At 40.7% G+C, this 106,705-nt stretch overlaps 2 protein-coding genes across 3 annotated transcripts; one reads left to right on the forward strand and one right to left on the reverse strand.

Moving 5' to 3' along the window:
- Window positions 18,173-69,412, reverse strand: GLT1D1 (glycosyltransferase 1 domain containing 1). The gene is made up of 12 exons (XM_021412785.1): window positions 68,540-69,412; window positions 62,240-62,388; window positions 58,395-58,500; window positions 54,131-54,182; window positions 48,294-48,330; window positions 47,950-48,006; window positions 40,499-40,594; window positions 39,390-39,439; window positions 36,119-36,162; window positions 34,484-34,604; window positions 28,171-28,269; window positions 18,173-19,921 (listed from the first exon to the last, which is right to left on the reverse strand). Exons 1-12 carry the CDS (start codon window positions 68,605-68,607, stop codon window positions 19,775-19,777), a joined length of 1,026 nt encoding a protein of 341 aa, XP_021268460.1. The 5' UTR covers window positions 68,608-69,412; the 3' UTR covers window positions 18,173-19,774.
- SLC15A4 (solute carrier family 15 member 4) lies at window positions 72,722-94,891 on the forward strand. Of its 2 annotated transcripts, XM_021412782.1 has the most exons (8): window positions 72,722-73,423; window positions 80,034-80,329; window positions 81,178-81,346; window positions 82,369-82,446; window positions 83,089-83,257; window positions 86,510-86,665; window positions 91,040-91,198; window positions 93,489-94,891. In XM_021412782.1, the coding sequence occupies exons 1-8, from the start codon at window positions 72,737-72,739 to the stop codon at window positions 93,635-93,637; spliced, it is 1,863 nt and encodes a 620-aa protein (XP_021268457.1). In that variant the 5' UTR covers window positions 72,722-72,736; the 3' UTR covers window positions 93,638-94,891. The 2 variants fall into 2 exon arrangements, with proteins under 2 accessions (XP_021268457.1, XP_021268458.1); XM_021412783.1 differs by lacking the exons at window positions 91,040-91,198; window positions 93,489-94,891 and adding an exon at window positions 87,743-88,298.

Genomic DNA, 106,705 nt, shown 5'->3' on the forward strand with positions numbered 1-106,705 from the left:
GAGTCTGGTATACCCTTCAGCCCTAAAACCACAGCATTTATTGTGCAGTCCAAAAGCGGTTTCCAGTGACCAGTGGCGAAGTGCCAAAGCACTGACTAAATTCTGGCTTATATTTCAAGTTTTCCTTTCTTTTCCAGAGTGATGAGCCCTTGCCCCCCTTTTGTTATTAAGTCTCCTTCTGTCATTGAATCTAGGTTGCTCTGTTTAATACACACCCACCCTCCCACAAACACTTAGATTGAATCCCTCTATATTTAGAATGTACTGTAGATTGTAAGAATGTAATATATATATTTATAAATATGCCAACTGTGAATAAAATTTGCATTTTAGTGGCTTCATCTTTTTTCCTACTCTGAACGCCTCTCTCCTTTCACTGTCAGAACGTTTACCCTGAAAGAGACTGGCAGCAGCAGGGAGACTTGTCCTTTGATGAAATGGTGAATTATGGCTCTTGGCACAATCTCGTTACCAAGTTTTGCATTCTGCAGTGCTGGTAGGAAAAGGTATAACATCAACAACATGTTATACAACAAATGTATTTGCACCAGGTCACTCTTCCAAGATTTGCAACTAGATGCAAATAAATCCATATGTAGATCCCTAGCTTGAGAGTCTAATATGTGAGTTTCTGATCTGGGTGTATTTGGAAAGATCCACATTTGGCTAAATGCATTTGAAGACGGTACTAAGCGAGTAAGTAGGTGTAAATAGGGTGAATGTGATGAAAACTTTGGAGATCAATACCTGCCTATGTTTTGGATGCAGGTGTTGTGCAATTCCACACAAGATTTGAAAAAAAAAAAAAGCCTGGATTACTGAGTCCTATGCAAGCTTAATACTGGCTGCAGCAGTGAGGACAGCACGAGGCAGGGCCCAGGCAGGCTCTGGATGAATGCTCGCATGTAGGAAGCAGCTTCAGTCTCATAGAAAAGCCCTGCAGCTTCCCAGCAGGTTCTGTGCTAGCCCACTGTTTCACCTCCCATTGCTGAGCTATTTTGGGTGCTTTTTACACATCACTAATTGCGTCCACAGAAATTCACCCTCAGTAATGTGGAGGTCAGGGTAAAAGTGGCCAAATTTCAGCAAGCCAGCAGTCTGTGCAGATTAGATTCATGCATGCGTGCAAGGTTGCGTTGCAAAAGCGTCATTCTGCGGCCAGTCTTTCTCCTTCAGAAGGAGCAGGTACAAGCCATGCTGCGAGCAGGCTGTCAGACTTGCTTTACCAATGAGCTGCAATGGTAAATCCAGATTTCTGTGTTAGCCGCCTCTGGGGAGCATGGAGAACTAACAGCAAGTTCATCTGGTAGCACAAACCACTGAAATGTTCTCCTAGGACGAAACAGCCACTAGCAATGATGCTAGGGATACTGACATTCAGATTTATGCTTTTCTGCTTGCTCAGACATCCCTAATGTCTCTTAACAGCTGCAGCTTGCTATTTTCCATAGGGCAGTACTATAAATAATGCCTAGTACTAGAGTGCTCTGCCCATAGATCTCAAAGTGCTCTGAGCAAGGTGGATTCCTTATTGACATGGAGAACACCAGGATTAAGTGTTTTGCCCAGAACAACGTAGGAAATCTATGGCAAAACCAAAAGGAGACATCACTCCTACACACACTTTCCAATGTATCAGGATCCTGAGCTCTGCTCAAGGAGAAATCAAAGTGGATTGTGGCTGTCAGCCTGCAAGCAAGCAGTCTCAATTAATCTGCTAATAGATTAATAACTTCCTGTAGAGATTGTTGCACATATGTAAGTATGCATCTATCTGTCATGCTGTGTGTGTGTGTATGTATGTGTCCGCTTTTCTCACAGCACTTTCAGGTGAAAACTTCTGTGCCATGAGGCATCTCAAGGGTGAAACCTTGTGATTCAGCAAACAGACAAGAATCCTGTTCGGTGAGTGAAGGGGGCTAAGCTCTGTTCCCTGTCATAAAAGCAGTGGTGGTATGTAGGCGCTGTGTGCACATAACATTTTGCAGCTGTGGCTCCCATTGGCAACCTCTGGAGCCTGAAGAGCCCTGCTGATAGCAAGCAGTCTCCTCTGAGTGATATTAATATTTTTTTTTGCAGTTGCCTCCTTATTTTCGCATTTGAGTCTCCTTTTATGTGAGTATCTCTTTCTATGTGAGTAGCTAGACTGATAGGCTGATACAGGCATTTTAACAAAAGGAAATGTGTCTGATGCAGTTTGGCTTTTTTTTTTTTTTAGATGCTTTATACATAAATACGAGGAGTAGAATCTCAGTTGTCCTATAAATCAGGTAAGCTGGTTCTTCACTGTCTTTCTATTTTTTAAAGGCTTCCCCTTCAGCAGTCATATATACATAGTGGTTTAGACTAAGCTGCATTAGCACACCAGCAAATTCAAGGTCTGAGAAATGCAGGTAAATAGTTGTTCTGGAACAAGAGGTCTATGGAGGTAAGTGACTTGAAAAACCAGAAGAGGTATTAAATTGATGTGCAGCCTGCGCTAAGTAGGTCTAGAAACTACTTTCACACCTCGTTTCCATAATGAATGAGACGTAAATGAAATGAGCACACTAGAGACACTTTAGTTCAGTTCTGGGTATGCTCAGCTTCTCCAAGACTGCCTGCTGTGATTCCTCCGTGTCTGTGGGGACGCTTCTTGGTGGAGGAACCTTAGCAAGAAGTAAAGGATTCGTGTGCTACAACACAGGAGGGTTTCACATGTCACTTACGAGATGAACTTGGCTGGGCTCACGTGTGTATCGATCAAGCTAAGTCCAGTCAGCATCACTGAGGAATTAACTCAGGCAAGCAGCTATTGTCGCCAAATGTTATGTTTAGAAAATGCCTCAAGCGCTTTCAGAATACTCTCAGAGATTAATTTATTTAGTGCCTGGAAATCCAAGAGCTCTGTCACATATTTCTGTATGTTTATTGTTTGCACTGTATTTCCTTGCATGCACAGCTTCAGAGCACTGCAGCACCACGTTTAGGGATTCATCTCATTCCCTACAGTACGATGTCTGCCATATAAAACCAGTTATGTATTACTGCCAACCCATACTGTCAGGAGCAGAAGAGAATGTCCCTGTTTGAAGCAGGAGAGACTTTTGTCCTGAAGGCTTCACAACCAGCTGCCTCCTGGAGGTGGGCAGCAGGCCAGGAGAGCTCTAGAGCAAGCCGGGGCATGGCTGGTGAGGAGCCGAGGTGATGAGATTTGTGTTCTGCTCCCAGCACAGGGTCTGTGGTTAAGCACCTTTCTGAGCAGGTGTTAGGTCTGCACCAGCCACCCTCTTCATCCCGCACAAGTAAAGCCTCTGTCCCATGAAGTTGGTGACCATTACTGCACTGCTTGGCTTCTTGGTGAAAGCTTTCATGGGTGGAGCTCAAAAGTGGCAGCAGTAAGGGCCTAAAAAGAGCAGAGAGCCTTATACATTGTGCCCATAATCGGGAGCATCAGTCAGGTCAAAGTCTAACCTGAACCGGGATCGCTTCCTACCTCTTTGCTGATTTGATAGGGAGGCCTCTGTCAACAAATCCTTCATTATGCAGGCTTCCTGCTCAGGCTCTATGAGGAACAGCAAATTAAGCAGCCCACCTATGTAATATTAATGGCTGGAAAAGCAGCAGTGCTGCTCTGTTTTTATGTACTGCCAGTGCTCATTAAGAAATTCCAGCGTGTTTTAAAGATGACTGGTGGATTGCATACGACAAGTTCCTGCATCTATCTCCTTAAAACAGCCCCGCGAGCCGGGAGGGACACATTCAGCTCCAAACCACACTGCCTGAACCGTCCACCAGAGCCTGTTCCCTCCTGGTTTTGTAGGTGCAAATGAGGCTTCCTGTTGTATTTTCCCTTCTGCAATCACAGCCGCTTCTCTAACGCTGGCTGAGGTGGCAGAGCTGGATCTCAGCAGTCTGGTGCCTGAGCTTCTGACAGAACTCAAACCGCTGATACCAGCACCAGAAAGCTGTGCCTTTGAAGTGCAACAGGGACTTTGCTTATTCACGTTCACATCTTTGTTTCTAATAGTTAAATTTGAGCTTCCTGAAGTCAGATATTCATAACCCAAAAAACAATCCAAAGAGCTTCATTGCTCATTCTTGAGGGTGGAAGACTGCAAATATGACTGGGATTCTCATTTTCAACGTTTTACTTTGCTCGGTAACCTTAGATGAACTGAGAGAGTGGAAGAGAAATAAAAATAGTGGTGAAGGGGCTGTGCTCTCCATTAGCACTGTTCAGCTTAGCACACTCTGAGGCAGTCTCCAGCCCCCTTCAGCAGAATCCTAGGTCGAGTGATGGCTACAGCTTTCTGCTGTAGCTAATTCCCCCATCTGCTCCTGCACATTTGTGTTTCAGCCTGGTTACACAGAGACCAGCGCCTGGACCTGGTTCTGGGGGCCCCAGCTGCTGCATTGCATGGGGATGCTCAGCAGCCAAGCACAGAGCAGCTTCTGGTGTGCCACCAAGCCCAGGCATTCTGCTGAGCACATCAGCCCTCCTTGCAGCCCTGCGCTGTGCCTGCAAACCCCGCTGCAAGACTGGCAGGAATTGGCTGCTGTGGAGCTGGGGCCTGGCTAATTTCTTTCACTTCAAAAGGAAACATCCGATATTTTCTAAAGGGCAAAATGACAGTGCTTCCTGAAACCACGTAGTTAGAGGGGCCACATTCCTTGCACAGTTTTCGCTGTGTAAAGTAACAGCAGGAAAGGGAAAAGGGTTCTCCCACCTGTACTTGTCTTGTTCCCCTGTTTTTCCAGCAAAGATTTTGGCTGACAGAGGTCGCCCATTATCCGTTCTTTCCTCATCAGGCCCTGAACCCAAATCACTGTGCTCGTCTCTGCCCTCAGTGACATTTTACAGCTTTCTTTCATTAGTCACCCTTCTCAATCCTAATCAATAGCTCTGCTCTTAGCGTTTGGCATTATCTTCTCTTCTGCTAGTCTGGATGCCATGGTCAAATCATCATGGTCAAATCCGCCCCTTCAGTATTTCTCCCTTAAATAAATAATATCAAGCTGCCATGTATTAGCTCAAGATATTTTACAATATTGAAAGATCCCAATTACTGATCTAGCCCTGTACCTAGCTCTCCATAGGCTTGACTACGGCTTTAGAACAGCACTCAGTAGTGTTTCTTTTGCAAGGCCAATACAGCTGAGGAGGCGTTTTTGGCAGGCTGCAAATGAGAGCTCCAAATGATTTTTTTCATCGCCCCGCCCAGGCCTCACACAATCACGCAAACCCCTGAAGAGCAATAGGATTTTAATCATCTCTTCTAATTGTTTTGGTCTAGTACCGAGTCAGCTGCTGCTTGAATCCCAAGCTCCCAATGTGCTGCCTGAGGGGACGGCACTCGGCTATGCTTCATGCTGCTGCAGAGTACAAGTCTCCGAGGGAAATGCCCCACTCATTAGTGACAGCTGCTGTCTTGGCTTTGGGAGGAAGCACAGGGTGGGAGAGTGTCATCTCTACTGGAAGCGTTAAAATACATCTATATCTACCTGTGTGTATGTATGCTTCATGTATGCACAAGGCAGACTTATGCTGTCCCCATTTCTAGCCTTAATTCATCTTTTGCTTACTACAAGTTCCCCATCCCCCACTTTAATATTTTCACTTACAGTACTTTGAAGAGCTAGGAATAGCTTGTCAGATTGAGACAGCTCTTGAGAAGTTTAATTTTCCTAATGCTTGTTGGAAATCCCCTTTCTGAATCTGCAGGAATATTAAGGTTCTTAGCGTGAGCTGTGCAGAGAGGGAATTTGCAAGAAAAGCTGTCAGTGAAATGCAGTTGTGTTAGGAGAGGCTCGATGGGCAGCACAGAGTGGTGCAGATCCTTCTCTTGAGGAGCAAAGGGTGCTCGTGGGCTGCTTGTGTGAACAAGCAGAGGGACAGGGCTGCAGGTGAGCTGCTCCAGGTGCTCGCACGGGAGTGCAAAGGCGCAGGCGTGCAATCGGCCCGTTTCCCTCCATCTTAAGCAGAAGCAAAGTAGATAAGTGAGACCAGAAAGGATAATAATTCCTCCTCCTCCTCTTTTATCACCTGCTATTTTCTACCTGAGTATCTGGACTCAAAGAATTACTGAAATTAAATTTAGCAATTCAAGCTGCCCATTGTTCCCTGCTCTGTAATGTGCCAGAGTGGCACCTTTGTATTCATCCATCCATCCCCATCTCCTCAGATGTGCTGCTCACACAATAGTTATTGTTGTAGAAAGGAGCTGGAATGAGCTCTTGCATTATTCACTTCATTTATTTTGATACAATATTTGGAGCCACTTCATTAAATTCTCTTACAATGTCCTGTCATTTTTTTCTTTTCTCATCTCCTTGCCAATGTCTGGCTCATACAGATAATATAACAACAACAATGTGGGGCAGGGGGAGCTAAGGGAATAGACTTGTTTTCTGTGAAAGGGGATAGCTATGAACTATTTTCCTTGATGTATTGATCTCAGGATCCCCTTTCCCCCTTCCCGCCCCCTCAAAAAAGACTGCTTGTTAGAAACACCTTATTTGCAAGTAGCAGATATGGGCACTAAATACTCAGGACAATTAAGTCTTGAACAAAAGAAGAACACACATTTACAGACAAGGCGTGGATGTGCATAAGTAGACAGGGTATATAAACCCCTGCTTACTAGCGCTGAAAAACACACTGCAGCTTCTCTGCCCTTTCAGTCTTTTCACTGATGCAACGGATCAGGCTTACAAAATGACAAAGTGTACTTTTTTTTTTTTCTTTTTAATGCTCTGAGAGCTTGTGATCTGAGGCAGGGCCTCCCCATTTGCTCAGGGCCCGGGGGATCAGATCTTGTGTGGTTTTGGAGCATCTGCGCAACACTGAGAAGTCCTGCCTGCAATCCAAGGATGCTGCTCGAAACCCTGCAGTTGTGAGCAGCTTGTTGTGCTGTAAGACAGTGGCAGGTAGGAGAAGTGAGGAAATAAAACCAGAACAATTCCAGAAGTAGTAGGACAGAGCTGCCAATTAAGCCCCAGCTCTTCACTGCTAAGAAGAGTTCAGTTCATGTAAGCGGAGGGAGGTGGGCAGGAGCCTGCACGAGGCACAGCTGTGATGCAAATAAACACACCCTGCTCCTCACACTGTGCCACAGAAAGTGTTTTCTTCAGATTAGGTGCTAGCTCTGCAACCACACGTGCTTTCATTTCTAGTACATAATTAAACCTATTGGAGTAATAGTGCTAGTCCTGTGTTTACCTACTGCCTGTAAACAGATATTGTTTAGCCTTATTGTCCTTACATTTATCTTTGCCGTTCGTCATGCAAAGCAAAACACCTGAGGGGAGATCTGTACAGATCTGACCTGGAAAATAAACAGTAATATGGAGGTAGCTTCAGTTCTCAACAAATTAGAAACAGCTAGCTATAATTTTACTGCTGGTGTCTATGCTTTCTTAGAACAGTGGACTTTCTGTCCCTGAAAGGACAGAGCTGCAACTGAGAAGTCAGATTCCAGACTCCTTCAGCAATGAAGACATTAGGTCTTGAGCAGGAGCTGCAGAAGGGAGGAAACCATAAGACAGAGCAGAAGGAATTGCTTAATGCCATACATCTGTGAACAGCTGGGGGCAACAACCACAGATAGGAGACATGAGACAGAAAGAACCAGTTGTGGTGATGAGCAAGGTAAAGTCTTGATTTTTCTTTTTTATTGGTGTTTGCTAGTGGTGCTGACAAATGCTTGTCATTTCCACACGTGTTTTTGGCGTTGCAGAGCTTCTGGCCGCTGCAGCACCCAAGAGCCATGGGGCTGTGCTCTCCTCCCAGCCTCTTAATGCAGGCTTCTGCAGCAGCATAAATTTCCCTCTGTGACAGATGAGAGCCGCTGAGCCAAAGGCAGCCAAAACTCTTTTTCATCCTAATTGCTCTGCAGACCGTTCCTCCTTTGAAAAGTGCCTTTGCTGAAATATTGCAGCACCCATAAATTTTGTATGTATTGAGAAAGTAGCATGATTATTTGGCTGTTTAGACTGTATTTGTCCCTAAATGCAGAGCATGGTTGATATCTGAAAATTGTGTGTTGATTCATTGGTAGGCAAGAGGTTGGGACAACTTTTTGGGAAATGAATTCTTGGCAGCAACTTCTTTGTAAAGGTTATTGGTAATTATTTGCCTTCCCAGTGGTGCCAGACTTTGCTATCTAGCAAGAAAAGCTTGGGGCTTGTCTTCATCCTAGAGCCCTATGGAAGCTGTGCCTGGCTGGATGATGCTGGTGTTTCAGAGGTCACTGGTGGCAGCTCGGGGGGGACAGAGCTTGCAATAAAATAGTGAGTATTTTAGTAAAGGGGGTGTTCTGATTTTATGATTCTGATGTTATAAGGGTTTATTTATATATAGTACGTATAGTATTTTCCCTTTTAGAATAACCTTAGTTAGGTAGCTGGACTCAAAAGACTTTATTTGCAGCTCTTCATGTTATTTTTTCTTTTGGGTGGAAATAACAAACGTGGGTCACTAAAAATGCTATTTGTAAAGTTTATTTGTAAGTGAATTAATCACGTGCATGTTTGTTTACTTCAGTCTGAGTTACCAGAGAGGCATGTCTGGCTTCCCAAGGCAGCTCTGCTTCCACTGGCAGTTCGTTATGTGAATAGATTGCCACTCAAACACTTGGTGTGGAAGAGAGAAAAAGAACCCTGGCTGCAGCATAGGATGGTTTTTGAGTCATTCATAATCTTTATGTAGAAGTCAATTTCATGTCTTACTGGAAAGCCCAGGTTCACAGGAGGTGAGCTAGCTGTCTCCTGGGTTATTGGACATGGAAACTCTGGTGTCGGGGCTGCAGCCTCCCAGGCACACACCTTGGGCTGCTGGGCCACACCAGGTCTCTGTGCTCACCGTCATGTTCAGAGTCTTAAACGTGGACTTATTCTCCTTCTCAGTGGCTTTATTTTGGAGTGAATCAGACCACCCTGGCTGCCTTTATTTTTATACAACACTGTATTTTCTTGCTAGAGGTCTTGTCTTCCAGAATACTGCATTAACTGTTGTTTTGTTGGTGGATTCAGCCTGGTAGTAGGGAGAGCAATTCAGACTGCCATCTCCTACGCTTTATCCTACGTTTTATGCAGTGGGGACAAAATTGCTTGTTTTGAATAATGCTGTGTGTATTCTCACTAGAACACTGAGCCACAGCCTTAACCTTCCCAGTAGTTCTCAGTGGTTACAGCTGAGTTATTAGATTAAAATATTATTTTACTAGCTGCTTGAAAGTACAGCAGCAATCTGATTTATTTCCATTGTTGGTGCTTGTTTGTTTAGCCTTTCCGACGAAATGAACTTGCTGTTCATTTAGTACTAATGCCAAGAGAACTATTGTATTCAAAAATAATGGAGCATAATATGTGGTAGAACATGCAATGAAATGTGGGTATTTTGCTCACGCAGTTGCATATATACACAGTGGAAATCACTTGGCAGTTTATAGGGTGTTAATCTGCTTCTGCTGAGTGGGTGCTTGCAGCTTTTGTATCAGCACAATGTCACCCCCCCCCACCCCCCCAGAGGAACTCTGTGCCCCAAGGCCGGGGCTGGGCCCTTCCTGGGGGCTACATGTGGAGTGTTGTCACAGATGAATGAAAATGCACTTGTCCCCATAGCTCTTTTCTGCAAAATCTGAGTATTTCTCTAGATTTTCTATTGTCTGGAAAAAAAGTAGTGGGCAGCTACAGAGATGGAACATTTTAAATGCTCGGTTTTGAAGTAGCAGTGTTGAGTGCCCAGACAGTGACACAAAGGTCTGAATGCAGAGGCGCACTGAGCAGCCAATATTCTTGATAAAATCGGGTTAGTGTTTGCAGTGCCTCTGAAAATCAGACCCTGGCACCTGGGAGCAAAGGGACCTGCGAAGCTGCCTGCTCTGTGCTCTGTGTTTCCCTAATCCAAACTCACTGTCTTAGGCATTAACTTCCTTGCAAGATATGAAACGTCCTTGCAAAGCTGATCCTCTTTAATAATGTTTTTCTTCAGTTTTGTTTTTAACAAGATGTGTTATTGAAAACGTCTTCACTTGTGTACATGGAGACTCATATGGTTACACATAAAACCTAATGCAATTGAATTTTAACATTGCCATAGCAAAATTGGGCTTTTCATTTCAAGTACCTCACTTATTTCAGACTTGTAGGCAAAGAGGTTGTATCACATGAAAGGAAAACTGACGACAAACACAGGGAGAGAATCACTGGGGTACCCTCATTATTGCACTAGCATGAAGGGGCTTATCCACTTTCATTCTGTCCAACAGGTGAAGCAACAAGGTGTTATTTAAAGTAAGTTTATCTTGCTCAATCCTAGTAGCTCAAAGTGAAAGTCCAGAAGGACAATATGACTTACTTCCTTTTATTTTCTAAAGCAGGGATGCCCCACGAATCGCTCCCTCTAGTACAGCCAGATTCCACAATCCTCCACTGAAACCTGTGTGCAGCAGCTTGATTTTTGCACCTGCCCGGCACAGGAGGGTGTACCTGATTTTCCTGTTACGTGCAAACATCTGCTTCAGCTGTAAACTCTTCTGACATCTCTGACAGATATAATTATAGTGCTCTGGGGGACTTCTGGCCTTGCCAGAAATAGATGGAAACAGGGAGATGTGCATTTAACAGGCAAAACTGGGAAGGTGCTGGGGAGAATGGTGTCTGTGTTGTGTGACAGCACCATGAAGGAGCCTGCTTCATCTCCAGGCCTTCGTTCTGCTTTGCTTCCCATGATTAAATCTCTGTCTCCCCAGAAATCTTCCAATATCGAGGCATATTAGTGGATGGAAGTCCTTGCACGCACAGTTATTTGTTTGTGTGACAGCTTTGTTTGTGTAGAGGGTTAGGAATGCAGCCTGCATCGGGTGACGCAGTGTGACACCTGAGCAAGGTCCCAGCCAAAAGGTAATGCGTTGTGCACAGCAGCACTGTGCAGAGCTGAGGCTGGGCACAGGTTCTGCTGTTCACTCATTGGATGGATATCATTGCCTGCTCTTCTGTTTTGGTTTGCTGTACCCCTGGATTACACAGCTGCCAGTCAGCAGCAAGTGAAGCTTAGAGATACCCGCAGCCAGTTTTACATCGCACTTCTTCCCTTGCTCAACACTGAATCTTTGTTAAGTAATTGCAGTGTCACCTGCGGGCAGCAGTTAAATCACAGCGATCGTCTTCCAAAATCAAGTGTGACTGATATCGTGATGATGTGCGCGTGGCAATCACCCTGCACACACCGTATCTGCAGGAGTCCTCCTTATCAGAAACTGGTACCTGAATTTGGGGTGGAATTTATCTCACTCAGCTGTGGGTGTTGAAGGATCTCCCCTCCTACGGAGACAAATGCCATTCCTCAGTGACTCCTCCTCACCTGAGGTCGGGTTGATGAACTGTCCTCTTGATGAGGCCCGGACCTCTCCACTGACCATTACGGAAATCTGAACAAACAGTTTTCTGTATTTATGAGGCACTCACATGGAAGTGAGATTAATCTTGCCGACCATAAAGCAGTTTAGAGGAAATTGGTTCCTGGCTATTTGTCTCCAGGCTGAGGATTCAATTCTCTTCCATAGACCCACGATTGCCTCCGTTTGTGTCTCTACAAGCAGGACAAGCACTTGGCTCACTCTCTCTAGCTGTGCTGCTGTGTGTGCCCATCATGGCACCATTTGCAATCTAATACTGCCTGCTCTTGTTATAGTGGCTCAGGCACATCACTGCTGCCCTTCTTTGCCTGAAAAGTTCATAGACAGGAATTGGGCCTCTTCTGAGATGGGTCAGGATTGCATGAAATCTTCCTATTTTCCCTTGAGCTGCCCATTGACTCTACGGATGCCAGCAGAACCTCGGCACGTCTCTGTTACACGTCTTCTAATGTACTGGCTCAATTAACTGTCTGGGGCTGAGAGTTTGAGCAAAACACAAAAATAGGAGCTATCCACAAGAATTAATGACTGCTGCTCAAGCGCTGGAGCTGACGATCAATTTTTCCTGTTTAGAAATGGGCTTTAACTTTACAGCTGTTAGCAGCGTGAGGTAAGGGTGCAGAGAGAACACAGACCAATTCTTTTAGACTGCTCCTTCCACATAAAGCCTGGTGAAGCTGAGATCCTTTATGCTGAAGATTGTTTCAATGAGATGAAAGCGATTGGTCTCAGCAGTCTCAGCCTGGTCCTTACGAACAAGAATTTGCATTCAGCCCCAGCAATCACAGCGCTGCAGCTCCCTTAGCTGCAGACTGAGCACAGCCCAGGATCTGAGGATTTTTTCAAGTCCAGTGAATCGCTGCTGCATGATATGTTCCCTTCCACTCGATAGTTCAGCCCCCAGCCTTCTCTGTTGTCCCCTGATGTGACATTTGGAAGAACATCGCATCGCACTGGCAAAACTCAAGTGAGTGCTACAACTGCATCAGCAGTGACCCATAGAGGCATGGGCAGACATCGATCATCAGGAGATCCCAGCCTCACAGAAGAGTCTAAAAGGCACCATTCTTTTAAGGAAAAGGGAGAAGAGATAAGGGAAAGCCCTTGATTTGCAGTCTCACCTGCCAGAGAACAGAGTGACAGAAGAAGACTATAGAAGGAATGCTGTTTTCCTCATCATCAAAACAAATGCAAGGTGCTTGAAAGACGTAATTGATAAGCCCTCTTAACCTTGCTCTGCTTAGCAGAAAAAAAAGAGTTAAGGCTTTGACTGAGCTTCCCATCTCATTTATGGTTTGTTCAGTATGTCCATGGGAAATGTCAGCAGCGCCCTGGGCTCCGGTGGCAGTGCATCCTGCAGCGGAGCTGGGTGAGGTGGCTGCTCCCGCCGTGCAGCTGCCTGTCAGCAAAATCTGAGCTTGGCAAGCTCTGAAATGAAAGGGAAGAAGTCATGTCGGTGTGGAACAATGCTACCTTAACAATGATGTCTGGGAGACTTCCCCTGGTGCAAGCTTAAACACTTTCTGATGTTTTATTCAAACAAATGATGTGTAGAGACACCACATGTTTTAGGAGTGGAAGGGATAGAAAAATGATCTCATTAAGTTGCAGAAAAGTAACTAAAAAGGATGGGAGATGCGCTGTGTAACTAGATGCATAATGCCCCAGGGACAGCCAGGAGCATTTCCCAAGGCTACAACAATAAAAGGTGCAATCAGTAAGAAACAGCAGCTACAAAATCCACGATGAGCTACAGCCTTTGTGGAAGACATTAAAACTGTTCAGAATAGAATCATTGCTAAGGTCACACTAAGGTCAAAAAGAGAGTGAAATGGTATTAAAACACAATGAGTATTCAGAACATGTAATGCTAATGTTTTCCCATTTCAGAAAGTGGTTATGAAATGTCCCCTTTGCCTCTTTCTTTGCTATGGTTTCATATAGCAAAGGAGGCAACTCTTGCTTGACCCTTAGAGTAGTTTGTAAAAAGCTATGTTGTCCCTAATATTTAGCCAAAACAAACTTGTTTATAACCACATTACAAAGTGTAAGACAGCCTTTAGTGCCTTTGTTCACGTCAGATCACACCTTATCACCCCGCAGCCGCTGATGTTGTTTGAGGAGCGAGAGGTCTGAGCCACAGCAGCGTCACCCGCCCTGATGACTCCTGGAGCTGCTAAATAAGGACCAAAGTGCTAATACTGTGTTCCAACACTTGAGAGCATTACTACTTCATTAGCGCGTTCCTTTTACATCCTTACCTTCCTCTTGAAGATGTTGTTGGATGACCAGGTAGGCAAAGAGGCATTGTAGAGCCAGCAGGTAGTGCTGCTGGTACCCATCAGTTGTGCTGCAGCCCAGCACCAGCCCGCAGAGCAGAGCACGGGCTGCAGGCCCTGCCTGCATGGAGCAGCGCGGCGGTCTCATTGGCTCAGGATTGCACAGCAGTGGGTGCACGTGGCGTGAATATTTGCACAAGTTCATCCAGATTGTCGTGTTTTGGTTTTTTTTTAACGCGATTCCAGGTTTTTCCTTGAATATATTTTTAAAAGAAAAGCAATGGCTAAGTAAGAAGCTAGGAGCCTGTAATGGATGGCAAAGGCCGTGCTCCGAGTGTATAAGCTTTTGATATATTACTCAAGTTAAATTAGAGATTCCGTAACTCATTTCACTTCATTAAAGCTACTAAAATAACAGAGCAACTTTTCCACGGCAGGGATTAATTTCTGAAGCAGTTCAGGGGCATTTCATTTCAGTGCCTGATGTAACGTGATTGAATCAGACAAATGAAAGAAGAGATCTCTGTACAGCAAGGTTATAGTTATAACCGGACTTACGAGTAAGATTTGTGCTGAAGTACATAAGAATGGAAATTGCAAGGTAAGAAGCGTGCTAAAATACCACAGAAGGTGTGACAGAGCTGCTCCTGGAGCAGCAGGAAAGGGCTGAGGGGGCTGTGAGGGTGTTACAAATGCTGATTCAGGTCAGATGTTCACTACTGCGATTTCTCAGCAGCCAGATGTTCTCTGCTGTTCTTATTGAAATGTATTGCTTAATTTTAAACAAATGTTTTAAATTAGCTTAATGGCAGTGCTTTAGGGGAAATGAATTTCCAGGACTGGACAAAACAAATGCTGCCCTACATTTTTATAAAGGATGAGAGATCTCAAGTGCCCTCAATATTTAATACCTAAAATTAGATGTCATTCCTATGTCCTATGGAGTGACATCTAAATGGAATAGTTCCTTGATGAAAACAGGGTTCATTTAAAGAGACTTCAATTGCACCTAAAAATTACTCACCTTTGTAGAAATTTTCAGATTGTTCAAATACATATATATCTCGTTTTTATCTAACAGTTTTTCTTACATTGGTGAGTATAAGTTGTTGGGTTTTCCAGAGTAGAACCTTTACTCTCAAATTCTGAATTCTATTCAGTGGTTGGAGGACGGAGCCTTTCTGCTGGTGCGTGGCAGGCAGCGTTCAGTAGGGCACTGGGGAACGCTGCGTGTGTGCACGGAAAAACCACGCGCCTGCTGGCCAGGGGCTGCTGGTCTATGGGATTCCGGTTTCAAACATGAAAGCAACTGGGCTTGGACCAAGCACACAGAGGAGGGGTTGAAAGGAAAAACATTCAGGAGTGATGAAATTACTTTGGACAACTTAATGAAAAAAAAAAAAAAAAGCTCAGATCCCACTGAGCCATTAAATGATTGATTTCCACATGGAAGCACCCATCTCCTCTGACAAGCCTTTGACAAAGGCTTTAATTTCATGTGGAATGGTTTTTGACCAACAGATTAAAAAGACTGAGGGGAGAAAGGGACAGAACAGGTTATGAGCCCAATAGGCAGGAGAATATGTGTCATAAAAGAAGAACAAAGTGCTGATGTATTCATTAAACACGAAGGTAGATCTTACAGGTGTTTGGATTGCTTAATATTCAGACTATGCTGATAGTAAATTATATTTGCAGAAAGAGTACAAGCACTTTTAAATCTCCAAATATACAATTTAGCATTTTCTTTTGATGGTTGCCTTTTTAAGTCCTGATATGTCAAGTAGGTTAGCATCAAAACTGATTTCCCCGAGATCACCAAGTAATGACCTTTGGCTAATTTGGAACTCTGAGGCTCCTGTCAGGACTTCCAACAACAGTGGTCAGCATGAGATGGAAGGCGGCATCCCCAAAGGCTCTGAATTAATCCATTGACTCAGCCAGGCTACCAAACAGATCCTGGCTGAACATGAAGGGTTCCTACAAACTCTGGCATTCCTGATAACTCTTGTAACGCTGTTCATTTCTGCCACGTGTAAAAGTTGAATGTCAAACGTTAACACTCCGAATGCTGTGTTACTGTAATTATTATTGGAACCAAGCCCCATCAAACAGAGTCTTTACCAAACTATTTAAAGAACGTGCTAATAACCTAGTAGCCATATTCATACTCTGGCTCCTTGGGAGTGCTGCTTTTTGTCTCATTTGTGACTTCTAAAATGTTTCTAAGATGAGCTGTAATGAGGCTAAAGAGGAAAGCTCGATTTCTGTTATCTTTACCACCCTAGAGATCTGTATCAAAATCCTTTCCCCACTTCCCCCCAGCCACGTGGTACAGCCCACCCCCAAGGCGCTGTGCTGACCGCTAAGATAAGAGTGCAGATCAGCACGGTCTGTTTTCCAGGGGCCAGTGTGCAGAGCCAGCTGTTGACTGCAGCACTGGCAAAGGATAAGAGCTGACAAATTCTGTTTGCTCTGGGAAGAAAGTTCCCCTTGCTTCCTTCCCAGCGCCTCAGTGAGGGTCAGAGCGGGGCAGGAGGGGGCAGGCAGTGCGGGGGAACAGCAGAGCTGGGAACTGCAGAATCCTGGCTGGGTTGAGCCAACACTAACTTTCTGCTTGAGAGCAGACAAGTCAGATTGGAAGCATCACTCTTTGGGCCTATCCTGGCTGAGGCTGGAACAGGAATGCAGCGATGACGTCTAAAAACTCAAGCAGGTGTGCTGTAGGGCTAATGACAATGAAATGTTAATTGGGGAGGCTCTCATTCTGCAAAACACAGGCTCTGACTGGGCTATGCCACACAGTACCAAATTGTCTCTGCTCCTGAAGTAATCTTGCCAAGAAAGGAAATGGCACAGTAGTACCCATTGTACAGGTCCACAGCTTTCATCCCGTTCCTGTGGATTCAATGGCCGAATGAACTGCAAAATAAAACGCGTGTAATTGGATTAATTAACAGTACATTTCAAGGTCCTGAAATACAGAATCAGCCATAGGGCTAAATGCACAATACAGGTTTTTCCTGTAAACAGAACCCGTGCTATTTTTGGCGCTGTGTCTGTACCCCAGCGAGGTGTGCCTTGCTTGAAAAGCTGCTAGGATAAGAAATGGGGCTTCGAAGGGGGAAGATAAATGCTGTAATTAGAGCTGCAGGACAACAAAAGGATTATCCTAAAATGTAAAATCGTTTGAGTGAAGTCATATGAAAGATAATTATACCGAAAATTGCCTGCACAGGGTCTCATATTTTCTTTACAAGGACTTACAAGACTCACTGAATATTTATGGACCCGGAATATAAGACTGGATGAAATCTAAAACATAAATTCAACGGTAATTTATTGTGATGAAATTCCCCAGCAGTTGTTGCCCCAACCTTTTAGCCTCACTAGACAGGCTTCATGTTGCAGAACACAAGCCCCTGTGATAAATGATATCAAAGCTGAGTGCCCTTGATTGATGAGCGCTGCCTTGTTGATGGCTGTAGCACAGTCCTGAGGGCTGAGCTCACCACTGTTTTGGTTTCTTTTTTTTTTTTTTTTTTTTTAAATGCATATATTGCAGAAGGTTTGTTTGTGCTTCTGGTATGGTTATCACATGCAAATGAGCATGCTGTTTCCCAGATGCAGTTTTCATATTTATAGATTAAATACAGCCTGAAAAATCATATGTTAATTACATTCTGAGGGTATAGCAGAATTTCTCACTTGCACATGTTTTATTTTGCTGGAAATAACACAAATTCCAGTTCAATCTATTTAGTTCCTTGAAGCTTGGTGATAAACATTCTACACTTTGGAAAAAGCTTTCTAATCGTTACTGTTTCCAATCATTTATTACCATTAGCTCAATGCTTTGAAGTATAGCTAATTTCTATCACACATTATGTATTTGTTTATTTGTTAATAATCTGTACTTCTCAGAAGACAATAGATGCCACAGGAGTGGGGAAGGCCAATGGATCGATGCCAAATAAGCGACGTATCAGAGACACGTGGGCAGAGGAGATGTGAGGAGTTTTAAGAGGACCGGGACCCCCTGCAGTATGCTCAGTTAGATAAAAAATGACCATTTATAGCTATTGTCTGTCAGTGTCCCCTAGCACGTACATCATGCTGAAATCAGTGTCAGAGGGGTTCCTCCCTTAGCACAGAGCCTGCTGTGCCTAGAAGACAGGCTGTGATCCTACAAGAGGCCCTGCTCATCCTGCTAACAGAGCTGTCCAACAAAAGATGCAGCGGCAGACTCAGAAGCTGTTCAGTGGTAGATGGATTCTGCACTGAGAATTAGTGCAGACACACGCACATCCCAGTGTGTCAAAGGACACAACAAAGATTTGAGAGAAATGTGCTTAAAAGGGTGTGTAGCTATTCTCTGATTTGAGATTAGGCCAGCTTTGCCCTTGGGGATGGCGATGTGCCATGTTATCAAAGGCAGTGCTGACCACATTACAAGCACAGGGGGATATCTTTTGGAGAAATCAATGCACAACATTCAAATTCCTTTCGTGTTTACTGTTCCAATGGTTGCAAAACATCCAAAATACAGAGGAAAGCTCAAAAGGCAGACTGAACTCCATTATTACAAAGAAAAGTCAGACACAATAGCCATTCAAATCAATAGAAAACTCACAAGTCATGGGGACAGGGTCAAATCTATACAAAGCATAGAGTTTTCCAGTAAGAATTAAAAGTATGACACTCTTTCTTCTATAAATACAAATTCTTTGATGACCAAGTATGGAATCAAAGCTATGTCCATAATCGCTGCTAGTGAAGATGATTAGCATGAACTTCAAGTATAGATAAGTCTCCCTTTAAAATAGCCTGCTGCAGTATGTTAAAATATATCCTGAGAACCACAAATGAGAATGAACAGTTCCAAAATACACAGTAAATTGAAAAATACCCTTTTTTTTCCCCCCCTTCATTCCTTTTTATAGCTCTCATAAATCTTTTAGCAAATAGATAAATCACCAAGGTACCAAAGTAACTGGCAAATTAAGAGGTAGTTTATGTAACAAAGCATCTCTGCTTGCAAGGACATCTTGCTGCAGAGGGCAGTACCATGCAATTCTGGAACAAGAAGCCATGTACGGCTGTCAGGTACTGTGCCAACCTACAACATTACAATCAGGACTCAAGAGAAAGTGCAGACATGTGACTGTTCAGCCATACCAACTTAGCTGAAAGGAATTCAGGTACCTACAGGGCAGTAAAAAGCATTTCCTGTATTTTTTATTTTCCCTAAGCATCGACACTTCATTTACCAATATATATATCAATATCTATATTAATAGATCTGTCTGTCTTTTAGTCTGAAGAAAGCTTTCATCTTAATAATTTTGCAGTCTGTATATTTAACTAGTCATGGCTTTATGTACTTAAATGTGCACGTCACATGTAGCCAAACATATTCAGGTTGGTAAAACTGGAAAGAAATACTGCTACTGTGGGAATGGCTTTAAACTAAAAGATGGGAGATTTAGATGAGGTATTAGGTGGAAACTTTTTATGTGGAGATTGGTGAGGAACTGGTACAGGCTGACCAGAGAAGCTGGAGATGTCCCATCCCTGGAAGTGTCCAAGGCCAGGTTGGATGGGTTGGATGGGGCCCTGGAAGCCTCATCTGGTCAGTGGCAACCCTGCCCACAGCAGGGGGTTGGAACGGGATGGTCTTTAAGGTCTCTTGCAACCCAAGCATTCTGTGCTTCTAGGATTCTGTACTGCATTTCGTTAGGATGCAGCATGATCACAACACCTGATAAGCTCTTTGTGGTGAAGTGCTGCACTGTGTACAAGAAATCATCCTCCTTCTGAAAACTTAACACAAAAAATGTGTCTGCTCAAGGAGTATATTTCTCCTATGTGATCTTACAAAATGATACTGGTCTGTGATGAATTGGTACACTAGAGACAGTGTGCTGAATTAGATAAATTTGATAGTTAGAAGTAGCAGGCAACTCCTGTGATGTTGGTGCATTTGAATAATAATGATGCATGTCTATCTCTTCCAAAAAGGAAACCCAGAGAAACCCAAATCTAATTACATTTCCATCGTTAAAGTGCTCTACGCAGACTGCTGGGTCTGGCAGTTCACTGCAGACTTAGGACAAGATTCTGATAGGCTTTTCTTTCACACTCCCATGAATGATGTTTCTTCACATAGTCTTTGGCCCCTGTTACAATTTCTCTTTCCATAATGGGGTCATTCATCAAACTCTTGGACAGCACAACAAACTCCTAAAAAAGATAAAGAAAATATTAAATGAAAAGTTCCTTGAAGTTCTTATGATACTGAAATAACTTATGTCCATATCTTGATTACAGTAAAACTCTTCATCTGGGTGCCAATATTGGAAGCTGCTTAAAGTCACTTTTCAAGGTCAAATATCAGTTTATTTATAAACAATGATTAAACAATAATTATATCTTTAATTCATCCCACCAAGTCATTTAAAATCAAATATAAATCCCAAGAGTGTTAAGAGAAATACACATACCACAGAATTTAATGCCACAAAAAGCATTTGCCTACCCAAGTGTTACAAAGCCAGGCTGGCCATGAAATAAATAAATATTCACCTGCTCCCCTGCATGGAGCACAGCTGGCATCAGTTTATCTGATCTTGGCCCAGCTATACTTAAATCTTATTGCTATTGTAACATCATTAGTTAATTTTGTAGTGAGACTGAAAAGCTCACGACATAAAGACTGTCACAGTATAAAGATAAGAGCAGGCATGCGGTGACAAGCTCTTACAGAGTTGTTGCATATGGAGAGCTGTGGATCCAGCAGTGTGAGCTCAACATGCTCTACAAAAAAAAGCCATACACAAATTTCCTTTATTTGGCAAAATACTAGAAGTGGCAGATCACAACAGTTCCTTTTTCTGCTCGTCTGCCACTCTAATTTAGTTCTAGGGAAGATAATTTGTGAACTTCAGACGTGTGAAAGGAGATTTGATGTCTGAACTAATCTATTCTGAGCAGCTGGTCTAATATTCTACCGAGAGACAACTTCCGATACTTCAGCTTGATTGCAAATGGGCTCTGATCTTTGCAAAATATTGTCTTGGTTCAGCTCAGAAATGAAGACAGCTATTGTGCCAATGGAAAATTAAGATCCCACATTAGTACACGGTTGGTAATGCAGATCAGTGTGTAAGGACGTGGGGGACCAAAAGGGATGGCAGAAGGAGATACATTGTTCATACAAACTGTCAGCAATGAAAGGAAATACCACAAATAAGACCAGCATTTCTATCTACACTAGGTTAACTAGCAAACTGTACTTGAAAACCTAAGTGACCAATGTATGTAAACAAATACCTAGATATAAAATCTTTGGTTACCACAGAATCTATGCTGCTGTTGTAACACAAGTTATGGCTATGCATAATACATAGCTGTAGTGGGACCTGTGGGAAACACTGATATGTGAAATTACATAAAACATGTTATAATCTCTGCCCCGACTCTCACTGACAAGACAAACTATCAATATATGCAACTCTGACATGAAATTTAAACAGTCAGAGATGCACGTGTCAGTTCTGTTGGGAAGATGTGTAACTAACGGTGTAGACACTAGACTAAGATTATTTTCACAAATGTATTTTAACAATAACCTCAAATTTAACAGAAAAATCAGCACCAGGCTGTAATCTTCGCAGAGATGCTTTTCAGCTCGCATGGCTAATGGATCCAAAACCTGCTCTCCCTGCCCGGCTATCTCAGCACATTTCTCCCCAAACACACTTCACCTGTGCCCAGCACACCACATGCTCTCCCCTCTGCATTGCAGAGCTCCAGCCAAACTTCAGGCTCTATCTACTGCCTTCCCAACCATTGCCTCAGGAATAGCCCTGAGGGCCACATACTTCATCCAGCCTGCTTTCCATCCACAACTACCATGCATTCAGGTATTTTCTGATAGGTAGGTCTGGTCTAGTGAGTAACCTGAGGCCACATCTATCAGACACTGCAGATACAGCCAAGGACTCCAACCTTCGAGATTTGTTCTTTTCCTTCCTCCATATCTGCCAAGAATACAGAACAGGGAAGGTGGGAAAGTCTTACATGACTTATGCTGGTTTCATCCAATTGCCTGTATAATCATGGTAATAAATACTCTTCACACTGAACTACATTCCAACTTTAATTTTATGCTCCTGTGGAGGATTTTATTTAAAGTAATGTTTAAAAATAATTTATGTAAATTACCTAAGAACAGAAGCAGTAATGTAATATTTCTTGACAGGTAGTCCTATTAGCATTCTTTTAAAATGTGGCTATAGAGGACAAAAACTTGGAAACATGTAAATGATAGAAGAAATGAGATCCTTATTCACCGTTACAGTACTCAGTGCTGGCGATAATTTTAGGAAAAATGACAAACTGAGTCCAAAGCACGAAAGTTGAGAAGCTGCAGGAGAGAGTAACAGCAAATGGAAAAATACTGGGGGGCTGGGAACGAGGATTTCTCAGCTTTATCCCTACTTCTGCTAATCAAATGTGACCACCTACGAGGCACTGTGTCTGGAAGCCAAAGGGAAGATTTACTAAGACTTACCTGGGTTTTGCCTCATACTCTTGAAGCATCTGGCTTAGCTTGTTTTCAGTTTTGGATACTGAGCTCTGGACAGCAATAACTTTATTTTCCAAGTGTCGCCCTTAACTCCAACTGACTTGCATTTCAGGGGGAATTTTGTGGTAAGTCTGAAGCGTGTGTTCCCACTTGCAGAACACAGACTTTCAGAGCTCTTTTGGAAAACGGAAGCCTGTAATGTGCAAAATACTTAAGGCATGTTAACATGCCTTAATCAGCAGTCATGCTGATTAAGTATGCAATGGATATTCACACAAATATTTGTGCACTATTATTTTACTGTAGATGTGAATAAGTTTCATGTTTGGTGAAAGAGGAGCAAAATTCACACATTACTTTTCCATTATCAAACATGACGATATGCACTTTAAAAGCCACAATAAGAGAGGTGATATGCATGCTAACTTCATGCTTGGGGGATAACAAGGTATCTAATAAGCCTGTTGTTCACATATAGAAGGTGTATAATTACTATAGATGTTACAGAAAAACACAGTGTAAATTTGAACCTCGGTGGTTAGCGCTAAACCAGAAAAAAACAGGGGAGAAGATCATCTTCTGTGTACCCAGAAGTGATACTACATGTGCTCTGTAGTGGAAATGCTAAGTCACAGCCTGAAGCAGTGATGGAGCACCTGGTGGAAGGCAGGACCAACCCAGGGGAGCTCAGGTGTGTGCAATGCAATACAATGCACCTGAGTGACCAGAAGAGGTGGAGCCAGGATCTACCCCTTCCCTGTCCCATTTAAGGGTTGGCAGCAGAGGTGATGGGATCTCACTGGAGGTTCCTGTCTGCCTGAAGCCTTTCAAAGGTAAGCAGCTTCTTTCCTTTATTGCTGTTGCGTTTGAGCAGATCCTCACTTGCTGCAGCCTTTGTCCTTGCTGCTCTGCTGTCATTGCTGTGCTTTCTGTTGCATTACAGCCCTCTTTATGGGCAATACTTCACAGGTATTTTTCAGCAGCAACATTCATACTACATTTTTGTTCTGGTAAACTGACCAATCATTTTTTAAAGAAAATACCAGCTTGTTTATATAATAACTAAAAGAAGTTCTGTATAAGATTTTTGCAGAAACCCAGAAATACCACTCTCTGGAAAATAAAGCTAGAAAATGAACTGAGAAAAGAGGATGAATATTCCTTCAGTTACCTTGAGAATCATATTGATACCACAGTGATGAAAATAAAATGCAGTTTATCTATTATTTATAGAATGAAAGTAAGTCTGCAATTAAACCATTTCATCTCAGCTTCAGCATATAAAAGAACATGATTCTTAAACATCAGAGAATCACCCCAGGGAAGGCAAATGCCAGCTGTATGTAAACTCAGAATAGTGAGAGATCTGCCTTGTGGCAGGAGAAGCTCAGAAGTTACTTGGCACTTCTGTGTACTTCACAGGGCAACAGGTCAGTACTGTTAGGGGAGTGTCAGCAGTAATTGCTGGCACTGCACACAATCGCAGATTAAACTACTCAGTACCAAGGTTCAAGGGCCTAAAAACTTCAGCTGCGTTCTGGCTTGATGTCCTGGTAGGAATGGCTTTGACCCACGTTTGGCAGAGGAAAGCCCTGTGTGCTCAGTGTGTTACTGCCAGTAGCCAGCTGAGCTTTATTTCCCTCTCACAACTTCAAAAGTTTTCTCTGCTAACAGTAGTCTTTCCAGGTCCTGCGTGTACTCAAACTCAGTGCTTGGCTCCTCTCTTTCTGGCTTTGAAGTTTGTTTACCTACTTGTGTTTTTTTGGCTCCTTTGGTAAGCTTTCACAGATACTGGACATATAGTTTTGAACCTTAGGATGCAGAATAACTCTTTGTGTCTTCTCGTTTAACATGGTTTTGTGTTATTTATTGCCCCAAAGTAGCTGGCTATTCTCTCTTTCTTATCATTTTTTGTCTCAGATCCCATTAACTCAGTGTCAGATATTCCATAAACTTGCAAATTCAGGTAATGGCTGGATCAAGCCATGATTTAAAAGTAAGGTGTGCAGATGATGTAGTATCAAGGACAAAATGTTTCATAGCTTTCACCTTTAGTTTAACTGCTATTTCCATCTCCATATTGTCTTCAGTGATTGGCAAGACTTTATTTCCAGACATGAAGCCTCAGCATATATGAAAATAGTTAATGATGACTACAGTTCTGCCCCCAATTTCATACTTGCCTATAAGCCATGGAAGTTCACTTTCTTCAAGAATAAGTGAAGAATACCAACAGCATTCACAAGTTAAAATGATGTCCATTGTATAAGAGTCAATTAATATCCCTCTAATTTAGCTTTCAAAAGATAGGGCAGCCTACAAAGCATGCACAATGACTTTTAAACAAACCATATTGTGGAGCCCCCCCTCCCTCCCACCCAGATCAGTAACAACTTGAAAATAAGCAATGTTTTATACTCCTGACCTATGCATACATCACAACAAAAATAGAATCTGCTGAACTTCAGCAATGAAAATTTCGACTTTTTCTTAAAAATCTTTGGTGGCCCAGGTTCCTCAAGACACAGACAGCCTCTCCCAACCACCTGAACGCAGTACTGACCTCTCCCCATACCATTTAAACCATTTTCTCTGGAGTGTAAAACACTACAATTCAATCACAGTGTAAAGGACTGCCTCCATTCACCTCTCCTAACCACTCTGAGTATCCTAGATGGTTGGTTTTTCTCTGTTTCTGGATTGAGGTCTGTTTTAGCTTTGGGCTAAAACAGAAGAGTGGGTTTTGTGCACAGAGCAGAATTTTACCTCCTTCTTTTGTTTGACTTTGCTGAGTATAGACTTGGACAGTTTGCAGTGTATCCTTCTAGATCTAACTTTCATCTGGTGACTAAAGGACAAGGCTGCATGTCAAAACAGACATGGCAGTCTCTGTCTCTGTATGGCATGGAATAAAGACTTCAACTTGCAGAAAATAGGGGATAGAGACAAAAGGACAGAAGAATGAAATAGTGTAGGAATTTGAATTTTATGAAGTTGAGATTTGGCATCCTCCTGAGATGATGAAACCTCTACTTAAACTCTTTTTTTCCCCATGGAGGAATGGGGAGAGTTGAGCAGTGGAAAAGAGACAATTCTTGTGTATGTGAATGAAACTTTTTTTTTTTTTCTCCAGTGCAGTCTGAAAAGGGAAGCTGCAGGGAAAGAGCAGTTTAACAAATTGCCATAGAGATGGAGATGAGAGGACATATGCATCTCAGGACGGGGAAAAGGGAGAGAAAACTAGAGTTGTCTTCTGTGTCCCTCGTTTTTTATCTCATTGTCCCTGTCATCTTAAGAACAAATGAATGTATTGAAGAGTTTACTATGAAAGGAAATTCTTGTGGAAGAGCAAGTCTCTTTAACTGGTGTCTATGAGTATAGCTATAATTACAAGGAAGAACATGGAAAACACTTTTACTCAGAAAAACTTACAAAGGCCTCGAGTTTCCAAACAGGGTGGGTGGGTTGGTTGGTTTCTGATAGAACTAATGTGAGAACAAGCTAGCCTGATGTCACTGAGGTTACAGCAGAAAACATTTTTCCAGATACTCAAGATGTCAAAGCAATCAGAATAACAAAAAAGAGAAAACTTCTTACCAGAACATGTTTTCCCATCTCCTTTGTCACACTGAATCTTTTAAGGCAATACTCAGAGTGCTATGGACATTGTTTTTATTTCCAACAATAAAACTATGAGAAATGCCTTGAAAGTGGAAGTGTTCTAACTCAATCACATTTTTTGATATAATATAGCTCTTGAATTCTGATAGACCATACATAGTGGTTTAAAAACTGTATTTGATATGGTTTGGAGAGGTAAGGAGCAACAAAAAGAAATGGTTACTTTATCTTTAAAACAATGAGTGAAAATGATTGGCATTCTGTCCATGTCTGTGCAAGGAGAAAGCTCTTCAACGACTCTGCAGTGGGATTAGAATGTTAGCCTGCAAACAAATAGTCTTCTGACCCATCTGCAGACTTTGATATTTTCCAAATTATTTGACACCAATAAAATTATAAAAAGGCTTTTATAATATAAAACCAGTCACAGATATCACTGGAACTACTGTGATTAAAATTATGCTTTTCTCTGAAGAAATATATAGCATATTTTAATTGATCTTGAATTCCAAATAAAACTTGGAACGTAAGATGCTTTGAGATCACAGAAGAGGCTTCTTACAAGAATGTATGATGAAGCTAATTGGGTCTGGTATGAATAATGTATCTGAATTCTAAGCCAGATACAAGCAGAATGTTGAGGGAAACACCAGAATGTATCAGAATTAATATCAGTAGAGCCATCAGTATGCATGTTCAACATGATGATATATCCTTGAAGTTTTGAAGAGGCATATGGAAGGCAAAGAGCTGTTTGCAGGGAATAAGTGTATAAATAATTTTACAAGCACCTTTACATCTCAGCCTCCATTACTCTGAAAGCATCCCATTTCGAAGGGGTATTTCAAGAGAGGCTGCTTCCCCACCAAAAAACATTCCAGAAGTTAAAGAAACTTTGCTGTAGAAACCACTGGAAAAATTGAATATTCTAGAACAGAACACAACCTGTAGGAATGTTTCCATGTCTTAAAAATAACAGAACTAACAGAGGGAACTCACCTGCCTGAACCACTGCTTAATAGGATACATTAATCACACACTCCACAAAGTGGTTAATATCATACATTTTGTACTTTGAAAAATTATCAACTAGACTGTTCCAGTAAAATGTATTTAATCTTGAGTTGGATAAAACACTAAAGATTTAGCCAATAATTAGTATTTAGGACATTCTGTTTTATGGAATAATAATAATAAACAGGTTTTTTTAATACTTTCTTCCCTAACAGCCACCATGTTTGTATTATTTTATTGGTTATGGTCTCAGATTGCAAAATGAATGAATTCTTGCAAAATAGGTTCACGACTAGTTTGAAAACTAAATGTGAGATTTCATTGTATGATGGTTTGCATATGACAGGAGCAGGAAATGATTTAAGAAGGTATATTAAACTAAACTAAAAAGAAATCTTTTAACAGAATGTTAAAGTTAGTCCTTAGGAAAGGGGGGAAAAAAACTCTATGTGTAAGATTTATGAATGGAGGCTTTAAAAGCAGCTATCATAACCTGTCTTCAGTGTTTCTTATTTAGAGGAACTCAGTAAGAAAAATGAATGAACTAAATAAAGGATTCTGTGTCTGAAACTCATCTTCCACAAACCATATAAATATGTAACACCAAAGCCACAATGCAAAAAGAGGAAAAAAAAAAATACTCAAATGAAAATTTCCAGCATATAAATATGCACAGTGTTCCCTCTCTCTCCACTGGTACTTATCTTCATAGAAACTCCATTCTAAAACTTTGCTAAATTTTAGTCATTAATTACTTTCTGACTAAGCAATATCTTTGACTTAATAATGCTTTATATTAACACTTACTGCTAGACACTATAGATAATATATTATCTGAAACTTCAGGCTCATACTTCTTTCAGTCAGCTATGGGTTGTGTAATACAAGTTAATATTTCAGTTATTGCTCAAAAGGAAATATGACAGATGGATAACATTTATTCCAAGGCTCTCTTAGGGAACCTTCTAAACTGAAGTGCCATAAGTTGAGAACTGAGCCCCATTCATTTGGCAGGCTCTAAAGCAGCACAGGCTAGACAAACATTCAGCAAGGCTGACACCTAGTAAAAGTTTAGCGAATTGCAAAGTGAATGTGAGACAACAGCAGCGCTTCCAGTAAGGAGATAGAACACCCAGAGTTTTAGAGGGATCTGAGGAAAACTGCTCAGTGTAAAAGCTAAGTTCCCAGAGAGACATTAGCATGTAATGGAAAGGGAACCTAGCTTTTGGAAGGGAAAGAAAACTAGTTTAAGGCTTTGTTTTGTTACCTGGGGATCTGAAAATAGCAGTCCTGTATCTTTATGTTTTATTATTGCTGCATTTCCAGGAATGTTCCTTGCAAGCACTGGAATATTTAAGTCCATTGCCTAGAGGAATATGGAGAAAGGAAACAGCTTATTAGGATACAGGTATTTTGAGATGTTAATGATGACAATTTTAAAATGGAAAGCAGAAGCAATTAATCCAAGTTCTTTCCCATCTCTTCAAATTATAGTTGAAAAATACAGTGCCTAAGGTGAGCTCCTTTACATAACTTCTCTCAAATATTTTCTATTTTTATCAGTCTTGTAACTTGGAAAATATTATCAGGAGCGACCAATCCAGAAAGTCAATCAATAGCTGTTTCATCCTTTATTCTTTTCCTTCTCAAAATCTGCAGTTTGTTTCCCACTGGAAGTTCCTGACATATGGAAGGCTTTAAGAGGATAAAATTAATGTTCAGATCAAAGGTTGTCACTGTAACTCCTACCATTATCATGCACAGAGAGATTTAGTTTATAGCACAAAAAGCCAGCTCTCCCCAACATAGAGTACGTGGTCTCTTGTTGCATTAAAATACACTTTATCTCAGATTTTCTACAGCATATGAGGAACCGGAGAGATGTGGGCAGCATCAGTAACAGTGAGAGTGGAAATCACTTGGCTCCTTTTCTTTACTTCTGATTCCTGCTGGTCACATAAGACTCTTGAAGGAATTTTGCTTTTGCTAGCCTCTGTCACTAGAGCCAGTCTTGGCCTTTGAGCATTCAGGGAATGCAGGAAGGCATGCAGTGACATAGCTTCTGACTGAACCGGACCGCGCGGGGTAGAGAAAAGGTTATGCTTTCAGAACACATTACTTTCAAAATATATTACCTACAAAGCTATTGGTTTGCAATTCCTCAGTGACCAAGGAATACAGTGGAAGTTGTAGAATCAGATTATACCGGTTGTTTTTTGATTTCTTTATTCCTTTATGTTTTATATATACATGTGTGTTTATGTACGTATATACAGTATGAAGGAAGTGTGGGGTCTCAACGTGGCAGCACTTCAGGCTGCCTGTGGAATCAGGAGTAGAGATGCAGCACAGCATCCAGTCAAAGACAGTAAACCATTTCCAAGAGACCGAGTGCCAGGCAGCTTGAAAAAAACATGGCTTAGATTTTGAAGCACCCAGTATGCAAGGCCTGGCCACTGAGCTCTGTTACTCATGCCTGCCTTATCTGAAATTTTAATTGCTGTTGATGAATTTGGAAGTCTTGAGGTACACTGACTGTAAACGTGGAAAAACTCATATTGTACAAGTATCACAGTGTTAAATGAGAAAGAAATTCACTCTCCCAAATCTTCAATCTGTTTCATGTTCCATACTGATTCCCTGTCACTTCTGAGTGAATGCATTTTTAATTACTGTCATTACACTCCTGGATGGGGAGCAATTTGCCTTCAGTCTATGTGGCAAGAAAATACAACTCCAAGGAACAAAACAAGAGAACATGTCATTTGCTTTTTATTTTTTATAGTTCAGATAAAACTGGAGATAAAAATACCTTGATACCTTGACTGATACTGTACAGAACCAATTATGTTTCGAACAGTGAAGGAATGCTGCCACTTATCAAACGTGTTAGTAGCTTAAAGTATCCATGAGAAACTGTGCTTAAATCACCTCTACAGATGAATTTACACTGGACATAGAAATTCAACAGTCCTTGTGGCACAACCATCTGCTTTGCAGCAGTGGGGTCTAAAAATAATAATAATAACCCTTAATGATATAACCTGTTCTACACTTTGTACTAAAACTACTGAGTCAGCTGGAGGTAATTCAGACAAAGAGATTAACGAGCTGAGCACAAAGCAGAACAGACAAATGGGAAGTATAACAACTGCAAACCAGATTTCTGAATGTAACTGTCTATGGTGATACTCTTTATTAAAAATAATAATTTGGTGAGGAGAGATACAGGTTTTAGTCATCCTCAAATTATTTTGTCATTTCCTCTGACTTTACTGTTAAAGAAAACGTGTTTTCCAAAGATAGGTTTTAAAAATATGTATGATTACAGCATGTATTTATCAGTACAACAAAGTTCATAGCACACCAAAATTCACCCAGGAGATGCAAGGTGCTGGTAGTGGACAGGTTTGGAACCTGTAGGTTGAGAAAGCTGCTTCTGGCTTTAATTACTCAACTGTAGACCTTATGCGGGGTTACCACACAAACATCAGCTTCTCTCTGATTCAGCACACTTTCAGCCCTTCCTATTGACAGGCTGACATGCCCTTGTGTTCTGTGTGCTGGCTGCTGTTGATATCACTCAAAAATGTTCAATGAACAGGGAACAAAAATATTTCTCTTGGAAATCAAGAGCTTGATAGCGGTTTTGAAGCGTGTCAGCATTCTCTGTCACTTGCCTAAGGCCCTCTCCTCACCTCTTTGTATCTCTCCCTTTATAAAACAAAACCACAAGAGTATTTCAGCTCTGGCTACTTTCCAAACAAGCAATTGTTCATTCAAGAGAAAGCACCATTAAAGAAAAAGGGAATGAAGAAAACACACAAAACACAACACCCCAGGACTGGCCACTTACTTATCCCCACAGCAGTTACCTATAAAGGAGAGAAGAGGAGTTTGGATTTGAGCCTGGGGGATAGTGGAAACTGTGCCAGCACTGACTGGTCAAATACAAGTATGGTGCCCTGTGTCAGGTCTGTCCTGGACTGTGCCTCCTGGCGTGGTTATATGGGCTGGCATAGCATCACTGTGCTATAGCTCAGCTTGGGCTCCAGCATACTTTTTTTTTTTTTTCCCAAGGTCATTTACTTGTTTCTGAATGCTATATAGCTGATAGCTCACTGAAGTTGGCTGCTAAATTTATATTTATTTAATTTTCTGTAATTTCTGAACTGTAAAGGGAAAGACATTTGTTCCATCTCATACATTTGTAGGGCAGTAACCACTACAACCAGAAAACTTTAGGTCCCAAAACACATAGGTACCAATGAATTATGGCTACTAAAGACAGAACAGATGGCTAAATACATAAGATGAGGGGCTGCCTTTGTACCAGCTAGCCTTAAACAAATGGGTTGTGCTGTAAATAATTACTGCATGAAGTGGATTAGAATTTAATTTAGATACTTAGTCTATTTTTAAGCAGTAAAAATAATCATGTGCATTGTTGAAAATATGTATAATTTACTGACCCGGGTTCCACAAATAATAGCATAAAGTAATGTGTTAGTCCACTGGCCATCTGTTTTGTTACATTAACCTGAATGCAAATGTGTTTTAATGCTATTTCGAAAGGGTATGGGATGGGGATTCAAGCTTTGGAATCAAGCTACACAGTAAGCATTTCTAACCCGTAGTGTGGGGCTTAGAGAGTAAGTGTGGGTTTTATTTACCATTTTGTCTTTTGGATTGACCCTTATTTTCTTCCCCCCAATCTATGCATCTTTTTGTGGCCCCTCTTCAATGTCAGTGCTCTGCAACATCTTTTTACTTCACATATAATTTAAGAATGAATATTGCCCTATGGTAGAATAGACTAGCTATCTTCCTCTCCTATGATTTCTTTAAATTGGCTTTTATGTGTGCGTGTGTAGATCTAATATGCATAGCAATCTAGAGATTTTTAGAACAATTGTATTACAACTGAAAGCACAAAAAAAAACCATTAAATGGGGCTAGACTCAAAACCTTTTGCTTTCCAACTATATAAAAACAGACATTTTCTAGCAGTAGTGCTTGTTTCATCAGCACTTGCCTAGGAACATGCAGAACTCCTCAACTTTCTGAGTTTGAGATGTATGTTAGATGTTTGCTTTCAAGTTGTTTTCTCTTCTTCAAATGCCAGACAGAAAACTGGTCAGTTACAGCAAAATCACCAAGATATCAGTACTCAATGAGAAGGTAATTAGCTATGCTTTCTACCTCTTTCATACCTTAAGGTAGGTTTGAAATGGAGATGGTTATATATTTATCTCATTTATCTATTGTATACTTACCTCATGCTAAAAGGAAGCTAAGCATGTGCTCAGTGTTTACAAATTCATGACCTGCTTCAATTTTGAACTTTCAAGAGAATGAGAGCTGCATTTCCAAATTCAAGCAAGATGTTATATCCAGCCTAGGACCAAAGGATTTTCATGCATCGTTTTCTGCCTTATTAATTTATCAAGATCTTAGCAGATGGCTCTTCCTACTGTTGACCATCTCAGGCAGTGACTTCACTTCAATAGAATGACACTTCCTCTGAGAGGGAGAGATTTTTACAGTAGGATATTTTATAAGCAGGCCATCAAATCCCACTGTACAACCATGTAGTAAACAGATGCACAGTACCAAAATCCTTATCACTTTAGAAGCATTCAAGCAAGTCTGAGGTAGTAAGCAGGCAAGCTTCAGGTAGTGCCTTAAGAGGTAACTAAAAACCTAATTTTGCTTTTAGAGTCAATGGGAACAACTCTGAAACTGTAATATAGCCTGCACCTCCTCCCAATTTTATACTGTAATAGTTGTTGGATTTTTTTTCTGATGCAAAATAACAACAGCAGCAAAGTCAGAAGCATAGGAATGATCTACTTTTCTGTTAGCGTGGAGATTGTCAGTGAGAAAAATCAGTTATTTTAGAGGAGTTCTTTTTTCTTCTTTTGGACAGAGATTTGCATCTTGAATTGGTGATAAATTAATCAACATGATTGTGCAGTGGAAACTTTAAAAAGTAGCTTTCCACTAGAGGTGATATTTGACTATCTGATAGCCCTGAAAGGTTAATTGAATAGTTCAGCCACTCGGGGACGAGCTTAAATAAAAACTTTCCTTGTTGATTTATGAGATTCAAACTGCTAGAATTGCACTTGAGGAGACCAAAAATCAGTAAGTAATTCGTGAAGCAGGCTCAACGTTACTTCTGAAGTGATCTGGCATTATCATTTTGCTTTGACTTACCACATATTTGCTAAGATGCTGTAGGTACACTCCCTCCCCTGATAAAAGCTAAGGAAAATGCCTTTTAACGGCTCAGATCTGATAGGAAAATGTTGGGGAAGATTATTCTAATTGTCTCATCAGTCCTGAGTTTGCATAACAATTCGTCCTGGGCCAAGCACACTTGCACTTGTGTTGCAGATGCCTTCTCATTTAACAGTCTTTGTTGTGCTTTTTTTCTTTCCTCTTTAACTCACTGACATTCTCAGAAGTAAACCAGATTGATTTTTGGTCGGCTGTTCTTAAGTGCTCCTGAAAGGAACATGCTGCTGGTTGGGAGGAGGTGACAGGTACTTAACATTTACTTCTCTGAGACACGGACTGAGTGGTGGCTGTGCACTGTGTTGGTAACCCTCCATTTCATCTCAACTACTGAACATAAAAATATGTAGCAGTAGTAATCAGCCACACTGATAAATTTGGAAAATACACTATTTTAGTACTTTTTGTTCATATAGATAGCATTGTTGCTGTGAAGAAGCACATTCTTCTACCCCTGCAACTTCTTTTCTGAAAAGAAAAACAAATTTGCTATCTAACCAACACTTAAAATTCCTACAGTGCTCACTTACTTCTTACTTCTGATGAACTTTAAGATGCATGGATGAAAAGCATGCTGAAGATGCAACATGTGATTACTCATTAGAAACAGCAACAGTTAATTCATTAATACAGATTGTATAATACTTTCTGAGATCATGGTGAACCAACATTCACCAGCCACCAAAAAAAGAAACAGTAAAAAACATCATCCCAAAGAGCTTCCCTTTTAAGAACACTTTTTCTTCTCCGGAAAGTATTTGGAACTAAGCCAGGTCCTACTTTGAGAGGTATGAAATAGATCTGGTTATTAATTTTCAATATTGATGGCAAAAAAAAAAATTAACTGAGCATATAATTCGTTCATTAATAACTTCAGAATGAAATAACCAAATACAGGTCTTAGATTGCTTTTTGAAAGGATATAAAAATAAATGAAAGTCTATTCTAGCAACATTATCAGGAAGTGGATGTTGAATTAAGAATAATGGCAACCTCAGTAAATCAGAACGACTCTCATCTCAGGTCTGTATTGTTAATTTAACAAGACTGATAAAATTACATTCTATCCTTGAAGAAAAAAATAGACAAAGCATAAAAATTTGTCAGTTCAAGGCACAAAAGCCGTAACTACTAACACTTGCAAAAAGAAATAGTTTTGTTTTGTCTTCACTGGCTTTGAAACGTAGACATAAAATGCTGACATGCGTTTCCAGAGAGAAAAGGCAATGTCAGATTCAGTGTAACCTCAGTGAAAAACCTCATCGCTAAGATGCAATTACCTCCAGAATTGCAGCAGACATCCCCTCTGAAATGGAGCTGTTCACCACAGCAAAGCACCTTCTCATAGCAGCATGAAGATCATCCTGTGGCATCTCCTGCAATAAATGTACTCCAGGTGCCCTAGAAATAAGATGCACACAAATAGGATACCTCCTACAAATGTTTTCTAGGATTTCTTGCTAAAATATAGAGCAGTGATGGAAGATGGTCCGAGCAGTTCAGGCATGGTTCTGATGTTAACAATTGCTTGCCCGTGGGCAAGCCACTTTGCCGTGTTTTTGTTAGCTTTCTATCCATAAATGGAGTTAAAAACCCAGTACAGGTACACTTTGCTACCTGTCCCCTTCACTGTCCTTCTGCAGTTCTATAATCAATCACCTAACACCAAGCTCTGTTAACCTCAGTCTGACTCACAGATGAAAGAGCTGAGTTCAGTGGGTATGGATATGTTTTCCCTGAAGAATGTATATAGTAGAAGGGAGATAATGCAGTGATTTATGAAAAACACAGTTTAAATATACAGGGAAATGGGGTATGACCATCAGAATGGTCACCTGCAGGAGATGCTGAGCTTTCAGCTGCTGGCTTTTGGGGATGGATCGAGGTTCTAAAAGATCTCATCTGCTTCCACTTTTAGGATAAGCACTCTTCTCTTTTGAATGCTGACATTTCTTCTGTTGTAATCTTCCTAAGATTAAGGAAGGTCAATTGAATCAAGGGTGCAGGATGGAAAAAACAGGGTAATGAGGTGCTCAGTCCTAGATGAAACAAATGGGATCTTTAAGACTAGTCATCATTTTCAAAGAGCCAGCATCTCCTCCAGTTGATGAACCTGGTCATCCCTCTTTATCCTTGAGGTGAGAACACTAAGGCAGATGGACAAATGAGAGCATTCGACCCTAAGACTCTCCTGTTAACTTTGTTAGACATTGCTTTTCTGATTGTGCAGTAACATCCAGTTTCTGCAGAGATAAATAGCTGTATCAAGGGGAGTATTAATGTACGATTACAGGAGACGTGTTTCCCATAAATAACTTGATAAGGAACAAACAAAAAACCTGTCCTTGAAAATGCAATTGCAAAACAAATACTTTATCTAGGTTTTAAATCTGAGGCATATGGACAATATTATCAATCAGAGATAATGCTGTTGTTCTGTTCTAGCCAGAAAATACTGCATTCTGCAGTTAAAAAAAAAACAACAAAAACACCGTTCTCTAAAATGTACACCCTCTGGTCAGGAAGCTCATAAAGCAGTGACAGCAAAAACTACAGAGTGTTATCTTGTCCACCCACTCGATCACCCACAAACTGCATGCAAAATCTTGCAGAAGGCAAGATGAAAAAAAGAATGGAAAGACCCCTAAAAAGTAATAAACATAAATAATACCTAATCCTAAATCAGATAAGATTTAACTGACAATACAAATTGATCTACTGGCTGATCTAAAACGTAAAATATGTAGAATACCCATTCTGAGAACATGACATGTCAAATTATCAATACACATTTGTTAGTCATGCAGAGAGTTGTGAATGCACGGCCATTTGTAGATACGAAAAAGCATTTACGCACATGATCTAAAAAGGCAGCCAGCCAGCTGCTTTCTTTTGGAGTAACATTAATTTCTTACCTTTTGATTTTCTCCTTAACTTCACTTGTAAAAAGCGGATCGACCTAGAAAGGAATATGCACACAGGTGTATGGCACTACTGTAGCACTACATCTGAAATATCCAGAAAATAGAGATTTTATCTATTTTAATACAATATTTAAATGCATGAATGCGTTGAACTTTAAACTCACAGCACAGCTCGGTAACTTGGCGGAGTTACATTTGACCCTGCAGACGAATGCTGTGAGTCTGACACTGAGCTGCCCCGTGAGGCTGTGAGCACTGCACTGCAACAAGTGGACTGCCCAGCTCCCAGTGACCGCACAGCTTTGTGCTGCTGGCAAATGGGGAGGTTCGGCCTCTTCTCCCCTGACATCCCTCTGGCTGCAGGTTCTCATGAGAGCTAGATGTGCTTAACACAAATGACTGTTTTCAGATGACTCGGCTAAGGCTGATTGGAATGATGGATTTGACAACTTACTGTCTAAGTGAGGAGCGCTGTGCTGATGTGCCTAGAGATTGTGCCTTTATGAATGAAGTCACCAGTGTGAGCAAGGGAAGGAACTTTGCAGGCTTCAGTTAACATGGGGTGAAAGCAGCATGTAAAAGGTGACAGTCAGATAGACATTGCATGCTGGCAGAAGCATTTGTTTGAAAACTATTAAAAATACAGTATAACATTGAAGACATGCTAGGGTTATTAAATGGTTGTCCAAGACAGGCAATTAACGCCAGCAAGTTTATTCACAAAGCTTAGCTGTGACTGCTATTTTCCTTTAACATGATTAAAATAAATAAACAGAACTTAGAAATCCTTAACTAGACATGAAGAATGGAGCTAGACTGTTTTTAATAAGGCAGACTGGCTATATAGAGCAGTTTATGATCGCTTGCATAGCATGCAGCAGTTGTAAGTCCTGGAAACAATATGGCTCATTTTTTAATGCACGTTAATATTTTTTGTTTGGTTTTAACACAGTGTAAGATAAAAAGCACCAAAAAAAAAAAAAATGTTAGAAAACTCTTCTGGTAAAAAAAAAAAAAAACACAAAGCTCAGAATTGACTTTATGATTGTGTACTTTGAACACAGGAATAATTACTTCTTGAAAGCGTTGCTTTGTAAATCAAAAGATTGAAGCAAATTGCTGCTGCACTAAGGAATGAATTCCTGCTGCATCCAAGAAATAAAAGGCTTGTAGAACTGCTTACAAAAATTATTTTTGCTAACAGCTGAGGGAGAAAATCAAGTGGTCTTTCCTGAAGCGCTTCCTAATCCTGACAACAGTATGATACAGACCTGTGCACAATGCCAGCATGTCAAGTCACAGGTTCCTTTGATATCTTATATCGAACTTTGTGATTGCTATTTCTATATAAACTTCTCTTTAGCTTTCTCCCCAAAGTACTATTTTGATGCTGAGTTCCTCTCCTGAGGAACTATACTCTGTTTCCATTAAAATCAATAGAGTACTTGGAAGTGATTTAACGTGCAGTGGGATATGGTCTTTTGCTCTTCTACCTTTAGAAGCAGGAGAAAAACTACAGCCAGTGACTCATAAAATTTGTACGATACTAATTCCTATCGTATCAACTTCTGTGGAAGTCAAGAAATTGCCATCTATTTCATGAGCAGAACAATCCCTTAAGCAGTGTTCTTTCATTGGTAGGTATTTCAAGTAGTCTGGCCTCATTATAAGAATTCAGTTAAAATATTACTTTCAGGATGGGTGTAGCAATGACTTAGAGAAGTGTTCCCCCTGAGCTACATTTAGAAACTTGAGGGCGCACAGTTATCTAACCACAGGCTCAATATAACAGAAAATTGAGTACAACACAAGCTGTTGAGTAAGTTCAAAATGTATTTAAAAGATGTGAATGCTTCCAAAACCAACTGACTATGGCAGGATGCCCAGGAACTCAGCAGTCTCAGAGAAAGCTATTGAAAAGGCAAGGATAATACTTCTGCCTAATCTGCCTCCATGGTCCAGTTCTACAGGTAGATGAGTATTTGTTGTCACTTTATTTTGTTACTTATCAAAGAACCAGGCAAACATGGTCGCCTGTTATCTACCAGCTTCTGTTACAAAATCAACTTATGTATGTTACAAAGTTGTCCATGCATTGCATTTAACTACAGAAAGCTCTGTCATCGGTTTAGCACAGATCACAGGGCAGCCTGCATGATATGAAGAGCTGCTCCTTCCTTCCTTCCTCCATCCCTCCAAATCAGCCCCAGTTGCTGGGCTTTAGTACACTCAGACTGTAACCACAGTCAGATAAGCTCTGTGCTTGCTGTTTGGTATCAGACAGGAACCTATCACCATTTTGCTCCTGCTGACAACTGAATTATTTCCAAATTGAGGCTACTAGAAATGACATCAAAATCTAAGCTGAAAGAAAAAGACACCATCTTCCACACATACAAAAGAGGTAAGAACAAGGGTAATGAGCATCCAATATCACTGTCACTGTGTTATCATTTCTCATTAACAATTCTTGCTAAAAAATTCAAGATGGCAGCTTTTGCCTTTCAGAATATTTGGTAGGCCAATTTATAAATTATTCATTTTGAAATAATTTCTAATATCCTATTTGCAAGACTTTACACGTTAAGAGCTTTCTGACTGTCTAATAAATGTAGTACAATTCCACAGGTATAAATACAGAAGACAATATTAAGATCCAAATACTTTGATACTTCTGAGAACTTCTTTAGAAGTCAAATATTAGGCTAAATCTTTTGCTGTATGAGACCATGATAAATAGCATTACCAAATCATGCGCATTAGCTGGATATAAAATTATACTATTCCAACTGCAAGCGTACGTTATAAAACTAGCCCAAGCCTTCTGAACAAACAACAATTCAGTATGCACAAAAGAAATCTTCAGCTGCTGTAAGCTACTCCAACCCTATCGATAAGTCTGCATTAAGAAAAACTCAAGTGAATTCAGTCGGACTAACCCAGTGCATATCTTCTTAAAAAACCCTCCTAGCTGCTTTCCCTTTTGCAACAAAAAGAGGAGCACGTGCTAAGTGAGGAGGATGTTTAGCTGCTAGCAGAACTCTGAACTTTGGAGCACTGGAATGGCTTCCACCATTCAGACAGGCTGTGAAAAACCTTTACAATTGCTAAGTTTGCACCTTCTTATCTCCATGGAAGTTAGAAGTCCTCTGACATAGGCTCACTTTGGAAAGGATTATTGCAATATCTCACATGTGAGCAAGCAGAAGTATTTAGAAATAAACATGCAAATAAATCAGTAATAATAATAATAACAACTTACTGCAGGCCCGATGATGCCCAGATGAACATTGGGCTCCTTTCTGTGCCAATCTAAAATAGAAGAGGAACATATTTTTATTCATCAAAATTATTCATTTTTAATACTATTTTAAAGCACGGAAAATCCTCTTCTTCCTCTAAAACCAATGTAAATAGCTGCATGAGTAAAGCAGAACTAGGTAAACACTGTATTTCTACATAAAGGACTGAATACGTATCTGATTTCACGCTCTGCCCTCAGATTACTCCTCTGAATTCAAAAGATTAGCACATCTGAAAGTTAGCAGTTAGCATTTCTGCTTCATGAAATCTCTTATGATTCAAGGGTTATTTAACTAAGCTCAGATATTAATTTCGAATCTTTAGAGAACAATGCTCTACAGAATGCAGTGACCCTGGCCACTAAGACAAAATGATTCAAATTTTTCCTGTTTTATAAGGAAGCAACTGCAACCATTACAATTAATGCTGAGTTATTATGTACACAAGAGAAATCTGCCATTCTTCCATGACTAGAACAGAACTCTATCACAGAACCAGTTTCTTGGCATTAATAAACTATATTTGCTGTGAAATATAACAAGGCAGTGAAGGCCTAAAAAAAAGTAAATGGAATACCTGAGGCTACATTTTCAGCTTAGAACTTGTGAATGTTTTCAGATACAAGCTGAGAATCTGGCAAAACGTTCACCTACGTGACTACAGGAAAACTTTATAACAGTGGGTGCTAAGATTTGCTTGTAACATTAATGGTATTGCTTAGGACACAGGCACAGGACGGTAAGATAAAGAAAGTTGTTTTGAAATAGATGAACCCTTCTTTTGTCTTCCATTAATATTGTATGTACCAGCAAAACAGTCTTCCTAACAAGTAAAAGCATCAAATAATGCTTTGATTTTAATGCTTTGTTATTCCCAGCAGGCTGAAAAAGACACAGTACAGCAACAATGCGCTGAACTGATCAGTGGTTCCATGAGTGTTTTCAAAATATAATTATATTATGAAATTTTTGCAATGAATAACACAGCTAATGCCAAGCTTATAAACCTTAAAAGAAACGCATCTAAATCCAGGAACCAAACAAGGGTATCCAAATACCAGCTACCTACCTGAGAATACATCTACTAAATACAGAGGATCTTTGACTCTTCTAAGTCCACATATCAAGAGAAAGACACGTAAATCATCTGTATCTGTAGGAATACCTGTAACAAAACATTTTAAAAATCTGAATGCAGATAAAATAAAATTAAATCCAAAGTTTCAGGAATATGTGCATACAATACTAACAGCAATAACAGGGTGGGTTCTAAAGCATTCTTATCATTGTTCCATCTTGCACTAATCCATAAATCAATTCAGCTGAGAACTTAATCATGCATATTATTCTACAGTGCATATGAATTCATTTCTGGGGCAGCAGAAGTATAGGTTTTGGAGGAGGAAGAAAACTGGTGGCTGTATTCTTCAACACCAGAAATCAGCTTTGGCTATTATACAAATTATTGTGTTTCTCTATTTTTCTACCCATAAAAGGAGCAACTTTGCAACACTATAATAACACCTGTTTCAAGGATATTGTGAGGCTTGGGCAGACACACATTGCTATGAAAGATCGGGTAAAGGTCAATAGTTATCTAGCCCTAACATGCCAGCAGTGCTACAGTGTATTTAGCCAGACGTTCAATTGTCACAAAGCATTTAACACTATTGTTAAGAAATACAAATATAAAGTAAAGTTTGGAAAAAGTCTCAACCTGTTGGTTTTTAACATGAAAAAATCCCTCTTGCAAATATATCACAATAACCCACAAAAATCATTCTGCAGGTTATCTTGAAAAGGGAGAATCAGATGTATGATGTTGCAGTTGCCAGTGGTTCTGTAACAGCACAATTAAGAACACACCTCTGGAGAGGGCTACTAAGTGATAAACTTCAGTAAAATGTGTTTACCATAAAATAACTCCAATTCTGCTACATGAACATACAACAGCAACATAATTTTACAAACACTGCAGGGAAGCTGCAGTGTTCTTTGATTTACTGTACAGAACAAGTCAGTCTGCTGTCCTTCAGATCGTGTTTTTATTGAGCTCATGGCAAGGATGGATGACGCAGATTAACTAACTGCCTCAAATGGCTGCTCTTCAGCTGCAGGCTCTTTGTGGGATGTCAGTGCATCAGCCCCACACTACGTCCCATAGCTACCAGGAGGGCTCTGCTGCACGGCCTGTGGGATTTATGACCAGAGGAAGGCAGCAGGACAGCTGAGCTGCAGAGCCCACTTCTGTGCAGCCTTCTCTGAGGCCTCCTCCCTTGCACTTCCACCCAAAGTCAGCTGCAGTGACTCAGCTGCTTAGGTGGCATCACTGCATTTCTGCCCTTTGGGATTTATCATCACCTCGACTTGACACCAGTTTACAGTTCTTCCCAGTGCTGCATAACTTAAAACTGCAGGGTCTACTCCAGACCCCACAAAAAACAGCCCAGGAATACCTTTCCTCACGTCAAGGACGGGATTAATGTGAGCCTTGCATCAAACCTCTGTCTGTCGGGGGGAAAAAGTGAGAAGTATGGTGAATACTCAACTGCTATTGCTTTTAAAATTGAAATCCAGTTCAGGGATTTTTATATGCTCCCTGTCACAGGGTTCATTACTGAGTCAGTTCCATTTAACTTTAGCAGCTTGAGCTGTCAAGAGTGGCTGCAACAGACATGGTAAGTAATATTTTACTGGTTATTGGACCAAGAAATAATTTGTAATTTATAATATACACAAACATTTAGACTGAAAAAGCCATTCTGGTGCAATGGTCTGTTAATACTGTTTGTTTTTAAGACATGCAGCAGTGGCCTCAATTCATGACAAACCCACACAAAACAAACAACTAAAACGTGCCAGCAAAATTGAGACTGCATTTTAACTATGCATATGATACAAATATTCATTTTAAATTATGAACCCCCCACCCATCAATTATTCTGGAACAGAGTACAAGTCAGGACTGAAGGCTCAGCCAGACAGCAGTGAGCAATCAGGTCTCCCTGTTCTCATGTAGAGATTACGGAGTTACTGCACTCGTCATCTGACCAACATATCTTAGCCAACATTAACTATGTCTGAAATAATGGCCTCTTCTTATCTCTTAACATCTTGTTGTTTCTATCTTATACTCATCATACTATCATACTATATATATATATATACACACACACTATATATATATATATATGTATCATACTATCTTATATCTCTTATATGTTTTTGTTTTATTAGATAATATTTTAATGAAAATTGCTAGCCCCAATTACTTTGAAATTTGGATTTTTACATTCGGATCCTGTGGCATTTAAAGACACTTCTCTCAAGAATCTCATGCCTAACAGTTTAATTATTTCACTAGTGAAATTACTTTAAAAAGTAATAAATTTTACTATTAAATTTAGTAATTCAATAAAGAAAATAGCCCACTTATTTGACCTTTATTATTTTGAAAAGACATTCACAAGTCTGAACTCTCACAGATTATTCCCTTCATGCAGCTTTACCAAGTCCTCCTTCTCTATTGTGGAATGTTCTGCAATTTTTTTCCTCCAATCGCAGATATTGGACACAGCGCCCTGAGATTGGATCCTGCACGGCCTTTCTAAAAGCTGTCAAAGAAAAGCTATTTGAGCAAGGATTTGCCTCTGCTATTCAATTTAGTGAAGTGAGAGTCAGCTGTAGTTTTACTTTATTGAATGCTGTAGATCTTACTCATCACCTAATTCATTTTTACAGGCAGACTCTCACCAACTCAATCCACTTAGGAACACATAAAGACATTCCTGAGAAGACTGCATTACCAGCACATCACAGCCACTATTTAGTACTGGGACTTTACTCATTCTCTGTCTGCTTAAGATCAAGCTTAGGTAGCACCTGTGCATCTCGTTAGCTTCCTGCTCATTCACTGAAAATTATTAGATTTACATGTCAAGATGATGCCTGCATCAGTTTTTTCCCCCACCTGTTGTTTTCTCAAAAAATGCAACTACTTGTACAAGAAAGCAATTATTTCAATATGTTTTGTCCTCCCAAGAACAACTCTAGTAAGGGGAACAGAATAACCACAACAGCTGCTTTACCAGCTACAGCCACAGGCTGGGTGAAAACAGGTATCTGAAAGAAGTTCTTACCTGAGCTTAAACAAGATTTCGAATATCTGAGATTTTACTATTGTTCTGCCTTTCCCAGATAGGCTACTCAATCTGTAATAAGATACAACAGTCCTTTTTGATTCCCTTCTGAAATGGAAATACACCAATACAGCACTATCAACTGATGTGCTGTTTTGATGCACCCACTGTGTCGTTGTGCTGTTTGAATGACATGCTAATGCCCAAATAACAAAAAAAATGCTCGTGTCTGTTTTTCCTTATTTCTGTTAAGTGTTACAAAGGCAAAGATTTGCAACAGCACAGTGTGCATCGTTATCTCTTAGCTCAGGCATCCTTCTGTTTGCTCAGCAAAGCAAATATAAACTAGGAAGATTTGTACATCACTGGCAATACAAAAAGAGGGCATGGTACATGTTTTTCAGCCACACTTCAAGCTCACTATGCTCTAAATGCACTAAACATCTCCTTCACTGTCAAGAAAAATTGTTTTGTATCAGTAAAAGATACTCCCTTAAATATGCTTTGTTAGTATATTTGTATAGCTGTGGTCTGACTTGTTATATTGTTCTTATCTACAAAAAACAGCTGTATATTGGCTACAGCCAGTCTTGAGCATGCTTAGCAGGTCACCATCTTTATCAAGATGTGAGAGGTCGAAACAACAAGGGTGATTGATAGGATTACGATAACTCAATCCTCTCATCAATTTGACAGTATGCTGTCCTGGTATGCCACACAGAACTACAGGGATGGTGACAGATAAACGGCAGGTGAGCTGAAATGAATCAGCCACAGTGGCAGATTAAGACTGACATGGAACTCCCACAGTTACACAAATCCTTTTTCATGACGGAGCAGAGGTAGTATGATAGAGCTCAACACGGAAACACAGCAACACAGCATTAGCATTTGAAATTTCAGAGCAGAATTGCATGATCAAAAGGGTACCCAACTTGTGTGCTTGAGTAGTTGTTTCTAATATTGGAATTTGGAACAAAATACACTAAGAGATGAAATGTGATTAATACTCAGGACTCGTGTTCTTCTGCTGGCTGTGATTCTGAGTCACGGTGTGCCCTAGAGGACCTTTCTCAAATCTAGACTGATCCATCTAGACTTACCCATTCATATGCAAGCCAGCTGAATAGTTGTTAGACATGAAGCAATGACACTAGTTTAATTTCTGGTGAACTGTTTGGAGGTATTCAGTTATGAGACAGAATGAGAGAATGAAGTACATTAAAAGTATACAGTGGAAAACATTTTGAAAATGCAACACTTTCCAGCTGAAGCATGGAAATAAGTGTTTATTATTTAAGATTTCGGTGGCTCCTGGTTTGTTCCTTATCTGAAATTGTGTAACTTTGTCATGTCAACTATTTTTTAGGAAAAATAATAACGTTACTATTAAGGTACACTATAATAGTTGACATTTGGCACTTAAAAAAATCTTTACTTAGATGCCAGCAAAACACAACATGAATACAGGCAAACAGATAGCATGAAACTGGAATCATTTCTGAAGCATAAGTAAGGACGCCATTTTCCTAAGAAAGTCAAGAATAAGTAGAGATGTTATCTAAATAGACTTTGAATGAGCAGATTCATTTAACTCCATGCCCCTAGGTACTATCAGGAAAAAATGTAGTAATCATAGATGTACAGTAAAAAAAAAAAAATACTGTAAATCTTTAATCTTATTGAAAAGCTGCAGGCCTCGAAGTGAATGAGTAATATCAAGCACTAACTTGCTGAGAGGTAAAAAAGCAATTCAGAACATTGTATCTTAAGTGACCTATTTTAGAATCATACAGTCTCCCGAGCTGGAAAGGACTCAAGAGAATCACTGAATCTAACTCCTGGCTCTACACAGTGCAATCTGAGAACTTTTCACCACCTGTTCAAATGTAGAAAATTAAAAGTATTTTTCTTATTTAAAAGTCTTCTCTTCACTTTTGTAGGATGTTTTCAAAACATCTGTTGGGTAGATGAGCTTCCTCAGTTTGTTAGTATAGACTTTGTTAGTTATCTCCTTTGTCAAATCACATGACTTCTAAGTGTTTACAGGAGTGTTTATTAGGGTTTACAGCTTCAACCACATTCCACAGAGATCAAAAGGAGCCTTTCATCAAGGTATGAGGACATCAAGCCTGCCTGTGATCTTAAATAGCTATATCCCATCCTTGAGCTATGTTGTTAGAGAAGATCAGACTCCATTTTTGCATTTACTTTGACTGTCATTTTCTGTGATCTACTTTTCAGCAAAAACTTGAACTTTCATTGTCTCTCTAAAGACAAGCATCTTAAATCAAAACAGATTGTGCTGTATAAAGACTTCTAGATTATAAGGACAGACAAAACTATTTTGAGCATGTAGTCTGACCCCCAGACTGACCCATGTTGTAGTAATTCCTTAAATAACTACTGAGCTACTAAATAAACTGAAAAGATTGTCTTGTTGAAGCCTGTGTTGAAATTTCTACTTGGTTAGGCTTTTTGGTTTGGCTACTGTTGTTTACAGTCTCTCATACATGTAAGACAAACACTGTAACTGCAAATTGTCTTTTAAAATCTTTCTTTGTAGATTTACCAATAAATATTTCAACAGCAACCGCTGAAAATACTGCAGCTAGCACACCAACACTATTCAAGTATCACTCTTAAATGAAAAAAATACTAATTCCACAATTTTTGTGCTATGATGGTATTACACAGATAATAACAACAATAAAAACACTTTTCACAATGCTGTTTCAGTTTGTATTAGGCAACTGGCATTTATGCTAGCCACAAAACTATCAAATGAAATGTGAAAAAACACAGGTATTACTTTGCTTTTGTTTTAATACCATTCGTGTTTGGGGGATACAGGTATCTGATGCATTTTGCCACTCATTGAATACTCCATTAAAATCTTTCACAAACCGTTATCCTGAGTTAAAGAGACTATTAGTGGCATGACATGAAACAAATGGTAAGACTTTTCCATAGCTGAAGAATTCACTATAAAGAAAATTAATGATGTGTGCTCTGCAAAAGAAGTCTTGAAATATTCCGAAGGGCCTCTATCATTTTAAGGAGCAATTTGCCAATGGATGGCCTGATCCCCAAGGATGCTTAACACAGATGGCTCAAATGCACTCTGCTGAGTTGTAGGACATGCACAGTTTCTTTACATTCAGTTTTGGGAGCCCCGTATTTGACAAATAAATGCAAGGGTACTGCTAAAGATATAGGCAGGAGTTATCTGAAGAAATTCTTCCCACAATAAATTATTAATTGCCTTTGGATACCAATTTTTTTTTTTTTACTGTTGTTTTAAAACAAACAAAGCTCATGAATGCCAAGAGGTGAATGAGATCAGACAGCTTTATCTGCTTCACAGTTAACCATCTTTTCAAGTGCAATTCATTGTGCAAGCCAATACTATCAAAATGGTATTCTTCCAAGCAAAACTGCTTGCTGTTTTTGATAATTTTCTACTGATTGCTCCACATTAGGAGAATTTAAAACATTTTAAACACCTTGAAATTCCAAATCCCCAGAAAAGCAATTGAAAGGGAACTCCTAATTAGTCTGCAATAAGTGTAAAGGTACAGCCAAAAACCTGCCTCCGTGTGCAACGTTAAGTGGAAATTTTAGCCTGCCACCAGCAATGGAAACAGAGACTGATGAGTTGAAACAGTCGTTAAAACAAACAAACCAACCAACACTAAATAATCTGATGCCAGTGTTCCAGTTACAATTTAACGAGCACAGACACTGTGTTACATTTTTGTTTGCTTTTCGTCTACTTTATGAATTATTTTGCACTTTTGCATTAGTACAAACCAGGCAAAAAGCTGTCTCTGGTATATTAGATGACATGCACCTTAGGGGGAGCTTCCTCCTCCCCCCTCTGTTAACTGTTCTTTTAATCATAAGTTAGTTGGAGGTACACTCAATGCTAGGGCTGTGCTAGCAAGAGACAAATCATTTCCCTTCAGAAAACTATTAATCTTGGTGGCACTGTGCTCGTGCGCCGTGATTTACTAAAACAAAATGACCTCACAATGCTCCATTTAAAATTAGACACCAGTCTTGAATAATGGTATACATTTACTTATATGATAAAGCAATTGAATAGTGACAATTCATTAGTAACAGAGGGAACAGTTGTACTATGAGAGATCAAATTGATGACTATAATACTGAAATGTTTTTACCTTGTAATTCAGAACTGGACAAACCTACAGTCTGGAGACAGTTCACTGATTGATGTTCTACCTGAATCTAGTGACTTTCATATCATTAAACCATTTTATTACATAATCAGTTAGCCTTCACATTCTAAAATTCTACCCAGAATTATATCTATTAAGAATAAATATGGTGTATACTGGAAAAAAGTGAGCTATACCTGCATTTTGTAGAAATCTATACCAGTCAAATGTTTCAGTGGGAGTAGTCTTGATTCCTGTGTTGAAGAAAAGAGAAATACGACACGTTTGGTTCTTGGATGGCTGAACCATGCCTCTTAAATTCTTGCTGTAAGAAAACATATTTCTCTCAAGCACACCAAATTTCATACACAGCAATATAGGCAATGGCAAAGAGTTTGACTTCATGGAGTCAGCATTTCAAACCAAGGCCCACTTCAGCAAAACATTTCCAGAGAAAAGAAGATAGATACATAAACATACAGGTACTAAATATATTACCTAAATAAATCGAATGCATTAGTTAATATTTCAAAACTCTCACCTTGATATTGGACATATATTTTCTTCCTAGCATCTGGCTTCAAAGAGAAGGAGAAGAAAAGTGATTTATAGTTCATCATAAAAGATCTGTTCTTTTTCTTTTCAAAAAATCTAGTATAACAATGTGCTCATCAGTGCGATTTTCTTTTGACTACTGGAGAAGCAAGACGGATCATTAGAAAGTAACATTTTAATAAGACTAAAAGCCAACAAAATCAGCACTTTAAATTACATTTACAACAAACAATTACAGTATCAAGGAATTAGTTTTGTAATTAACACGATTACCAGGTTAGGAGAAGCGCATTTTTTTAGTTTAGCTCTGTGTACTTTCTCATAATCATTAACCTGATTATGGCACAGAAAAAGAAAAGATTTTTGATTACAGAACAGCCCTAGCTCACAAAAATACTGGCTTTCGCAGAAAGAGTACAGCTAGTTTCAGAACCACACATTTATGCATAATAGAAGTTTTAGACACATCAGGCATGAATCCAGCTCTTCTTACCACTAACCTTTTCAAAGATTGCTGCCAAATATATGTAGAGTTGTCTATACAGGATCAGCCAGTAGTAGTTACTGCAGTTATTCCCAAATAAGAATTGCACAAGAAATTATTTTAAAATAGATATAGTAAAAGTGGTAACTGCTACGCTTCCAAAATTACTCCTGAAGTGCTAGTATACTGGTTATTTAATTTACATTATTAAACAAACAAGTTCTTACTTTATTGCCTTTCTATAACTCCAACTGTGAATTTGTGGAATATGAAACTTTTTTTTTTTTTTTAAACATAGAAATCTCCTCAGGATCTCTCAAAAGGGACAACAAAACAGAACAAAACCAAATAAACAAACGTACTCTTCCCCTCTAGCAAAAAAGAAGCAGAGTTTCTTTGAGTTCATTTGTGAAAACTTTGTGTTCAGACAGTTCCTACTTCTTTTAGAAGCACTGGCTGCAATGCCTTAGGAGTAAACTAGGGAATTGCTCAACTCGCTCACTCTCCAGCAGATTTGCTCAATATTACCTCACAAGTTTCAGTTTGAACTCACATTCTTTCAAGCAGTTCTAGTGATGCTACTGCTTAGTGTGGCATCTTGGAGTCCCAAAACAACCTTCACTGGAACATCAGCCTTTGCTGACTTAGGGCTAAATGCTCTTTGCTGCCATTTTCACCATGGAGAGAAGCACAGACCCTCAGCAGGCTGTGACTCTGTGAGTCACTGAGGATTCGACTACTGTGGCTCTTTTTAAGGTGCAAACGGGAAAAGGAGTCCCATATTGCCCCTCCAACCATTCCCCTTTTGAACAGTAGCAGTGTACACAGGTGATACACTGCTGCACTCCTCCAGCTAAGAACTGCTTTGCAGACTTAGCTCAGTGTGGGAAACTGGTGCCATAATGGAGGCACAGTTAAACAAGGTAGAGCATGATACACTGGTGGATTGTGCCACTCTGCACGTTAGTTTTCCCTTCTCCTCTCCCACCCCCATTCCAACCTCTACAGTGTGAAATCACATCTGGAGGATAACAACTTCAGGGCAGGAAGAAAAAACAAAAATTAATGCAGAAACAAACTACTAAAGCAACAAATTCCTGAACCAGTCTGCTCAGGAAATAAGAAGCCAAAGAAGTGACTTTTTTTTCCCACTTGCAAGGATTTTGTGGGGATTTTTTATTTCAGAATTTCTACATGACTGCCCCTACAGTTCACTGCTCAGTCATAACAGTCTATTTTATTTATTAAAGATGAAATGGAGAAAGAAAAATGGTAAAAGAAATGGACAGAAAAGGGGTCAGGAAGAAGTGAATAGTCATCAACAAGCAGCTCACGGATGGGAAGAGGGCAGTTTCAGAGAATCAGAGTGAATTAGCCACACCACGAAAACTACATGAACAAGCAGGAAGTCCAGTAATAAATGAAGTGGGAAAAATGTAAGGCTGTTTATGTTACAGTAGAAGACTAAGGATATCTTTCAAAAGACATATGAACTTTTGTGATCCAACAATTTAAAAAATAATGACGGTTTCTTATGGTGTTTTACTACTTAACAGTTCTCAGTCCTTCTTTTACCTATGAAAAAGTACTATTTAAAATTAAATGGGATCTTTCAGTCCTAAAAAAAAGCCTTGCTAATGACAGAGACAGCACTGCAAGTTGAAGGACAATTAATTTGCAGGACAAGAGCTAGGACTTAAGATGAAACAAAAGAAAATGTGGAAAAAAGGCAGATGGAGCAGGGGGCAGCTTAAGCCAGCCTTGCCCCTATAGCTAACGTACTGCACAATCCTGCCTCAGACTTTGGGGGGCTAAATATATGGTTTTTAGTTCTCTAAAACCATCATGTTTCAAAAATAAGCTGAAATTATTTGGTTTCATGCCCTGGTAGACCCTTAATGGGTCTACAGTGAGTGAATATATTCCTGCCAAGGCTGGGATCATCAAGAAGAAAAGAGCAGAAATATTGTGTAACATGGCGTACAGACGTATTCACACTTTATAGATCAATTTTATGTTATGCTCTTTATTTTAAATGGTAGTAGGGAAAGTAGAAAAATGAAATTGAATACTAATAAAACTGGCTTAGGTAATTCTCATGCACCAGCTTGATGCTATTGACATAAAACACTGACCATAAGCACAAGATCTTTGAAAGTATTTCACACTTACTTGGAATACAGATTATTACAAAAGCTGTATTAAGTAACTCATAATTAAGGATAATTTATCCAATGTAACAGAAAAGAAGTTGATGGAAGATACAGGCCTTGAGCACAGTGCTATTGCTTACATGTTTGTAATGTGAATTATTGACTGTCTAACTAACAGAGAAAGCACACATTACAGGAATAATGTATATCACATGACAGTGAATTAATACGTAAAGAGTGGTAATATTCTGTGAGCTATGTTATGGAAAGATGTATTTACGTTTTTCACTGTTTGAAAGTAAATGTATGGCACTTGCTCTCACCCTTTACATGAAGTTACAGCTGCAAAAAGAATTAAAAACCTCAGCACCTGACACTCCAGCATGTGATATTTCAGGTTAGGACCTGGCAGACTTGCCTCCATTTCCCTTCTGTCACAACCTTTTCCTGAGTTGGAAGGGATTCACAAGGATCTTCGAGTCCAACTCCTGACTCCATACAAGGCAACATAAGAGTTTCTCATCACTGGCTCAACTATAGAAAATAAAGATATTTTTCTTACTGATATTTCACAAGATGGTGTGAGTTAACAGCTAGAAGAGGGTGGCCCTGACCTGCTCTTTTTATCCCAGTATGTTGCCCCTCATTGGTGGAAAACTAATACACACACCAGAAAAAAAAAAACAAAAACCCAACATCTGGGCTAACAAGCCAGCTCTGCTGCCTGGTGTGGAGTTTGTCTCAGGTCACCAGTGCTGCTTCATGCTACCCAAAAGCACTCCTTGTACTAACACATCTGGAAGTTCCTTATTGCTTTACCTTGTTCTTCAGAAACCAGCACTGCCTACTTCCAGGATCTGTCTCTATTTTCGCCGCTGGCAGTCTGCCATCAGCTCACCTGCATGAGGGTGATAGGGATGACCCAATCTATTTTTCAGCAGCAGCATCAGATACTACAAATAATTGCACTGAATGACCGAGTTAGACTTGCAATCCAGCAGTTATAATGGTACCTACTAAATAAAGAGAAATTTTAAGAGCATGGTCATGGTTTATGGGCAAATAATGAATGCATAGAAATAAACCAAGAGATGAAGAGAATTCTAATTAGTGTTAGCCCATCTATTTTTAACAGATACAACCACTAGGTTTCAGTTGTTATAGCAGGAGTTATTTTCAAAAAACAAGAAGGAAATGAATGTACAAGGGCTGCTCCAAAAGTAATGCCTCCTATTTTACTGTGCTGGCCCACAATAGCAGAGGCAGATGTTGCTGGTATGGCAGCAGAGACAGAACCCTCCCACCAATATTCCATTGCACTTTGTTGCCATGTGACAGAAGGCAGCAGAGGGGCAGTCTGAAAGAATGGTGTCTGACATGGAAGTGCATATGAAGCAAAGGCATGTAACTGAGCCCTTCACACAGAAGAAGCTGCACCCACTGACATTCACTGATACTTGCTGAACATTTATGGAGACCAAACAGTGGATGTGAGCACAGTGAGGCAACAGATGGTGCATTTCAGCAGTTCAGCATCTTAAAGGCCCCTTCCAACCCAAATCATTCTATGAAATTAAAACATTAATTTTACTCTCCTCCTAAAAATTGTATGTTTTTTCCATTTACTCTTTACTGTCCTTAAAACTTAAATTCCTGCCCTTTTGGTCTTATATTTCGAGATCAAAAAAAACAAGAAGTATTACGAAACTGAGTCACATCACCCAAATTAGGTAAGTCCTGGAGAAATCACTTGAGTTTTTCCCACTAAAGACTGCTTGAGCTCACACTTCTACTGCATACACAGCACATTATCCAAGCAAGTATGGTCACCTCACAAAGAAGTGCAAGAGGCCACTGCACTCATCTTGCACAGCACTTAAACATTATTTAAACAGCCTGTGGAATGAATTAAACTATCCAGTTGCAAAGACCTGAGATTAATATTTGCTGAGAAACTGAGAAAATAACCCTGAGAGCACACTGAACTCAACAGCAAAGCCATCAGTTACCTTCAGCAGTGGAAGATTTGGATTTAACGTATTTACGTCCCAATCTCCCAGGGTGTGTCTGGGCCCTTGTAAAATATGATTGGTATCAATAATCATATGTGAAAACAGATGAGTTTTCACATAGCTCCCTACCAATCCATGATTCATTACAATTAATGTGAAGTACATTACACATTTACTAGATAAGGGGACTTTTGTTGAACACCTTTTCTATTAAAATAGCATGGCAGCTAAAATATGAGGTTATCGACGAAACTGTATTTGAAAGGTCTTTTATATTTTTCTATTCGTACTGATGATTCTCTCCATGAAAAAAATACCTACCTTTAAATTAAATTCACCATAAGAAAATTTATTTTGTGTGGATAATATGTTTGCTAAATGAAAAACATTCAGTAGAATATTCTTTTTTCTGCCAAACTGAAATTTGATAGTTAGCTAACTTATTATAGGAATTTTGTTTTGCATTACTACTGTCAGTTCTTTGCTGGCAAAATCATCTTTCAAATACACTGCCAAATGTATCTGAACACTATAATGTTGGATGAAAATAATTCTATTCCATATTTTTCCATATTTCAGTTAGCACCGTGTTTCATTCTGTTTTCAGAAGCAGAAATGACTTTTAAAAAGTGCTTTTAGAAAAGTGCTATTCATGTGCCATATATCCCTCAAGGCCTGGTCAATAGTGCTGTATTATTACACACCACTGGGCTTAGCATAACTTCAGTTTTAAATTTGCAATTCACTTAAAGAAGTTCATCCTATTTCCAGCCTTGATAGAAGAAATGTTCTCACATTATTCTTCCAAACTCTTATTGTAAGTAAATCTCAGTGCAATTTTGTCAACATAAAGAAGCTTATCAAGTGATGCAAAAAGAAACAATATATGCACATAGTATCAGAAGGAACCCGATAATAACAACAACGATTAATTTCAACTGTTACAGAGAAGCACTTCCTAAACTGCTGTACACTCTTCTCAAATACTAAACAGCATTTAAATGCCAGATCTATTTGATCTGTCAAAGCCCATAAATATGAAAGGATTTCTCTATAAAGAAAAAAAACAGCAATGGAGAATATAAAGATGATTACAATTCTCTAGCAATTTTTAGCAGACATTTTAGGAGAGTGAGTAGTTACTAATACGATAACCATCACCACATGAACATACCCACTCTGCTGCTGCCAGTTCCTTCATTTTCGTTGTGAAAGCCACCGCAAACCTAGTTAAATGGACAAAAATAGTTGGGATCAACTGCTTAAGTGTTTAAACATAACAACAAGCTGAGAAGTATTCCAGAAAAAATATATATATAAGAAAGAGCAGAGGCTTATAAAAGTAATTATAGATGGAGAGACAGAAAGCAGGCTTTCTATTTTCTTTTTAACCAGAAAACATTGGTAAAACAAATGGTCTTTCTTCAGGCTTTAAGTGGATTTACAACTTAGAGCTCTTGTGGAGTTAAAGTGAAGATTTTCTTAAAATAGGAGAAAACCCAAATAATGGGAACATCCTGTGGTTTATCTAGATGAATACACACAGCCGCAATCTACACAAATCGTATCACTAAAGTAAGAACAAGCACACGAGGGTGTACCTGAATAACTTCATGGGTAGGATTTTCTCACCTGGGAGGGAGAAGAAAACCGCTCCCAAGCCAACTTCCACTTTTCCCTTATGTCTGTTTATAATGGCTCATCCTGACTCTTACTGATGTGCCTTTGAGAAACATTCAGTACACCATCATCCCACACAACAGAAGAATTATTTCAGAGACCATTTCAAAGCAGCATTGATACGTACAGTCCTCATTTTTAGGCATCTCATTATAGAGGGATTTCAGCCGCAGAAGTCTGATATCCAAACATACGAGATAAACAAGTTACTCTTACTGGGAGCTTGATGTAATACCCAGAAGTCACATGAAATACTTCTATGGAGTGGGATTTAATAAAGAATCTTTGTTCAGAAGAGATCTTATGAGCACCCTGAACTTTAAGGTAACTTTTAAGATGTGATTAAATATAAACACATGCTTTGACTGTTCTTACATGGAACTTCAGTATTAAGTAGAACCACAAAGAGGCTCATTTGTGAGGACTATCAGCCCGGCAGAACAGATAGGTTTGAATGTCTCCTTCATATGAGACATAATGTGCCTGCTTGGCAAAATTCTTTCTTTTTTTAATCGCTCTAAAAAAATACTGAATATAAACCATAAGTTATCAAATAATAAACTTAATATTCCATTTTCTATTTCATAGTATTAATGTTTATTAACATTTCCATTCTGAGATATCTCTACAGCATCACAATGGTGAGAGGTGAAGCACACTGCTAAGTCACAGCCAGAACAGAGCTTCTCCACTGGAAACGTTACGTTGCAATTCGAGGGCACTCATTAGAAGTCACATAAATGCTGAATTATAACTCCTATTTTGTTTGTTGTGAGCAGACTTATTCCCTTACGTTTGTTTTGTAGTATCTGCTTTATGGTATTACGATGCATTCTACATGTATAACATGACAGCTCCACAGTTATTGAAGCCGCTGCAAATGCTTGTTTTCTCAAGTTGCATCTGCTTCTCTTCTAGTTTTTGCAATTATACTTTCAATACATCACATTAACAAGCAGAAAAAACTGTTGCTCCCAAGTCTACAAAATACTATTCAATGGATTTAAATACCCTAAAGGAGTACAGCCACCATTTAGAGGAATTTGATTAAAAATGAAACGCTCATTATAATGCTAGAGAGTGCTCAATACTTTGTTTTATGGAACGTGGTGGTATATTGTACTGGACAAGCAATCTACAATTCATAGTACTTTTTGCTTAGAACACTGCAATCAATAAAGAAAAAAATCAATTTTTCTTTTAATAACTATGCAATGAATAATACTAGTGATAATATTGGAGATGAGATCCATTCAGAATAACTTCTAGAAAACTGAATTACTTTTACTGCAGCAGGGTTATGAATTGCACAGAGCATGTGCTAATGCATTTTGAAACATCAGAGGAAATCCAAGCCGCTAACCTACACCTCAAGTTCCAAACTTAATTACCATTAAAAAAAATCAAAAGTGGCTCAGTATAGTTTTCATAAGCTACATGAGCTATATTGGTGACAGACCACATTTAAAACACAGAACTGGATCAGAATGGACACACACACATTCTCATTTTATATAATTTTCCATTTTCCAGTGCTGAAATCTAATGTTCTCATTTTAACTGACAGATTAGATGACTTTCTTCTCTTCCTTAATAACTATTTAAAAAATATTTTTAAATTATAGGACATCAAAAAAGTATAAAAATTTTGTCTTAAATGAGGCCATGAGGTGGTTTTCAACTGCAAGTCCCGCTAAGACATAAGAACATGACCTAATGATTTTTCAATGAGCATGATTAAGTGCTGTCTTTAAAATCTGTTTACCTACCACATTTTTCAAGTCACTATAGACAGAACAGCATATTGACGCCAGCACTAAGTTAGCTAATAATAGCTAGAACGTATTGTGGTATTAGCAAAGATAAAACCACAAGATATAAGTCTGTTGCAGACACTGTACACATTTCCTCATTGCTAACATGAACTAAAATCCATACCGCCATATCTGAACCAGTGTAGTTATCTTGTGAGAAGCTGTGATGAATAGAGATGATATCCTGAGCAACGTTTGCTCAGCAATGTATTTAAGCTCTGCAAGAGTAAATATACAAACAGTACCAAGGCTGAGATGAGACCTTGTAGATGCCTGCATTTTGTCACACCTGAGTGCACACTGAGGGACCCCTTCCCTTGGCAGAGCTCACTCCTGGAGCGAAGCCTCTGCAGGGTACTCAAGTCAGCAGAAGCTCAGACACAACACAGCTCCATGCAGCTGAGTGACCTGCTGTAGCGGGTTAGTGCCACCAAAACATCTTTGTTGACTTCCCGTATTAAAGCAGTAGAAAACTAACCCAGAATTAAAAAATCCCTATTTTACAGCAGTTAGTGAGTTAAAGCTGCACAGAAAGCAGCCCTGGCACACAGAAGGCTGGGACACAGCCACAGGAAAGAACTGATGGAGAAGGAGAGGAATGAAGGTAAAGTCATCCCATCATCAGTGGGCAGTTAGTTTGGCTGCACATGAAGAGACGTTAGCGTGTGCCTTGGTAAGACTTAAGCTACCTGTTTATTTTTTTCCCATTGAAAATTGTACATCCATTTTACTTTAGTTTCAAACAAGAAAAGGGACTTTTGGCTTGCCATGGGCACAGTCAAATACTGTTAAAATCAACTGACTTTTGGACCAAACAGAAGGAAAATTATTTTCAGGGGATGTTGAAACAATGAGAAATGTTGTAAAATCCCCTCTGGTTTTCAGTTGTTTTCTGATTTCTGATCAGTTCTTGAACTACACTTGATGACTACACTGACATAACACTGGAATTTTTCCAGACTTCAAAACCCCCTGAAAATACTCACTTCTCAGTTCACCAAAAATCTGGAGAGAATTTGTGTAAAGATTTTTTTCCATCATTGCTTCTTTGTTTATGCATTTAGAAAAAGGATCACATTAGCAGAAAAAAAGAACAAAAGCTCTCCATACTTCAGTCAGCTGCTTTTCACTCAAGCACACTGTCAGCACATCAAGTGCAAGGCCTCTGAAAACAAGTTTGACTCTGAGATGCAACAAGATAAACACCGGTTATTTTTAGTTGTCTGCTTCTCAAACTGAGGAGCATTTTTATCTGTCTGTATAGATAGAATTAATCTCTGCAAACAAAATGTCTAAAATAGTTTTGGTAAGAAATTATAACATGATTGCATACTACATTTGTATCCATTACAAACATATTAAATAAGCCACAATCAAGCTGCTACAGTCCACAGTTACACTAACCATCAAAGGCTGTCTTTATAATGCCTACCTATAAAGTAGATATGCTGCTAAGTCACAAGTTAAGTATTCTTGCTATTATTCTTCTCACTTTTTACCTGCCTTAGAATTTTATATCCTCATCACATGCACAGTTATACTGTTCTAGAAAGCAGTTATGATTCAGTAGACAAAGCACAGGACTAGTACGCAAAAGCACAACATTCATTACTTTTAATGGGATTTGAGTTACTTTGAAAAGTCACAGTCCAAGAGGCCAAGCTTCATCACTACTTCTGCCAACACTTAGGTGCACAAATACAATGATGATTGTAACAGAGGAAACAAAAAGACCGCACTGCATACAGACTATATTTTCATGAAGGAACTGTATTATAAAATCGTAAGAACTAGATTGAACTCACAGAGATATCAAGTTGCTTACCATTTGTCCATTGGCTTACATATCTCCCAGTGACTCCAAGCATTTATGGAACAGTTCCTAGAAAATCTGCCTTTAGAAATACGTAATTTCCTGTCACAGACATTCCACACAGGTTTTACCTGGCTTCTGCTAGCACTGCTCCCATTACCCGACGTTTCTCTTCACTTCTGATATCTTCATTTATATCTGTCCCTCCAAAGATGATTCCAAAAGGAATTCTACTACCTGCAAAACAATGACCAAGGTGAGAAGAGGGCATTAAGAGTGAAAAAGTATACTGACAACACCATATCACATACATAGGCAAATGGCTTTGAAAATGAAACCTGAATTTTTATGGTTTTGGCACTGATGGGAAACATACAATAACAGCATGTCCGTCTGTTTTGTAGCTATGAGATTTTCTTTGGCTTTGTCCATATTTAATAAAGCAATCAATTACTTTCTACATTTGGCAGCCCACCAAACAGCATGTATATTTCAAAAGGCATTCACATTTTAACAAGATACAGTACCTCAAAGTTGGGTTCTAAGTGTCTAGCCTCAGCCAATCAATCACGGCACTCTCAGGCACTCCAGTGCAATGGTTTGGGTGGCGAATGTTACAGCTGCTGAATTTGTATGTGCAGCCATACCAAAAGAAAAAGTCACCCAATTAAATAAGGCGGTATATGTGAGCCTTCACCAAAACCACTGTTATGCTTAATACCATCTCAAAAGATGGATCTGTGTTTGTAAGTGGTTGCTCCAACATCTTCTGTGATGACCCAAGTTCTGGAAGGTACTGTAGGATGCCCAGTGCTCAGAACAGCAAGAACAGAAGGACGCATGCTGACTGTGCACAAGATCTTATCAACAATCAAGTTTTAGAGCATGAGTAAAAGCATAGATAACCCAGCGGTGTGCACACTGTGGTAAAGGCCTAATATTTGATACAAGCCATGACCACATGATAGTGGTTCACTACTCTCTGCTAACCTACCACTTCTCTGCTAACAGCAGTCAGCCTTACACGGACAAGGCCAAAGAGGGTGAAAATACAAAAGCCAATAGTAATTTAAGATTCCTTTCTAATAGTATTTGTTTCCCTGGCATCAGGTTCCTTTTTAGTGACAGACAAGTTACCAGAAATGTTCTCTCTTTAAACTCATCAAGGTAGTAGTCAATAACATTTACTGTTGATTGTTTCAGCGCTGAAAACAATTAAGTGGTCAGTTTTCCACCACATTAAGCTAACAGGTAACAACCTGAGGGTGGGTAATTACTACATGCAGAACATGGTTTTAAATTCTAGACAAATGGCACTATAGCTTTGCAAAATAAACAGTCTCCAGTAAGACAGCCTAAAAATAACGTCATCCAGGTGATGAGGGAACACGAAGCCTTGGTTTCTTTCTGACTGTGAACGCTGTGCATTAGGACAGACAGACAGAAAATATAGTTTGTTTTTATCCTTTCACAATGAGACGGAAGTAGAGGGGAGTCGAGGACAACACTGCCCTCTTAGCACTGGGCCACCATACAGAGATCAGTGATACTGCTGTTGATGCAGATCCCTGCTTTTGAAAGACAATATGTAGATTGCTCCATAAGCAATGCCTTCTAATTTATTTCCATGGAAACTACAACAGATAGATAAGAGCACAATAACACGGTTTGATAGAGCACATTCTCAGCTACAGAATGCTGAATGCTGTCTGTCAACACAGTCACCACCATTAGCTATGCACTTCCACCAGCAGGAAGAGCCTGCATGCCATGCTCGTAAAAACCTGCACCAGTGGAGGTGACACACTGGCACCGTCACCACTGCTGAAACGCACCACCCATTGCCTCACTGTGCTCACATCCACTGCTTGGTGGTGCAATTTTTTCTGCTTTTGCCTCATATGCACTTCCACATCAGACACCATTTGGTCAGACTGCCCCTCTGTTGCCATCTGGCAACAAAATGTAATGGGACATTGTGGGGAAGGTTCAGCCTCTACTGCCATACCACCAATAACTGCCTCTGACATCATGGGCCAATAGAATCAAATAGGAGGCATTACTTTTGGAGCAGCACTGATATAACCAGCTGTGCAAATTGTTGGCAACACTTGCTATAGCTGCCAATACTGTCGGGGGGGATAAAAATAATCAGTCTAAATGCAGTGAACTTTTATAATTAAAATTTGTTGTTAAAAACAAACGAAGGAAGGCTTAAAGCAAACGAAACAAAATAGGCTGATAAAGATAAAAAACATACATACCACGTTTATATTTGAAATTTAAGTGAGCTGTAAGATGAGGATTTATATTTAAATAATGAGTGAATTTTTTTCTGGTGTTTTCCCATGTTAGCCTTGTTTTAGCCTAGTCCTCTAATACTTGTGGCTATGGAGAATTAAAGAGCACTGTCAAAGCACCACAGCACTAATCCTCGAGAGACTGACTCTCCCTAACACTTGAATGAATATATTACTTTTCTAATAAGTAAGTAAAAAAAAAAAAGTAAATAATTATTTCATCACCTATTATATTATGCAGCCCCAATCACATAGACAAAGTATCAGTGGCGAGGCCCAAAAGATCTACTAATGGGAGTATGACTGCAATAACTAAATTTCATAGAAGTATTTCTTAATAGAATATGTGGAAAGAATAAATGTTACCAGAATAAGGAGTGTCCTCTGAATCACTTTTCTCCTCCAAGAAATTTGCAGTAACTTCTACACTTTGACTGATATCATCTCAGCAATCCCATTACTTGCTATCTCACTTTTCAGATCTTCTCCATTTTATTTTTCTTTAAGTTATTGCAGATGCTTGTAGGAACAGTGTGGCTCTGATTCACCTAAATTACTGAGCTTTTGTAAATCATTTGAATAACAAGCATTGCAGATTACTGGGGAGTTTGGAAAAGCTAACAGTAATGGTGTTCAGCTGATGCTATGCACATCAAAACTGTAATGAAATGTTACTGTAAATATTTAAAATCCAATTTTATTTTTTTGTTCCCCATTAAAAAAATGAGGCCTTCCACAAGCTTCTTCCAAAACAGAGCTAGGTCTTGTTGCAAAAACAATTGTTTCTGTATTCCAACAAGAGAAGCCCTAATACATAAGGTAGCAGAGATCATCACACAGCATTATTTTTGTATTTGTATTCTTGGATCCCTACTGAAATCAGAGTTCCATTATAACAAAAGATATACAAGCACACTAGACATAATAATTCAGGCTTTCCAGAAACTCACCAGCACAAATTGCCTGGGGACTGCTGAAGTCTGAAACCTAGAACCATGCAACTTATAGTGAGATTTGATGAAACCATCAAATGATGCACCTTTGTCCAAGTGAATAGATTTGGACAATAGGAATGTGATCTCAAAAACAGATAGATGCTTGCAATTTCAGTAGGTGACAGTGTCCGTAATTTTGAAGCTGGTGCTTCAAGCGTATCATTAATGACAGGCTAAAATTTTGTTCTACATGGCCAGTTACTACAGAACATCTTATTATTTGTCTGATAACATCCTGCCTCCTGGAGTTCAGCTGGTATAAACAACAACTGTAAGTTATTTCATGTCCCCAAAAAACTCTGACTCATTTTTTCAACAGAAAAATCAGGTTAGCCTCCCTGCTTTTTTTAGTTTGACCTGAGCTATTCTTAGCCAAGCTACTGTCCTCTGAAAAAACACGTCTGCTTAAACTATCTTAATGTTAATATGATGCTTTTATCTTAATGTAGTATAAGTACTTAATTATAAAATGCATTAGGTGCTTAAAAAGTACACTTATTTAGATCTCCCACAGAGAAAGACTTCTAGTGTTTCTGAATACTTGTTAAAGTGGATAAATAGAATAACTACATTATGTGTGGGTTTACGCATTTATTGTCCTTTGTAACTGTTTGCACTTATTCTCTTCTTCTTCAGTACATTTTAGGAAGTACTTTTATTGCAAAAGAGGAAGAGAATTACCTTGCAGATGTCTGCCTCCTTTATAAAGATGAATGGCCAGGGCTGCATCAAATTGATCCGCAGAGGTTAGATTTGCTATTTCAGTCAGACTTTCACACCTGGAAGCATCTTTGAGAACGCAGATGTGACCTGCATCATGCAGATGACTCCTTCATTGTAAGAACAGATAGAGCAAGAGAAAAAAAAAGAATGAATGTCACAGGCATTCAATTACATAATGTTTTCCCTTAATTTTTGTTCCCATATTCTTCTTCTTTATCACAACTTCGTTCAGGTGACCACAAAGCTAAAGCAAGGGGTTTTCCTGGAAAAGATCTTCACTACTGTGCACGCATCCACGCATCATAGCCCACACCCATTCTAGGGCCCAACCCTATCAATACCAACCCACCCCTGGGAATCAGTGGAAGTGAACTCTGACCAGCACCTCTCCTGATAATCTTCTGCTCAACATGCTGGAACGATTCCATCTGAATGAAGCATGCAAGCCTTGGTCTTGGATATCCTCAGACCCTCGTTCTGGAGAAAGGCCCCAACAAATACACTCAGCTACATAATGCTGTTAAAAATACCAAACGTGCAAACATTGTTTGCAGGAACAAAAAATGAAGGCATAAATAAAACTGTGGAGTTGAAACTGTGTTCCTTCTCTGTTTGATTGTAGGCTTGTCTCCTGCCCTGGTTTACCCCATTTGTAAAACAGTCACAGGATAATTGAAGTTTTTTTTTTTTTAAAAAAAAAAGACACCAAAGTAATTACATGGAAACTTTCACAGTCTTTAGAAAAAAGTCTCAATTGTTACAAAAACTCACACACAAACCACCTATCTTAGTGCCAGCTTACCCATTCATCTTCATTTACAGCAGTTCCTCCTATTAAAAAATTGATTCAAATACTGCTCAAGTCAAGAAGCTGATTGATTGCAGGGAGCTCTGCTTTCAGCATTTCTGCGAGCTTTGTCTCAGACTTTCCTTACATACACTAGCCTCATAATTCCTCCCACAGAAACCAGAATCACTTATCAGTTTCCAATGACATCAGCTAGAAAACAGGAGCAATGTTTTGCTAGAACCTAGCACACCATATGACATGGAGATAGCATCGCTTCAACCAACCCGTGTTTATGTTTTCAGTATTATAAAATACCACAAGAATGTTTACTGTTTATTACGTGTAGTTCCAGCTGATTTTTTTTCCTCACAGAATATTAATTGTTCTGGCACTAAAATCCTGCTAAATTCAACAGCTTCTTGGATAATGTTGGCTGTTTCCTTCCTTGATCATTTCATGTCCTCCCAAGGAACGTAATTTTCTGTCCTGCAGAAGTTAGTCATTACGGCAGAAATTGGTGCTAAAAATGCTGTAAAATATCGTGAGGTCTTGAAAGGAATGCATTAGCACTATATCACACAGAGCTCCATCGGCACAACATATGGTACTGTATTTCTTCCTTATTCTAAAAAGAAACTCATTTTGCTTTCGACTTCACCGTTTGAAACAAGACCAAGGAATTATAACAAGCACTAATAAAAAACAAAATGCAGCCAGACCGTAAGCTCTTTATTTGCACTGTTGAGCAATTATTTACTTCTGCTGTCCCATGAACTTGCACCAAGCACCTGCTTGCCATCTGAAGCAGGCTCTCCATTTGGATCTGAATAATGAGGCCCAAATCTCACAGCTGTGGAACAGAAATCTCTGGGGCAAGTAGCTAGGATGCTGGTGCATGCACTCCCAAAGTTCACAGGTGCTCATTAAACAGTCTAAAGGGTGTTTTTTCCCCCCCATCAGTGTTGCAATTACCATAAATCACTATCACGTGCAAGCAGTATATCTGCGTATTACAATGAATTGGAGAATAACTCTCTCAGGACATCAGGAATCAAGAAACTCAGCTAAGAATTGTGGTCTAAATTTTCTTTTTTTTTTTTTTTTTTTTTTTTGGTCACCTACCAGGAATGAGACTTTCCTCCACAGTTTCCACAGCCCCAAATCACACAGCTGAATGACAGCTGCTTCTGGTGAGCAGAGAGGGACTCCCTCACATGCTCCAAAGCTCAGAAATTGTGGATTATCTCTATTGCTTCTTTCTGTTTTTTTTTTCCTACACAAAATGACTCAGGAGCATGTAAGAAATCTGCATGTGGCTTAAGAAGAAAAATTATCTAAACATTCCCAGAATTTGAATCCCCAGATGTGAAGAGACCTTCATCCCATAAACATACCATTGAGTTCAGCATGATTAGTCATAAGCTCCAAATCATGCATATATGGAAATGCATGGGCACAGCAGCAGAGTTATGGGGTAGTGTTTGAGTACTGAAATTTACAGTGCTATTTTCCTATTTTTTTTGATGACTTTTCATCTCCACAAGGAAAAAAAAAAAATACAGACTGTGATTTTCACACATATTCTCTTATCAAGGAACACGATAAGAGGGCGCTGCAAAGCTAGTGCAGGAAATTTTTTTGCAAGACTGATCTGTCTATGAAGTCGCAGATGTCCCTGAATGTAGCCAAGACATAAGAGGATCACCGTCTGTATCTTTTCTCCTCCTAGGAACTGTGCATTCACATTATTTTGCTACCTCATGAACAAATAGTTTCTACATGAGAAATAAAAATGAACTCATCTTCTCCTCTCTGTGAATCTAAAGCAAGACTGAAAACGTCAAATTTCAAGGCTACACTTTATCACAGTTAGCAGCAAATAAATTTTCAAGCACCTTAACATCCAGTAAGTACTGCGTGGATCCAGATTTTGCCCTGCTTTGTCATACCTTTCTCCTCTACTAAAGACTCATGGACACCAACAGCCCTACATGGGGAGAAGAATATTTCTAAATTGCAGTTCGGCTGCCAGAATCCGTCCTTGGGTGTTTGCTAGATAGTAACCCAACTGGGAACATCTCAGTCGTTTGGTAAGCTTGGAAGATAATTTCTTAGAGCAGACTGTAACAGTCACAGCTTACTCTGTGGTGTTTATTTACATCTAAACATCACTTAAATACTTCCCAACCTCAACAATTTCAGTATTATGGGAAGTCACCTGTTTGTTTTGTTTTTTTATTCTCTTTGGAAATCAAGAGACATATAATTGACACATACATGTGTGTCTGCTCTGGATCTATACAGTAATGCAGAGGAATATTGCTAGAAGTTACAATCTCCGACACATTTTCACTTTGTTAAAGACTTCTCTATAGAAACATCTTCTCTAAGATGACCACAAAATATGCTTTACGTTCCATTTTTTCCTTCCTACCTTACTGATCACTATTTCTCACTTCTTATCCCAACTCAGGAGGCCGCCTTCCCCCACTCTCAACCATCAGATCAGGGTCTCTGTATGCAGAAACTCTTCTGCAGCTCCAAACGCAGCATGGCTGGAGCTAAGGTACAAGCAAGTTAGAAGCGTGCTTGCTCCTCAGATACTGTGGTCTTCAAACCTGTTTTATTTTCTACCATCTCCTTTTCAGAAACATTTACATTCTAATTTTCTGATACTTGAATGGAATTACTTACAGCACAAAATAGGGTTCATCCAAAAATATTAATTACCGCTTCCTCTAGGCTGCCTACTCTGTAAAGCTGCTATGTGTGAACTATTGTTAAATCTCTACAGCATGATCCAAAGCTTATTAAGTCAGCAGAGTGACTTCCACTGCCTGTTCTGAAACTTGGCTACAGTTGAATGCTCACGATTCCCACTGAAACTGGTCGAATTACAAGACTTGAAACCCCACTCGGTCTTTTCTGTTTCCCTTGTAAATTGTATTTATTTTTTATTTTTTTATTTTTTACTGCTGTTAAAGTAAAATATTCTTTATTTTACTTCTCACTCAAGCTTCTCCTTTTAACAACACAGACTGTTTATGCTGGCTGGAAGGAAGCATGAATAAAATCCATGGTAAGAAGAGAAATAAAAATTGGACTGATACTACCTCAGCCCCTACGTTCTGAAGTCCTCTGGAAGGCCAGAATAACTCTGCAGGGCTTAATCCTGACTTATAAATGGGTCCAGCCATACAAAATATTTGGGGACATAGTGCTGCTAGGGCTGAAGAACAGCAGCCCAACCAATGACTTTTGCTTTGTGTTTTATTCCCTACTCATTGCTCAGATTTTTCAAAGTGATTAAAGGTAAGGCAGACTAATACAAATAAAGCTCACAGCACTTCTATCATAGCACTTGTTTTAGTGAACTGACTTCTAGCCAAATTAGATTCTGGTATCTTTGTCACCAGCTACTTTAAACTCAGGAAATGAATATATTATTTATGAAAATATGAAGCATTTACATAAATAGCTGTAATAACATAAACATAGTATCCCCAGTGATATTAAGCCATAAAACTAATCTATGCTGGCAAGTGTCCAACCCGGAGGCAACTTCATTGTTTCATGTATACTTAACCAAAAGTTGGGCACAGTTCAATATGAAAGAAAAAAAAAAAATCAGGAAGATCGAACAAATAAATCCAGAAGCATGCACATAGACACAACTGAAGCTAAACATTAATCTGAGAGAGAAGCAACATGCCCAAGCATTTCGCCATGGATATTTTTAAAAGGCACAGAGTCTTAAGAAAATCCATGATAAGTAAAAGTATCAGTGTAAGATGGTTTTACTGGTTTAGATGTCGTACTCAGGGCATGGTTTAGTGGGAAAATATTGGTGGTAGGTGGACAGTAAGGCTGGATGATCTCAGAGGTTTTTTCCAGCGTGGTGATTCTATGATTCTATTGGTAGCTATCACTTAGCAGCCTTTTAGTCAGGAAGCCACATTTAATTGCTAGCTAGTACTCTTTATCCCTTTTCCCAATTAGATTTCTTTTCTTAAATGGGCTCCTTCATATTACCACTATAAATAAAATTTATGTCAAGTGATAAGATAGCAACTGAGCATGACATAAGTTACTGATTCTCAAAGACTACTTCTGTTAGAAACCTCTAATCTATCTCCATTTTGAAAATGAATTAAATTAGCATCTCCCTCACAACTTACTTTCTGTCTGAAGGTCTATGGGAAAGTGGCATCCATTTTGTGTAAGGCATGACTATACGCACTAGGATGCTAAAGCAAGTTGGTGTACTCCACACAGACACTGCAGATGTGCTCACATAGCTGCAAATGATTGCACTAACATGGTAATATGTTCAACCATCTGTCAGCTGAGCTGTTCTATCTCAGCAAACCTAGGCTCTCTTGCATGTTAGCTTAAGCCACCATGCAGGAGTCGTACACAGCTGGGGATGCTTAAACAAAATCACTGGTTACTGCCACTCTGACAAAGGCACCTTTCTAAATCACTGTGTCTTGGTGCAATGTATTGATGCGGTCATAGTGACACTCAGTTTAGAAGAAAATTTGAAATAATATGTTTGACTTGGTTACTTATGCCTAGTTTAACTAGAAGCAATGCAGAACTAGCTTTCCACTGGATTACCTCTGAACTGCTTCACAGTCTAAACGCGAAGTGGAAGGTGAAAGTAAACGAATACTTGATTTGTAAAAGTAGAAAAAATAATCTTGTGGAAGAAGAACGAGCATAAACTTCCCCAAGAATAACCAGTTTTGTTTTATCCGGTGAGAGGAAAAGGTAGGATTAAACTGAATCACAGAATCACTGAGGTTGGAAACATCACTCTGTTCACCAAGCCCAGCCCAGCCCCGTCGTGCCCACTGACGTGTCCCTCAGTGCCACATCCCCACGGCTATTGACCACCCCCAGGGACAGTGACCTCACCGCCTCCCTGGCCAGCCCGTGCCAGTACTGAGCGCTCTGAGAAGTTTTTCCTAATATCCAACCTGATGAAGTTATAAGCCTTGTTTCAGGCCCCAAGAGGAGAGAGGTGCTGCCCTAGGAGAGCTGTGGGACTCCTCTCGTTTCAGGCTCCGCAGCTACTGCTGCACCTCACACACCGACCTTGCAGCATTTCCCCAAACAGGCTGCCCTTGTGAAACCCACCACCACCGACCGACGGAACAGCACCGAGGAGACGAGGGCACCTTTTTGAGCTCGGGTCAGCCCCGCAGCGCGACCTGCCCTGAGCTGAACGCAGCCTTATTTCTTTATCCATTTACCTCTTCGGCGGGGGGCTCTCCCCTCAGCTCTCCCGTGCTGCGGAACAGCAGCAAGCCCTCACGGTGCCGGGTGGCTGAGGCGCCACACGCCGCCGTGCGCCGCAGCGGGCAGCGAATGGCGGCCGGCCCGCTCCTGCAACGCGGGCTGCGACGCGTGAGGCGGCGGAGGGGACCCTATCTCCTCCCTTGCGCCGGGCTGGGTGCACTTACTGTATCCTGGCCGCCGTAGTCGCGTTACCGGTCTGCGCTCGGAGGCACGCGAGCAGGAGCAGCCTCATAGCGGCATTTCCTTCCGCTCGCCGCACCGAGGAGCCGAGCCGCGGCCGACGCCCGCCCTCCTGCTTGCCCGCTCACCTGCCGGTGGCACGGGCGCGGCCTCGCGGAACACGCGCGGCTCTTGCTGCGCACACCTGCATCGGCCCCGCCCGGCGCGGAGCCCCGCGGGAGGCGGCCCAGCTGCGCCCGGAGCTGCCCCAATGGCAGCAGGGTCTGTGCGGGGCGGTGTGAGGGCCGCTCTGTCTGCAGGGCCCCCGAGCTTAGAGAGCACGCTAATTATCTCTTTGGCAAAAGCCAAAGAGAACCACAGCCTCTGCTACAGCAGGCAGTCCAACCAGCCTGGCTGTGAATGCTTCCAGGGATGGGGCATCCACAGCTTCTCTGTCCTTCAGCCTGTCCTCAGCCTCACCACCTTCTGAGTGAAGAATTTCTCCCTTAAACCCAACATCTTTTGTTTAAAAGTTACCCCTTGTCTTGTCACTACACACCCCGATAGAATCTCTCCCCTTCTATCCTGTAGGCATCCTTTAAATTCTGGAAGGTGACCGTAAGATCTCCTCAGAGTCTTCTCCTGGCTAAATAACCCCAACTTTCTCAGCTTTTCTTCAGAGAAGTGCTCCAGCTCTCGGATCATCTTTGCCTCCAGGGAATCATGGGATGGCTTGGCTGGAAGGGACTCAAAGATTGCCCAGCTCCAGCCCTGTGCTGTGGGCAGTGTTGCCAGCTGCTCAGCTGGGCACTCAATCAGGCTGCCCGGGGCCCCATCCAACCTGGCCTCAAACACCTCCAGGAAAGGGGCAAAGAAAGATCCTGAGCTCAGGACCAAGAAAGCCACATCCCAAACTATCAAGCAAGCACTCAGGACAAACCCCAACAACCAGAAACACAGTGAGCAGCCAGGTGGGGCAGCAGGCAGTAAAACTGTGGGGCCCTTGTGGCATCCCCTTGGGAGACTGATAGAGGCCAAGGGGTAGACTGCAGATACCCATTGCCTCAGACTGGATTCTGTATTTTGTAAATACACTGACAGCACACGCAGGATGTTTGTCACTGTGAGGTAGACTAGGAAAAAGGCTTGATCTAAGAGGAAGCTCACTTTTTTTGCTTGCATGTTTACAACCTAGACTGTCTCCCTGATGTCATTCACCACAGGGCCACACTAATGCGTGTTACCCCAGTGCTGCAGAAGATAGAGGAAAGCGGTCTACAAACTGCAGTTCCTGTTTACTTTGCTTTCAACTACACTTCAAGTCTTCCTGTCAGGTAAAGAGAGAAAAATACACCACTTACAGAGAAAGGTTCTTAAACTTGCTCATTTTAAAAATAGTAGTTCTTAAGATGCTTTCTGTGGGTATCTGAGGATGACAGGTATTCAGGAATTGAGGGTTTTTAGATGTACTACTTCTTGGAGTGTACTCTGGCAAATTATAAGCATTTTGGTGAGCAGACTTGGGTTTTGCTAGCTCTGCAGCATGAAGATGTGTTATATTCAACTGCCTGTACCTCACTGAGGCTCACTTGGAAATTATTCAGCACAACATCCTGCTGAGAGCATCTTCATCTTCATGCAGACTAAAAAAGTTGGCTTCTACTTAGAAGTTAAGAGCGCCAAGTCTTGCATAATTGCTCAAAATAGCACAAATGCTAATTTAAGGGTAGGCAGGATCAGGCTGTTTTCATCACCATTTTAGAAAGCATTTCTGGCTCCATGGAAATTTAGAGGATTTTTGTCAACCCACTCAGGATTCTAGCCTTGAAGTTTATTTCAATGTCAGTGGCCTACACAATGCACATTTGGGCATCTGAAAGCACCTACCACCCAAGCACAAGCTATCTCTGCTTTACAAGTCATTGCTGCCTTATTGTCAGTGTATCCAGCAGACCTGCAGCACACCACAGCGATCACATCAACCTTTGGCAGCTGCCTTTCCTCTCTTGACATTGCTACTCTGTATCCATTACCAGCACACTCTCTGTGTTTTGAAGATACACCCCAGCCCCCCCCCACAACCTAGCTCATAAAGCTATACTGCATCAAGAAAGGTTGGTAGCACCCATGCCGAACAAGAACATTATTCCTTGTTCTCACAGCTCTGTTCTGCTGTCCTAAAATTGCTCGTGTAATACAAAAGACAGTCATTTCCTAGTTGTACTGCCTAAAGCAGGATGGAATGATGCTCAGAAAGTCATGTTTAGGTTCAAAAGGAAGTTGTGGTGCTGATACTGCTATATGTAGTTGCAAAGATCTTGGACACTGTAACTTTTTTTTTTTAAACCCCTGCAAGCTCAAAACACAGACAACAGCTATCCAGTACCTTTAGTCCATAACACAAAAACAACAAAAATGCAAACATGAAAGTAGACAAGGCCTGCTCCATCAAAGAACCAAGACAAATGAGGAAACTCAAGCAGCCACCTGGGAAACAAAGAGGAAATAAAGGAAATACTCAATGAAGTCTTCACGTTTTATCACTATTTACGATAACTCTTTTTTATGCTATATAGGATTTGACTGACAAAATTAATCTACAAATCTTTGCAGCATTAAGCTTTGGTGTGTCTTCAAAGAAATGTACATGTATCTTAATGAAGAAGTTTTAGATATACTGTAGCTATGTATTCTTGTTGAGAGAAAAATTAAAAATCACATTCCTGAAGCTGTTCTTGAACAGAATTGCAGTGAAAGTATCTATTTCTCAATACCTAAAGATTGAGGTAACATTTTATAACGTGTTTTCAAACACTATGAATCACCCTTAGGTGTTTGTAACAGTTATTGGATAGTCCAGTATAAAATCTCCCCACTCGGTATGGCAAATTACAAAGGGCCTAGAACACGATAGCTGCATATACTGAAGCACACAATCATACAAAGTGTGCTTAATTACTTTGTAGTCTCTAGGAAATACTGCTAGTCTCCCTAGAAAATGTTATCACAAGCTATATGATATGCTGTACGAAGCGCAGCAAAGCTGAAATGTAATGGTTTAAATTACAGAAGGGGTTAAATTCACCAAGAGATCTCTGTTAAGCTGGGTGTGTTTTCTTCATTGCTCTTTGATGCGATATATAACTAGCTAAGAGAGCAAGTATATTTACTGAGTCATTTCTATGGCATACGTTGTTTACAAAGGCCTATCATTAAATAAAAGCATTTACTTTTACAAGCATCGCTTGCTCAATTACCAACGCTGCTCCAAAAATTTTAACTCATACCTACACGCTGGGTGCAGCTACACGGTGTCAATCGATTCACCCAGTGGGTAGCAGCTTTCCCACTTCGTGCTGGTCAGAACTGTGGCTATAAGTTCCAGCGTTGAAGAGAGTAACATACTTTCATGTCTTTACTCCGGCACACGTGATGGTGGAACAAAAGCATAATTCAGGGCCTGAACCTCGCAACAACCAATGCACATCCTCTTTAATCCCATACCTCGTGGCACTGCCATCAGGCAGCGCTCTCCACCTGTACTAACGACACTGCATTACCGCAGACAGCTCCAGTGAGGAGCTCTGCCCCAGGTGTGAGGCACACACAGCTGCGGGGTGATGGCATGCCCAGGCTGTGCATGCAAGGCACCATGACAGAGGCAGGAGCCGTATATAGCACGCAGTCACGGCTGTTCTCCAGGATGGAGATTGTATGAGGACAATCCCAGCATTCGCTTTTCCAGCTGAGAAGCGAAGTAGGAAAATAAATCGCATTTTAATTTCACTGTCCTTATCACTGGAGAAAAACCAAGGAGAAAATGAAATGAGGGCTCTAATGGGAGCCAGGGTCGAGTACGTGCAGCTAATGAAGACACACGGTTCCATTTAACACGCAAAAGGTAATTCCCAATCTGAGCTAACGCACAAAACGATGATCAAATCAATTTTCTCTGCTGCAGCCTCCGCCCGTGACATCTTTACCCTGCCGGGCACCCCCCAACGAGAGCTGCAAGGTAAAACGTGAGGAAAAAAAGCCGCCACGCTTCTACCGGTACAACCAAACGGCCCGGCCCGGCGCTCAGCAGCAGCCCAAAACCCACACCCCCAACACTCCAGCACAAACCGAGACAGCCCTGCCCCTTCCGGTGCCCCATCACCCACGTGACGGCGCGGCCGGTTGAGTGACACCGAGCTCAGCCAATGGCGCCGCGCGGTCCCCACGCGCAGGCGGGTCGCGCCGGGCCCCGCAGCCCGGCCGCGGCGAAGTTACCTCCGGGCGGGCTGGGAAGCGGTGGCTCCGCGGCCGGAGGCGCCGCCATGGAGGAGGCCGAGCCGAGCGAGCGCAGCCCTTTACTGGGCAGCGGGGAGCGCGGGCGTGCTGCGATCGGCGCCTTCCATGGGCGGCGTTTGGCTTGCGCCGCCGTGCTGCTGGCCGAGCTGCTGGAGCGGGTGGCCTTCTACGGCATCACCTCCAACCTGGTGCTGTTCCTCAACGGGCCTCCCTACGGCTGGGAGGGCGCCCAGGCCAGCCAGGCCCTGCTGCTCTTCATGGGCATCACCTACCTGGTGTCGCCGTTTGGCGGCTGGTTGGCCGACGCGCTGCTGGGCAAGTTCGGCACCATCCTGCTCAGCATGGCTCTCTACCTGCTGGGCATGCTGACCTTCCCTGTCATCGCCGCGCCGCACACCCGCCAGGGCCTTTGTGGGGACATCCCCTTGTTCCCCGTAGAGAACTGCTCCTCGCCGGCCGCCAACGCCACGCTGGTGCCGTGCTCCCAGGTGGGAGCCACCCGCTACTGCGCCGCCGCCACCTTCGTGGGACTGGTGCTGGTGGGGCTGGGCGTCGGGTCGGTCAAGGCCAACATCACCCCGTTCGGGGCAGACCAGGTCAAGTATTGCGTGGCGGCTGCCACGGTGTTTGGTGGTGCTGGTGTGGCCCAGGGGTGGGTGCTGGCTGTGCTCGGCGGGGTGGACGGCGTGCCTACTGCTTCGTGTAGGTGCTGAGCTTGGAGGGACTCGCAGCTTCCAGCCTCATCCCTGTGTAACGCAGGCTGCTGAGCTGTGCCCTGGTAGATGGGGTTCTGGAGTTTGCACAGCGCTTGATCTCTTACAGCTTCTGGCTTCTCTGTAGCCTGGGGACCTGATCTGGCTGAGGGTGTCACCACACCGAGGAGCTGGATCGGGTTCTTGGCGGCTGTGGAGTAAATTGTCAGTCATCCTACGTGGTGGAGTTCACACTTAGTTAATTTGACCTCAGAGCTCAGTCAGATGGAACACCTGATGCATGTTTTAGCTTTGACAAGGGTAGTATGGGCCTTCTGGGGCAACGGTCCAAGGCCTTTGTCATTCTACTGTGTTGACTGAAGGACAGAAAACAGGCATTGTTTAGCTGTGAGGTATTACAGCACTATACAGGTGATGGCAGGCTGATGTTGTTCCAGATGACCGGTGGGAATGTGCTCTCAGAGCAGTAAATGTATGACCTGAGCTGTTCTCATAAGGACATGTCCTGTCTGATGGTCTCACTGAGATCCAGTTCAGTCATATAATTCATGGGATCATCGCTGCAGAGCCAAGTGACCTTACAGAAAATATTTGACAGATATCTCATGGTTCAGTATAATCTGGAATGCGCTGTTACGTGTGTTTTTTGCAGTCTTATGCTAAGGTAGTATGCTGACTGTGAGGAACTCAAGTTTAATTTCTGCTTTACAAATTGAGAATTTCAGATGCTTAGATACTGAGCAGCTTTCCTAACAAAACCATTCTACATGCTGAAGAAAGGAACATACCTCCAATCCAGCTTACTGGTCCATTGAGTTCTGGCTACTGCAGCAGGCAAAAATACCATGAAATTGTTTGTAAGAAGTTAGGATCTACCACAGTCTCCTTGCCAAGTGTCCCTCTATTCTCTGTTGTGCAGTTTACATTGCTCATTCTTTGGCATTTCACGTATTATAGATTCTGGAGTTCTGGGTGAAAGGCAGTATATAAATGTAAGAGGTTATTATAGACTGGGATCATATGTCTCCAGTGTATCAGGTCTGTTTAAACCAGCACGAGCCCATCAAGTGAAATAGCTTTAATATGACTTTATCTTGTAAGGTGTTTTTCAAAACTGACTTCTTATCCTCAGGACACTTTATGACCATTAAATGTAAGAGATAAATAATGGCAGGGAGAGAGCAAAAGAAGAACCACTGCCAGTGGAAGTGTAGCCGCTTTAGCTGGAGTTTTTATGTTTATTTTTTGTCTTTTCCCTCAGGATTTCAGTGAAAGCAGTTTTTGGCAAGATGTGCAGGTAATTTCCAGTGATTTATGTGGGATGAAGCACAAGAAATATTCTTCCTGGTTCATAATCACTACTGCTCTGCTGAGGACCAAATTTTTCTCCTTCTCTTTTTCTTTAGCTTATGTGTTAAATGTGTGAAGGCATACCATTTACCTCGTGGTGCAGTTCTGGACCTTATGAGTGGCTTCTCCCCACATGGTAACGTAGCAAACTGCTGGGTACATAGATTAGATTGCTGAGAATAAAGGTACTTTTTTTCCCCCAGAAGCTGCAGACTGATCCAGCATTTGTGTCTAAATCTGAGCTGATGTTTCTCAGAATATAAGCATGTGCTTAAAAGCATGTGATGCGTATAACCTGGCAGTTTCCAGTTCCCCTTTTTGGTGGGAGTGTTTTGCAGACATTTCCTGTTCTGTGTAGCAGTTCATGACTTTTTAGAGTTGGGAAACAATATGGCTGTCCCTCGTTGTTGTGAAAGCTAATCTGAAGCCAAAAATCAGTAGTAGATGACTGGTCTGGTATTAGCTGGTAGTGTTGTTCTAATTATAGACAAATCTGGTTTGGAGTTAAGGTGATTAGAGATGCTAGTTTTATCCTGCACAATTTCTCCTTTCTGAATTGCCACCGCAGTCATTAAATATATCAGTCCCTATCTTGCCAAAAATCTTCCAGCTTTGCTACTTGAACAACAATGGTTTCAGCGCTACCAAAGACAGGGTGCTGTTGCAAGTTGCTGGTATAAGTGATTTTCAGCCTTTCTTCTGAGGAGGGATAGGAGACCCCGTATAAAGAAAGGAAGGCTGCTAACGGCAAGTTGCCTTTTTTTTTTGCTGTTATTTAACTTAGGAGATTGTGGACCTCAAACAGTCTGAAGGCAACAGTTTGAAAACCGAACTTGTGGCGTTCACGTGTACAGTACTAATTTGTTTACTTCCACAGATGGGACAGCAGTGAGAGGAAGCAGACTGGCAAGGTGGATTGATAAGTTTTAGTATGAAAACTGAAGGTTTTATGGCAGCCAAGTAGTAGTGCGTAGCTTTGTTCCAGAGCTCTCTCCAGTTGCTCTCAAACAATAACTGGTGAATCATTGTATACCTGTATACATTCCTGTCTCTTTACATAAAAGTCAGGAGAACTTGCCTAATAGAACTCCAGTATTTGGGTGGTGTCAAGTTGTAGGGACTGCTTTGGTCAGCACTTGGGTCATCTCCTAAGGTGCTGGTGCTGAAAAATGCAGGAGAGGGGCAATTGGGCAAGTGATCATCTTTCTGCTAAGTCAGAATGAGTCTGAGTAGGAACGGCAGTGGCAGCTGTGCCATGGAAGTTGCTGTCAGTCACGTAGTTTTTAATGACCGCTTTCACAGAGTGCTGTAGCTAAAGAACTAGTTATTCTTTCTCTTAGTTTGAGCTGTGTTTAACATTTTAGTCATGACTCTCAGATGCTAACCTTATATCATAAACAGGCTTAGAGTATTGCAGTGCAGGGTTACAGGGCTCTGTCCTCCACTGACAGTGGTTGTAAATAGCCTAATTATTGCACAGCTCCCATAACACAGTGTTCCAGGCACTCGGGATTCTTTAGCATGAGAACTGTGGTGGTAATTGCATCTCATCTGACCATAATCAGTCTAATATATGTTTTGTATTCAAAATTTTGGCTCTGAGAACTATTCCTTCACTGTTTTGAAATCCAATGCTGTTTAGGTCCCAATTATAACACTCAGCATGCCATATTGATTTTCTTTCTGCTTTTGGATTAGCTACATGTAAAGGGTAGTTATCAGATCTATCAAGAAAATGACCCTTTGGACAGTAGAAGTGTCAAGGTTTAGGCTAAACTTTCTTTTGGAGAAGTTGTGTTAGATGGCTTGAGAATAGCAAAGCTGTTTAATTTCCTCTTTAGAGGCCCACCTCAGTGCAGGCAGCAGTGGCAGCTGGTCAGTGATTGACAGTGCAGCTGTGACCAGAACACTTTACAGTTGCTCATTTTTTTATTATTCTTTGGGTTTGGAGTTTTTTTGTTATTACCTACATCAATTACATTGCGTGCATTAGATATTGGCTGTTGTTCATTTGGGTTGGGGTGCCTTTGAAAGAGTTTTAGTACAATGTTTTAATTCAGTGATAGGCAGTCTGCACTCCAGCCTTGATGTTTTACTCATGTTTGCATTTCACTGGTGTTAGAAGTTTGATTGAAACATTGTAAACTGAAGTATGTGCCCGTTTCCATATCTTTTTGGGCATTCCTAATAATTTAAAGCTTTCCTGCTGCGATGGGGTCAAAATCTCTTAAATGTACCTATTTTGACTTTCAGCACAGGGATATGGGACCAACTTGCAGGACAGGTTTGATCCAGGACCCACATCATTCTGGTGCCCCATGTGGGCATCGCTTTCCTGCTGCAGCTGCTGGTAGGATGTTAAGAGTGTAATGAAGCTGGTGGTGTTGATACCACAAGGACAGTGCTGCTGTGCATGAGCACCGAGGAAATTGAGCAGAGGGAAGGGTAGATTCTTCTTTCTGCTTGGATGATTGAAAATAATGCAGGCAAGCATAAGGGAAAAAAAGAATTCCTGCAACTTTGTGAAAGATGCTTGTCCTTGCTAAATGAAAATAAATTTCAATGTGTTTTTTTTTTTCTTGACCACATATTAAAATGTATCGTCTACAGTATTAGTAACAGAAGAGAGAAATAAATATTTGTTCACTCAGTGAACACTTAAGAGAACAAATCTGTCTTGTGCTGTCACACAGTCCAGGTAATAGCCAACGGGGAGAAACTTTGTGTGGCCCTCTGTAAATGTAATATAGCTGATACTTTGGGTAGACATTGCAATGTTTGAAAGGCACTACAAGGATTGCCTTTTAATTTGACTGTGTTTTCTGTTTCTTGTGAGATGTCTTTGTAGCTCTTCCACCAGCTAGTCTGGTGGGATTTTTGATGAGTTATTAATGTTCGTCAATGAAATGCCACAGTGACATTTCAGGCATGGCTGTGATGTGATTTTTAGTACATATATATATACCTTGATAAGAAAGCAGAACATGAGCTCTTTTCTTTGTGGGTCTGTGGTGTGTCTATGTTCCTTTTCGATGACGCTGTCTCAGAAAGGATATGGAGGGAAGTTCCAGGGAAGAGCTACAGACGTGGTCAGTGGTTTCTGTGCAAGGAACCATGCCAAAGTCTATAACTTCCTATAACTACCTCAGAAAAGGCAGCTGAAAGGAGGATGTAACAGCAGTTTCTGGAAATGAGCGGTGGGATAAGGCTCAGCTGGCTGCCTTCTGTTGTCTTCTGGAAGTAGGGAAAACAAGTGAGGCTAGTATGAGGCAGGTTCAACAGGGATAAATGGCGATGTTTGCAGTGTGTAATTACCTGGTGATCTCTTTGCCACAGGCTGTTATGGATTCTAAGTGCTGACCTGGGTTCAGGGGGCAGGCTGGACAAGTTTACCGGGGGGAAAATTCTACTGCTGGTCATTAAGTTGATGGAGGCTGTCCTTGGTTCAGGAAGTTTGTTAGGAGCTCTGAGTTGGAGGCTGGGATAATACTTGATAGAAAGACCATGCTGTGCTTTCCCTGTTCTTACACAGTACCACAGTTTGCTTTCATGTCTTCACTTGTCTTTGCATAGTCATGGGCAAGGTCCTTTGTAAGAGAGGATGGCAGGTCATCTCCTGGCTGTTATGTATAAGAGAACTGATACTTTATCATGAAGAAATTAAAACTTTTTGTCAAAAAGGTCGATAATTCATTGCACAAATTAGAATGCTTTCCATGATGTAATTCTTTGCTAATATCTTGCTATCATTTAGGATCTGGAAGAAATACCTAGTTTAATATACTGCTATGCTTGATGACCCTCAAGATGAGGGAATGGGTACAAAGCCGACACTGGAGAAGGGGAATTTCTAAGTTGCAGGCTCTGAGATTGTATTTGGCTTGCTAACAGACATACTTCAATTCATACTTCAGAGCCTAACAATGCTCTGAACCATGCTTAGGAATGAATGCTTTCATTTTTCTTTTGTTCAGTTTGTTTAAATTATACAGTTAGGTTTCTGCACCACTGAGAAACCTGAAGCTATAAATCAGAACTGACGATGTTAAAAATGTATTTCAAGACATAGTTTGTTTTCTGTATTGCAAACTAAACACAAACCTTTCCAAGATCTGGCAAAATGAGGAAGGGAAACTTGAAATTAGAAGTCATCAACAACTGACTCAGCAAGACCAGTGCACGGTACTTAGTCACTGGTCAGTGTTAATGGCCTTTCAGTCATAAAACAGTGACAAATATGGTGTTAGGGATTCTACAGACAAGTTGATCTTTTTAAATGTATTTCACATTTGAACTTGCATAATTTCTCTTACCTCACAACTTGTGAGTTATACTGAGTTCTTGTGATTAAGTGACAACACATGGAGTGACTTATGGTAGGCAATACAGAATAAAGAGTGATGGTAAAAACTGTACAGGATGATTCTGTAGATGTCTCTAGAGAGAGACATTTGGGAGACACTTCAAGCAGAAAAAAAACACCATGAACTGGGCTGACTTGATGGAAGGGAAAATGTTTAATGGGGTTTTTACTGCCTGAAACCTCAGGCAACTGGACTTTATTTCATTTTTTTCCTTTTAAGGTCAGAATGGCAAGTCTTCAATTTATGTTCTGATGAGAGGAATTAGGACTGTGTTAAAACTTAAATTTGGAATTTGGGCTTTAATCACCAAATAGTCATTTGAGGCTTAGAAAATGGAACGTGATTAACTGTGAGCTGTATGGAGTTGGAAGAAGCAATTGTAATACTAGCAATGGATGGATTTTTGGGTACTTGAACTTTTTTACTAAAAAGAAGTTATTTCAATTTGTGTGTGGCTGATGGGACAGTAATTTCAGTGAAGTTTGTCTAGAGAAATGACCACACGAGCTACAGTGCAGTAGATATAATAATGGCCTTTCTGGAGAAGTTATGCAGTTTAGCCTTAATGCGACTTCAGTCCAAATGCTGAACTTCTGGAAGGGCACTGACATCAAGGGATGGTTGTAGTAAGGTGCCATTACATCAAATACAATGCTAAGCTCAAAACAGTTGCATCTAAATTAAACCTAAAGTCTTCAGTGTGTTGTAGTTGATTGAATTCTAATAAACACTCTTAATTTCCTTCAGAAATTGAACAACTTGTTTTTAATTTCTTCCAGGTCAAAGATCGAGGTCCAGAAGCCACAAGAAGATTTTTTAATTGGTTTTATTGGAGCATTAATTTGGGAGCTATTCTCTCTCTGGGAGGCATTGCATACATTCAACAGAATGTGAGCTTTGTTATTGGATATAGTATCCCAACAGTTTGCATTGGGATTTCATTCATGGTTTTCTTATGTGGTCAGAGTTTCTTCATCACAAAGCCACCTGATGGTAGTGCCTTCACAGACATGTTCAAAATTCTCGCATATTCTTGTTGCTCAAGAAAAAGACACATGGAACGTTCAACTAATAGGTTTGTAACGAGCTCTTTTGTATGGTCTGACTTACAGTGAATCAGCCTAAGAATTGAAACTAATTTGTTCAGGCTAGCTGGCAGTAGGTCATATGAGAGAATACACTAGAATATAAAGCTTTGCTTCGAGAACTGATGCTGAAAAAGTTGGTTCCTGGGGATTGTATTGTGGGACCACTGGGATGAAAGAGAGATGCGTTTTGAGATCACTGGATCTCCGTGCTGCAAGGTCAAGTCCGCTGTTTTCAGCGGAATCATTGAAAGTGTAACATTAGCCAAGTCTGCTGCTTTTAAACATTAGTGAACTTCCTGCACTGCCCAGATACGTTTATGGGCACCATCTGATTTTAAAAACATTACCATCTGCATTTAATGTTTTCTTGTGAGGCTTGTTGGGTAGCTGAAATGTATACTGGCTTTTTGCTTTCAAAAGAGTTATTCCACTCAAAGAGATGACCGTGGCATATTGGTGGCTGAATGAGGTCACTGTTTCATTGTAAGATATGTGAGGTGCCTCTGCAGCAATGGGCTTTCATGTATTCACTTTGTAAGACAACTCAGTGAGTTAGAGTAACACATTTTGTGGTACTGTTACGTTCTGTATATTGCAGCCCCATTTATTTGTACATGGGGTTGAGTATGGAAAAAATGGAAATCTTTATAACAAACATCTTGCCTCGTGCTTTCACCTGCTACTGATCCATTCTGGCCTAGTTAATTTGTTGTTAAGAATAACTTATTCTGGAAATGTACGAGCTTTTTTTATAGTGAAAAATAGTGTTACAAGACAACTAATCAGGTCAGGTTTTGTTGTTATTAAACTAACCTTTCCACGTTCTTTTCAACAGTGAAGGCCAGGGAGTCCTTCAGCAACCTCGTAAGCAGAGCCTGTTTGAGATGGCTAAGCTGTCTCGTGGAGGCCCATTCAGAGAAGATAAAGTTGAAGATGTGAAAGCTCTCGTGAAGATTATCCCTGTCTTCTTGGCTTTAATACCTTACTGGACAGTGTATTTTCAAGTGAGTAGTCTCAAATGGTTGCGTACCCTTTTGCATGTGTAAAAAACATAATCTCAAACGTAAAGTCCATAACTGCCTCCTCTAACAGCTGCATTTGAAAGATCTGGGGCAGTATTGTTAAGCTGCAGTTCTGAGCTCAGGCTGTAAATCCAACTCCTCTCTGAAAATTGCCTCACAGAGCTTTTACTTGGAGGAAATACATGAAAGTTGGTTTTTAGTGGGGAGGGGATGAGCTGACTGTTCTCTCTAAGGTTTATTACAGTGACCATTTAGTAGCTGTGATTCTAGAGAAGCTGAATATTGAACAGGATTCTTCAGAACTCCAGTACTGACTGCATGACTTGTTTAATACCCATGTGTTCAATAATGTTAACTACTTTTCTTTCACATACCTAGAGCTACATCACATAATGTTCTGTTAGCAAAAATAATACTGAGTGATGGTAGCTGCTTTTGCATTTTTGCTTTGTTGGATAAAATTATGGGTGAAAGCTGTATCAACTTACCAGTATGCCAGTGTATCTAATTTCACCTTTCTTCTGGGCACTCTTCCTTATATATGAAGAATTTTCAGGCTTTTCCACTGAAATTGAGAGATGAAAAGCAGTTACTGGGAATGCTTTATAATTAAAAATGTTTAATAGCTGTACAAATTAATGTATCTTCAATACTGCACTGTTTCATCTTGCAGTTGATTCACATAGGTCAGGGTCAGTGGACTGGATTTTATTTTTAATTAATTCCTTTCTAGTTTTTCTTCCTTAGTGGGATGAATTGGGGTAGCAATTATCTGGGGGGGGAAGAACACTATAATTGCATTTCAAATCACAGGAATGATTCTTTGTGCACTTGGTAAAATTAAATTGATGGGTTAAAAACAGTTTATAATGTTCTGACAGTAGTTCTTTTTGGTTTTTAAATTAGCAATTTACTTTTGGTATAATCTTTGTTAATTATTAATAAAGTAAGAGATCTTGGTGTCAGTTGGGCTTGTCCAAATAATCTCAACTCGTCTTCCCCAGATGCAGACAACATACGTATTGCAAAGTCTTCATCTGAAAATTCCTGAAATAGCAAATGACACCAACTCGGTTCATACGGTAAGCAGGGCACAGCAAGTGAAAAGTATTTTTTTTTTCTTTAGTTGAAATGCAAAACAAATTTTGTACAAAAATTCTAGAAAGTCAATGTAACGGCTAAGGGAAATCAGCGGCCACAAACGTGGGGCATTTAAAAGCATGAACTGTATGTACTCCAGTGATTTTGGCATATGTTCTATTGTATGGAGTTCACACAGTGCATGTGAGTGCAGTGAGGTGGAGGTGAGGCATTTCAACAGTGGTGGCAGTGATGTGAAAAGCAAGCCGTGTTCTGGATGGCCACGCACAGCTGTTACACCACGAAATGAAGAGCATTTCGATCAGCTCATCTGCACAAATCAGCTAATGGTGGTGGCTATGGTGAAAAATAGGAATTTGTAGATGAGAATTTGTTCTATCAAATGGTGTTATAGTGCTCTTTCTATCTGTTGTAGTTTTCATGGAAATAAATAGGTGGCATTACTTTCAGAGTGACCTATGTGTACTGTTTAATAAATACAACAAAATATGCAAAAGAAATAATAAAAAAAACCCCTTCAATCTCAGTATTTCATGAAAAATATTTTCCCTTTTGTTTCATAGTAGAAAAAAAATCCAACCCTTAAGTATGAAATTGCTAACTTCAGTCATCTATTCTTTTAGTTTCCAGCAGCCTGGTTGACTATGTTTGATGCAGTGCTTATTCTCATCCTAATACCCTTAAAAGATAAATTAGTGGACCCTATTTTGAAGAGGAATGGCTTGCTCCCATCATCACTGAAGAGGATTGCAGTTGGAATGTTCTTTGTGATGTGTTCGGCGTTTGCTGCAGGTAAGAAAGCAACTTGAAGGTCTACCTATGTAGCTATTCAGCAATTTGAAATAAAGTTTTTGAAAGTCTTCTTGAATCTTTAATTCAAGATTATTCAAGAGTCTTTTTCATGGGGTAGCTGGAACGCAACTGCATGGATATGTTTCCTACAGTGAAGGACATTTTATTCAAAGATTACTAGACTGGTTTGAATTTTTCCCAAAAATAGGAGCATTTTTCCTGCCTGAAATAGGCTTTCAGTATACCTTTTAGAATCAACTTGTAATTTAAGATTTTCAGGGTAGAGGGTTTATGTATTTGCTTAATTAACTGCCAGCATTGCTTTCTAGTATGCTTGATTCAGGACAACTATTTATCTTCAACTGTATTTTCATAACAGATGCCTTATCTTCACTGATCAGTGCTTGGCTTTCCTCAACAACGTGTTTAGATTTGGATTTGAGGCCTTTAGTGCTCCTAGTATAAACTTCATTATGTTATGGAAGTGCATGCTCTCTGATTTATTACCTGTTTATCTTGAAGTTGAACATTTATTTATCCTGAAAAACAAAGAGGCGCAGAAATTAAGTATGCTCCTTCATGCAGCCTGACTTTTGAGTTTAAAAGAATTGAATTTCTACCTAAAATCCTTTCCCTTTATCTGAAATAATAAAGTTAAGTTATTGCTGAACAAGAGTTTCTTCCCACTATGTTTTTTTTTTTCTCCCTTACCTTAATGTTCCCTAATGTTTGGGAATTACTGTAGTGTAAAATAGCTTAGCTATAGCATGAAAGGAAAAAGATGGCATCTCTGTTCAAATCGTAAATCAGCTGCTTTTGAGATGATTTAAAGCTGTTCAGCACTGCTGATGTGGAACTGAACATCTCTGAGCAATGCTTCATAGAATGAACAGCCTTCACCCAGCATCACTGTAATGAACATATTGATAAAGCATTATAGCATTAAATAAATTAATTTTAGCAGTTGTAATCTCCTATATTTTAGAGAAAGGGACACTTTATATGGCTATTAAGATTTCTTTCAATGAGAGAGTTAATTACCTTATTAGGCGAAGGTCACTTTGTATGTGGGCAAGTAAAGTTCTTTTACAAAGTCATTTAAACTTAAAATAGGAATGTTTCTCTTATTCCATGTTACACAGGACACTGCTACCAGCAAAATAAGGTGATGTAAAACAGTTAAATGTCAGCTCTTTAAATAGAACCTGCTGGCTCACATAGAACTGAACTCAAAAACACCAATATCTGTATTAGTACTGGGGGGGCTGAAGCATGGATTGCTAAGGTGGGGAATGATTTCATGTAGCAGAGTTCTTAATTTCAAATGCCTTCTGTTCTGTTCATCTACAAATGTGATGCATGATTTTGTTGCTTTGATTACCTGCAATCTGGGTGGAAAGTTGAACCTTTTGGAATAGTTTAGCATCCTTTCATCATAATGTGAATTTGAGTGCTTCCATTGTGGCAGCTTTGAGGCACAGGGAACTCGGTTTGTGTTTAATGTGGGGAAAAGCTTCTGTTGTTTTTCTTGTTTCATAAAAATTTTTATTTTCTCATTAAATTGAATTTATAGAAGCCGTATTTTAATGTTTCTAAAATACAACAGAGCTTCCCAGAGTTTCTGCCTTAGAGGAAATGATTACAATTTTGAACACGTGAGGATGTTAATATCCTAGCTTGAAGTCTTGCAAAAGTATATTAATTGTTTGGGCCATGTTCCCATTTTAACGTGCTTGTCTAACTGGCATTAGTTGTGAACAATATTTAGGCTTCCTATTAGATGGTTAGATTATTTAAAATATCTTACAATCTGTGTGAGAATACAGCTGCTGGGACATAGCGAACGTTGGCTGCGCTTCATGCATTTTGTCGTAAATTCTGAGCAGCAGGATCTGAGGTTCTTCAGCTGGAAAATCTACTTCGTTCATAGAGTTTAAACAATTATTTCTAGAATTTAAGATTCTTTTAACTACAAATAATGTAAGATTAGACTTGAAGCTTGCCTCTCAAAGACTAAGAAAAAATCAGTGGATTCTAGATTCTGAAGTACTCAGCTTTTGAAGACTTATGGCAGTTTACTGTAATGTAGTTATGCTCCTGTGTCACTAAACACCTAAACTTGCTTATGATGTGAAGAATGTCAAACATGTTAAGGATCACTAGCTGCTTTGACGAACAATAATTTAGTGCTGAGTATATATGAAGGAAATTATGCACGAGTTCTTTGCTGACTCTGCTTCTTTGTTAATGTTTTAAGTTCCATTCTAAACTGTTTGTCAGCTATATTAAAAACAAAGCATAAAGATATCCATCTTTATTTTAATTACTTCATCTTCTCATGATTCAGAGGGCACTGAGTTAAATGAAGAGCTAAAGAAAGATACTTTTAAAAAAGGTGCTGAAGCGATCACCTGAAAAGAAATGAGGCAGGCAGAGACAATGTGGTGGCCCAGCACTAAGAGGTACTGAGTTCAGAACAGTCTTTCCCTGAAAAATAGATGTTATGAAGGAGATCACTCTTTACTAAAAATATTTCTGATCTAATGAGGTAGTGACAACTTTCCCTCTATAGCCCTGTGTTTCAGAACAGTAAACTGTGTGTTGCTGTACAATGGTCCCTGCTGGATTATCTGATCATCACATTCTCAATTGTTGTGTTGAACAAGCTAAGAATTGCTTTATTTTACACTATGATGTCTGGTTTTTTCATTCTGCATGAAGCACTTCCTATACAATACACAGCTTGTTCAAGCCCTTGGCATGAGAAATATTATATAAATGTCATATTCACAGAATGCTTTCATAGTTTTTATAGCACTAGTGTACCCATTTTAATAAGCAAAATGGTTCCAGGCTTACCAGCACCATTCAGTACTGCAAAGTTGTTGTTTACGAACATGTCTTTAAAAAAGAAAAGCAATGGCAAAAAAGCACATGTCCCCCAAAAAAGAACCAAACCACATTTTGTGTGAGAAAGCTCTTAGCTAATCCATCTGGCAAAATGTTCAGTATTTTCATAATTATTGCTACTGAGTAAGAGCGTAACTGCTGCAATTCTGTGGCGGAGAAACTGTGTTCCTTGAAGTAACAATAATAAGAGTGGTCTGCAGTGATTTCTATTTGGAAAAGGAAATACATATTCCTATTTCATACATTGTAATCATCATGCAGGACTGAATTATAATTTAATTCTTAATTCTTCTTAATTCTTAAGAAATAGTATTTTTTTTTTTCCTTTCCCACTCCGTGTAGGAATTCTGGAAAGCAACAGACTGAAAATTGTAAAGGTTAAAACAATCAATCAGACCATTGGAAATGTTACGTACCATGCTGCAGATCTGCCAATATGGTGGCAGATTCCTCAGTACGTGCTCATCGGATTCAGTGAAATATTTGCAAGTATAGCAGGTAAGAGACTCTGTGTGTCTGAGAGCTGCTTTCTTCTCTATCACAAATGATGGGTTCTCAGCGAATATTTCCTTCTTGAATCGTTAGAAATGAACACTGACGGCCTCAAATGGAATATTATGCAGTATAACTTAATTGCTTGCTCTTCCATTGTATGTTGTTTTTCACATTTGAAAACTGGCTTCATAAGAAGTCTTTCCAAAACTGAGTTTCAGGCAGAGCAGCATTTGAATGTTTGCCTGCTATGCAGTTAGCATGGGATATTTGCAAGCCCTAATGGCAAACAAGATAGTCTTTCAACAGTGTATTTTAAAGAATAATTTTAATGCTGTATTATGTCCTCTGAATCCTTCTGTGAGTTGCAAGTAACATTTGTTTATTAACGTTTTTGCTTAGATACTGAGCTCACAATTCAGATTGTCAATTAGTATGTGCAGTCTTCCTTTCCAAGGGCAAAAAGGAAGGAAAGAAACCAACCAATTTTTATCAAGATTTATTGCCAGTTTAAATTCATGTTGTTTGAGTTTTTACATCTGTATGATAAGAAAAGTTATGTGACACTAAATATAAACTAGTTTGTTTGTTTTAAATTAAGCTGAAAGTGAAATGGGAGGAGAGGGTGAATAGGAGTATAAAATCTTATTGTCTGACCTGTTTCATGTATGCACAGGGCTAGTTAGCACAAAGAAAGCACAGCCAGTTTATCTGTTGTCACTGATATGGCTAATGCTGCTGTATTGTGATTAGACAACATGGTATTGTGAATCTCTTAGCACAGTGTTTATGCACCTAGTGCTTGGGAAAAACGCTTACTAACAAACTTTCATGATCATGTATTAGTTATTTTGATGCTACTTCAGTAGAATTGCAGAGCTACCTGGTGTAATACATTGGAAGCTCCAGTGACTTTATTTTAAAATCTCATGTTACCTGCTTAACTATAGTTACTTATTAATGTGTTGCAATGCTGTTTCAGAATATTGAACTTTGAAGATCATCTGTTCAAACTGGCTTTATACATAGTTCTTTCCCTTAGGTTGCTTAGAACAGAGTTTCCTGCTTTCATTTTCCCTGTAGGTGGTCACTTTCATTCCTCACATTGGGCAAGCACAGCGAGTAAAACAAGATTCCCCGATTCTGTAAGGTCTTGCTGGCGGTAGCCCCAGCTGTCACATGTTCTGTGGAGCAGAGAACTTCTACTCGATCAGGTTTCTAGTTATGTGTGGTTGACTGTCATCACAGCTGTTGGGAAATGAAGCAAAGTGCCTGAGTTTCTTTGTAAGGAGAAAAAAATGTGGCTTTCAGGGGTTGGGTTCTTTTTTCCTTTTTCTTCTTCTGAAACAGCTTTATGTGTTTATCTGCACAGGTACTAGGTTTCTGGTCAGTTTTTTTCTGACTTTGTAAAAACTGCTGCAACATATTTCAAACTGAGCACATTTGGAAATTGCATCAAAGGCCATCTTCATTTTAACTCCTCTGGCCCTTGCTGTGCCCTACGTGGGGCAGGATGGCACGTCTCAGCTTGTCTTCATGCTCCACGCTGATGTGTAGGCAAGTCCTCCATTTGCTGCAGCACTAGGAAGGTGTAGGGAGAGTTCACTATCTATAAAGCACACCAAGACCTCAGATGCTGAATGCCATAGATTCTTAAATGGAAAGTTTGATTTGGTAGCACAGTGTGTATCTTCTGCTAGAAAATACAGCTGCATTGCCACTGCTGTCCTGTATTACAGTGCATTTCAGCATGGGTGAGCAGTATCCATCACAAATCCAAAATAGGGCAACCTGAAGATGGAAGTCATGCTTAATCAAGTTACTTACAGCAACTGAGGCTATATTTAGCTTTTTTAATCAAAAGAGTAAATTCCTTTAGCTTTAGTTACAACTTTAGGGACCATGCCAATTAAATCTGAGCTCAGATAAACAGATGACTCATTGGAAATGCCAGTGTTCATGCAAACATAAATACATTTCTTATCTTACGCATTGTTGTTTCTCCCTCTTACCAGTCTGCTACTAGTTGAGCTCCAATTTACAGGTTGGTTTGGTGGTGTTTCTGGGTTGTTTTTTTTTTTGACCTCTTTAGTGAGTTTCTTTGTGGGAAGCAAAGCCTTTAAGGCTTACATTAGTCTTATGTGAATACCCTGCTGTTCTTCTGCACTTGCTGCATCTGTATCAACAACTTTGCAACTTCAAAAACTGTTAGTTTGTCAGTGTTGAAAAAAAATGCAAATGCTTCTCTTTGAACCAGAAATTCCTTGCAGATCTTAATTGCTTTTGTACTACACTTTCATTTGGCTTGTTTTACAGAGCTTTTTTCCCCTGCCTTCTGATTGTTATCTAAACTGAATTCCCAGTATCTTTAAGAAAGCCCCTCAAGACTTTAATAGAATGTGCTTTACCAATTTGATACTAAAAGTTGATAAAAGCATCTGTTCTGCTATCTTTAAAAAAAAAAAAAAACCACAAAACTGAACTGCTAATGGTCACAAACTATTGTGATTTGAAGATGTTTACTGTGAATAAAAGGGACTAAATATCATAAGAGCAGACACATAGGTTTGGTAGTTGTTGGTTTTTTGTTTACTGTAACACTAAGCATATTCTTATTAAGTCACAGTAGTTACACTTGATTTGCTTTTAAAAGATGACACACGTTGCATTAATGTTTTGTATTATTCTGTCAGTCCTCTTAAAGCACTCTTATTTAGCTGGGAATCATCATCTCACCTGACAACACCAACTAGAGGGTTTAATATCAAAAGTGATTGTTTGAGCTAGCATGAAATTGTTATCAATGGCTGCCAGCAGGCAAGAGCATCTCTGAAGGCAAAGGAAAGATTTTGTATTCTTCATGCTAGATTAAATTCTAGGTTTGTTGGAAACATTATTCAAGTTTAAAGATTTTTTTTTTCCCCAAAAAGGGATAGTGTTGTACACGTTCTGGTTTTTTGTTTTGTTTTGAGAGTTAAGATTTTTTCCAGCAACCCAGTCTGTCTGTGCAGTGAACAAGGGAAGAAATGGCCTGTTCTCTTCCACATGATGCTCTTGAGCTTAACTTGCACAGTGTACACAGAAGGCTGGGGACCAAAATACCAATGATACTCCTAAGACTTGTAGCAACCACAATAACAACAGGTAGAAGAACAGGTTGTTGTATCCCAAGTGTAGTCTGCTTGTTTTGTTTTGTTTTTTTTTTGTCAGATTGGCCAGGTAAATTGTTCTCAAAAAGTCGGCATTGTTATACTAGTGGCAAAAAGAAAATTGAGTTAAATACAAGGTTTTTGTGACTCTCTCCTTCTCTGTAGCAATTCTCTCATTGTGGTTTGAATTTACAGGAACTTACACAGCTGAGTTGCACAAAGGACGTTTCGGTTCCCTCTAGAATCACAGACAGGTTGCTGTTGAGCCATTCAAATGTATTTTGCAAAGGAAAAGAGAAGTAGTGTGTTGGTTATCAGAGATTTCTCAGGTGGCAGTGCAGAATGCTGTTAGACCAGTAAGCGAGAACATGTAGTTCTGTTTCTCTTAGATGAGCAAAGTTGCTCCCTTGCATCATGGAAATTGACCTGCTGTGCTTGAAGTGTTAAGCCCTTTCTTGAAAATAAATGCCAGTGTCTATCAATTAACCTCTGTCTGGAGTAGCAAAAGTTAAATCCCAATAATGGCAAAAATAAGCATACACTTATTATCTGAGACACAAGATTTGTGCCATTTTCAGGTCTATAATGCTAACTTTGGCAAGAAAAGTGCTAAATGAGGTAGGGGATTCTTTCATTAATTTCAGTATGATGTAGCTTGTTTTGAAACAAGCCCTTCACCTGTCAGAAGCAGCTCTGTGATTTGACTCTCTCTTGTGAATAATCCCTTTTGACAGGAGTATTGCTCTAAAAAAGAGTTAATCATGGGCGTTAATCTTTGCAAGGCAGAATGTTAACCTGTGTCCTGTTGGTATTCAATTTCATTAGCAGAGATTGTTTTCAAACTGATGTTACTGGATTGGGTTTTTTTTCCTTGGTTTTCTTCGTTGAAATTGGAATAAGTCTAGTTTGAAGTTGAATTCCCATTTCTGCAAGCCTTAAAAAGAACATGCATGCAAGGAATGGGCTCAGTGTTCTAAATCAAAGTTAAGTTGCAAAGTAAAATTGCAAATAGTTGATATCTAACAGGGTTCATAAAACAATTAGAGGAGACTGGGAAATAGTAGGGATTCACTACTACAGTCTCCCTTGTCTTCCAAAATCTGAGGCTAGTTTTAGATATTTAACATACCAGAAATAGTATACATCTGCAACTTCTGTAACACTAAACAGGAACAAATTACTATGGTTTCTTAGATCTCTCAATAATATACTTTTTTTTTTTTAAATACAGGTCTAGAATTTGCATATTCAGCTGCTCCCAAATCTATGCAGAGTGCTATTATGGGGCTGTTTTTTTTCTTTTCGGGGATTGGATCATTTGTTGGATCTGGATTGCTGGCACTGGTGTCTATTAAAGAAATTGGCTGGATGAGTAATCACACTGATTTTGGTAAGTTATTTTTAGCTTATTCATAGTCTGTGAAGTCAAACGCTTTCTTCAGAAACATTTAAGCATCAAGCATGTGGAACTGCTGAATCTTAACACTTTGAAAATATAAACTTGTCTGCTGTTACATTAAGGACTACGTTTCATCTTGCATATGGGTCTGAACTAATGTGACAGTGCAACACGATACATTGTCCTCAGGAAAGCACAGGAAACACACATTTAGTATTTTGCCTGAGTGCGTAAAGTACTGAAATTACTTTCTGGAGATTTGGGGAATAAAATATACCCACATCTTTCTTAGTGATTATTCAGCTTCTTAGTTTCAAGAGTCTTTGTGGCAATTACCGTGAGTTAACTTTTCCATTTCTGTCTGCTAGCCGTGTTTACTCTTTTCAAGTCCAGTGGAACTTTTGCTTTGTGTGGCCTGTTGAAGTTAAAAATAATTATTGGCACCGGTAGGTGGCACCTTGGGAATTTCAGAAAATCACGCCATCATCAATGGTTTAATTAGTTCCAACAGAAGGAGCACGAAAAGTCTTCAGAATGTATGCCAGGCCTTCTGTGTATAAATGGCTCAAACTTGCTTTAAAATCGGTGCGAGAGAATTTTCCGTTTGATTTGGTTTTACCAAAAAGTAACGCTTTCTGGAAGTCATCCTTGTTTGATAAGGTGTTCTTGGGAAAAATTGCAAAAGGTGACGAGTAGCGTTGGCTTTATGCAAGTGTCCTCGCCAAGTGGAAGTTTAATCGCATGTCTGGCTCAAGGTTGAAGCACTCAGAGGGTGGATTTTATTGGTAGCATATTCTATTGGTACTACTTCCACTGTTTATATCAGGGGAGTAAACAGATCTTCCTCTTCTGCTGTTTCATTTGGTCTAACGCTATTGAAAGCTGTTACCAAATTCACGTACAGAGTTTACTTAGGCCTTCAAGAGCAGGAATTGTAAGAAGACTTCATTGAATGAAAGACTTCCAATTTTTTTAATCAGCTGCTACCTAACAACTATAGGCATGTGCACCAAGTTTATGCTATTTGAGCCGACTCACTGTGTCATTTGAAGTAACAACCTGCCTCCAAAATCTCCTGGCAAAGTTTATTCCCTGCTGGCACATCAGTGTTGATTGCTGCCTTGGAAATGGCTGTTATTTCTCTGATACAAACCTGGAGGTTTCATAGATTTAATATCCCATCTCATGAAGGATAATTACTACTTTTTAACCACATCTGCTCTTGAAGTGGAGATTCGCATGTATATTGTATTTTAAATGTCAAGGAAAGACTTGGTTTAATTTTATTGCATTCTACTAGAAATTCGTTTAATTGAATCATAAGTTTCAGTAATTAAAGTAATTTAATCAGAACATTTATAGGCACGCTGCATGAACAGCTTGTTAGGATGGATCTACACTTCAGTATTTTTACACCTTCTAACCTTTTTGATAATCTTAATGGTCTCATTGGCTGTGGCTCATGTGGCATGTTGGAAACGAGCCACGATATATTTGTTCTGGAAGTACAGCAATAGTGGATATTTCTTAATAGAGGAATAATGTTTTAGCAGTGAGCTTTCTTAATTTAACATTAATTAATGTGCGATAAATCACTCATTTATAACAACTCTGAGGGAGTGTCAAAGGTGAATAGAACCAAAAGGAACCAGGTATCATTTGATGAATTCTTCACTTTGCTCCAAAAGAGGGCTGAGAAAACTGCTGCCAAGCTCCTTCCGTCGTACCGTTCATTTTTTGATTCTTTTTATTTTCGTTAGAAGTGAGCTGTCTCCTGGAAAAATTGATGTGATTTCTATTACTTACATATATAGAAGTAATCATTGAGATTTTCAGCTGTTTTATTTGGGGTCAGCAAAGCACTGCAGTTTTGCAGAATGAGATCTCAAATGAAGGGGGAAGAAGGGAAGATTATTAAAGTTTTAAAATTGTTCTGACTCTGGTGAAGATGCCTGTTGCTACGTGTGTACTCTCCTTGTTTGCACAAAGTTCTTAAAGCGGCAGGACTAGCTTCCTGTCATTCTTTTCAGAAGAGAAATAATGCAGTAAGTCTTCCTGCTCCCTCAGAGACATTACATGCTTTAAGGCACCCAAGCACAAAAGAAAGATGAAGAGTGTTTGCCTCTGAAGCTCCATCTTTTGTCCTGCATGATTATGCTCTCAGGTGGAGAGGTGTTTAGGTTTGGTCTTGCCCACGTTATCCAAGCTGGTAGGGATTGACATTTTCACTTGTATATTCTTTATTAATATTTATTTTTTCCTCCCTATTTTTTTTTTCTAGGTAACATTAATGGCTGCCAATTAAATTATTACTTTTTTTTACTGGCTGCCATCCAAGGAGCAACCCTCTTGCTTTTCCTTATTGTTTCTGTGAAATATGATCATCAAAAATCAAAGATTAATGACGTAGCTGCCAATGGGAGGATCTGATGTCTGTTACAGAGCAGACTATTACAGCAGCGTGTGCTGAGCCTGTGAGATCTTACGTTTTCTCCAGAGAGACTCTTATTAGACTTGCATGTTACAAGAGTTCTCGCCCCTGCCCCTCTCGTGTAACGTAGGTAAGTGCCTTATGTTGGTGGGGCTCATTTCTTGCACTATGTCCTAGCAGAGGACAAACACAAATCTTGGAAGCGTATTCACTCTAGGCATTCAAGTTGCTCTTTGTAATCATGTGATGTTTACTAAACTCTTGAAAGCTGGGACTTATACTTGGGAATTGAGTGCAGCGAGTCACGTGTGGCATGGATTAGCCCCGAATGAAAAACTCTGCTAAGTGAAACACAGTGGATCTACAGAAACACTCAGCTGTCTCAAGCCCACACCTCTGAGGATGCATAGGAAAGAAAACATTTCACAGGAACCTGAAGTAGCGGTTGCAAGAAGAAACATAAACCACAAGAGTCAGTTTTCTGGGAGAAGCAGGGACAAATGAAGCTGCAGATCAGCTGTAATTAAAAAAAAAACGTAATCATCTTTTGCTGGAAGTGAACTCAGCCATTAAGATCCACACTTGCAGTCAAGAGTATCCGATACTGAAGCCTGAGCTGTGTTACAGTAGCTTGTCATGCAGCTGCTCTAAGTTTTGCTGCATAGAAAACATTTGTTGGCAGTGAAATGGTTTTACTTCAGAATTGGTTTTGAGTTTGCATTGGATGTATTAGGCCAAAATGAAAATATGCATCTTCTGCCAGAGTATTGTGCAGTCTAACGCCGTTACTTCCCTAAGGAATATTTTAAATATTTGCAGAGGGGTCTGAGGTTAAATTCTCAGAAGATGAATGCGCAGTAACAATTTAGAAGCCTTTCCAGCCCGTTCCTTCAGTTCTGCGTCTTAGTTCTGGCTGCCGTGCTGCAGGGTTTGCATCTTTCAGCAACACATTCCTATAGCTGAGCAAATGGTTTCACACTTGGCCTCCTGAATTTTAATGATTTTAACAACTGATTGTGTGCAGGCTGGTATGGAAGATGATATATTGCAAGGAATAATGCGGAAAGAAAAGAAAAATTCAACTTTTTATTTACGTATTGGATTTTTATCGTTTCTTTTGTCTGCATTTATGTTGTTAAAATGTCCTTTTTTGTACACGGACATCTTTTTAATGAGTTTACAAAATAAAACAAACTTCCTTGCTGTGACTTCTGACCCTTTGTTTCTAGGTGAATAAAACTGTCCTACAACTATTCTGGTTTTTAGCCTTTATTTCCTCAACATACAGTGAAATCCTACTAAATGTCTATGTGCATTGCCATCCTATTAGTTTTGTCAGGTGATGTAAAGTACACTTACTGTCTTTGCCAGGAGAAATCAGGGGAAATAACAGAATAGAGTTCTTCTTTGAGTATGTAGTGTTTCATTTACGCAGTCCCTTCTTCCAAAGGACTGTTGCTGTTCTCAGAAACTGCCCGTTTCTTCTGGTGCTAGAAGTTGTCAGCTCTGGTGTCTGTACTTACTCCTTTTCCAGGAAGTGATCTTAACTTCACTATTCTTCTCCAGCCTCTAATATTTTTTAACAGCATTCATGAATGCCCAGTTTGATGCTGGTCTGCTCAAACCTGGTTAAACCAAGTTTAATGAAGAGTGGAGAGTAATCTGCAGATTACCTGAGAAACAAGAAGCCTAACACTGTGACAGCCTATACAGGCAAGCTTCTGGGAAACTTCTAAACCTTGTGTGGATTATGTAAGGAAGAGTGTAATGAATAAATACCAGGTTAGTCCACTCATTATTTAGGCAAACAACTGTTACCCTGTCACAAGCATGCTGTAAGCGTCTGCAGGCTTCTGTAGGGCTGTGGTGGTTCTTGCACTCTGGAGATGACTGAACGTGCCACCAATTGTACCGTTTAATTTTTATTTGGAATGACTTGGCTGAGCTCCAGGCACAAGTAATTATGACCATTTATGAAGATTAATCTGGCACTTCTCATCAAAGGGATGAGCCTTTGTGACTCAAAGACTTAGCTGATTCTTCTTCCCAGTCTTTTTAGTGATTCCACTCCACTCAGAAATAAGACTCATCAATTAACTTTGTGACTGAGCACTGCACCTCATTAATGAAATACCTTGAAGTGGTGCTGTTTGGATTCAGTTATGTTCACTCTTAGATTGTTCCCGTGCAGAAGGAAGATCCGATGGGAGTCACTCTAATGGACGTTTTTAAGCTTCTGACTTTGCAGGTGCCTGAAATTCAAGGCACAGTGTTGGAAAGTAAATAGTTGTTAAACATGAGAGCGGGTATCTGACTAAAATTCATTATTTGTATTCACAAGGCATTATGAAAAGTGCCAGTGCAAGCTGTAATCTAATCGTGTATAGAAATAGCTGCCTGGCCCCCTGTGTTTCATGCAGGATGAATGCATTGTTCACATGACGTGTAGATCTTATAAGAATACAGCAAAACCTCTTTTCTTATGCCTCCCATACCTACACTCTATTCTGAATATGCCTCCTCAGAAAAGGGGAGTCTTTTTTTCATCTGCTTATATAAGCCCCCAGAGTGAGTTTAATTACAGTAAATGAGACCTCTGCCAGTAGTTCCCTTACAAGTCTGCAGTCATTTCTCTGAAGAGTTCAGGATTTTTGGTGTGTTATTTCTGTTCAGTTTTCTTCAGCAAAAGTTGCTCAGGGCTGACGTGTCAGACAAAGCTTCAACTTAACAGCAAACAATGCATTAAACAATAAACCCGTACTAAAGATGCATGGAGTTCTTTACATTTTTTTGTGTGTTCGAAGTTGCTTTTTGAAATATATTATCCTAGTGAATTTGTTTATATGCAGGGCAAGTTCTGTTAGTGCAGACAGGCCCTTGGGGGAAGCAGATTACAATGCTTTTCATTTCAGCAGTCAATAGTCTGAGATGCAAATTTGTCTCTGAGGAAGCAGAGGATTTGTAGACCAACACTTGTGTCGATGGAGGGGTAATGCACACACCTGACACTGGTACCTGCTGGCCCTGCAGCAGTGATGTAACTGCAGGGAAAGAATAAGAAGGGATCTGCAGTCAGAAGCCATTAAAGGATAAGTATGTAAATAGGCGCTTTGTCCCAGGTAGCGTTATGTTCAGAATAGCAATGAACGCTGCTTTCAGTACGGGCTGCCTACTGCCAGCTCGTATAATCTGCCTGGTGGCTGTTTTCTCCTGTGGTGTATGCAACTTGGTTTAAAAGTCCTTCCCATCTTAGACTTAATTTTTCCACTGCAGTATTCACAGTACAGATATTATTCTTTAAGTAAAGAATGGTTGTCAAAACCCTGTTACATAGTAATCAGATCCACTTACAGTGGTTTTGAAATGAGCCTTGTTAGCCCACTAGCAATCTTTAACCTGCAGTCTGCTGTACTTAAAAGGTCACCATGAAGGGTAAAAACATTATATTTTGCAAGCGTGGAATTGAGAATTAATTACAACCCATCCCACTACTTTCTGCCAGTAGTTGCACTAATGCTTGAAAAAAAAAGAGGTAGAGCAACCAAGTGTTTTGAGGAATGAGCCCTTGAACAGGAATAAATTCAAAACATGTACGTAACGTTAATGGATGGGCTTTAGAGGAAGCAGTGCCTGCTCAGCTAAGCTGTGACTGTTCTGTGTGGGCAGTCCTGAATGTGCTGGATGCTGATTAGAACTACAGCACCGGCTGCTCCTTGGCTGGCTCTGCTGCCCCTGGAGTCATCAGCATCCAGCCAGCAGCCTTAGATCTGGTCTATGCAATTGCAGGCACATTGAGACTGCAACGTAGACACATCCAATACTGTGTTCCTTCTCTGGTGCATAGCTACAGTTCAGTGTTTTACTGATAATACTTCTCATCCCTCTTACTAGGAAGCGTTAGTCAGTAATGAGATTTAGTGATATAACAGAGTCCATAAATCACTTTTGACAGGAAATAGAATGCTTTAATGAACAAGGGAAAACAAGGTAAATATTGCTTAAGCTTTTGAAAATGGGACTTCAAACAGATAACGTGGCTTTTGAAAGCTGAAAAATGCACTTGACTATCTCTGCACATTCAACACTGTACATCACAATCTCTTCCTATCTTTCCTATCACCTTTTCATGAGCAGTTTTTCTCCTGGCTCTAACTCTCAGGAAACCCTGAGGTCCTGAATTGCTCTGCCTGCTGTTAGTACTGTGTATCAACACAAAGGGACTAAAGCATATATGTGAGTAATGGTAACTATTAAGACCTTGATCATAATTGCATGCATTTTCTTTTAACCTCCCAGTCATGAAGCAACATAAATGATCTTTGCTTTTTTACTGGTATTGCAAGCATTGTGTTCGTATTTGTTGTACCATATCACAGGCAGAGCAAGCTGAGAGCTCTCCTGGAGCTACTGACAAGAGCTCTACAGACAGTAACTTAAGTGCTGCAATTCAGTCCTGTATCAGAACCCAAAGAGTCAATGCAGCGAATCAGCATAGACAAGTGGTCATACCATGAAATAACCAAAACTTTGAATTTTAAAGTGTCTTTGCAGTGTAGAGAGGCCAAACATCCCAAAAGTCTAGAGGATCATGGAGTCCATTTCAACAGAGCTGAGTTCTGGTAGTTTAACATTCACAGTTTCCCCCACCTGTACTGGCTGATGTGTAGCATGCTAATGTAGTTTCTAACTTACCCAACAAAAGTGGGTGATGTTACTGATGCTATTACAGGTTTTAAAAATAATAATCTCAAAGCATTATATTGTGCATGTCCTCAATCCTCATTGTTTCTAAATTCCAGCATATCAAGTTTGATGAGCTCTCATACTATGAAATTGTTCTACATGAAATAAAACTGTCCAGATTCAAGTACTTATAAAAGCATGAAGTGCTGCAATAATTTAAAATAGCTGTGTGCTTTGCAAAGCACTCTCATACTGCTGGAACATTTCAAATACTGTTATAAGGACATAAGAACTGTAATGTGGACAAATAACCTTTTGATGTAAAAGTGGAAGATGTCAAAACACACTCCACATAGTGTGAACAGCACTTGGAGTGTCTTCAAAAATAATAACTTCAGCTTGTTGCCAGCGTGCACCTCTCTGAAGCTAAAGTCTGTATGTTGGCGCAGCTAAAGCAAGGAACCTGTCCCTTACTGATGTGTGCCAGGGTTCAAGAACTGGTCCTGCAAAGAGGTGCTCATATTTTATATCGGGGTAGTTGTGACCCCAAAGTGCAGCATGCTCTGTGGCTTACTAGAGGGTGTCATCTCAGTTGGGTCTTTCAACAAGTCCACGTCAGTGGGAGATGTGTTCATAGTCAGCATTATCTGACCAAGACAGGGAACCCATCTAAGCTGGGAAGAAAAGAGCTTTGGTAAGGACCAGACAATGCAGCCGGGCATCTCTTTCTGCTGGAATGGGGACAGGACATAACCTGCAGATCCGCATTGTCCCGGTTCCTGTGAATCTCCATACCCAAGACAGCAGCTGGCTGTCAATGGAAGTCTGTCTACTCAGCTACCACCCAGATACCCTGGGTGTGTGCCTTATCTGCACGTACACACTGTGTGCCTACATACGAGTACATGGGAAAAATTCCAAGAAACTTCACACGATCTTTCAGCAGTAAATACACTGAGCCCAGCAGCCTGGTTTTGTTGGGAAAGATGGATAGTCTGGGGATCAAATTCCTACTCTTTAGTTTTGCACATACAAGCAGGATTTGACAGGAGCTGCCACTAATTAAAGTTGTGCTGCTGCATCACTCGGTCCTACAGGACACGCAGTCCTACGTAGCGGGAAAACGAACCGCGATACGATCCTCCTTCAATTTCCTCTTTCATTTTTCTTACAATAGATGTGTTTTCTTCTGCCTTCTAAAGAATTGACTAATGCATCTCTGAAGTTAATAAAATGGTGTGGGGTCATTTTTATTAAAAGAAAGTTAAACATCTGCTGTGTCTGTTGAAGTGTATTAAACAATACTTGTTATTCTCACCTCTCTGACCTGATTCATGTGCCTGCCTGGCAGAGAACCCTATTGTCTGCTTTTCATGGACATGCAGCAATTTAAAGTGGGCCTGTGAAATAAAATTTGCAGTTGCAGATCAGCTGCAGATAGATAAAAGCAGTGGGAGACAAGTGGTATCAATGGTCTCTAGCTGTCCTGTACGCCCATCCAGCTCGTGAGCTTTCCCTGCCTGCCAGTCTCTAAAATGAAACAAGGGGAACAGGGAATGGCAGCGCAGAACACAGCCCTTGGCTACCACAAGCCACACGTGGCTTTGGACAGCTCTCGTGTTGGCAAACCCCAGCCAAGGGCAGCACTGGGACAAGACCTGCCCACCCTTCTGCATCCCCTGGCAGCTGCTTACCCTTCAAATCCACCTTGCAAAATACGGGTGTTTGAAGATTCCCTCACAAGGGTTCCCTCCCCTTCCATGAATCTTTCGTGAGGCTGAAAGGGAGCAGGGCTCACGCTGGGAGCTGAGCACAGCTGGGGAGACGAAGGCTCCTTGGTGTTGCCCTGCCCTGCTGCTGGCTGCTGCATCCACATCTCTTGAGTTTCCTCAAGGTACAGGGGGAGGAAAAAGAGTTTTTGGAAGGCAACTGTTTGGGGTGGTTGCTTTTTTGTTTTGTTTTTAGTTGTGGGGTTTTTTTGGTGGGGGGGGAGGAAGAGGGGCTGTTCTTTGTTTCTCTTGAGCTTGGGGAAAGTGGTAGCACTGGCTAAATAGGGTCACTTGCTTTCCCTCGAGCTTTGTTGAAGTCACAGCAAGTTTTAATAATGCTTCATATCTACGGTGGGGAGGCACATGGGGAGAAAGAAGGCGTATGAAAATTTTTTTAGTCATTTTTCATCCAGTTCTGTTGGAGGCTGGGAGCTCAGGGACAAGCATAAAAGAAAAACACTTCACTTCACATTACCATTCCCTTACGCCCACTTCAGAGCCCAGCAAAAAAAAGAAACAAACAACAAAACTGGAGCATCCGTGGGAAGAGAACACAAAAGCAATGTGAGCACAGTGAGAGCTGTGCCCAAGTGCAGCCTGCAGAGGGGAGGAAGACTGGCTGAGGCATTTACCCAGCTCTGCATATTTTAGAGAGGCATTTACCCCTAGCTGCCAGGATTTAAAATAGATTTGTTTATAGTGAGCATAGCGAAATGACTGACTATCGACTGAGAGACTGACAGCTGCAATTAAATCATCACTGTTAGTGTGAGATATAAATTAAAATAGATGGCAAGTTCAAGTTGTATTAGAATATGCCTGTCGATTACTCCGCTGCCTTTTCTTAAAACCAGCTGAATTCAGTCCACGTATGAACTTGAGATGCACAGTCCCTGTTCAGGCCAACACCTCACGGTGCAGCACATCTGCCCTTGAGCCCCAGCCCAGCCCCGAGCTCCCCAGCCCTGAGCAGTTGGGGTTTGCTTCCATTTCTGAAGCCACGGGGTCCAGCAGCACCCATTGCTTCACTTACTAACACAAGGTCTTTGCTCAGTCCAACTTTTTGCTCTCTTCTGCTGTTACTCTTGCTGTCACCATGGAAATAGCATTGTAACTATGGAAATGAATGGCTTTGCGTTATTTACGTGGATTGTGGAAGTCACACTGCAAGAGCGTTACTCATCAAAGCATGGGGGGGCCTGGGGGAGCAGGAGGGACAGGGGACCTCAGTCCTATACCTGGCATTGTGTTTTCAGAATTGAACACCAAGCCTGCAGCCATTGTGCCTCAGCTCCTCCCATTCCTGTAGGAGCGTGATGGCCGATTCATCTGACAGAGGCATTCTGAGGCTCTTCAATTCATTAACATGTTAATACACCTTGAGATTCCTTGTTTTAGAGGATTAAACTAAGAATTAGAAAAGAATTAACATCTTGCCTTCATCGTGTGAACTGTAATCACAGGCTTAGGTGATTACTGTTCCTTCTCCAAGTATGGCAAAATCAGAGACAATTAGCTTTGCCACATGTGAAATTCTTCTAGCAAGTACAATTTTTTGGAAACCAGAGCCTGGTCACATAGCACAGAGCCTCACTAGCCACCAGAACCTCTGCTATGCTCTCTTCCCACCCAAAACATAGAATCACGAAGGCGGGAAAAGACCTCTGCACCGAAATAAAAGACAGGCTTGCAATGGTCATGTTCTCCTACCTACTCCAGTTGCAGCTCCGGTCCCAGGGCCAAGAGAGCACTCTCTGCATGGCTACACCACTCAGCAACAACAGCAGCTTCTGCTCCCAGGAGTCCTTCCAGACTTCATGAAATTCAAGAAAAAAAATGAGTCGCTGCTATCACTCTGCTATCTGTATACTAGGGAGCGTTTGAAGGAAATGTGTTTCCTCCCTTCTCCGCCCCCCTAAAATTGTTTCCATCTAACCCTTCACTAGCATCATACTGAAATTTTCCAGCTGGGAAATCAAACTCCGTTTTCCCCCAGGGCAGCTCAGGTGATAACTGCTTAGCCACTAGCAAATTTTATTATACCAAGAGATATTTTCTTTTTGTTTTCCATCAGATTGATTTCCCAGCTCTACTCTGCATCAGTCAATGCATTTGCTTCTCTATTTCTTGCTTGTCAGCTGTGCCGTGCAGTGCTGCACGTGCAGGTGTGAGAACTGTGAAGCAAAACCCAGTGCTGCTGTCACCTGCAGGGACACAGACAAAGCAAAACCTCATGGAACCAAGACATGAAAATGCACGTATTAAAATATTAAAAATCATCTGTTCTTTGAGTGTGTTTTCAGAGCTTATGGTCACCCAAAAGCACTGATGCATTAAGCGGGGAAGCTGTTTTATTGAATAATATCAGAAAGGTAATTTGTAATAAATACAGGCTGGGGAACTGTTGAGCTCCAAGAGGGGCATGGGCACAGTTCAGCGCCTTTGTTAACTCTCGGTATCCCAGCGCTTTTCAATGCACGCAGTAAAAAAGACAGATGAGTTTTTTTTCCCCCCATAGTTGTTAAAATGAAACCTGGACTTCACATAATCCACTCGCACACTGATTGGGGACATCTGTGTGAAGCTGGGGGGTCACAGGGTCCCTGTTGCTCCCTCCAGGAAGCCTGGGGTGGGCACCTATTTCTGCCATGGCTCAGGGAACAGGGACGGCCCTCCTGCCACCCTGAGCTCAGCTCGTGGCCTTAGGACCTATCCCTCCCTGCTCTATGCACTGCAAGGGGCACAGCTCAGGAGCAGAGGGGAGGGCCCGAGCACTGGGACACCACCTGCTAGCAGGGCAGAGCAGCTCCGAGCGAGCAGCAGGGCTCAGCCCTAAGGGAGGGCACGCAGTGTGTGGGACTGCCGGCTGCTCTGTGCTCTATTTGCTTTCTTATTACCTCTGAGGAGCTGAAAGCCTCCCAGAGCACGGCTGTTTTCAGTACACCTCATTTTCTTAGTGGCTGACTTAACGAAGGTAAAGACCCCACCAGGGAGCATCCCTCGGTGTGGAGCACACACCCGCAGCCAGCGCTCAGCCTGCAGGCTTCTTCCTCAGCACTGACCAAATATTGACTGTGCTCGAGTGCCACTAAAATAACAGCCACGCTTGTGCAATCTCTTCAGGCTTTGGAAGCTCTCTAACAGAGAGTAAATATTTTGCTGGAGAGCTGCTCTTTACAAACAGCCTTTGAGGAAAGTGGTGTTATCCCACAGTCAGTGTAGAACCTCAGTGGGACAAAGGGAAGGAGCAGGAGGAAGGAGCCTCACAGCACTGCGCTGTGCAGGCTGCACAAAACCAGGTTACAGGGAGCTCAGGGGGAGGAAAGCAAGCACAGGTCCACAGCTTTCAGAATGGTTTTGTTAATAGCTGAGTTTTGAAGGAAAACAAAGTTCTGCTGCTCCTGAAGGTAACGCTGGAATCCTTCCCTCTAACATAACGAGCAGTGTGAGAGGTGAAGTGGATAACAGAGAATAGGAAGATAGATAATAAGGAATGGGAAAGTGAAAGGGGGAAAACAACTCTCCCATTGTTAGAACAGTGCTAGTGGCAGCTTTATAGCAACTTATCACTTCTATTTAAAGCCTGGTTTGGGGGCTATAATGTCCCAGCTGTTTTCTGTACCATCTGGCTGAAATTTAGCATAAAATTCGTTATCTCAGAGGTAAATTAATTCTTTTTCCCTTATCAGAATAGCAGTATTTGGGCAAGGAAAGCAAGATATAAAGACACCCACATTCAGGAGCATTTTCATCAGCTCAGGGCAATCTTTCCTTTAAAAATACATAGCTTTCTGAGATAATCCAGTCATGGAATCTATGTCTAATTCTTCTGCAGTATTTTTCAGTGTTGTGTCTATATGCTCTAAAAGCCTCATGTACGTGGGTGCAGAAACAGCCTACAAAAGCCTTGCTGGGTCAGAGCGTACCCATCTGGAACCCTCCCCTGCCTGCGGAGCCTCATGCCAGGACACACAAGCAGGAGCCCTGTGACCCCAGCCCAGGACTGGGTGCTGTGGGAACACAGCTCCAGAAGTTCAAAGCTCCCATCTCACGACCTGAGGATACCATTGCTCTGATCCATGTCTCATAGCTGAAGATTTCCCTTGAACACTATACAGTTATTTTCTAATTAATTTTACATTAACCTGATCGTTCCCTGCTCTTTGCTGCTTCTCCTCACTATTACCTTCAGCCATCCTTTGGGCTGCAGGTAGAGCTCTATCAGCTAGAAGAATTCTCTACCTTCCAGCCTGGACTTTATCATGCAGCAAGTAGTACCACTCAGTGGAGGAAGGGTGGTGGAATAATAATTTGTATCTTTTATACAAACTGATAATAAAAATTTAGCTTCTTGATGTATTTTTCTCCCCTAAACTGTAGTTATGTTTCCTTGAATAGATAAATGCAAGATAAATTCAATTATGGCATAATTCCTCCCAGGATGAATAACCTTTAAATCAGCTCTGATCTCAGAACACATTATGAGATAGCATACTGTCCATTACATTGTTGAAATCGGGGCTATGGCAGTGCCGAGAGTTGTCAGTATGAATATCAAATTATTTATGTTCCTCTTTGCATCCTTGAATACCAAATAAGCTCAGGAACACTGAGCACAGGAAGCCCTATTTAAGCACTGATTTTTAATGGAGGTGAGAGGTGCTTGCTTGACAGCTCTTGGAACTGCAGCGGTTGTTTATCAGGGAGACGCACGGCAGCACGTGGAGCCCCTACCCCGCTGTCACCGTGCCGAGTTCCCCTCTTCTTGGGGAACAGTTTGGAACCAAGAGCTCAGCCTCTGCCTGGCTGCCTGCACCGCTGCCACCAGGAGCTGCTGTAGGAACAAAAGGGGAACCTCCACGATGGCTTGAGCCTGCACTTTGGGCTTGAGCTGCTCGTCAGGAGCCGTTTTGGGGTGCGGGCCTTTCCCCATCACCCCAGTCACAAGATTTCAGAATTGTCTTTATGTCCTCTTCCATTTCACAAGCCCCCATATTCCAACACTGCTGTTCCCTGCTTTTGGGGTCTGTTTTTGTCAAAGCAGCGTTTGGTACCAAAGCAACATGATTTCATGCCATCCCCCTGCAAGGCTGGCAGCGTCACACACCAGTCTGAATCCTCAGGGAGGGCAGCAATGACTGGCACATGTAAACGCTCTGTGCCTCACACCGCCAAGTTCTCCTCCCACAAAGCGAGTTAACCCTGCCTCACACGTGACGAAGGTTGAGAGCGACCAACTTGCTCAGACCAAAGAATCCAAGAGGATTTAAGTGCAGGCTAGGGAGAAGGGAGAGTTTCTTCCTTTTTAAGCAAAAGGGTGAACCTGGCTTCACTTCAGAAACAAACAGAGAAGGCCAAGGCTCTCGCAAAAGCGAGCAGTCTGCCCGGTCACACCATGCAAAGCAACCTCTGAGCAGACAGCCTGACACCTCTTCTGAAGAGCCACCAAGCAGATACGGCTAAACAATAATTATCTAATTCCATTTGAACTACGGCATAGAGGATGAAAGTCTGTATCAAAACAAAAGTTGTGCTTAGGGATGGTGTTAGTTTAAGTAAGAGGTAGTTCTCGTCAAGTTTAATAGCTCCTTTCACACTGGAAGAGACAAAGCAAGTGCTGAACTTCTGCCAGAGGTGTTTCAGGGGGAAGGAGGTGGGGAAGGCAAAGCAGGTTGTGACTGACCCCAGATGAGCTCCCCTTGTCCAGCCAGCTGCCCACTCAATTCGGTGAGCGAGTGAAGAAAAACAAAACTAAATTATTAGAGCGGCTCACACGGGAGCTCTAGAAAACAGCTTTTTAGCAGTTATTTTCTTCCCAGTTCTGAAGGCCATCAGAATGTCAAGCAGAAAACTCAGCTGTAGAGAGCTGTAATTACTGGGACAGTTTACAAGAAGCTTTGATGGCAACAAGCCTCGTGTGCAGGAACAAGTTCACCACCGAAACAATCTGAGCATCAAAGTCCCCAGCTCGAGCTCCTGCATGGCTTGTTGCTGCCTAATGGAATGGGGGGGCAGAGCAGGAGGTGCAAGCAGAGATCCTCGAGGGAAGTGAGTAGAAAGAGCAGCTCTGAGCAAGGAGCACTCAACCCTGGGGAACAGGGAAGGGCTGCTGTGGGGAAGCAGGAGTTTGTTGGGGTGCAGAGGTTGTTTAACAGAAGGCCCTGGAAGGTCTTATTCCTCATTTTGTTGTAAATTGCATTTTCTTAAGTACTTTGTGGCGCTGAGGGGAGCTGCCCTTCCTGAGCATGAGCTGCTTGGTGCCCCAGAGCAGCACCCGCCAGGGCCACCCCCCCGCAGCAGGCAGCCCCTGCAAGCTGCACCACCTGCTTTCCATCTCCCCCCAGTCGGGGCTTCCTCTGAACCCAAAGCCTTGTGATTTAGTTCTCTGTACATCTGACGCTGCTCCCAGGGAGCGCGGGGTGCTCTCGGATGAGAGCAAGCTGCTCTCCGTGCAGCAGGAGCTGAACTTGACAGCACACAAACTTCTCTTAGTCAGAAAGCAGCAAGTGCCCCACGTTCATCACCGGGATCCAGACGGCCCTGTTTGACAAGCCTCCGCCGAGTGGCTCCACAAATCACGTTCCATTTCTCTGCCTTTGTTTTCCTCCAGCTAAG

Source organism: Numida meleagris, chromosome 14, assembly GCF_002078875.1.
Source record: "Numida meleagris isolate 19003 breed g44 Domestic line chromosome 14, NumMel1.0, whole genome shotgun sequence".
In the NCBI taxonomy this organism is placed as follows: domain Eukaryota; kingdom Metazoa; phylum Chordata; class Aves; order Galliformes; family Numididae; genus Numida; species Numida meleagris.

Coding starts and splice junctions, on each gene's coding strand:
- GLT1D1 (XM_021412785.1), bottom strand. CDS start 68,607: ATGAGGCTGCTCCTGCTCGCGTGCCTCCGAGCGCAGACCGGTAACGCG. Junction 36,163..39,389: donor TGGGCATCATCGGGCCTGCA/GTAAGTTGTTAT, acceptor ATTCCTTTCTAG/GTCGATCCGCTTTTTACAAG. Junction 34,605..36,118: donor GTTAAGGAGAAAATCAAAAG/GTAAGAAATTAA, acceptor TCTTATTTCTAG/GGCACCTGGAGTACATTTAT.
- SLC15A4 (XM_021412782.1), top strand. CDS start 72,737: ATGGCGCCGCGCGGTCCCCACGCGCAGGCGGGTCGCGCCGGGCCCCGC. Junction 82,447..83,088: donor ACACCAACTCGGTTCATACG/GTAAGCAGGGCA, acceptor CTATTCTTTTAG/TTTCCAGCAGCCTGGTTGAC. Junction 86,666..91,039: donor AATATTTGCAAGTATAGCAG/GTAAGAGACTCT, acceptor TTTTAAATACAG/GTCTAGAATTTGCATATTCA.